Source organism: Stomoxys calcitrans, chromosome 3 (assembly GCF_963082655.1).
Source record: "Stomoxys calcitrans chromosome 3, idStoCalc2.1, whole genome shotgun sequence".
Classification (NCBI taxonomy): domain Eukaryota; kingdom Metazoa; phylum Arthropoda; class Insecta; order Diptera; family Muscidae; genus Stomoxys; species Stomoxys calcitrans.
This window is the reverse complement of record NC_081554.1, coordinates 37,811,826-37,956,004: the sequence shown is the minus strand read 5'-3', so window position 1 is coordinate 37,956,004 and position 144,179 is coordinate 37,811,826. Positions and strand designations below refer to the sequence as shown.

At 37.3% G+C, this 144,179-nt stretch overlaps 7 protein-coding genes and 1 long non-coding RNA gene across 12 annotated transcripts; 6 read left to right on the top strand and 2 right to left on the bottom strand.

The window, feature by feature from the left end:
• The first annotated feature begins 39,845 nt into the window (after positions 1 to 39,845).
• LOC106082302 (general transcription factor IIH subunit 5) lies at positions 39,846 to 43,833 on the top strand. The gene is made up of 2 exons (XM_013244736.2): positions 39,846 to 39,970; positions 43,647 to 43,833. Exons 1-2 carry the CDS (start codon positions 39,936 to 39,938, stop codon positions 43,831 to 43,833), a joined length of 222 nt encoding a protein of 73 aa, XP_013100190.1. The 5' UTR covers positions 39,846 to 39,935.
• Positions 39,897 to 46,273, bottom strand: LOC106082300 (meiotic nuclear division protein 1 homolog). The gene is made up of 4 exons (XM_013244733.2): positions 46,238 to 46,273; positions 42,690 to 42,916; positions 42,380 to 42,635; positions 39,897 to 40,170 (listed from the first exon to the last, which is right to left on the bottom strand). The coding sequence occupies exons 2-4, from the start codon at positions 42,914 to 42,916 to the stop codon at positions 40,030 to 40,032; spliced, it is 624 nt and encodes a 207-aa protein (XP_013100187.2). The 5' UTR covers positions 46,238 to 46,273; the 3' UTR covers positions 39,897 to 40,029.
• On the top strand, positions 43,921 to 44,489 carry LOC106082301 (zinc finger HIT domain-containing protein 1). The gene has a single exon (XM_013244735.2). It carries the CDS (start codon positions 43,921 to 43,923, stop codon positions 44,386 to 44,388), a length of 468 nt encoding a protein of 155 aa, XP_013100189.1. The 3' UTR covers positions 44,389 to 44,489.
• Positions 46,274 to 47,117: 844 nt separating the features above from the next.
• LOC106082309 (probable aconitate hydratase, mitochondrial) lies at positions 47,118 to 61,669 on the top strand. Its single transcript, XM_013244746.2, has 5 exons — positions 47,118 to 47,262; positions 56,417 to 57,876; positions 59,873 to 60,044; positions 60,112 to 60,615; positions 60,674 to 61,669. Exons 1-5 carry the CDS (start codon positions 47,230 to 47,232, stop codon positions 60,863 to 60,865), a joined length of 2,361 nt encoding a protein of 786 aa, XP_013100200.1. The 5' UTR covers positions 47,118 to 47,229; the 3' UTR covers positions 60,866 to 61,669.
• Positions 61,670 to 65,512: 3,843 nt separating this feature from the next.
• On the top strand, positions 65,513 to 66,621 carry LOC106082310 (serine/threonine-protein kinase nekl-2). The gene is made up of 2 exons (XM_013244747.2): positions 65,513 to 65,741; positions 65,812 to 66,621. The coding sequence occupies exons 1-2, from the start codon at positions 65,583 to 65,585 to the stop codon at positions 66,490 to 66,492; spliced, it is 840 nt and encodes a 279-aa protein (XP_013100201.2). The 5' UTR covers positions 65,513 to 65,582; the 3' UTR covers positions 66,493 to 66,621.
• A 4,277-nt stretch (positions 66,622 to 70,898) lies between these two features.
• On the bottom strand, positions 70,899 to 87,898 carry LOC106082311 (GMP synthase [glutamine-hydrolyzing]). Of its 2 annotated transcripts, none has more exons than XM_013244749.2 (10): positions 87,524 to 87,898; positions 78,059 to 78,166; positions 77,681 to 77,985; positions 76,851 to 77,151; positions 76,321 to 76,787; positions 76,063 to 76,255; positions 75,812 to 75,983; positions 75,514 to 75,743; positions 72,434 to 72,625; positions 70,899 to 72,361 (listed from the first exon to the last, which is right to left on the bottom strand). In XM_013244749.2, exons 2-10 carry the CDS (start codon positions 78,146 to 78,148, stop codon positions 72,260 to 72,262), a joined length of 2,052 nt encoding a protein of 683 aa, XP_013100203.1. In that variant the 5' UTR covers positions 78,149 to 78,166; positions 87,524 to 87,898; the 3' UTR covers positions 70,899 to 72,259. The 2 variants fall into 2 exon arrangements, with proteins under 2 accessions (XP_013100203.1, XP_013100202.1); XM_013244748.2 differs by lacking the exon at positions 87,524 to 87,898 and adding an exon at positions 81,055 to 81,684.
• Positions 87,899 to 99,938: 12,040 nt separating this feature from the next.
• Positions 99,939 to 101,906, top strand: LOC131995777 (uncharacterized). 2 transcript variants are annotated; one of them, XR_009397626.1, is made up of 3 exons: positions 99,939 to 100,306; positions 100,848 to 101,663; positions 101,730 to 101,906. It is a non-coding gene; the product is annotated as an uncharacterized LOC131995777 (long non-coding RNA). The 2 variants fall into 2 exon arrangements; XR_009397625.1 differs by having other exon boundaries at positions 99,939 to 100,314.
• A 338-nt stretch (positions 101,907 to 102,244) lies between these two features.
• LOC106082308 (BUB3-interacting and GLEBS motif-containing protein ZNF207) lies at positions 102,245 to 139,351 on the top strand. Of its 3 annotated transcripts, XR_001220479.2 has the most exons (8): positions 102,245 to 102,433; positions 102,751 to 103,058; positions 103,129 to 103,393; positions 111,508 to 111,901; positions 125,278 to 125,640; positions 137,190 to 137,328; positions 138,700 to 138,931; positions 139,078 to 139,351. XR_001220479.2 is itself a non-coding variant. In XM_059364853.1 (7 exons), exons 1-7 carry the CDS (start codon positions 102,393 to 102,395, stop codon positions 138,822 to 138,824), a joined length of 1,635 nt encoding a protein of 544 aa, XP_059220836.1. In that variant the 5' UTR covers positions 102,245 to 102,392; the 3' UTR covers positions 138,825 to 139,351. The 3 variants fall into 3 exon arrangements, 2 of the variants coding, with proteins under 2 accessions (XP_059220836.1, XP_013100199.1); XM_059364853.1 differs by having other exon boundaries at positions 138,700 to 139,351; XM_013244745.2 differs by lacking the exons at positions 125,278 to 125,640; positions 137,190 to 137,328; positions 138,700 to 138,931; positions 139,078 to 139,351 and having other exon boundaries at positions 102,248 to 102,433; positions 111,508 to 112,764.
• The last annotated feature ends 4,828 nt before the right edge of the window (positions 139,352 to 144,179 follow it).

Genomic DNA, 144,179 nt, shown 5'->3' with positions numbered 1-144,179 from the left:
ACAAAAATGGTATAACATCAATTAAATACGAGATGAAGTGTGAGCACACTCAATCACGTATGCGGTAATTTGGCCCCTGGCTTGAAGCACGCGTTTCCGAAGATTGGAACCTCCGTACAAACAAGGAGACAAGATTATTATATGCCAACCTACTTTCGGTTCCATCGCATACATGATACTCTCAAGCGTACTGTGTAAAAGATTAAAATCTATAGTCAATGACTTAATTGGGCCCTACTAATGAGGTTTTCGCTCAAAATACTAAAAAGATCCGTGAGGGATAGATCGACACTTACCATATCTCCGTCGACGACAAAGCCGCTTTCGTCAGTCCCTTACTTTCAATAGTACTATGTATCAAGCCATGTATTAGTTAGGTATGCCTAACTAGGCAAAAGCCTCTCAATACCAAACGAGGTTGCAGACAGCTTAATTGAGATCTGTTTAGCATCCAACTGGAGAAAATTATACGAAATGCTGGTCTGAATAGGTATGACACTCCATTCACAGTGGAGCACGTGCTGCTCGCCTATCCCGACGAATTCAATATTATTGGTGGGCCATCGTGAGCAGCAGCTGCAGCCTTGAAAAAGATAGAAAATAGAAAAAAAGTCAGATAAAGCGGGTCTGGTAACAAATGGTGATTAAAAGTGGAAGGCCTCAAATCGCGGAAAACTCTGTAATCCGACCAAAGAGAGAAAGTTGGGAACTATAGCTTTGAGAGAGTCAGCATTTTTAATGCGCAACACCATAGGGTGGTGGGTATACTAATCTAGTCATTCCCTTTTTAAGACCGCGAAATATTGATCTGAGACTCTATAAGGCGCACCGTAGGATGAGGGGTACACAAATCTAGTCATTTCCTTTGTAACACCTCGAAATATTGATCTGAAACCATATAAAATATATACAATATATTCTTGATTGTCTTGACATTCTGAGCCGATCTAGCCATGTTTGATGCGTCCGTCACTCCGTCCCACTGTGGGAAAAAAACTAGAAAAAAACTAGTATAAAATATGTCATTTGAGAACGAATAGTGAAAACTCTTAGAAATTTGAAATGGTAAGAACTGAGATTTTATTTTAAGGTCTTAGGTGGTTCGGAATACAATATGAATAACGACTTTCAAGCACTTTTAAGAGTTGAAAATTTACATTTAGATGTGTTCCAAATGGAATTGCAAAATGCGCAACTCTTCTGTCGTGAAATCAAAAAAGGCGCGATGACAGTGGAACCCAAACAATTGCGCCCTTAATCGAAAATGGCAAAAGGCCCTAAATATGGGGTGCTTTTTCATAATGAAAAATGACCCAAAAGCAAATTCATCCCAGAGGATCCAAATGAAAGTATGAAATGAATGAAAATAAATGCAATTTGTGCCCCAATATTAAATTGGGATCAAATTGCGGTTAAGAATACCCTAAAGTTTGCATAATCACCCCAAATATGTTATTGCTGTTTGCAATGTATATTTGGTAATGCATAGTAATGCGTAATGCATAAAACAATTTGGGGTTTAGTTTCATAAATGATTTTAATCAAAATTCGAAGAAGATTTTGCGAAAGAAAGAAGTAGTAGACAAAGGCATCTACACTTTATTTAATAGAAAAAAATAGAACAATATTTCAAAAAATTGTGCGATATTTTAAAATATTTTTTAATTAATTAATTTTTTTAAAAAGCAAAAAGCATATGTAGGCTTCAAAATGGTGAAATTAGACTCCAAAATAAAACGAAAATGTGCCCAATGTTATTTACCCCCCAATTTAATTCGAAAAGTTCATGGAAAAAGCCCCAAAAACGAAAATTGGTTTGGTCATATTTTCATTTGGATTTGGGGTGTAATTTTCTGGAGCCAAACTTCAAAAAATATACCGCATTTATGGCTGGTAGAACATTTGGTAGGTTTTGGTCGGGTTTGGCAGAACTTAAGTTTTGGTAGGAAATAATTTTCTTGAGCAGCAAAAATGTTCGCGCACGGTTTTCGGCTTTTTTAGGTGAAAGAGCTTGAACTTTGTGCTTTTTGTTTTCCATAGAGTGCCACTAAAAGCATGTGGTCACTATCGATTTCGGATTCTTGTCTAGTTTTTAAATCCGTCAGCGAACCCAGAAAGAGTTTGCTGATAAGTACATGGTCGATTTGATTAGAGGTGTTCCCATCTGGTGATTCCAAAGTATATTTGTGTATATTTTTATGGGGAATTTTGTGCCTCCAATAAAGAGCCAGTTTCTTGCACAGAAATCGACCAACCTGTAGTCATTGTCACTCCTGGTATCACCAAGTCCTTGCATACACATGATTGATTGTATATTATGGTTGTTATTGCCCACCTTGCCATTGAAATCCCCTATAACAAGTCTAATGTCTCCTTTTGGTAGAGAGCGTGTCACTGAATCAAGTTGGGAATATAATTAATCATTTGTTTCGTCACTATCGAATTCATTTGGCTTTTAGATATTTTACAGAATTGTTAATTTAATCTTGCTGTCTTGATCAGATATGACATTTTGTGATAAAAGAGCTCGCTAGTCTTTCGGCGACTTCATTGCATGAAAAACTAAAGTAGTAGCCACTTTGAAGGAGGCCACCGTTGCGCAGAGGTTAGCATGACGTTGAACGCCTGTGTTCGAATTCTGGCGAAACCATCAGAAGAAATTTTCAACAGTGGTTTTTCGGACTGTACTCATTGATATGTGAGAAGTTTGCCCCTGTTTCTTAGTGGAATGTTCATGGGAAAAATTTGCAATTTGCCACCTTGAAGATACATAGTTCCGGATTTCGACCATCGTACTTCACTTAAACCGAGGATGTCTAGGTTGTAGTTTGACATCTCGTTCTGGACTTGGTAAAGTCTGAAAGATTCTGAGAGAGTTCTAACGTTCCATGTTCCAATCATAAACCGTGTTTTGAATCCATTGGTCATCATCGAGGGGTTGTCAGTTTCTTTATTACTTGTTGATGTTTCTGTAATCTTAATTGTTTCGATGGATGGCGGATTGGGCCATCACATCGGCACCTAGTGCTGGGGCCGCCACCGACCCCCCTAGGCCGAGCTTTCTTGATGGTAAATCTTCTGAAAATGTGCGAGCGCCACCGTTGGCTATCTCTTTTGGCTCATCCGCTGCTGAGCCTATTACACGAACCCGTCGTGTTTGTATTCATATCCGTGCAAGCGGGACACACCCTGCGTGTGCTAACTTTTTGGTTCGCCCCACATATTTTATTTCTCGTCGTATCCCATAAGCTTTCCCCTATCCACCACCTGAGGAGGCGTCCGATTGGTGAAGTAGCATGGAAACTCCCCATGGATCTCAAAGGATTAAGTCAACATATAAAATCATAACACTTAAGAGCGAAATAGAATGAGCGCGTGGAGCCTTGTTTTTGAGCGCCGCGTTGCAAACATGGAACTCTGCATACAAATCCCATAAAATCATTGCTTCCTCTAAAATTACCCTCATAAAAATTGAGGAAATTTGTGTGCACTTTTAATTATTTTTATACCCTCCACCATAGGATGGGGGTATACTAATTTCGTCATTCTGTTTGTAACACCACGAAATATGCGTCTAAGACCCCATAAAGTATTTATATTCTTGATCGTCATTTTAAGTCGATCCAGCCATGTCCATCCGTCCGTCTGTCTGTCGAAAGCACGCTAACTTTCGAAGGAATAAAGCTAGTCGCATGAAATTTTGCACAAATACTTTTTATTAGCGTAGGTCGGTTGGGATTATAAATGGGCCATTTTTTGATATAGCTGTCATATAAAGCGAACTTGGGTCTTGACTTGAGCCTCTAGAGGGCGCATTTCTTTCCCAATTTGACTGAAAAATTGCACGTGACGTTTTGGTATCACTTCCAACAACCGTGCTAAGTATGGTTTAAATTGGTACATGTTTTGATATAGGTGCCACATAAACCGATCTTGGGTCTTGACTTCTTGAGCCTCTAGAGGGCGCAATTCTCGTCCGATTTGACAGAAAAATTGCACGTGGTGTTTTGGTGTCACTTCCAACAACCGAGGTAAGTATGGTTTAAATCGTTCCATGTTTTAATATAGCTGCCATGTAAACCGATCTTGGGTCTTTATTTCTTGAGCCTCTAGAGGGCGCGATTCTTATCCGATTTGGCTGAAATTTTGCATGAGTTGTTTTGTTATGGCTTCCAAATACCTGTGCTAAGTATGGCGCAAATCGGTACATAACCTGATATAGCTGCCATATAGACCGATCTGGGATCTTGACTTCTTGAGCCTCTAAAGGGCGCAATTCTCATCCGATTTGGCAGAAATTTTGTAGAACGGTGTCTCCCATGACCTTCAACATACATGTCCAATATGGTCTGAATCGATTAATAGCTTGATACAGCTCCCATATAAACCCATCTCCCGATTTTGCTTCTTGAGCCCCTACAAGACGAATTTCTTATTCGAATGGACTGAAATATTACCCAATGACTTCTACAATGTTCAACATTCAATTAATTTATGGTGCGATTTGGACTATAACTTGATATAGCTCCAATAGCATAAAAGTTCTTATTCAGTATTCTTTGTTTGCCTAAAAAGAGATACCGCGCAAAGAACTCGACAAATGCGATCCATGGTGGAGGATATATAAGATTCGGCCCGGCCGAACTTAGCACGCTCTTGCTTGTTTTTATAATTATCCGTATCCAAAACTTAGTTCGTTTAAACCTAGAACACTTCTTACCTATTTAACTTAGAAGAGCGTACGAGATAGTGTTACTATATCAATGTCGCATGTCTTCTTAAATATTTGTATTTAATTTCATATATTAGATTTCCAATTAAACAGCATTGGGATTTCTACTACATCATAGAATTTTAATCCATATAAATTTCTTTCCAAGATAAAATTTTCAAATGTTGTGGTAATCAACAACACAAATTAAACACTATTTTATGAAACTATGTACTATGAAGGCTCTAAACAATAAGGCCAAAAGTTTAATAAACTACAAACAAAGGCCGAGAAACGTGTTCGCTCATAATCTCCAAGCAAAATAAATATCAATGGTTGAAGGGAAAATTCCAAAAATCTTTATTGTTTTTCTGAAACTATTAAAATTTGACCACCTTAAGATTCTACTCCCATGAATGTTGCAATGTCAGTTGCCAATAAGGGTGGTTTGAAGACAGTGGAGTTCATTTCATCTCCTTCACTTGGTTTTGAGTGTTATATGCTAGAGGAAGTAGAAGCAACTGTTTACAATTCCCAAGAAGAAAAATTACTATGAAAATTAAGTTAATTTATGCAAAATATCTAATAAACAAAATTATTTCTAGTCCCAACACCATATTATGCGGCCCAAGAATAGAGAGGAGAAATATAAAACCCCCTTCATCTGACTAACACATCCGCATGCGGCCAAGAATGTCGTTCTTAATGTAGAAGAACTCTTGTATCAGGACATTTATTGTGTTACTTAAACTTTACATATAACATCGCCATCGAAGATGGGGGAGATGTGGACGAATATAAACTATTTTTTAATTGTTAACAAAAGAAAAACAGATAATAAACATATCCAAACACCACTAGCTTATACCCACACCCATACCCACACACGACACAGTTTAATCACAAGGATACAGCGGAAAATCCATACCCAGCAAGGAACTACCACATATCCTATATTAAGAGTTTCCTTTAACAAATGAAATTCTGGGATTTTTCACAGCCAAACAAACACATCTGAAGAACAAAGAAACAAAGTTAATGAGAACATAAAACACTAAACCATAAAATCATTCATGGTGGAACTTAACAAGACAGCATTTAAAAAGAAGCTGAAGGCCCAGGGGATGATAAAGGGCTGGTAGTGGTAGTGGTGACAATGAAAGAAATATTATTATCCCAAGGATGTGTGAAGACACTTTGTCGCCACAAAGTTGGCATGCGGGGAAACCTAAGTCGAACACTGGAATGGAATGATAAAATATTACAATGTTGTTCTAATGTTATGAAATTACTTAAGGAAAACTATATGATATACTGACATTGTGGTGTTAAAAGTATACAAGTATCTCTCATTTCAATGAGAATATTTATTTCATTCATTCGAAGTTGCACACTCAGAAAAAATGGCATATGCTTTAGAGCAGGAAAAACAGTTCAAAAGGGCTGGCTAAACTATGCTAATGATATGGTATGTGAATCGGATGGCAAGAGCTTAAAGCTACTCGCTATTAAAAATTTCAGCGAAATCGGGTATTAAATTCAGCTTTTAAGGATTTCATACCCTTAATCGGCAGGTCGGTCTATATGACAGCTATATTCAAATAAGGTCCGATTTGGCCTATTCAATAACTTAACCTGCGTGCAACAAAAATACTTATCTATGCCAAATTTCAGCTCAGTATCTCAATTTTTGAAGGTTGTAGCGTGATTACAACAGACGGACAGACACTTAAGAATTTTACGACGATCCGAAATACATATACTTTAGAGGATTGGAATGTGTTGCCAACGGAATGACTAAACGAATATACCCCCTATCCTATGGTGGTGGGTATAAAAACTCATCGCCGAGCAGGCATCCACCCTACCAAGAATCTCATTTAGTGGAGTTTTCACTGACTCCGTAGCAAAATCTGCGGAAATCAGTAATCCATTTCTGGCCGGCTCGTGGGCCGCTTCGTTTCCCACCAATCATTGATGGCCTGGGATTCAGCAGTGCCTGACAACCCTTTCCATGATTCGAAGAAGCTTTTTGCAACTTTTAACCAGTTTTAACCTCACGCGGCCTGACGCCAGAGTCTTCAGCTCCGTCAGACTGTTCACGTATATCGTGACAGTCCGATCGGGCCGTCGGTGCCATCAGAATAGCGAATACCTCCGCCTGAAAGCCGCTGCACCCGTCTTAAAGTTTATAAGATTCCCTTATTCCAAAAAATTGAATGAAGACTTCTGCTCTAGTGCATTCATCCAATTTAGACCCTTTCGTGTACACAGAGGGTCCCGTGAAGGGTGGGGTATACCCAACCTAGAAATCCCTTTTCGGGAAAACAACATCCAACCCATCAACTAGGAAGGACTGAATGTTTGTTTGAAACCTCTAAACACAAATGATATATTTTAATTTTCTAATAAATATATGGAAGGAACATTACATTGCACACCTAAAACCCTCAACACGGGCATTTAGACCACTCGGAACAGTATAGAACTTAAAAGTATTTGAAAGTAGAGTATGACTCTGATATCAAATTTTTGGGTCCGTATTTCAGGGCTCCACTCCATCCACCCATCAAAAATCCACTCAAAACGGCCATAGAAACCTAACAATTCAATATTGGACTGATTTCAGCTTAAAAAGAGATTGCGGATTCTAATCCCTCCCTCGAATTGTGCATTGTGTATGAGTGCGCCGGTAGTAATATGTGACCCGTAATGATACCAAAAGCCATACTGCTATCCTTCTTAATTACACTTAGTATAAATAAGCCTCGTTGTCCCATGAGCCGGAGCTCCTCATAGGATTTTCGTCGTCCTACCATCCATTTCACTATTCCACAGTGCCACTATTCCAGATTGCTGTGCACCGGAAGACCATACACGAGGCAGCCTTCGAGCTATCCAGGAATTAATAAATCGCTGATAAGCGCTGTTCTATGCAAACTGAGCAGAAGTGATGTGGGCTGGGTCCACTAGTTGCAGTTTAGCTACTCGCCCTTTAGTCCTGAGCGCGAGTGTTTCTCATAACAGAAAGTCAATTATGCTGAGGCTGAAGACACATGACCTCAGACTGTTGCAAGGAGCCCTGACAGCATACATGGTTAGGCGGACTTTCAAGGTGTCTACGATGACGAGAAAGAGTTGGAAAAATTTTGTATCACTGCAATGCAACAATCAGCCCTCTCCTCATTTTGGACTGCTGTAAAAGTCTGAAGTGGCTGACTGGACGATGTTTCCACCAATGAAAAATCCTCTCTGGTCCACCCGAATGAGAAAAAATTACCCCCTACGTCAAATCCGGCTGTCCTTTCGTTCCCCGCTACCAATGCTAACCCGGTACACAAATGATGGGGCACACAACGAATAGAGCAGGCACACTATCGATAATCGCATTGATCTCCTTATTTCCACTTCTCATTATTTTTGTTTAAAATATAAGTGATGGGAATCTAAAGATAGTATCTATACTTTCGATATTTATTATTAGAAATATCGATATCGATAGTTTGCAGCTCTACCCCAGGCTCACTTTGCTCCCTAGCTTTAATCCATTCTTGTAGCCTGAACTTCCCGACGGCAATGCCAGAGTTTCGTCAATCCAAGACTGTATTCCCGCTAACAGTGTAATTTACTCAACCTCAAGTGGGCCGGATTTTAACCTGATATATGATCCGGTATCTGATTAGAAACCTCTTCTAATCCATCCAGGTTTCCTATCATCGCATTAAGTCTCATAGCTGCAATGGCTCCCTCATACTTAATCTGTATGTCCCTGGGGCGGATATTAAGAATAGTTTCCAGTGCCCTAGTAGGCGTAGCCTTCATCGCACCGCCAATGCCAAGACAATACGTTCTCCGAACCTGTTGCACTTTCTCTGCATTGCGCACCAGTGTACTTTTGAGGTGTAATTACGCTCCTGTAGAACCAATGGACTATCCCTAGACACAGGACCCATCTCGAACATGACCAACATTTCCGTTTTACAGAAAGTGCGATGGATTAGGAGAGAGGTATCTGAACAACACCGAGAAGGGACGAGCTTGTCTGTAGAATTGTGGTTAGTCAAAGACTAAACCTTGTCTTCAGATTGGCCTCGATGGATTAAAGACTCTCTACTACCGCTGTAGGGGCGGTTGAAAGGGCCAACGATATCCCTCCACCATAGATAGAATTTATAAAGTTCTTTGCCCAGTATTTCTTTACAGGTATAAAAAGGGTAATGGATAAGAACTGCTGTGCTATTGTATATCAGGTAATGGACCGTTTCGGGGCATAGTTGATTTAGATGATGGACACCGTAGTAGAAGTCATTGTGTAAAATTTCAGGGTAGCCCTATAAAGACTAAAAAAGCGAAATCGGGAGATCGGCTTATATAGGAGCTATATCAGGTTATAGGCAGATTCAGGACATACTTGTATGTTGGAGGTCATAGAAGAAGTGATTGTGCAAAATTTCAGCCAAATCGGATAAGAATTTCGTTCTCTAAAGGCTCAAGAAATATAATCGGGAGATTGGTTAATATGTTAGCTATACTAATGTAAAAAATGTCAAATGCCAAATGCAAATATGCCCATGAACAATTAATTAAGAAACAGGGGCGAACACTCACATATTCAAGTTTAAGTTCACTTATAAGGGACCTCCTTTTTATAGCCGAATCCGAACGGCGTGCCGCAGTGCGACACCTCTTTTGGGGAGAAATTTTTACAAGGCATAGTACTTCACAAATATCGTCAGCATTTGGATGGGATAACCACAGTTGAAAAAAAAAAATTTTGACGTTTTCGCCAGAATTTGAACACAGGCGTTCAGCGTTATAAACGCACATGCTAGCTTCTGCGCTACGGTGACCTCCACACTAATGGGAAGTATTTGTGAAGAGTTTAAGCGCTTAGGTTTACTCTCTCGAAATTAAGCTTGTTTTCGACAGACGAACGGCATGGTTATATCGATGTCAAGATATATGTTGGGTCTCAGATCAATATTTCGATGTGTTACAAAAGGAATGACGAAAGTAGTATACCCCCAACTTGCGAAGAGTATACAAAGGTATCGGAAGAAAAGAAAGTTGAAGAAGCGTCTATTCCCCTTGCAAAATAGAAGAATATAAAGACGTGAGTGAGAGGAAATCAAGATTTTCAGATGTCACAATGACTACGAATATATTTTACAAAAGAATTCAACATCAAACCAATGTTAAAGCAAGAATCTAATGCAGATAGTGTGCTTAGGATATGCATGGAACATTTTTCTCAGCTGTTAGTGTGAGTGATAGTTGCGGCGACGAGAAAACTGCAGCACTACCGCCTAGTCAGAATGAGGTCTATGTAGCAATAACCCTGCAAAAGAGCAACAAGGGAACAGGAGCCGATGGGTTATCAGCTGAAGTATTTAATACCGGTTGCTACATGTTGATGTGCTGTATGTATCATCTCGTCAGCGCAATCTGGCTTGTAGAACCCATACCTGATGATTGGAACCTCAGCATACTTTGTCCCGTATACAAGAAAGGAGAAAAGACAGTTTTGGAATGTCAAAATAGAATCACTTAGATGCGTTGATGTGCTGTATGTATCATCTTTTCAGCGCAATCTGGCTAGTTGAACCCATACCTGATGATTGGATCCTCAGCATACTTTGTCCTGTAAACCAAAAAGGAGAAAGGACAGCTTTCAAATGTCGAAATAGAATCACTTAGAGTGGGTTAAAATAAAATTGATGGTATTATTGCCCGGACCGCTCTGCGAACGCAGACCAACAGGGAAAGTTGGAAACTATAACTTAAAGAAAGTCAGCTATTTTTTCTACCTAGGCAAAGTCAATTTTTTGATCATACTTCTATTAAAGCATGGGTACAAATACGTACATTTGTATTTAGAAAAACTTTTTCTTTAATATGGCAGTTAGTTGCAAAACTGGTTAATGCATTCGAATTTTCATTGAAAAGTTTTGCTCACATGTCTTATTGGCTGGCTAAGACATCATATCAAGCAAAGTGTGGAAAGAGAGAAGCGGCCACGCAACGTTGCATTAACGCCCTTCCATGCTGGTGTTGCCATAAGCAGGCCCACTAAACAACCTCCTCTATCATGGATGCATGGGATTTTCATTGATGTGTCGTCCATATTGTTTTGCCTTGAAATTAATGGCATTAAGTTTAGTAGCTTCTAAGGATTTGCCCAACTCTAGAGTAAGACTTTTTCCTCGTTATCTAGCAATGTTGCACTAGATGTCCTTTCTACCAACTTTCCTTATGGTGGTTCGTATAGTGTCACATGGCCAAGATTATAACGCCAAGATGTTGCAACGAAAAAGGTTGGTGGTGGGTTGATGTGGAGGAAAGACGGATGGCATATAAGGCTGGTTTTTAGTTTTGTGCTGACGATGTTAACTTGAAAATAATTTTATCCTTTCAATTAAAGTTGGTGTCCTTCCTGTCCTCAGTACTACGTTTATTTAGCAATCTATTACAATGTTGTCTCGTTGCTCTTTTTATTATTGTTATTATTTTTATATTCTTTCCCAAGTTAGTTCGTTCTTTACGTCTGATTGCTTTCTAATAGATTTTTGCCGTGGTGTCAAGATAGTGTTGTCGAGCAGTAGGGTTGGTGGGCATGTATTTGTGTAGGATATAATGACAAAATGTATCGCAAGAAGAATTTTCAATATCTAATGCCTGGGTAAGTGAGAAACTTTTAAAAGTTCAAATTGAAATTGTTTAAATGAAAAACAACAAAATTATGGAATGAATACAATGAGAAAATAATTGATGACTAGGCGAAAACGGTTTAGTAATACATAAAAGCAATAATCTAAGGTTTGTAGAATGAGACAAGGAGCTTTTTATTCCCTTCACCAGTACTGAGATACAGTGTATTATAATTCAGTGAATTTGTTTGTAACACCCAAGTATAGTACCAATCGACTCACAATCGCTTTCTGATTCGATTTAGCTATGTCCGTCTGTCTGTCTATCAGTCTGTCCATGTTAATTTGTGTGCAAAGTGCAGGTTGTTATTTTCATCCAATCGTCTTCAAGTTTGGTACAGGCTTTGTTCATTGGCCTAGAAACGAAGCCTATTGAAATTGAAAGAAATCGGTTCGGTTTGGATAATATTGCAATAGTATCGTCATTTCTTAGGCGATTCTCATGAAATTTGGCGCAAGGGAGTCCCTTATAATATAGACATTACTGGTGAATTTGACTGAGTAATCGGTTCAGATTTATATAAAGCTCCCATCAGGGACATAGTCAAGGGGTGGGGCCCGAGTGGAGGGGAACTCAGTATTCTGTTTCTTCTTTGACATGAAGCAGGACATTGACAAAGAAAGTGAAAGCTGTCCTCCGAGGCTTCGATCTCATGACACCACCGACAGATTTTCCATTGACAACATACTATCTATGTTCGATTTCGAGCGTTCGTACCACAGAAGCTTTGTTTGTTCTCATCGAATTGTTAAATTCCAGCGATTTAACCATGTATCCTTATAACACTCCTTAATTCCATGGAAAATTCTCGATAGATGTAAGTATACATCCAAAACTTATACAAGAGCAAAGTTTATACCTGATATTAAAGGCATGCCCACCTTCTCGTTTCCTATAATATCCTTATGTCCAGCAACCCAGCACAAAGCCAGATTATGATACCTCTGAAGCTATTTAAAACCTCTCGAAAGCGACCCACTACTTTAGATTTTATAGTCGTGCCAATTAAAGCCTTCAATGCAATGTAGATACAGATGTTAGATTTATCTATTCCTCTGGATAGCACAATCTCTCCTACCCTAGTTATCGCAAAGACCTCTGCCTGGAAAATGCTATAGTCATCCGCATACGCAAAGAGGCGTTGATGTCAAGTTCACTCAAATGTATGTGCCAAAACCGGTCCCGTTTTTCATCTTAGATCCATCTGTAAATATATCAACACCCGTAAACCTTTTCCGACCCTTTAGCCATTCCATCAGAGTCGCTATCATAATATACAGTGCGCGACCTACTATTTCTGTTCCAATTTACAAGTGTGTCTGCGGGTCTTTCAATGTGCTGTCCAGCATACTGGTGTGTCTAACTGGAGTTCTCCTAAGCAGGTCAAGCTGTAATAGTCTAAATCGAGTCATCTCTGCCTTTTCCTTTATAAACAAATCGATAGACTGTAATCCCTTAATAACCTCCAAGGCACCTTGTCGCCGTAGTACCCAAAGCTCCAGTCATGAATCTCAAGGCGACCCTATTAACCCTGCCTATAGCGCGCACATGTGTCCCTTTATCCATTACCGGCCACCATGCTTGACAGCCATACATCAGAACTGGCCTTACCACCGACAAGTTCAGCCAGTGCATCAACCTATCGTAGACCCCACTTACATCCTATAAACTTTTGACTATGGTAAAGAGCCGCAAAGACCTTCTTTGTCAAATTCCTGTCAATTTACTATCATGAGTAACGCCAAGATATTAAGCTGATTTAGCGAACTCCTAAGTTGCTCTCTGCATTGTGGGTTGTTCGAACTCCTAAATTCTTCTCTTCCCTGTGAACAGAAGCAGTTTCGTCTTCGTACGCCCGCAATCCGCAGCCCAAGACGCCGTGCACCCAAGAGCACAATGAGAATGTGTCCCAAGAGAATGACAAGGTCGTCTGCATGTGCACACACCCTAACTCCTTTCGGCTCCAATCTAAACAGAATAACATCAACAACAAGAATCCATAGCAACGGTGAAATGACGCCGATCTGAGGTTTACACGTGGTGGCGTTAACTCTTACCGTCGCACCTTGGGGGAAAATTAAAAAACAAAAAAAATATGCCGTGTGAGAATGGGTAAATATATCTTTGGAACGGTTGGAACTGAGGTGTTGGCGAGATCGTGTGCAAAATTATAAGGCCCTAGGTTGACCGGCGACTTTTTGGCATGCCCCTAAATTCGGTCACCTCGGTATTTCAAAATTTGTTTGGGCTGCCAAATCTTCGTTTGTGGTCCAATTTTCACATTTTTTGCTAGATAGTTCTCAAAAATGTTTACTTGAGGTCTACAATATCGCCATTGTTTCGACGATATTTAACTTTAAATTTTTTTCCAATTTTGACCGAGACCAGATTCTTATCTTGCAATTTACTAAGGCACTTGTGGTTCGATTTTCATTTTCATGCATGATTTGGATTCGTGACAAAATTTCCAACAACTTTGCCGCAACATCGGTCCACTGACTGATCTGAAAACTCTGTTAAAGGTTATACAATTTGGAAGTCAAAAAATTTGAAAAAAAATAATTTTTTGCATTTTTTGGTAGTCTCAAGTTCTCAAATTCCTAATCCCAGATTCTCCATTCGGATTTATGTTTTTTTTTACAACATATTCCCCCTACCAGCAAAAAAATGCCGGTTTTGAAGCTGTCTTTGCGCGAAAGGGGTATTTTGGGCATCTTTGTAAAAGTTTTCGGCCAGAATTCACTTTTAGTTTTTTAGAACATTTTTATCTGAAAAATCCAAAAAGAACTACTAAGATATCTCTCTTCTCTATTGATCTCTCATTGCCATTATTCTAAATATCATCCACATCTGCACTCCGTAACGCCCTCTCAAGCAGACACATGCACACTGTTAAAGGCTCCTTCAATATCCAAAAAAGGCGCCGTGGTGAATACCTTATAATTCAGTGTCTTTTCCAGGTGATGCACCACACTGTGCAGAGCAGAGTCCAAAGATCTGCCCTCAATATTCAGGTGCTGGCATCTGGAGAAGTAGGGGGGTCTAGTTTACTCCCTATGTGGAAATCCAAAATTCTCTCCATTGCCTTAACAAAGAAGGCGGAGAGACTGATCGGCCTAAAATCCTTGACAGCACTATATTGCATCTCCCTGGCTCCAGTATAAAAACCACCTTAACTCTCCTCCGATATTGAGGCGAATTCTACACAAGCCCTTTGAAGCACAAAAAATCTTCCCGAAAGGCACTAGTAGGCCTCCTGTAGCATTTTTGGATAAATGCCGTCAGGTGCGGGTGACAGTCATTTTCAGCAAACAACAGACTTTTCAGTAGGCCTGCTACTCTGAAATTGCAGTACTACTGATGCAATAGCTACAATCGCAGCAATAGCAGAACTACTGCTACAATAGCAGCAAAATTAACTTCTTATATTCAACAGACAGTGTTTGCTATTTTCAACAAACTTTTTTCTATGAGTGTATCATAAATAACACATCGCCACATCAGCGTTATCACCGTTCTCTGTGATTATCAAATCGACTTCCGCCTCTTCCCACAGCCCAGAAAATGTGTCTCCAGCAAATACAATAAAGTCCCACGAGGGGACTCGGTCCATGAGCTGAAACTTTGCAAAAATTCCAAATGTGCCCATGAACATTCCGTTAAAGAACAGGGACAAACTTTTGGTGTATCGACAAGTGCTGTCCGATTCAAATTTTAGTATCAATGCGGCGTGCGGCAATGCGACACCCTTTGGGAAGAAGCTGCAACTTTGCACACATAATTTTTTTACCATAGGCAGGTTTAGATCAAAAATGGGCTATATCTCGATATAGCCCCAAATAGACAGATCTGTCTATTTAAGGTCTTCAGCTCATACAAGTCTTATTTACTAATCAATTTCAAAGAATTTACACGGAAAAAAAGTTCGCTCAAAATTTTAGATTTTTCCTTATTTGTAGGATTTTAGCAATGAAAACGAGCCAAATTCCTATTTACTAAGGGACAAGACCATCCGTGTCAAATATTATCAAAATTTATTATAACACTACTTCATCCATATTAATATCCAACTATGGTCCGATCTTAGTCGTATTTGGTTCAGTTGCCGAGAAGCTCTATATAAGTAATAGTTGGAAATTTTAACTAAATCGGGTAATAGTGCGCCGTTCATCTGATTAAGCCCTAATTCGGATGATCGATCTATATGGCAGCTATATCTAAATATGGTCTTAAAGCAGCTCATTGTTTCTAATTTCAAATGCGCCTTTGATGGTCTTCGACCCTAAAGCTGAAGGTTGGTTTCTATGGTACCTATATCTAAATATAGCCCGGTCTGGACCATTTTTGGGACAGATATTGAGTCTTATTGTAACTTACTGTTCCAAATTTCTGCGAAATTGGGTAATAAATGCGCCAGTTATAAGCCTAAGACCCAAAATCAGCATATCGTTCTATATGGCAGCTATATGTATTTATGGTCCGATAAACGCCATATTCGGGTCCGATGTCGAGGCCCCTAGTGCAACTCACTGTTTCAAATTTCAAATATATTCCGATCTGGACCATTTTTGGTTCGGATACCGACGGGCCTAATAAAACTCACTCTTCTAAGTTTCACCAGAATCGGTGAAACTTAGAACAGTTATAGGCTTAAGCCCCTAAATCAGCATATCGTTCTATATGGCAGCTATATCTAAATAAGGTCCGATAAACACCATATTCGGGTCGAATGTCGAATTTCACTGTTTCGAATTTCAACAAAATCGAAGAATAAATGCGCCTTTTATGGTCTTTAGACTCTAAAGCTGAAGATCGGTCTCTATGGCAACTGTATCTAAATAAAGCCCGATCTGAACTATATTTGGGGCAGATGTGAGTCTCGATACAACCCATTGTTCCAAATTTCAGCGAAGTCGGGTAATAAATGCACCTGTTATAGGCCTAAGACCCAAAATTGGTAGATCGGTCCATATGGCAGCTATATCCAAATATGTTTCGATCTGGACCATTTTCGTTCGGATATCGCCGAGCCTTAATAAACTCACTATGTCAAATTTCAGCGAAATCTGGTAATAAATGAATCTGTTATAGGTTTAAAACCCTAAACCACCAGATCGGTCTATATGGCAGCTATACCTAAATATCGTCCGATGTGATCCATTCAAGAACTTGAACTACGTATAGAAGAAATACGAGTCTGTGCAAAATTTCAGCTCAAAATCTCAATTTTAAAATATTGTAGCGTGATTGCAACTGGCGGACGGACAGACACGGTTTAACTACGGTTCACAGTTGTCTTGTCCCAAGGTAAATTTCCTTACGTTCAACGATATGTTGACCTTCATTTTAGATTTCATTATAACAAGACGCAAATTTAGGGACTATGAATGAAAATATTTTTCGCCAAAATATTTTCCTTAAAAAGTTGGAAAGTTGATCATCTTTAAATTAAGTTTGCTAATGTTTGGCTCAAATCTTCAAAATTACGACAAATTACTATTATATTCTGTTCTATTCGATTACTATTCGATTTCGATGAATAAGATCTAAGATGGACTATATCGGACCATATCTTGATATGGTCATAAATATACAGATCTGTCAATAAAAGGTCTTCAGCCCACAAAAGTCTCATTTACTATTCAATTTCGTTTGGTTTGGTCTCAAGTAGCAAATCTTTTAGATCAATGAAAAGTATCTGTCCTAGTTTAAAGCCAATATCTGTATACTCTTTACGTATGAAAAGAATTTCCACACAATGAAGAGGTGTTCAAAAGGAATGAAATTTCTTCATACTCGTTCCTATAAAAGTGCAAAAAAGCCATAAATATCCATACAGCATCATCCTAAGTTCATAAATAGCACGTAGTACAAAAAGAACAAAGCAAAAAATATATATAGGCGTCAATGAAAAAACCTTAGCAAATATTGAGTTTTATTATTATTGAATTCTAATGCATATCGAATGTCATATATAAACATTCAATAATGTCTGTCATAACTTTGCTTTTCTGTTAACCACACCATAAGCCATAAACTCCCTTAACCTCTTTTTTTTCGTGCGCTATGGCAAAACGCAAAAAGCCTTAAAGGATTGTTAATCCATTTAAATGTAGTCATGTGTCAATGTGACATCCAAGGGAGTATATGTAGCTCTTTCTTATGGTCATAGGGTTGTATGTATGTACAATATGACCTTTTACTGCTAGCGTATAGAAATAATATACGAAAGTGTAAAATGCTATTATTTGATCATATACAGTAGTATTCCTTAGTACGTTTATGAAAATGGTTGGCGAAAACTATTTGTTTTTGCTCTACACTGATGCAAATTATCGCATATCATTATGTTAATTTTTAGCAAATTCCGTATCCTTTACTTTTCAATTTAGAGGTCATGAAACTGGTAAGCAACATCATTGCCACTAAGGAAAGAAACAATTTGAACAGTCTTTTAAGCATAAAGACAACTTTTTATACCCTCCACCATAGGATGGGGTATACTAATTTGTCATTCTGTTTGTAACACCTCAAAATATGCGTCTGAGACCCCATAAAGTATATATATTCTTGATCGTCATGTCATTTTAAGTCGATCTAGCCATTTTCGTCCGTCCGTCTGTCTAGCCGCTTAAAATTTTGCACAAATACTTGTTATCAGTGTAGGTCGGTCCATGTTTTGATATAGCTGCCATATATACCGATCTTGGGTCTTGACTTCTTGAGCTTCTAGAGGCCGCAATTCTCGTCCGATTTGACTGTGGTGTTTTGGTAGCACTTCCAGCAACTGTGCTATTTACGGTTGAAGTCGATTTACAACCTGATATAGCTGCCATATAAACCGATCTGGGGTCTTGACTTCTTCAGCTTTTAGAGGGCTAAATTCTTATCCAATTTGGCTATAATTTTGCACGTGGTGTTTTGGTATCACTTCCAATAAGTGTGCTAAGTATAATTCAAATCGGTTCATAACCTGGTATAGCTGCCATATAAACCGATCTTGATCTTGACTTCTTGAGCCGCTGAAGGGCGCAATTCTCATCTGATTTGGCTGAAATTATATTATGATCTCCAATAACTGTGCTAAATATGACACAAATCGGCGGATAACCTGATACAGCTGCCATATAAATCGATCTGGGATCTTGACTTCTTGAGCCTCTAGAGGCAGATATTTTGTAGAACGGCTTCTCCCATGACCTTCAATATACGTGTCCAAAGTGGTCTGAATCGATCTATAGCTTGATACAGATTCCATATAAACCGACCTCCCGATTATGCTTCTTGAGCCCCTACAAGATGCAATTCTTATCCCAACGGACTGAAATATTACACAATGACTCCTACAATGTTCAGCATTCAATTAATTATTGGTCCGAATCGGACTATAACTTGATATAGCTCGAATAGCATAACAGTTCTTATTTTATATTCCTTGTTTGCCTAAAAAGAGATACCGCGCAAAGAACTCGACAAATGCGATCCATGGAGGAGGGTATATAAGATTCGGCCCAGCCGAACTTAGCACACTCTTACTTGTTTTGACGGACAATACTTGAAAATTATTGAATTTTATTATCAAAATGCGTGCTCTCTTAAGAAAGTTCATCCCGGGCTTCTTCTTCCTTTTTAACAACGAAGAACATTTTTGGCTCAATGGGTACATAAATAAGCAGAATTGTCGATTTTGGAGTGAAGATCCGCCAGAAGCATTGCAAGAGCTATCAATGCATCCAGTCACAGTTTGGTGCGGTTTATGGGTTGGTGGCATCATTGGACCGTACTTCTTAAAAAATTATGCGTGAGATGAAATCCAATTTTTCTTTTGCTCAAAATGCTAGAGCTCAACTTGCATGACAGTGGTTTCAACAAGACGGTGCCACATGCCACACTGCCAAATTTCAGCGAAATCGTATAATAAATGCGCCTTTTATGAGCTCAAGACCCTAAATCATAACATCGTTCAAGAACTTAACCTGCGTATTAAAGAAATACAGATCGGTGTAAAATTTTCAGTTAAATATCTCAATTTTTGAATGCTGTAGAGTGATTACAATAAACGGACAAAAACACGAACATCGTTAAATCGGCTCAAAATTTTACGACGAACCGAAATATATATATATACTTCGTAGGGTCGGAAATTGATATTTCGATGTGTTGCAAATGGAATGAAATGAATATACCCTTGGTGGTGGGTATAAAAACAAATAAAAACGAGCTGAGGGTTCCCACCACCATGGATTTCGCTAAAATTTTACACTTTATTGACAGAGGGATATCGGTACTTAGGGGCCTATATCATCATATTGAACGATTCGGAAAAACTTGGAACTGATGTTGTCAATCATAAGATAGGTTTTTGGGTCAAATTTCCACCAAATCAGGTGAATATTTAGGCTTCTAGGGGCTTAAGATGTCAAAACCGGGGTCGGTTTATATGGAGTCTATATTAGTTTATAGACCGACTAGGATCGTATTTGGCGTGGATGCTGAAAGTCCTAACACAAGTCTTTGTTCCAAATTTCAGCCAAATTGAATGAAAATTGAGGCTTCTAAGGGCTCAAGAAGTCAAAACTGGGAATTGGTTTATATGGCGTCTATATCTCTTTATCGGATAAAAATTCAGCCTTCTAGGGGCTCAAGAAGCCAAAACTGGGGATCGGTTTACATGGGTCTATATCTGTTTATATACCAATTCGGATCATACTTGGCATGGATGCAAGAAATCATAACACAAGTCTTTGTTTCAAATTTCAGCCAAATCGGATGAAAATTTAGTCTTCTAGGGGCTCAAGAAGTCAAAACCGGGGATCGGTTTATGTGAAGTCTATATCAGTTTATAGACCGACTAAGATCGTACTTGGCATGGATGCTGGAAGTCATAACACAGGTCTTTGTTCCAAATTTCAGCCAAATCGGATGAAAATTGAGTCTTCTAGGGGCTCAAGAAGTCAAAACCGGGGATCGGTTTATGTGAAGGCTATATCAGTTTATAGACCGACTAGTATCGTACTTGACATTGGTGCTGGAAGTCATAAAGAAAGATGAAAATTGAGGCTTTTATGGGGCACAAGAAGTCAAGTCGGGGGATCGGTTTATACGGGAGCTTTATCCGAATCTGAACCGATATGACCCATTTGCATCCCCAACGACCTACTTCAATAAGAAGTACCTGGGCAAAATTTCTAGCTTTACGTCTTCGACCGCTATCGTGATTTCGACAGACGGACGGACGAAGTGATGGACGGACGGACATAGCTAAATCGACGATCGTTTACACGATCCAGAATATATATGTATATGGGGTCGCAGATCAATATTTCGAGGTGTTACAAACGGAATGACTAGATTAGTATACCCCCATCCTATGGTGGTGGGTATACAAATAAATTACCATAACTTGTGAAATTTTCCACAAGATATGTATGACTTTAACTCTTTATAAGGAGTAGTCTAAGCTCCTTATAAAGAGTTAAAGTAACAAACACCACAGCTTACTAACTACAACTCAAAACAAAAGTAGCACCAACATCATCATCACCACCACCGTAATGCTTAAAGGATATATAAAAAAATAACACAAAAATATGATTTCATATCAAAAAGTCACAACAAATATTGATGGGACATTTATTTGTAAAGGATCACCATATAAGAGAAGGGGTGTGGATAAAGTCATTCGTTAGCAAAGTGTAAAAGTCTTAGAAAAAATCATACGCACACATTTCCAAAGGACTATCTGCCTACGCACATACTACACATGGAAAGTTAACAAACAAACAAAAAAAGTAAACCGTAAAAATCCTTTTTAGCTTGAACTGTTGTCACGCGAAATCAACAAAGTACCACATTTACCATAGATAGAGGAATACGAACGCTGTTCTCGTAAACAAATAAATTGCCGCCTTATCCTTTCCGCATCCTTTTCATGTCAAATGTGCGATAATAATGATGGCTGGGCCAATAATGGAGTCAATGAATGAATGGTGTTGCTTCTGATGCCACCGTTGATGAGTGTGACGAGTGTGGTGGGTATAGATGATGATAATGCCCAAAGGAGTTCTTTTTTTATTGATATCCATTTATTTGCAAAACATTGAATGGAATTTGCAAAAGGGGTTATTGAGTTTATTCCGTGTTTTGCATGTGGACTCATAGCTGGGTGGACTCAGTGCGAAGGAAAGGATGCGCCAAAGAAAGATAAGCGTTGTAAGATAAGACACAGTGTTCAAAATTGAAAAAACTAATCTTCTAAAATTTAGAAAAAAAAAATTATTAAAACTTGGAAATTTTTGTGCGACCATTTTTCACAATTTTCGGTGTGGATGGTCATGACAAGAGTGATCTTAAATCTATGTATACAATGAAGAACCATCTTACAGCACCGTGAAAAACTGGTTTAATGAATTCAGTCGTGGCTGAGGCTCGGGTCAACCAAGTTTATTGCCGGCAGTCGTCTGGTCTTCACTGCCAAATCGTCTGCTTTTTCATTCCCACTTAATCCGCTATGGTCCGTCATCCAAACGATGCGGATCGTGCCATCCTCAGAGAAGGCGTAATTCCCCTTCTTACACTCCAAGACTGTTCGTGACCTTACCGCCCTGGTTGTTATTGTCATGATGACTAGTGCACTGTCCGTAAAGATGTTCACACTGGACGTCCCCACGTTAGCACCACACCACCTCACGCATTCCTTGATCGCCCGGATATCCGCCCGCAGGACCGTCTTATGGTCAGGCAGTCTAAAACAGATCTCAGTCTCGGGGTTTTCAATGTAGACTCCAAGGCCCACTCCGCCCTTTAGCTTTGATCCATCTATGTAGAATGATCTTCCAGATGGCAATGCCAGGGTTCCATCAATCAAAGACTGTGCCGTCGGCAGCAGTGTCTCGCACATGACCACAAGTGCCATGTCAGGTATCCGATCAAAAACTTCTTCTATTCCTTCCAGGTTTCCTATCGTTGCCTCGATTATACCGTTATGGTATGACCTGCTCTTATCCTATATCCATTCTCCCATCGCCTTAAGTCTCATAGCCGCAATGGCTGCCTCACACTTAATCTGTATGTCAATGGGTCGGATATCTAGAATATTCTCCAGTGCCCTTGTGGGCGTGGTACTCATCGCTCCGCATATGTCAAGACAACATGTTCTCTAAACCTGTTTTAACCATACGTTGCAATTTTTCTCCATCGCAGTCCACCAAACTGCTGAGGCGTAAGTAAGTATTGCCCTAATCAACCTCTTGTGGAGCCATTGAACTATCCTCGGATTCAGGCCCCACTCCACGAGTCCACGGCTCTTCTTCATAGTGCCCACCATCTGTATGGCTTCTCGATACGCTCCTGAATGTTGTACTTCCAATTTAGTTTCCTGTCCAAGATCACTCCTAAGTTATTGAAAATTGGCCCACCTTTGTCTTCCTTGTGAACAGACGGATTTCAGTCTTCTCTGGGTTAGCCCAGTCGTATGCCATCTGGTCTAGCCAATCTAGGTCTCGCTTAGTCGTATGCCATGTACAAGACCATTTCGGCCCTTTCTCCAGACATGATTCGGATCCTTACCCGTTAGAAATATTGTAACATCGTCTGCGTAGCAGACGGGTTCAAATCTCTCCTCAGTCAGTATCCGTAATAGGAGGTCACCCGTAGGAATGGCGACAAAATGCTCATATGTGGCGTGACCTAAGCCACTTTCTCCCTTATATTTGCGTCATGGGACCCACAATTTATCCATCTGTTCCTTAGCATATGGTTTATCCAGTCTCTAAGGACCCGGTCCACCCGGTGATCTAAGGATTGGATCAGTGTGTCGGTTCGTACCTTGTTAAAACCTCACTTGATGTCAATGCATACCGCCAATGTGCACATCATGGCATCGAAGGATTCTTATATTTTATGCACAACCTCGTGAAGGGCAGTCTCCACCGACCTTCCGCAGTTCGCTGCATGTCCTATTCTTTATCATGATATCCACGTTACTTTTCATGGTTTTGAGTAGAAAGGAGGAAAGGCTTATAGGTCTGTAAGCCTTTGGTGTCGCCTAACTTGCCTTTCCAGGCTTGGGTATAAATACCATCCTTGCCTTCTGCCAGGCTTTCGGAGTATATGGAAGTGTTAGGCATGCTGTGAAAACAGTGGCCAGATGGGGCGCCAGATAGTCGGCCTCCTTCTGTAGTAACGCAGGAAATATTCCATCAGGTCCGGGTGACTTAAATGATTTGAAGCTCCTCAAGACTTCATTTACCATATATTCTGTACTGATAAGCCTTTAATCAACTTCATTTTTTTAAGATTCCAGTGTCTCCGTGAGTCCCGTCGTATCATGCTGAAAATGCGTTTTAATTAAAAGCCTCACCATGTCCTTCGTAGTCTCTGCTCTCACTTCCATGTCGTTTACTAACGTTGCAGTTTGGACATGGGCTTTTGAGAGAATCTATTTCATCTTGGCGGCGTCATTTAAGCTATCGTCCTGTTTGTAGAAAAGCGACAAAACCCAAAGCAAAGTTGGGTTTTGTCGCCCTGCATATCCTGTTGTAAAACGTGAGTCGTGTAAATACCCGCCCCTATAAACCGCTGCAGTTTTATGAACGGGCCTTCTTCCCAATTAAGAACGTTTTCCCCGTTAATCCCGGAATTTTCTTGAGCCGATTTCCTATTGTCCGGCGAAGAAGTCTTTTGGAGTCGATCGCAATGGTACATGCAAACCGGGATAGCCCAAAACCCGATGGAAAGATCAAGTGGTGAGAGACACCTCGAACTTGGTGTCAGAGATTAAAGAAAGAGCGCAGAAGTTCGATGCGCTTGGAACGTTATTCTACGTTTGACTAATGGGACAAATGTTCTGTCATAGTCAATTAAAGTAAAGATTTCCTATCTCGTAGCAGATAACTATCTTCGAAAGACCAACTATTGCAGTCGTAATCCTCTTGGAATTGCCTTCGATGGCTACAATACCAGAGCAATTTAAAGCATCCTTCACAAGTCTTTCTCGACGTAGTCTTCTGTACTGCATTTTTCATTTCTGAAGGAGAGCGGACCCTCTCCTTAAAATAAATTTGAACAATTCGGTATCTCGAAGATGGGATGAGCAGATTTAAGCGACATTCGGTTATCACCGTTATAGCAACCCAAAAAACGCCATGGGGAACCCCAAAAAGCCCTTCAACAGGACAAGTTTGCCCGTGGGGGCAATATGGATATCAAATGAAAGGCATTTGGTTGTAGAGTACTAATCGGATATTAAAATACGGCCCTGGTCTCTGTGCGCCACCCCATCACAAAAAATCGCCATATCACCATATTGACCGATTCGTACAAAACTGGAGTTGTATGTTATAAGATAGGGGTTTCAGCCAAATCAGGTGAAAATTTAGGCTTCTAAGGGCTGAAGAAGTCAAATTCAGGGATCGGTTTTTTTTGGGGACCGATTCTGATCATACTTGGCATGGATGTTGGAAGTCATAACTCAAGTCTTTGTTCCAAATCGGATGAAAATTGCGAGACCATCTAAGGGTTCAAGGAGTCAAATCCGGGGATCGGTTTATATGGGGGCAATATCCAAATCTGAACCTACTTGGTCCATTTGCAATCGCCAAGGACCTACATCACCTAAAAGTATTTGTCCAAAATTTCAAGCAGCTAGCTTTACTTGTTCGACCGCTATTGTGTTTTTGACAGACGCACGGACGGACATGGCTAGATCGACTCAGAATGTCGAGACGTTCCAGATTGTATATACTTTATGGGGTCGCAGATCAATATTTTGAGGTGTTACAAACTGACTGACTAGATTAGTATACCCCCATCCTATGGTGGTGGGTATAATGAAAAGTCTTAGGGAGTAGAATACGAATCCGACATAAATATTGTGTTCGGGGCGCAGCCTCAAAAAAACTCACCAATAGAACTGACTTCCTCCCCCCAAAAGGTTGGCCAATCGGGACTATGTGATACTCAAATGTAAGGTCTGTGGGAGAAGAGTAAGAATCTGATATTTTTATTTAGAACAAGTGCCTGCTGGGCATCCCGGCGAGACCATCAGAAAAAATAGAAAAAATTTTCAGCGGTGGTTTTCCCCTCCTAATGCTGGCAGCACTTGTGAAGAACTATGCCATGTGAAACTTTTCTCCAAAGAGGTGTCGCACTGCGGCACGCCGTTCGGGCTCGGCCATAAAAAGGAGCTTAAAACTTGAATCGGGCTGCACTCATTGATATGTGAGAAGTTTGCCCCTGTTCGTTAGTGGAATGTTCATGGGCAAAATTTGCAATTTTGTTTGCTGGCCATTCAATCAAAACATAAAACCCCAACGAGCATATAGGCATATGAAAGGTTCTTGGAAGCTAACCTCCTCTAACCAAACCTCCAACTGACATGCTGACATGTAGGCCGGTCGGAACAAAATAGGACACCAACTTGGTAAACCCGAAGCCTTTCGGGTCGACTCAGTTCGTGTTAAGGGCGTGGGCGATGAATGCGGATGCAACCCTGTTGAACAGCGAAACGGTCGGCTGGACGGCGAAAATCCTATGGGGGGATCCAGATCGTGAGAAGACAAGGCTATTACTGAAAGGAAGTAAGAAGGAGGTCAGTATAGCTATTGGCATCATAATGGGACACATAGGACTACGAACTCACTTATGTAAAATCAATGCGATGAGTGATAGCATGTGTAGGGCATGTGGGGAATATGATGAGACATAAGAGCATTTCCTTTGTCATTGCCCGGCTTTCGCGTCTAACAGATACCGGCATTTAGAGAGGACACAATACCAGACATGAACCAACTTAGGGGCGTGTCATAGAAAACAATTAAGGATTTTGTAAGTAGAACGGGATTCCTAACTTACATTTTCTTTTCCAATGTTACTTTTTAGTTTCTAGAGCGCACAAACAAGCCGATTACTGGCTTAGGTGTATGTCTATAGTGGCATGGCACAATTGAATATCTGCATCTCCTTTTCAACCTAACCTAACCTAATGTTCAATTTTTGTCCTCCAAATTAGATTGAACCAGGAGTCTTTGAAAATGTTGCCTTCCATTTGGTAGCTTTGTGATATGATTGCCTAGATGCAGTTCCTATTTAAACTCATCCCACGATTATACTTTTTTAACCTCTAGAGCGCGCATTTGGCGCTTTTTACTTATTTGAACTAAATTGATAACATTTCCCATTTTTACCCACTGTGCTCAACAAGCAATTGAACTTAAGCAGATTCATTCGGTGACCTTTCTTTTGTTTACGCACCCCAAGTGTGACAAGCGAAACACCATGCAATGAAGTGCCCCTTTACGGAAATTCTTCGGTTTCGAAAATCACATAAAAAATCACTCAGGCAGTAAAGTCACATCAACAGTCACTGTTGTTGTTCATCTTTCCGTTTAGCTGTTAAAAGAGCAAAATCCCCACATGAATAAAACAGAATGAAAATTTCGTTTGGCCTGATGTCATGGAAACACCACCTTTTAGTGGAAGAAGATTTTTGCAAAATCTGTAGATTTGGTGATAAATATTTGCCACAGCAAATGGAAAAGTAACTGAGGTGACTAACATGACAAATCTATGAACATTTTCTTATGTTTGTTATTACATAGGCGATACTAAAAACAGAATACCATAGGTGAGTAGTTAAAGGGAAACCTATAAATGGCTTAAAACCCCAATATTTTTTCGTTTTTCGTATGCACCCATTATTAATTTGTATACCCTCCACCATAAGATGGGGGGTATACTAATTTCGTCATTCTGATTGTAACTACTCGAAATATTCTTCTGAGACCTCATAAAGTATATATATTCTTGATCGTCGTGAAATTTTATGTCGATCTAGCCATGTCCGTCCGTCCGTCCGTCCGTCCGTCCATCCGTCTGTCCGTCCGTCCGTCCATCCGTCTGTCTGTCGAAAGCACGCTAACTTCCGAAGGAGTAAAGCTAGCCGCTTGAAATTTTGCACAAATACTTCTTATTAGTGTAGGTCGGTTGGTATTGTAAATGGGCCATATCGGTCCATGTTTTGATATAGCTGCCATATAAACCGATCTTGGGTCTTGACTTCTTGAGCCTCTAGACTGCGCAATTCTTATCCGATTGGGAAGAAATTAAGCAAGACGTGTTTCGATATTATATCCAACAACTGTGCCAAATATGGTTCAAATCGGTCCATAACCTTATATAGCTGTCATATAAACCGATCTTGGGTCTTGACTTCTTGAGCCTCTAGAGGACGCAATTATTATCCGATTTGCCTGAAATTTTGTACGACGTATTCTTTCATGACCATCAACATACGTGTTTATTATTGTCTGAATCGTTCCATAGCCCGATACAGCTCCCATATAAATCGATCTCTCTATTTTACTTTTTCAGCTCACAAAGAGCGCAATTCTTATTCGAATTGGCTGACATTTTACACAGGTCTCCAACATATAATTTAATTGTGGTCCAAACCGGACCATATCTTGATATCGCTCTAATAGCAGAGCAAATCTTTTCTTATATCCTTTTTTTTGCCTAAGAAGAGATGCCGGGAAAAGAACTCGACAAATGCGATCCATGGTGGAGGGTATATAAGATTCGGCCCGGCCGAACTTAGCACGCTTTTACTTGTTTTGTATTTTATTGAATTTTAGACCGATTTTTTTGTTTGGTTTTCTGAGTTTTAAGTTTCTACGAAATCGGAAATGGAAACATGGTTATGACCCCATCGCGATTAACGAATTTTAACTTGTTACAAAAGTATTTCTATTATACTCATAGCTAACTTTTCTTTTAATGTTTATGTGGTCAATTGCCAGTGGCAATTTTTATGGTTGTTCGCTAACCAGTTGTGCCTAAATCAAAAACTCAACAGGCTTTCGACAACAATTGGACAACATTGTGTTTGCTTGCTCCTCGGGAACTTAAGGCAAACTCTCAAAAAACACACATAAATCTTGAAGTAAAGGGACAATGTATTTTTCCTGCTTTAGACAGCAACAAAAAAAAGTTTGCACGCAACAGGGTGAAAACAGACCTTTATCCTTCCTCACAAATGGCAACAAATCAACGAATTAAACTTTCTCCTTTATAACAAAGAACTGATTTTGTCTAAATGCTTATAAAAACAATTGTACATGTACAATGCTTAAAGCCTCTTAGAGTTAAAGAATTATTAACAAGTAAAAGCGTGCTAGGTTCGGCAGGGCCGAATCTTGGAAACCCACCACCATGGATTCTGCTAAAATATGGGAGCTATATCTAGTTATAGACCGAATTGGACCATACTTGGCGCAATAGTTCAGCCAAATTGGATAAAAATCGCTGCTGGTAAGGGCTCAAGAAGTCAAATCGGGAGATCGGTTTATATGGGAGCTGTATCATGTTCTTGATCAATTTGAACCATTGGCACAGTTGTTGGGAGTCATAACAGAACACCACGTAAAAAATTTCAGCCAAATCAGATGAAAATTGAGGCTTCCAGGCGCTCAAGAAGTTAACTCGGGAGATCGGTTTATATGGGAGCTATATCACGTTATAGACGTTATCACGTTATATCACGTTATGTGCAAAATTTTAGTCAAATCGGACAAAAATTTTGGCTTCCATGAGTTCAAAAAGTGAAATCGGGATATCGGTTTATATGGGAGCTATATCAGGTTATAGACCGATTTGGGCCGTACTTGGCACAACAGAACATCATGTACAAAATGTCAGCCAAATCGGATGAAAATTGTGGCTTCCATGGGCTCAAGAAGTGAAATCGGGAGATCGGTTTATATGGGAGCTATATCAGGTTATAGACCAATTTGGACCGTACTTGGCACAGTTGTTGGAAGTCGTAATGGAACACTATGTGGAAAATTTAGTTAAATTGGACAAAAATTGCGGCATCCATGGGGTCAAGAAGTCAAATCGGGAGATCGGTTTATATGGAAGCTATATTCAAATGGACCATTTGCAATCCCCAACGACCCACATGCATAAAAGGTACCTGTGCAAAATCTCAAGCGGCTAGCTCTACGCGTTCGACCGCTATCTTGGTTTTGACAGACGGACATGGCTAGTTCAAACCAGAATGTCGAGACGATCAAGAAAATTTATACTTTATTAAGTCCTAGATCAATATTTCGAGGTATTACAAATAGAATGATTAGATTAGTATACCCCCATCCTATGGTGGTGGGTATAAAAAGAAGGTAAATACATTTTCAGAAAAATACTCAAATTATTAAACTTTTTTCACTAGGAGTGTTTAATACAATACACTACAAAATGATGACCCGAGTAAAAAAATTGATATGATCAGGAAAATGATTACATATAATAGGATCTAATTGCATCAAATTAGATCTAATTGGATCTCATTGTATCAAATTAGATCTAATTGCATACAATTAGATACAATTGTATCTCAAATTTGTCGTAGATATAAGCAGATCCAATTATATATAATAATAAACTCTTATTTTTTACCATTTTCCATATAAGTGCTACCTTAACTTTTGCCGCCATTGGAGTTTGAACATGGGTCTTCCCGTTTGCTAGCAGATGCGCTACCAACTCAGCCGACCACTTGTTTATAAAGGTAAACAAATACAATTATCTATATTAAGAACCAACAGCATCGTCTTTCGCTGCCGTTGATAGTCCTTATTATACCCACCACAGACGGATGGGAGCATGTTCATTTTGTCATTCCGTTTGCAACACATGGAAATATCCATGTCCTATCCTATAAAGTATATATATTCTTCATCATCGTAAAAATCTAAGACGATCTAGCCATGTCCGTCCGTCTGTCTGTTGAAATCACGCTACAGTCCTGCTTTTTTTGTCCATAAGCAGGTTAAGTTCGCAGATGGGCTATGTCGGACTATATCTTGATATAGCCCCCATACAGATTGAACTGCCGATTTAAAGTCTTTGGCCCATAAAAGCCACCTATATTATCCGATTTTGCCAAAGTATGGGACAGTGAGTTGTGTTGGGCCCTTCGACATCCTCCTCCCAGATCGCTCCAGATTTGGGTATAGTTGCCATATGGACCGAAATCTCGATTTTAGGTCTTGGGGCCATAAAAGGCGCCGAAATTTGGGACAGTCAGTTGTGTTAAGCCCTTCAACATCCTTCTTTAATTTGGTTCAGATCGGTCCAGATTTGGATATAGTTACGATATATACCGATCTGCCGATTTAAGGTCTTAGGCCCATAAATGATGCATTCATTATTCGATGTCACTGAAATTTGGGACAGTGAGTTGTGTTAAGCCCTTCGACGCCCTTATTATACACCCCACCATAGGATGGGGGTATACTAATCTAGTCATTCCATTTGTAACACCTCGAAATATTTGTCTAAGACCCAATAAAGTATATACAATATATTCTTGATCATCTCGACGTTCTGAGTCGATCTAGCCATGTCCGTCCGTCTGTCGAATTTACGATAGCTGTCGAACGCCGCTTGAAATTTTGCGCAGAAACTTAATATTAATGTAGGTCGTAGGGGATTGCAAATGGCCCATATCGGTTCAGATTTAGATATATCTGCCATATAAACTTATCTTCCGATTTGACTTCTTAAGCCCCTGAAAGCCGCAATTTTTGCCCGATTTTGTATGTAGTGTTCTGTTAAGACTTTGAACAACTGTGCCAAGTACGGTCCAAATCGGCCTATAACCTCATATAGCTCGCATATAAACCGATCCCTCGATATGACTTTTTGAGTCCTTACAAGACTCAATTTTTGTCCGATTTGGCTGAAATTGATCATGTAGTTTTTTGTTATTATATAGCTCCCATAAAAACCGATCTCCCGATTTGACTTCTTGAGTGTTCTGTTACGACTTCCAACTACTGTGCCAAATATTGGATCCTATCAGTCTATAACCTGATATGTAAACCGGTATCTCGATCATCCCTGTTCGGTTCCTAGACGTTTTCATTTTTGCTGGTTTTACAGAAGTTTGGTATGTAGAATTAAATTATGCCCTTCATGATGTTTCGAACATCTTCCAGCTCGAGATCATATTCAGTGCCTTCGATTCAAAGAATAGCATAGCAAAGAACTTATAAAAGTTGAAAAAGTGTGTGTTGTTTTTCAAACTAAATTTATTTTTCATTTTTCAAGTTTTTTTTTTTTTTTTTGCCTGTTTGGGCAAAAACTATTGTTTGTTTTTCTTTCGAGACGAGCTCAATGATCGGAGATGCAAATGGAAAAGGAAAGCCAAAGATAGCAACACACACCAACCACTATGGGACGCTTTTCGGCTTTGGTTAGAAGACTTTTCAACCACATTAGGTGTGATGGCTTCAAGGGCCGTGCGTTGGTATGTTGTATTTGAATCGTATTAATAGCGAAAACGCATCTATGATACAATTACCACATTAACCAAGCTCGACAACCCTGCTTATTAGCTGTACTTTTCCCAATGCATGTACTTTTGTGTAATGACAGACATTCTTTCTGTGACAAATTACACTTCTTCCGTACTACACATGATTTCTGTGCATTTGTCGTTGAAGGTCATGGGAGAAGCCGTTGTACCAAATTTCAGCCAAATCAAATGATAATTGCGCCCTCTAGAGGCTCAAGAAGTCAAGATCCCAGATCGGTTTCTGTGGCAGCTATATCAGGTCACGGACCGATTTAAACCATACTTGGCACAGTTGTTGGAAGTCATAGCAAACCACGCAATGCAAAATTTCATCAAAATCGGATAAGAATTGCACCCTCTGGTGGCTCAAGAAGTCAAGATTCTAGATCGGTTTATATCGCAGCTATATCAGGTTATGGACCGATTTGAACCATACTTAGCACAGTTATTGAAAATAATAATAAAAAACACCTCACGCAAAAACACGTTATGCAAAATTTCAGCCAAATCGGATAAGAATTGAGCCTTCTAGGAGCCTTCAAGAAGTCATGATCCCAGATCAGTTTATATGGTAGCTTTATCAAGACATGGACCGATATGGTCCATTTTCAATCCCAACGGAGTATTTGTGCAAACTTTCAAGCGGCTGGTTTTACTCCTTCGAAAGTTAGCATGCTTTCGACAGACAGACAGACGGGCGGACATGGCTAGATCGACTTTAATTGTCATGACGATCAAGAGTATATAGACTTTATGGGGCCTTAGACGAATTTTTCGAGGAGTTACAAACAGAATAACGAAATTTGTATACCCCCATCCTATGGTGGAGGGTATAATAATTTTCTGTTTTTTGCCAAAATTGATATCGATATCTCTATGATATATTGGGTTGCCCAAAAAGTAATTGCGGATTTTTCATATAGTCGGCGTTGACAAATTTTTTCACAGCTTGTGACTCTGTAATTGCATTCTTTCTTCTGTCAGTTATCAGCTGTTACTTTTAGCTTGCTTTAGAAAAAAAGTGTAAAAAAGTATATTTGATTAAAGTTCATTCTAAGTTTTATTGAAAATGCATTTACTTTCTTTTAAAAAACCCGCAATTACTTTTTGGGCAAACCAATATATCATATGTTTGGATTTTGGTTGGTCAGTGACTCTTAGTTAAATTTGGTAAGGAAAATTTTTGTCTTTGATTTCATCCACCGTAAGTTAATTATTTTGGATGATTCCGGCATCAACTTGAAAAAGTGATACCTTAACCCCAAAATGCACTTTCATTATTTACTGATTTATGGCGTTTAGGTTAAGTTTTTGGGTTTGGGTTTTGGTGCATTCAGAGCCCTAAAGTGAAATTTTATGGCGAATATACTTGCAGAACATTTTTAACAGCTACACACCCATTTTAAAAGAGTTTTAAGATCTTTTTTAAAGAAGGGACCAAAAAGACCACTTTAGTGAGTCGCTTGAGGGTTAAGACAAAAATATTCCTCGCAGTCTTGTAGGTAATATTGGCGAAGACATTATACACCTAAAATGAGTAATTATAAGCCAAAAATTTGGAAAAATCTCCTGAACTAGGGAACTCCCCCTCTTGTTTGGTTACTGTTTGATGAAAACTTTCAAAACGCCGATATGCGTGTTTTCTCTTTTTGACTCCTGTTTCATAATCTGTGCGATTTTTCCTGTTATTGTGAAGAAAGGTGAATTTTGTTCCATAGTATAGTGTTGTTTGTTTGTTCCGTATAGACTCAAAAACGGCTGTAGGTTGTAGGTTGGTATGGAAGGAAACATAGGCTATATAATTTTTTGTTATCGGGAGGGGGGGACCCCAAAAATCGGGACAATATAGGTATCAAATAAAACGTATTGGAGAGTAGAATACGAATATGGTATTAAAATTTGAGTCTAAGTACCCATCGGCCGCCCAAATCTCAAAACTCCCCCAATCAGACATATTGGACGTTCATGTCAATATGGGATTCAAATGAAAGCTATTCGGGAGTAGATTTCGAATCTGGCATACAAAATCAGATCGAAGTATGGGGGGTCACGGCACCCCTCAAAAACGCCCCAAATGAGCATATGACCCACCATGACCATATGGGACACGGCTGAACCATAGAATCATAAACGGCTGAACTGATTCTCTTTAAATTTTCACAGATTTTGTTAGTTTGTCTGGAAGGAAACATAGGCTATAAAATTTTTAGATATCGGATAGGGGCGGACCCTCCCCTTACCCCAAAAAAGCCAAACAAAACCAAAAGTGGACCCATAGGCACAATATGGGTATCAAATGAAAGGAATTGGAGACTAGAAAACGAATATCTTATTAAAATGTGGGTCCAAGTACCTAGCGGGCCGCCCCAACCCCAAAACTCCTCTTAACGGTTCAGATTTTCCGACCATGGCAATATGGGGCTCAAATTAGATTAGAAAACGTATCTGATATCCAATGGTAGGTCCACCCCAACCCCTAAATCGGACATATTTACCAATCATGGCAATATGGGACTCAAATGAAAAGTATTTGCGAGTAGAATACGAAACTGATATGTGGGACCAAGTATTTGGGAGGCCACCCCTCCTCAAAAACACCCCCTAAAGAGGACAATTTAAGACCATAGCAATATGGGGCTCAAATGAAAGGTCTTTGGGGAAAAAAGCACGAATCTAATATCAATATTCGTGAAAAGTGTCTATGGGACCACCACACGCCTTATCCCATAAACTAGTGGCAATATAGGGTTTAAATAAATGATATTTGAAAGTAGCTGATATATTTTTTTCATGGTTAAGTACCTTGGGGACCATCGCACCCTTAAAAAAACCTCGAACTCGGACATACATATTTTATATTTCATATGTTTCATACCCACTTTCGGGAGTCCACACTGGGGGTCCACACCACCCCTAAACCCACCAACCCCCACCCTGGGCGCCTACCCACTCCCAGAATCCCCATGGAAATATCGAGCTCATTTAAAGTACTTTTAAGAATAGAGTACATCTAACATCCAAACTTAAATGACCCTAAACTCTCCAAGCGAATTCATAGACCAATAACGAATGAAAATGAAAATTTTCCGAAATTCTTCATAGAAATTAAATCTTGATCTCTTAGGATATTGTCCAGATTTTGTTTGTTTGGATTTAGTTGGTCCATATATAGCTTGTCCATTTTTATTTGTCCTTTCTCCACTCAATCCTAAGCTTCATAGTTTGCTATTAAACTATGAAGTCCCTAATATCTCACCTCAATTGCCGAAATATCAAAAGTTTCTCTAGCAATGCAACTTTTTCTAATAACATCAAAAACAGAGATTTCCCACTGCTCTTAAACACATTGGTCATAAGTGTTAATGAAATGTGGGGGCGTGCGTGTGAATTGCTTAACTTCGGCTGCACGAATGTGAGACTATGTGTGATAGAACAACAATTAAATAAGACCATCAAGGATGCTACTCTGCCCAAGGGTGTTTCCTACAGAAAATTAGTGGGAAGAAGAACATAACAAAAAATCACGGAAGGAAAATTCAGTTAATTTACTTTTTATTAGCAAAATTGTAAGTATTGTTGATACCAGTGAAACCATGGATGGACCTGGCGGCAAAGGGTGGCAGATGTACCACCATAAGTTCCCCTAACATTGAATACAAGGGAGAATATCACATAATTTATGTGGTCAATTTAGTTAAATACGTCTTACATAAATGCTGCAAAGGAAGATTTATTTCATATCAATATACTCCTACACTTGCCACCCGGTGGCCAAGTAATGAAGCAGACAATGGCCCATCGTGGAATAAAATAATAATAGTCTTAGCTTTTGCTCACAACAGAAGAAAATATTGTGAGGGAAGGCATCTACATTCACTGTTACAAAAGATTTTCCAATGGAAGGAAATATCTTTTTGGCAAACAACATTTTTGAGATTAAATACTCTACGTTTAAATAGTCCTTATAAAGATGGTAAAAGAAGGGAATACTAATTTACTTCCTTCTTAATTCATATTTAATTAAATTTCACATAGGCTATATATTCATTTTGAAATCGGGAGGGGGGCGGACCCTCCCCCTCATCACAAAAGTACAATACAATACAAATTTTGCCCATGAACATTCCACTAAGGAACAGGGAGCAAACTTCTCACATATTATAAGTGCAGTCCGATTCAAGTTTAAGCTGAATGATAAGGGGCCTCCCTTTTATTGCCGAGTCCGAACAGCGTGCCGCAGTGCGACAACTCTTTGGAGAGAAGTTTTACATGGCATAGTACCTCACAAATGTTACCAGCATTAGGAGGGGAAAACCACCGCTGAACATTTTTTTTCTGATAGTCTCTCCAGGATTCGAACCCAGGCGTTCAGCGTCATAGGCGGACATGCTAACCTCTGCGCTATGGTCGCCTCCTGCCCCAAAAGTACAACCCAAAAATAAAAGCGAACCGATTGGGACAATATGGGATTCAAGCGAAAGGTATTCAAGTATTCAGTAGAGTACGAATTTCATAATATATGTGGGGTCCAAGTACCTAGGGGGCCGCCCCAGCTCCAAACCCCCTTAAAATAGTTTTATTTGTCAATCATGACAATATGGGACTCAAATAAAAGGTATTCGGAAGAAGATTACAAATATGGTGAGGAAGTAGGAATAGGCTTTATAATTTATTGATAACGGAAGGGGGCGGACGCTCCACCGTTACCCCAAAAACATCGCCCAAAATCAAAAGTGGATCGATAAGGACAATATAGGTATCCAATGAAAATTATGCGGAAGTACAATAGATAACGAATCTGGCATATAAATTCATGTCGAAGTTTAGGGGGTCACCCCACCCCCACAAAAACGACCAAAATGGGTACATGAGCCAATTAGGGATATATGGGACTCGGTTTGTTTGTTCCGTATACACTGAAAAACGGCAGAACCAGTTTTCTCCAAATTTCTGCATATTGTGTAAGTTGGTCTGGAAGGCAACATAGGCTTTATAATTTTTCGGTATCAGAAGGGGGGCGGACCCTCCCCCTTATGCCAAAAACACAAACCACTTTTAAAATTGGACCGATCGGGACAATATAGGTATCAAATAAAATGTATTGGAGAGTAGAATACGAATATGGTAATAAAATTTGAGTCTAAGTACCCATAGGGCCGCCCCAACCCCAAAACTCCCCCAACAGACATATTGGACGTTCATTTCAATATGGGGCTCAAATGTATGGTATTCGGGAGTAGATTTCGAATCTGGCATACAAAATCAGACCGAAGTATAGGGGTTCACGCCACTCCTCAGATATGCAATTAGACCCATTATGACTATATGATACCTGGCTGAACCGATTTTCTTAAAATTTTCATAGATTGTGTACGTTTGTCTGGAAGGAAACATAGGCTATATCATTTTTAGATATCGGGTGGAGGCAGACCCTACCCCTTACCCCAAAAACGCCACCCACATCCGAAAGTGGTCCGATGAAAGGTATTAGGGAGTAGATTAAGAATATCACATTAAAATTTGCGTTCAAATCTAGGTGGTGCTTTTCCTCCTAAAGATACGTCAAATGGGTTATTTGACCCATTATGACAATATGGGACTCAAATGAAAGGTATTTGAGAGTAGAAAAGGAATTTGATATCCAATTTTGGAGCCAAGTGTTTCGGGGTACGCCCTAAACCACCCACTAAACTGAACTTTATTTCCGTTGGGAATAAAGAACGAATTTGATATCTATTTTCAGTGCAAAGTGCCGATGGCCGCCCCAGCACCAAAACACCCTCCAAACGGTTCATATTTACGCGGCTAAGGGGCTCAAATTAAAGGGATTTGGAAGTGCAGCACGAATTTGATATCCATATTTGAGTCGAATGTCTGAGGTGTCATCCCTTCCCTAATGAGAACATTACCTTAAGGGAAAACATTACCACCAGGAACCGACAAAATGTCAATGCAATTTTCTCTACCGACAAAATTTCAATGAAATTTTCTCTAAAAATAAAATTTCTACGAAATTTTCTCTGAACAAAAAATTTCAATGAAATTTTCTCCAAAGACAAACTTTCAATGAAAATATCTCCAAAGACAAACTTTCAATGAAATTTTCTCCAAAGACAAACTTTCAATGAAATTTTCTCCAAAGACAAACTTTCAATGAAATTTTCTCCAAAGACAAACTTTCAATGAAATTTTCTCCAAAGACAAACTTTCAATGAAATTTTCTCTAAAGACAAAATTTCAATGAAATTTTCTCTAAAGGCAAAATTTCAATGAAATTTTCTTTAAATACAAAAATTTTTTAAGATAAAATTTCAATGAAATCTTTTCTAAAGACAAAATCTCAATGAAATTTTTTTTTAAAGAGAAATTGTAAATAAAATTTCCTCTAAAGACAAAATTTCAATTAAATTTTCTCTAAAGGCAAAATTTCAATGAAATTTTCTCTAAAGATCATTTTAGGGCAATAAGTGGATCTTTTATGACCTTAATACCCTACATCGGGAGATCGGGCGGTCGGTCTATATGGCAGCTATATCCAAATATGGTCCGATCTAGACCACATTTGACGGGAATGGGTGGGGGTCTACCAGAGCTCACTGTGCCAATTTTCATAGAAATCGGCTAATAAATGGAACTTTTATGACCTTTATACCCTATATCGGTGGATCGGGCGGTCATTCTTTAGGGCAAGTATATCCAAATATGGTTCGACCTGGACCACACTTCATAGAAATGGGTAGGGGTCTACCAGAACTCACTGTGCCAAATTTCATCGAAATCTGATGAAAAATTACCAATTTTTTGCCTCAAAACTTTAAGTCTGGAGATCGGTCTATATAGCGGCTATATATATATATAAATTCTCTTTTGCAGTCAAGACATGTATGTCTCCACTGGAAAATATTTGTGTAGACTACAAGATGGCGACAAACATCGATTTATAATTTTGTCCGTTTTATAATCATTTTTGGCTGAAATTGATCGTTTTTATTTGCAAATCTCTTGATTTCATGTTGCATCAAACGATCATAATCATATACATTTTCATTTGTAGTTCCGAACAAAAGTTGTCCAATCTCTGTTACTCAAATAAAATTTCATTTGAGCTGCGCACCTGCAAGCGAAAATTTCGGTAACAGTATCTCAACCAAAAATTCGCTGCATTTCTTATTTAAACGAAATTTCCGCAGAGGTGCATACTGCCCTTTAGACTAAATTCCCTGAATGGCAACTATAACAATTTCTTAAATGGCAATGATAGCAGAGACACGAACATTAGAAATTAATTTTACAGTTTTCAGCAATGTTATAGGTTAAGCGGAAACTTTCAGCTCCTGGGTTGCAAGGCAGCAATATATCATATATAAATATTTTCATAGTAAATGAATATAAATTTTCCTATGGCAAACTACCATATTTGTTACATAATTATTAATTAGGAAAATTTGCTTACACTGGTTGTTTATTGGTATTGTTGAGTGGCATAGCAAATATTTATTAAAAAATGTCAGGCATCATAAGGTCCACGTCTACGTTCATCATGTTTACATTCAACCCTTTAAGGGCAGTAAATACTGAAATTGAACTTTTTTTCAAATAACTTTGTTTCATGTTGCATGGACCTATCATAACATATTTTTTCATACATAATTACAGGAAAAAATTCAGCATTACTCTGTTTACAGATGTTCGCGTGAGACCGCCTTTTTAAATCTGCCTGCAACCGAAAATTTTGGTTGACTTACGTACTCCACTAGAGACATAAATGTTTTGACTGCAAACGAAAATGTCATCGAGGAAAATGTTTACATTCATATTTTTTTGCAGCATAATGCATTTATTTATACATAATAATGTTTAAGGTTATTAAATGCACAAACGAAATTTACCGAAATAGGCAGACGAATGTATCGTTACTTGTCCCCATGTGTTTGCTAGCGAACGTTACGTTGCGAAAACACTAATTCATACAAAAGAAATATTTTTCGAGTCACCCAGTGAAAGCAAGACTAAAAACTTTGAAGCAAAACCTTCATCGTTATTGTGAAACCAACGCGAAAACACTTTAGACAACATTAGGTAAATAATTCAAGAATTAACAAATTTTGTTAACAAAAGTTATTCGTTGGTGTCTGTAATGTATTTATTGACAACATCATGGTGAATGTTATGAAAGGAGTTCTTGTTGAATGGTATGTAAATGTGTATTTTCAAAGTGACAGGACATACTAATTGTTGTTCTTGTCCAGTGTCAATTTGTCATGTAGTCCAAATCCTCGGGTATGCCAAAGGCCTTATTCAATTCTCGGTCCTCTTTGTCAAAATTACGCTTGCACCATGTCTTGATCATGAATATATTGTCCGTCCAACGATTGGCAGCGTCGAGAATTTTCTGTGAAAATAAAGAAAGCCGGTGGAAATATCTATTTCCATGAAAAGAGTAACATATATGACAAACACGTTTGTCATTTAGGAGTTATAAGCTAAGAAATTCGGTTTTACGCTTGGTATATTCATTAAGGAACCGGGAATTGTATATCCGATATAAATGATATAATTACGGGTATATATCTGGGGTAACGAGACTTGTTGTTGTAGCAATGTGTTTTACATTGAGGCGGCAGCCCTTGCCGATGAAGGACTCCAAAGGGTAAAGAAAGCCGGTGGAAAACATATCACAAACACTTTTGTCATTTATGAGTTTAAAGCTAACAAATCCGAGTTTTCGCTCGGAATTTGTTAAGGAACGGCGGGTATGGTATATCTAATATAAATGATATGATCACGAAATAGCCTATAGCTGGGGTAACGAGACATGTTGTTGTTGTAGCAGTGTGTTGTACACTGAGGCAGCAGCCCTTGCCGATGAAGGACTCCATAGGGTCAATCCGGTTCGTACAACCGGCTGGCATGGATTGAACGAGACTTCTGATACCGTTCAAGGTAATTTTCCCACAAATCGGCTTCTAATTCTTGAGTTACCGACGGGGAATCGGGTAATTCTTTGGACTTCGGGGAAAATCGAAAAAAAAATATAATTTTTTGCATACTACTACTAAATTTCCCATGATACTTCTCTCATATCAATGAGTGCAGTTGGATTAAAGGTTAAGCTCAATGATAAGATACCTCTTTTTTTATGCCAAGTCAGAACGGCGTGCCGCATAGCGACATGGCGTCATAGGCGGACATGCTAACCTCTGCGACACGGTGGAATCCACAAATTTTTTGCATACCCCCCTAAAATGACTCCAGAAACACGAATATAAGTCCGTTTTTTAGGCTCGGACCCGGGAGCCGCAAACGGGACTTCCTTCCATCAAGTAAAATTGAACGAAATATGGACAGTATGTACTCAAATTAAAGAAAATTTTGCGTAAAACACGAAAATTGAAAAAGTTTACCCCCAAGAGTTGGGAAGGGGGGAGGGTTTCTACATTTGAAGAAATTTTTGGGAAAAATTTTTATAAGAAAAATCAAAACAAATAAAAGCGAGCTAAATTCGGACGGGCCGAATCTTGGGAACCCACCACCATGGATTCTGCTAAAAAGTTAAACGGGCATAATTTTATTCTGCATACCAAAGTTCTGTCAAATCAGCAAAAAATAAAACTTTTAGGAACCGAACAAAGATTATTGAGAGGCCGGTTTTTATATGGGAGCCTTATGCGGTATTGACCCATTTCAACCGTACTACTTGGCGTAATTGTTGGAAGCCGTAACAGAACACCGCAAAATTTCAGACAAATCGGACAAATATTGTGGCTTCTAGGGGCTTAGAAGTCGAATCGGGAGATCGGGTTATATGGAAGTTATAACAAGCAATCGATTGATTTGGACTTTACTTGGTTACAGAACACTATATGCAAAATTTCGGCCTATTCGGACAAAAATTGCTGATTGTAAGGACTTAAGAATTCAAATCGGGAGATCGGTTTATATGGGAGCTATATCAGGTTAAAGACCGATATGGACTGTACTTGGCACAGTTGTTGGAAGTCATAACAAAATACAACATGCAAATTTCATCCCAATTGGACAAAAATTGTAACTTCGAGAGCCTCAAGAAATTAAATCAGGAGATCGGTTTATATGAGAGCCATATCAGGTTATAAACCGATTTAAACTGTACAGTGGTTGGAAGTCATAAGAGAACATTATGTGCAGAATTTTAGCTAAATTCGACGAACATTGCGGCTTCCAGGGGCTCAAAAATCAAATCGCGAGATCGGTGTATATGAGAGCTATATCCAAGTCTGAACCGATATGGCCCATTTGCAACTCCCAACGACTTGCATTAATAGTAAGTATCTGTGCAAAATTTCAAGTGGCTAACTTGACGCGTTCGATTTCGATCATGATTTCGACAGACGGACGGACATGGCTAGATCGTCTCAAAATGTCGGGACAATCCAGAATATATACACTTTATTGGTTCGCAGATCAATATTTCGAGGTGTTAAAAACGGAATTACCAGATTAGTATACCCCCATCCCATGGTGGTGAGTATATAAATTGCGCGGAAAATCCTTTTTACATTACTAAACAAAATTTTCAAAAAAAAAAACATTACAATTTGATTCATATGTGTTTCACCTACCTTTGCGTCATTGTTCTTTTCATTTATTTCTTCATAATTAACCTCATTGCTGTATTTGGCTTCCTGCTTAGCCAACATTTCTCTTTCTTCACGCAAAACTTCGATTTCCTTAGACAATGATTCTATAGAGATCTTATCATCCAAACCATCACTGAATTTTTGAACTTCTGACTGGGCTGTGGCAATACGTTCTTGTATTTTGGAAGTTCTCAACTCTAGTTGCGACAGTTCTCTTTGTAGTTTAAGCAAAGTTTCACTGGAAATATACGAATTAGTTGTGATACAAGGAACTATTTGCGTATGGTCTTACCTTGGAAAAGACCAATAATATAAACTGCCTGCAATTTTTTCACACTGCACCTGGCCTTCGTCTACTAGTTCTTGCAAAGTAGTTTTCACCGCTTGCATGACAATGCCTTTTTCTTGGGTGGCCAAACGTTCCAAATCTTTTAATTGATAAACATCGCCGGTCTCATGAAATAATTCCAGAAGTTTAATACGTTTTTCCTCCGCTGATAAAGGCTTTCGTTTGGACATCTGAAAACGTAATATGAATACCAAATGACATTATGGTTCATTTTTTCGTCAATCGTAGTTATCCACCCTGAATGGAACTTTAGGTTAGGTGAGAGTGTCAGTCCGTTAGAGACTCACACAATTTTTAGCCCATTATGATGCCAGCGACAAACCAAGACCTCTGCTGGGAATCGAACCCTGGCAATCCGAGCACACTACCAACTCGGCCACCTGGGCTTATCGTGCTTTAATGACCACAAGAAAGGAGAGATTATTGAAATGAGATATAAAAAAATATGCAGGCAAATCAGGGATACGAAAATCACACGCATGTGATATCAATGTTTGGCTAGATCATCACCTTCGGCCCCTTCGTGAATCGTATACATTTGTCTGACCGGCAAACATTTTCATAGCCCGGTGATTATGTTAAGATCATTAGCGCACTGGCTATGTAAAATCCCAAAAACTAACCACCAACCACTTGTTGTTGTTGTTGTAGCAGTGTGTTGTTCACTTAGGCGGCAGCCCTTGCCGATGAAGGACTTCATCGGGTCAATCCGGTACGTACGACCAGCTTCCATGGGATTTCAACCAGATATTTACTATAAGCTAGTTTTCTCTGAGCAATGTATCTTCAAACAAACTCAAATTCCAAACTCCCAATCTACAATCTAATTACATTATTTTTTTCGTGACAAGCTTTGCTTATCTCCTAGACAATATATAACGACTTTTTTCATTTTTACAGCGATCCTGCTATGAAACAATTTCTGTTGCATTTGGATGAGAAACTTGCATTGGGACGTAAATTTATAATACAAGATTTGGACGAAAGTCATCTTTTTATCTCAACTGACATTGTGGAAACTTTACAGGCAAGAGTTGATGAATTAATGGATCGCATCAGTTTTCCATTACATGAAAAGGATCCATAAATTAAACTTAAGCATACCAACAACAGCTATTCCAGCAAAAAGCAACCCAACATATTTTCATTATAAAATCAGTTACATTTTTTCAAAATGGCTGGTCGTGAATCACATCGTATTAAAGACGCCGAAAAGAAACGTGTACTCGATGAAGCTGCCCGACAACGACGTGCCCGCAAAGCCCTAGAAGCCTTAGAACAGGACAATTTTCACGATGATCCTCATGCTGATTTGGTCATGTCGAAAAAAGTACCCAAATTCCAGGATAATTTAAAGAATTCCAAAGAAAGTCGCAAATCAAAACGTAAAGGGCCCGAATATTACCGAGCTAAATATCGCAAAAATTTTGCCCAGCTTTTGGATGAAGAAAAACAATTGAACCCAGATCCACCAAATTATACTAGTGCTTTAGCACCACCACCATCAAAACCGTCGAGACATTTTTGTGCAGTCTGCGGCAATTTTTCGAAATATTCATGTACAGCCTGTGGAACGCGCTACTGTTGCATAAGGTGCTTGGGCACACATCAGGATACGCGATGTCTTAAATGGACGGCCTAAGAGTTGCAAGTTATTTTTAATTGTATTTTGTATACCTAGCATTAAAAAATAAAAACATATGTATTTAAAAATTCGAAAGTGTAAATTTAGTCAAACCAAAACGTGTTCATTTTGTTTGTTTATTTGAAACAGAAACTTCCACAATATTGTAATTTCCTTTAAAATTAAATAGTTTGGCTAACGTTCAGACGTGAAATTCTGTAAATGAAGGTAGGCATATGTATGACCAAGGCAGAAAGCACAATAGTGCATTGATATTTTGAACGAATTCTATATGCAAATTACCTCTGCCAAGAAACGATAGCTTTAAAGTAATAATTTCTATATCAGTATGCAACAGATCTTTTAGATTTCAAAAATGCAGAACGATTTATAATATATTAAATTTAGCGTGACTATTCCAAACTAATGTCATACGATTTGAATAAATATTGGGCATTTAGAGGCTTAAAGTCAAATTGATAAATTGTTTGAAGTTGTTCTTGTAGCCACATTTGTATGTGGAGATTGCGATCCTCGCCCAGCTCTAAAGTGAGCAAGCTCGTTCCGGTCCATAGGACTGATTGCCGCGGGAACGTTAGGGCCATTGGTTATTTATAGGCGCCAATAACTCGACTTGGCATATGAGTATCATACGCACTCAGTATATAAGAAAGAGCCGGTGCCGCCCGGCCTCTGACAAAGACTATTAACATGATATCGCTGATTGTCCGCGACTGCATTTGCAGCTACTCCGTATACCACACATTCTTCTATCGGCGACCAGTAGATGTCAGCTGACCTTCTCGTAACGACGATGAACACCACACGAATCTGAGCAATCAGTTCCAACCTGTGTGGTACTCATTGTTATCCCGTGCCGGGACAAATTGTTTCATACTTAAGTTATGTAAACTTTTCCAAAATATCCTTAGCATACAAGGCGTTACAGTTGTTGCTGTTGTTGAAGCAGAGTGTAGTACACTGAGGCGGCAGCCTTTGCCGATGAAGGAATTCATGGGGACAATCCGGTACGTACAACCGGCTGCCATGGGATTGGGCGTTACAGTAATCACCTCTGGTGAAATCGCTAAGCCCCAGCTCTGTTACGACACCGGACGTTTGAGTGGATAACTACTAACTGCTGCTACCGACATTTGTGAGGCATTCATTTATAAAAAGGTCCTGCACTAGTCTAAAACTATAAAAAGATGGCACTTTATAATTGACCTTAAATTTAAAGTTATCACATCCGAAAACCTTACTGAATGATAACATTGTTACGATTTGATGGACCACTCCAAGAAAACTTGTGCCACTTTAAGAAGTCATTATAAATTAAATATTACTATGCAGCCATTTTCATGTGCTTGGGATATAAAAGTCCGTAAGTAACAGTTGTAAATAAGTGAACATGCATGAACCCCCGAAGCACAAGGGGTCGGATGCATTGCCGAAAAAAAATTAACTTTTATTCATTTAATCAACGCGTATTTATCAGATGGATACATCAGCGAATTACTACAGCAAACCAGCTGTTTTGGGCACCAGCTATACCAGCAACTCTCTATACTAGCAACCACCTTGCATATTTATATATTTATTTATTAAATATTTTAATTTAAACAACTTATTTTTTTTTTTTTTTTTTTTGGACTTTAATTGAAATGGCAGAGTACGACTCTATATGCCAGGTTGTACTTCCGAAGTTGGTGTCCCCACCAACTGTATATAAAAACACGTGTAATAAAATTACAGAATTAAAAACAATGTACAGTTATAACTGTACTGAGTATAACGATGACTATGCACCGAATCCCGAAGCGTCCGCTTCAGACGAATTCTAAATGCAAAGTGTTAAACAACTTACCGCGAAGTAAATAAGTGGGATATCATCGAATTTCAATATCTATGAACTTCTCAAATATCGATAACTCAATAACACAAGCCAACAGCTGATGTTAGGGATTTGAGCATCAAGTTTTAATTTTCAAGGCTGATGTTCTGGATAGAATTTCAGTTCAATGATTGAAGTGTTCTATTTAAGTTCTATGTATCAAAGGCCACCGGGCCAGAGGTTAGCAAGACATATTAACCTAGATATTGTACAGCAAACAGCTGAGTTTAATTTTTTCTCGCCATGTTCACTATCTGTAATCGTTGGTATTCTATTCTGCTTTCAGAATAGTCGCGGAAATTTTTAATTGTTCAGCGAGAGGAATTTGACAGTTATGTTTTGTTTTTATTTTCATACCTAGAAACGTTTTTATCTGCTCGTCTACTCGATTACACCGCGATGGTTTGAACTGCTCCTATCCCATAGTATTTTCATCACTATAATACTGTTTTGTTGTTTATGTGTGGAATATCGCATCAAATAGAACATGTTTTTAAGATTTTAGAAAAAAATTCAGCTGTGTTATCAAGCCTTTGACATTAAGATTTACTGCAAAATCAAAACAAAAGTAAAAATTAATTGTACTCAGCTGTTCGCATGACCTCAACTTATAAGTGCATCCTTAAGGCCTTTTCGAAATGTGGCCCTTATAAAAACGAGAGCCTTAATTGCGGATTTTATGAGCAGAGTAATCGGGTTTTAAACGTGCTATCATACCACTTTTTATTCATTGAAAGTCGACTTCGAATTTTTTATTCTGTGAAAATCGACTTGGACTTTTCGAGTTTTTTTTACACAAAAAGTTGAATAATCGATTTATCGAAAGTCGACTTTATAGATCTCTAGTTGTCACTTGTTCAGTCGTAGCCAGTCAAAAATTCTTCCAGCTTGAGAAAGGCTGAAGAATATTAAAATACGGTTCGGAAATTTTTAAAGTTTATTATTGATTGTGTTCTGGTAACATAATGGCAGCAACACTAAGATTACTTCAAACACAGGTAAGTTTCCAAATGCCGGCCGGAGAATTCGGGAAATAGACTATGTACCTACTAAACTTTATGCGAAGAACCCTGTGTGCAAGTGAAGTGTTGATTTATGCATTCAATAAAGTTTATACGATAAGCCATTTCCAAACAAACAATTTACTTAATACTGAGTAATGCGGAGATGGATTAAAAATTTGTATGTTAATGTTGAAAAATTAAATCTGCTTCCAACTCCTCAATCCTGAATTGTTGATTGTGCAATTATATAGCGTTTGCATAAAAAGATTCTAACCTCAATTTGGTGTTACCTAACCAGAAAGTAGTTCATCTTCAACGACGTTCGGTTCAGTTGGTCTCGTTTGTTAAGGCAAATTGCCTTTTGTTATTGACATCTTTGATATATTGTTGTTGCTGCAAAATAGTGGAGGCAAATCAGAGATGGGGTAAATGAACTTTTATGTTTTTACTTTCATTCTGTAAGTTTTTCATTATATGAGAACGTAACATGTGATAAAAATGAAAACGTTAATAGATGCAATTTTCTCATACTGCGTCTTTTTTTAGTTTCTTGCTTTCGTTTGTCTTCTTTGTCATTCAGCGAGGGAATTCGTTGCATGTATAGTAATTAATTTTTGTCTAGCCACCGTATACGTAATTTGTTGCTTCGAAGACTTACAATAGGAATGAACATATAATACAATAATAATTTTAGTATTTGTTATTAATTTACATGGTAAACAATTTTACAACCGGCATTTGTGTTGCACTTAGTTATCGATCAAAGTATAACAGTTTCGATAGCAATTTCATTTTTACAGTTATAATAACATCGTTGCTTAACTAAGTATGTTTAGGTAAAGCACTTGGCCCTTTGAGTTGTTGGTTTTCATAACGCAAAAGAAGATGTCCATTATGAACTGTTCTCTAATATTAAATAATAGCATTTCTTGTACAATATATACATATACGTTCCACAATAAGTAATTTGTACTAAAAATAAATAAGGTGAAAGAGATAAATTGTTGTTGCTTGTGTATTCGGCATTGCGATCCATGCAATGTTTAAAACAACAACAACAACGAGAAACAGTTCCAGAAGAACGATTTTATGTAATCTGGAGATGTGCACGTGAACTTGAGTGGCATTTCCTTTAGGCTTATGAGATTAGACTCTGGAAGCTCACGCAGTACTTCAGGACTACTGCAATTCGAATTTAAATATTTTTCGAAATTCTAACAAAATGAATTGGTGCTTGAGGAGGTTGCCATTGATATGCATTCTTCAGGGAGTAGTGAGAAAGTTGTGGCTGAGACAAAAACCCTTTGGGCTTTCAAAAACTCACACTCCTTTAAATAGGCAGACCCTCATAAGGCGATAGGAAATAAAATGCAAGCTTTGTCCAAAGACTGCCTTTCTGGCTAAAGGTGGGTATTAAGTTTATATTTTACAGTGAAATACCATGTTTTTCCTGAATGCTACAAAAATCTTACTGACAATATAATTTTTAATAAAATTTTAGGCAGCAAGCTATTTTGTTCAAACTCTATTATCTACAAATATTAATTTTCAATGTGAAACCCGAACTTAATACCCACCTTTAGGGAGATATACTATTCTTCTACCAGCACCACTTATTTACCTGTGGGCTGGAAGGACATGTTGGTTATTTTCATTCTAAAATCAGAAAATCCATTTCATTGTCGTCGTTTATGTTCAAGACTATATATTTTGTGGTGTTTAAACCGCGTAACATGCATTGGCTGTATACTGCAGTTGTCAGACCTGTAACGAAGCTGGAAAAATCTACCTACTATTCATTCCTTAGCCGAATCTAAAGTATGGTTTGTTTTTGCATAACTGCACTGAGGAGAACACTATCTGATGCTGTATTAAGAGGCTGTGGGCGTCATAGCTAATTCCAGCGACCACTGCTGTAAGGTTAAGGGAGCTGTTTTGGTCAAACTACTCAATATGCCAGGTAGATTGCCTTACGAATTGTCCGAACATCTTTTTGACAATCCTCGTCAAGCTCTTATAGGTGGGCAAACTCGTTCAGGTCTATACGGCCGATCGTCAGGGGAACGTGATGGCCATTGGTTGTTTAAAGGCGCCAATAACTCGCCTTGTCATATTTAGCGTCTTAGGCACTCAGTATTAAAGCAAGAGCCGATGCCGGCCTCTCACTAAGACACTCCATTCGATACCGCATATTGTGTTGTTGTGGTTGTAGACACATTTGCATGTTTATGTGGCAATCCTCGTCAATTTCTAATGGGCGAGTAAACTTGTTTCAGTCTATACGACCGATCACCACGGGAACATGATGACCATTGGTTATTTTTGGCGCATCATAGGCACTCAATATTTATGCAAGATCCGATGCCTCCCGTCCTCTGACTGAGACTATCCACTCGATTGCCCGCGACTGCAGTTGGAGCTACTCCATATGGATCATTCCACGATTCGCAAGCTGGGAAAGCGTCCGGCAGCTCTCAGCTAAGCTTCTCGTGATAAAAAGAACACCAAACTGATTGGAGTTCAAAATTCCTGCCTGTTAGATGCTCATAGTTATCTCGTGCCGAGACCGCTGATTGTCCGCGACCTGTGGACGCGCATGTTAGCTGTCAGCTAAGTTTACTAACGAACACCACACAGGTTGGAGCTCAAAGTGCCAGCCTGTGTGGTGCTCATACTTATGCTGTGCGGGATGTATTGTAGTTGATTAGAACAACAGAATTACAAGCTATAAAGGCACGTAGACTTCTATACGGATGCTTCCAAACTAGACAACCATGTGTGCTTTGGGTGTACTGTGAAAAAATGCGACTGGGTATATAGAAAAGGTGTATGTGAAAAGAAATGACAAAGACATGATGTTGCTTTAAATATCTTCTCTGAGGGCAATTAAATCCCTGGGAAGAGTATTTCTAAGACAATACTCCTGTGGTGGATACCGGGGTACCAATATGCACCTGTGGTGGGTACCGGATCACAAAGATACCACAGAAAATTGTATAACAGACGAACTACCAAGTGAACTGGAATCTGTGGGTATGCCTCTATCGATAAGTAAGCTTATTCTTTGAGAGTAGGCCCGAAGAACAATGGAATTTACATTAGGTAGAACAGAGTGGCTGTCATGGCAGATTAATGTCTGATTGAAAAACATGCTTCTAGACTAAAGGCTGGAAGTATCGATTACTGAAGAAGACGTAAGGTTATCCAGGAAGAGAAAACTTTTGACAATCTGCTACATATGTGTTCCGCATTGACAGGCATATGGAGTTCCACTTTAGGTTCTTATTTCGTTGAAGACTAGCAGCTGTAAACATTTGCAAAATATAAGGCTTTTAAAACGATCTAATTGGTATAACGGTAGGAATTAGATGACATCTTTCATTTCCTGTTCCTGTAGTATCACAATATTGCTAATATTGGTGAACCCATCCTCCCAAAACTTTATAAGGAATTTTTATATTTCATAAAATTTTTGACAAATTCTACCGACGAGTTTGGGTGGTTCCAAACGAAATCGCAATATAGGAAACCAGCCAAATGCTATTACAAAGCAAAAAAACCTTTTTTTGTCTAACTTTGAAAAACAAGGGTTTTTTTGTTTTTTTTTGTAATAGAAACAGATTACCCCCTATGATCTGTAGCCGGACAATATCCGATTATATGAATTTCATAAAATTGTATTTAAATATATTCCATATATATTGTAGGTTATCAAAGTGTGCATAAACATGTCATGTTCCAAGAATCCTTAACTATGGTAAATAATGAAGCTCTTTAAAAATGCGAAGAAAAGAAGTTTCACAAATTCAAAAAGTTTATCCATCCAATTCTGTTGTAACGATTCTTATTTACCATAGTTTCTACCCTCTTTTGTAACGGTGGATCTCGAAATTTTAAAATACATTTGATTTCCCAAAGATTAATCGGATTATCCCTTGAAACGTGTACTTAGTACCCACTTTATTGAAAAATCAATCAAAGTGCATTATCAATAGAGATTTTGTAAACTGCATTAAATATGAATTTGATAATACAAACATCACTGAAAGAAATCAAAGACAAAATCTTTGGACCTTGCCCAGGCAAATATTTATTTGAAACAAATTGTAGTTACAGGGATTTGATAAGACCGAATTGTTTGTTTACCATAATGATAATAATGGCTGACTATGGTTTATATATTAAAATAGATTCTATTTTTTTTATTGGCTCAGCTATATATAGGCAACATTATTGCCGTGTTACTACTTTCTGCTAAATTGATGTACCACAATGACTTAAGAAACTCATTTTATTATATATGAGTTAATAAATATTTTTTGTAGAGAATATTCTAGATAGCATATATATACCAATGCTTACACTGCTCCACCATTTTCTGGTATATTTTTTCGGTGTTGCGAAGACTTCTACTATTTAAAAAATATGGTTATATAAGTAGGTGTTTTTAGTATGTATACTTATATGAGAATCAGTATTGAGTAATAATTGCCCATTGACAAACATTGGCAGCTGTTATATTTAAGGGATTTTCCGTAACCATATATTCCAATTGTGTGGTTATATCAAGCGGCTCAAGATTCTCAGAATTCAAGTTATTTTATGTATACCATTTTTGTTCCAAAAATAAATAAAAATTTTGCATAACAAAAACATGACCCATATAAAAAAACGGTAGAGTTACTAATTCTGGTCATAAGATTGTTTGAGGGTAAATTAAATATTATAGATAAGAAAGGCGTTCACTGCATTCATTGTGGATTCTAAATTAGACCACTTAACTTTTCTAACTTATCACGCTAGAATTTTATCATATAGGAATTGCTATTGGCTGACTTATCTTGAATACCCAATGCTTAGCATTTTGAGTTGAGTCTGAGTAAGAAGAGACTATAAACATTCAAAGTGATAAGGACGTCATGTACCTGAAGTGCTTCTACTTTGCAGTAATTTGATTTTAAGAAGGTATATATTTTTATACATCTTATCGCACAGTGGCTTGTTTGGCATACAGCTGCCGAATTCGAAATTATGTTTGCTGTATTGAAATCGATCCATGGGCAAGTATGTTTCAAAATTTGAATACTCGTAGTTCTTTTATCATTTTCCAAAATTTTGGTGACAAAAAATCTTATTATTTTGTTTGTAATGCATCGACTCTTTGTTCAAAGCCTCTAAACGTTTGTTGATCTAGCCATGTATGTACATTGGTATGACATACAAATGTTTGTGTCTAGCGTACAAGCCAATAAACGCGCAGTTTAAATAGGTCAATTACCATGTATCGGATTACAATAATAATTATAGCTCATGGCGAGTAATAACAAATAAAAAAATTGGCAACGTTTGTTTAGAATAAGAATGTGAAACTTGGTCCATATACGTACGTTAAATTACAAAAACAAATTGCATAATTTAAAAAAAATACATCCACCGTACCGCAGAGGTTAGCATGTCCGCCTATGACGCTGAAAGCCTGGGTTCGAATCCTGGCGAGACCATCAGAAAAAATTTTCAGCGTTGATTTTCCCCTCCTGATGCCGGCAACATTTGTGAGGTACTATGCCATGTAAAACTGCTCTCCAAAGAGGTGTCGCACTGCGGCACGCCGTTAGGACTCGGCTATAAACAGGAGGCCCCTTATCATTGAGCTTAAACTTGAATAAAATTATGCCTAACGTAAATTTTTTTCTACCAAAAATATAGGTCACGCAAAACAATGCACTGACGAATAGCTTTCCATTTTTAAAAATTTCAAAAGTAAAAGCAAAAGTCAACGGCAAATGCTGTTTGCAATGCCTTATGGCTGGCACTATGTTCGTTTCTACCGTCGAAACCCCATAGTTTTGTCGATTCCTTTTTTGAAACTCTACACAAATGACAATGATAAACTAACAATTTTATTAAAATGTTACCATAAGTAATGAGGGAGTGTCTTAAATGAATGAAATCAGCAAGTTTTTATACCCACCACCTTAGGATAGGGGGTATATTCATTTAGCCATTCGGTTTCCAACACATCGAAATACCAATTTCCAACCCTACATAGTATATATATTTGGGATCGTCGTAAAATTCTAAGAGGTTTTAACGATGTCCGTGTGTCTGTCCGTCCGTCTGTTGTAATCACTCTTCATTTTTCAAAAATTGATATACTACGCTGAAATTTGGCACAGATACGTCTTTTTTACGAACGCTGGTTATAATCTTGAACGGGCCAAATCGGAACATATTCGGATATAGCTGCTATATAGACCGATCTGCCGATAAAGGGTCTAATGCCTGTAAATACTTTATTTTTTATTAAATTTTGCTGAACTTTAAAACAGTGAGTAGTATTAGGCCTCCCTATAGCTGATGCAAATATGGTTCAGATCAGACTATAGTTGGATATAATTGCCGTATAAGCCAATTTACCGATTAAGGGTCTGAAGACCATAAAAGCTTTATTTTTATCCGATTTCGCTGAAATTTGAAACAGTGAGTAGTTTGAGGCTTCCCAACATCCGACCCAAATATGGTTTAGATTTGACTATATTTAGATATAGCTGCCGTATAGACCGATCTCCAGATAAGGGGTCTGAAGCCCAGCTTTGTTTATTACCCGTTTTCGCTGAAATTTTAAACAACGAATTTTTTTAAGCATTCCTACATCCGGCCTAAATATCCTTCAGATCGGACTATATTTAGAACTATCTGCCATATAGACCGATCTGCCGATAAGGGGTCGGTCTGAAGCCCATAAAAGCTTTACTTATTACCAGATTTCGCTGCAATTTGAAACAGTGAATTATTTTGAGCCTCCCGATCTCCGATCCGAATATGGTTCAGATCGGACTATATTTAGGTATAGCTGCCATGTAGACCGATCTGCCGATAAAGAGTATGAAGTCCATAAAAGCTTTATTTTTCATCCGAGTTCGCGGACATTTGAAACAGTGAGTTTTCTTAATCCTCTCGACATCCGCCCAAAAAATATGTTGCGGATCAAACTGTATTTAGATATAGCTGCCATATACACCGATCTGCCGTTTAAGGGTCTGGCACCCATAAAAGCTACATTTATTACCCAATTTCGCTGAAATTTGTATCAGTAAGTTGTTTTAAGCCACCCGCTGTCTGATCCACATATGGTAAAAATCCGACTTTTATTTATATATAGTTGACCTACAGACCGATATGCCGATTAAGGGTGTGAGGCTCATAAAAGCTTTATTTATTACCCGATTTCGTTTAAATTTGAAATTGTGAAATGTTTTAAGCTTCCCGATATCCGACCCAAATATGAGATCTGACAATATAGATATAGCTGTCATATAGACCGATTTTCCAATTTAGGGTCTTAATCCCATAAAAAGCTAATTTATTGTCTGAAAATGTTACTGGTATACGAATTATCGTGACCTGGTTAAAATATGACCGAGAGCAGCCCCTATTAAGATATAACTACGGATATAGTAGTGCAGTCATAATAAAATAGGATGATTATTATATCCTTGTTTAATATGGTCCAGATTTGGTTATAGGTGCCATATAGAACGATCTCTCGATTTTCGATTGTGACTAAACGTATACTAAAACGTATACTCGATATGTATCACAGTTAAGGTAGCGGATTATATCACAGAAAAGAAATGTGGCTGTAGCTTGATTTCCCCCTGGGGTTGTCTCCAACAATGTCATATAACCTATAATCATTGGTCTTAACCCTAAGAATTTCCTTAGCAGTTAGAAGGCATCCCTCTACTCAGAAGGCAACTCATGAGCCAGAGCATATATGTTATGAACAGGGGTGGACCTTGTGACCCCAAGACATATCCTAAGCATACTTTTCTGCAGTCTCTCGATATTCTTAACTTATTGTGGTGAATGGGGCATGGTTGTTCTGGAATATTCCAGCTTTGACCTGACCAGACTTCTGTGAACGTTCAGAGCAAGCTTTAGATGTAAACCTCCCCTTACGGACTTCAGACATTTAAGCATATTCACTCTTCCATGAATATTAGCAGCAATTGTGTCGTAATGGTCCTTGAGAGTTAAATGATGATTCTCCCAAGAAAACCCATCTTTCTGACCTTTTCGACCCCTTTACCCAATACCATTGATATTGTAAAATACATGTTGTGACATTTCTCAGGGTTAAAAAGTCAGGTTCAAACCCCTGCATTTATTTCAAAAAGGGACAGAATTGCTTTTCAATTTCAAAGAGGAAAATAAAAGTCCCTATCGAAGGGCATAACAATGAAATCATCTGCATACTGAAAAATTTGCGTACTATCATCCTTCAAGAAGTGTAGTCTCGCAGTGCATATTAAGAAATAGAGGTGAGAGGCAACTGCCTTGCGGAATGGCATTATTGACAACGACCTCGTCCTTATCCATTCTCAAAACTCTGGCAGACTAGAAATTATACAATCTATGGAGACCCTGTTCGTGCCATCACATTGCCTTGAAAGGCTTTGCATTCACCAATTTTGGGAGTCCTCTGGCACTCACAGTCAAATCGTCTGCCCTTTCTCTCCCATTATCCTGCCCAGGCACAAAATTCACGCAGTCCGTGACATACTCAAAAAAGCGTTAATCTCCCTCTTACACTCCAAGACCGTTCGTGACCTTACCATCCTGGTTGTTGTAGTGTTAATAGTTTGCTTAAGAATTGGAAAAAATTTGTCAGCAATGAGGAGGTGGAGAATGCAACACCCCCTTACTTTTCTTGAAATTTCCCTGTTTTTGTGATTACGCCTAATATTATCATTTGATAATAGCTTTGGACATTTGAATTAAAATTTAAAGATTGCCTAAACTTCCTCTTGCGTTAACATACACCTCGTGATTGGAAATCCATGACTTTTGCTTTAAATTCATAAATCAAATATTTGTTTATGACGTTTAGCCCCGAAGTCCGATAAGAAAACCACCGGAATTAGTGTGCACACCTCTTTTGGTCCGTACAAAAATCCAGACATTACTACATAGAAAAATAACTTAGCAGCTGCGTATCAACAATTTAAATTCGGTTAAATTGATTCATCAACTTGATATTTTATTTGTCCAATTAACACTGGTTGTTGTTGGTATTGTATATGTCTTTTATAAAAGCCAATTGAGCTAACTGCTAACAAAATGTTTTTCTTTCTTGTCATTCTAGGCGCGCAAAGCCGGCCAATATGGCTTTGATGTGCAGGCTCGTCAATTCCATGCCTCCACCTATACAGCCTCTAAAGTTGCTCTTTCTAAATTCGACACTGATGTCTATATGCCTTATGACAAGTTGTCCAAAACATTGGATGTTGTTAAGGGCCGTTTGAATCGTCCCTTGACTTTGTCCGAGAAGATTTTGTACTCTCACTTGGATGATCCCAAAAACCAGGATATTGAACGTGGTACTTCTTATTTGCGTTTGCGCCCCGATCGCGTCGCTATGCAAGATGCTACTGCTCAAATGGCTCTGTTGCAGTTCATTTCATCCGGATTGAAGAAAGTTGCCGTGCCCTCCACTGTACATTGCGATCACTTGATTGAAGCTCAAATTGGTGGCGTCAAGGATTTGGCTCGTGCTAAGGACTTGAATAAGGAAGTCTACGATTTTCTGGCCAGTACTTGTGCCAAGTATGGTCTTGGTTTCTGGAAACCAGGCAGTGGTATTATCCATCAAATTATTTTGGAAAATTATGCTTTCCCCGGTTTGTTGATGATTGGTACAGATTCGCACACACCCAACGGTGGTGGTCTTGGAGGTTTGTGCATTGGTGTCGGTGGTGCTGACGCTGTTGATGTAATGGCCAATATTCCATGGGAATTGAAGTGCCCCAAAGTTATTGGTGTGAAATTGACCGGTAAAATCGGTGGTTGGACCTCACCCAAGGATGTTATCTTGAAGGTTGCCGATATTCTTACTGTTAAGGGTGGTACTGGTGCCATCATTGAATATCATGGCAAGGGCGTTGATTCTATCTCATGTACCGGCATGGCCACCATTTGCAATATGGGTGCTGAAATTGGTGCCACCACCTCCGTGTTCCCTTTCAATGAGCGCATGGCCGCTTATCTGAAGTCCACTGGTCGCTCTGGCATTGCCGATGAAGCCAAGAAAGCCCAAGCTAAGATATTGTCCCCCGATGCCAACTGTCAGTATGATGAATTGATTGAAATCGATTTGAACACATTGGAACCCCATGTCAATGGTCCATTCACCCCCGATTTGGCCCATCCCATCAGTAAATTGGGTGCCAATGCCAAGAAGAATGGTTACCCCGTCGACATTAAGGTTGGCTTGATCGGTTCCTGCACCAACTCTTCCTATGAAGATATGGGTCGCTGTGCCAGCATTGCCAAAAATGCCATGAAGCATGGTTTGAAATCCAAGATTCCCTTCAATGTTACCCCCGGCTCTGAACAAATTCGTGCTACCATTGAACGCGATGGTATCTCTAAGGTGTTCGATGAGTTTGGCGGTACCGTGTTGGCCAACGCTTGCGGTCCCTGCATTGGTCAATGGGACCGTAAGGATATCAAGAAGGGTGACAAAAACACCATTGTTACCTCCTACAATCGTAACTTCACTGGACGTAATGATGCCAATCCCGCTACCCATGCTTTCGTAACCAGGTAAGTGTTCAATAGAAGTTTCAATGAAATATGTGAACAATGTGAGGCATTCCTTCCTTTCCACATTCCACAACTAACATTTGAAGTTTAACTAAAAATAAAAGACAAGATGGGGCCTGTTAACAAGAAGAAGATATGGTTTAAAGGTATTTTTTGTTATAAATAAAAACGGGATAAGTTTTAAAGGATAAAGAAGTAAAAACCCCAATAACTCCGCTGTTTCTTCTGTAGCCGCAAATTTGCGGAAGGGTTTCCGCTTTGGCCAGCAATGATTCTGGGTTCATTCCGGTACGTAGACATGACTGAAGGGGAAATGACATTAGATAGTGACTTTAATAGGAGCTATGAAAACAGCCCCGTTGACAGACATAATATAATTGTGTATTAGCACAAAAAGGTTAAAGGAGAGCAACATTCTGCTAGCTCCCGATCTCAATCTACTGGGTGACGCTCCACCAATGACCAAAATATTACTACACCTTTGGTAACTTCCAGTAAAAGCCTGCTAAGTTCGGTCGGTCCGAATCTTGGGAATCCACCACCATGGATTCTGCTAAAATATGCGAGCTTATATCTAGTTATAGACCGAATTGGACCGTACTTGTTGAGAGTCATAACAGAACACTATATGCAAATTTTCAGCAAAGTCGGATAAAAATCAAGGCTTGAAAGTCAAATTGGGAGATCGGTTTATATGGGAGCTTTATCAGGTTCTTGACCGATTTGGACCGTTCTTGACACAGTTGTGTGGCTTCCAGAAGCTCAAGAAGTCAAATCGGGAGATCGATTTATTTGGGAGCTATATCCAAATTTGAACCGATATGGCCCATCTGCAATCCCCAATGACCTACAACAACGTAAAGTATCTGTGCAAAATTTCAAGTGGCTAGCTGTACGCGTTCGCTATCGTGATTTCGACAGACGGACCGACATGGCTAGTTCGAATCAAAATTTCGAGACGATCAAGAATATATATACTTTATGGGGTCCTAGATAAATATTTCGAGGTTTTACAAACGGAATGACTGGATTAGTATACCCCCATCCTATGGTGGTGGGTATAATTACATCATTGTGGAGTATCGTTTTCGCGATGTCATCAAAGAGCGTGGAGTGGCTGATTATAATGTAAGCCTTTGTCAAATAACACATGTGTGGTTCTATGGCACGGTCTGGACTGACTGCAGAACAGTTGTCGTGATATGTAGTTAGCGAAACCCATGTTGGCGAACGACAAGAAAGAGGAATTCAGTCTATGCTATTTATTTTTGGTCTATGCCATTCCCATTATTATTATTATGGAGTTCACCGTAGCCCAGAGGTTAGCAAGGCCGCCTATGACGCTGAAAGGCTGGTTTCGAATCCTGGCGAAAATATCAAAAAATAATTTTCAGAGGTTGCTATCCCCTTCTAATGCTGGCGGCATTTGTGAGGTATTTTGCCATGTAAAAACACCCCAGGGAGATGTCGCAATGTGGCACGCCGTTCGGACTCAGCTATAAAAAGTAGGCCCCTTTGAGCTTAAACTTGAATCGGACAGCGCTCATTGATATTTGCCCCTGTTCCTCAATGGAATCTTCATGGATAAATTTGCATTTCGCCATTCCCATTTCTTAGAATCTTTGTCTGACATGAGTGAGAAAAAAGAATCACTATGCTGATTCTCCAGACTAGGTATATGTATTGTTCCAAGACTAATTGAGTACATTCAATCATTCTTCATTGGCCAACCATAACTGCCAAAGATAAAAAATGAGCTTAGATTTATTAGTAATTTAAGGTTAAGATTTATTAGTGATTTAAACATGCACATTAACATGGTTGCATCGATCGCTATGGGAACGCATTTCGAGACTATCATATGGCGACGGCTATATAAAAGTTCATACGTATCTTACTAGCCCACAATTTTGCCATTAAGACATTGGTTGTTGTTGATGAAGACATTGGTCTATGCCTAAGCTTTATAAAAAGTTTTTGTTTATTTACTTTGCAGCCCTGAATTGGTAACCGCTCTTTCCATTGCTGGTCGTTTGGATTTCAACCCACTTACCGATGAATTGACTGGTGCTGATGGCAAGAAATTCAAATTGGATGCTCCCTTCGGAGATGAATTACCCTCTAAAGGTTTCGACCCTGGCATGGATACCTATGATGCTCCTCCAGCTGTAAGTACTTTCCTAATTCCAAACCTAATAGAATTAGATAAGAGTTGTAATATATTTTGCTATATAGAGTGGTGAAAATGTAAAAGTTGCTGTTGATCCCAAGAGCCAGCGTTTGCAACTCTTGGCACCTTTCGATAAGTGGGATGGCAAAGATCTTGTTGATATGACCGTACTCATTAAGGTCAAGGGCAAGTGTACAACTGATCACATTTCCGCCGCTGGTCCATGGTTGAAGTACCGTGGTCATTTGGACAATATCTCTAACAATATGTTCATCGGTGCCACCAACTACGAGAACAATGAAATGAATAATATCAAAAATCAACGTACTGGCAAATTCGGTGGTGTTCCCGATGTAGCTCGTGACTACAAGGCTAATGGCATCAAATGGGTTGCCGTCGGTGATGACAACTACGGTGAGGGTTCGTCTCGCGAACATGCCGCTTTGGAACCCCGTCACTTGGGTGGTCGTGCCATTATTGTCAAATCATTTGCCCGTATCCATGAAACCAACTTGAAGAAACAAGGTCTATTGCCCTTGACTTTCGCCAATCCTGCTGATTACGACAAGGTAATTATTGCTTCATTTATTCGTAGGCCTTTTAAACACTTGCATTTTTTTATTCTAGGTTGAACCCACCAGCAAAATCTCATTGCTTGGCTTGGCCAACTTGGCACCCGGCAAACAAGTTGATTGTGAAATTAAGAATGGCGACAAAGTACATAAGATTAAGTTGAACCACACCATGAACGATCAACAGATCACCTGGTTCAAGGCCGGCAGCGCCCTCAACCGCATGAAGGAACTTTCTGGCAACTAAATTCTCCGCTAAGAATTTTTGCATGCCTTCTTCTCAAAAACTTTAAAATTTCTTTCGATTCCCCACGTCTGAATCAAAAAGTCTTCTCTTCACATTGTTAAATCTCTACGTTATGCTTTTCGCCTATTGTCCCCATTTTAGTTTAGATCAATTTTTCGCTAGTATTTTAATTTGTACACCATGCTGCTACATGGTCGTCTCTACTCTGCATGGTATTTGAATATACTACACAGTTTTTGTAAAATTATTAATTATTTGTTTTTAACTTATTATGTAGAAAATGAATCGAAGAAATAACTCGATATCAATTGTTATTGCATATGAAAAAAAACAAACCAACACATTTATACACCATCGATACAAAAACTACTACATACGATATTGTACTTTTAATATATATATATTTTTTTTTTTGTGAAACAATTTTATTATGAAATGCAACAACAATAACAACTTATAGTAATTGCGTAATATTAATTCATTCATTTAACGAACCATACCATACCAATCAATACACTGTCTCAAAGATAAATAAAAATATTTAAGTCGAAATAAAAACAAATTTTCTATAAACAAATAATGTCTATTAAAATCAATACCATATACGGCCCATACAAACAACAAGGGTCCTGTGTTTGCGCGAGATTTATTTTTATTTTTGTATTGCCAGGACAATAAACATCCAAAACGTTGATGTTCGTTCCATTCGAAATCGAAATTATAAGGCGAGTACATATTTATTATATAAATAGAGTTCTTAGAAACATTTGTGAGAATAAAATTCAAGTTAAAAAAAAAAACAAATGAATGGTTCATTTTATTCATGTTTTTCTTCGAACAAGATATTCGGAGTGATAAAAGGATAAAGGTGCTATCGGAAGACATGTATAATACTCTTGAATGTCACATTAACCATATGTTTTTCGATATGTCTGTCAGATGGTAATAGAGCAGGCTCTAATCGTTCCATACATTCAGAGGTGTAAAATTTATATTTGTGCGTTGGCAAAATACATGTCATCTGATAACACCTTAAGGAAAATTTTTTTCATTTTGCTTGTGAAGTAAGTACATAACTAAAATTTAAATTTATTTATTATATTCAACGCTAAACAGAATTTAAGCAATTTCATTCAATCCTATTCGGGTGTGTTCTGAAACTCACTTTAGCTACTGAAATGAAAACTTTTCACATTGAGTTGTTCCGTGGCCCTTTTCTCCCTGAGTCCCTATGATGCTCGATATGACAAGGCCGCGGCGATCGGTACTTTGAACCGGAACGAGCTTGCTCACCTACGGGAGCCTGACGAGGATCGCCACCTTCACATGACAATGTGGCTAAAGCAACAACAACCTTTCACTTATATGGCTGCTGTGCCAAAGTGCCAAATACATAGAGACCATTAGGATTCTTCGCGGAATTGACGACCCTCCAAACATTTGGAAGTGACTTTCTCACTCCCTCCCAGAACAGTCACTTTTTAGGTCCTTTTGTATGATAGTTTGTAGAGATTTCATGATTTAAAACCACTAAATTCATTACTGTCGGAATTCTATCATTCATGTTTCGCTAATTAGTTTCTCAAAATCAACTATTATTGCTACAAATTTAAAAACAGATTTTTTGTTGTTGTTTTGGACGCTAACTCAAAAAACCCCACACAAGAGAAGGAATGTTTATTTAGCCTTCTGTAATGAAGAAAGGCCGGTAGCACAGAGGGATAGCATACTCCTTACAATCGTAAGGTTGGCTGTTCAAATCCCAGTCAGGGAAAATCATTGGAAATAAAATCTTCGATTATTAATCTTAATTTGGAAAAGAAATAAATCAGAAAGAGAAAAAAAAAATAAAAATAAGACTCACTCTAAAAGGAAAAAAACATTAGACAAATAAAAATTTATTTTAATAATTTATTTTTTTTGATAATAATCGAATTTTAAACTTTTTTGACCCTATTTAGTCATTCGTGGGTATATATCGCCAAGTGGCACGTTTTCTCCCGTACCGAGACACTAATTAGAGTAAAAAATTATATCGCATGAAATTGTTTTCAACTTCCTTGAGTGCAGATTTAGTGACTCGCACATTTTTGATATCACATAAGGTCGAAATCGACTGTCAAGTTTGAAGAAAACGATCGATATATAAGTTAATTGTATTCTAAACTGCATCGCGCCTGTTTGTCGAAAGAGTATGGAACATACTTTTATATTACTCTTTACTTACCACAATATTTTTATACCCACCACCGAAGGGTGGGTGTATATTAATTTCCGTTTGCAACACAACGAAATATCCATTTCCGACTCTAAAAAGTATATATATTCTTGATCAGCGTAAAAATCCTAGACGATCTAGCCAAGTCCGTCCGTCTGTCTGTTGAAATCACGCTACAGTCTTTAAAAATAGAGATATTGAGCTGAAACTTTGCACCGAATCTTTTTTTGTCCATAAGCAGGTTAAGTTCGAAGATGGGCTATATCTTGATATAGCCCCCATATAGACCTTTCCGCCGATTAAGGGCCTTAGGCCCATAAAAGCCACATTTATTATCCGATTTTGCCGAAATTTGGGACAGTGAGTTGTGTTAGGCCCTTCGACATACTTCTTCTTTTTGGCCCAGATCTGTCTAGATTTCAATATAGCTGCCATATGGACCGATCTCTCGATTTAAGGTTTTGGGCCCATAAAAGACGCATTTATTCTACTATGTCGCCGAAATTTGGGACAGTGAGTTGCGTTAAGCCCCTCGACATACTTCTGCAATTAGCCACAGATCGGTAAAGATTTGGATATAGTTGCCATATAGACCGATCTCTCGATTTAAGGGTTGTGGGCCATAAAAAGCGCATTTATTGTTCGATTTCGCCGAAATTTGGGACAGTGATAGGCTCTTCGATGTCCTTGTTCAATTTGGCCAACCGATCTCTCGATTTAAGGTTTTGGGCCCATAAAAGACGCATTTATTCTACTACGTCGCCGAAATTTGGGACAGTGAGTTGCGTTAAGCCCCTCGACATACTTCTGCAATTAGGCACAGATCGGTAAAGATTTGGATATAGTTGCCATATAGACCGATCTCTCGATTTAAGGGTTGTGGGCCATAAAACGCGCATTTATTGTTCGATTTTCCCCAAATATGGGACAGTTTATTGTGTTAGGCCCTTCTTCATTTTGGCTCAGATCGGTCCTCATTTGGATATAGCTGCCATATACACCGATCTCTCGATTTAAGCTTTTTGGGTCCATAAACGACGGATTTATTGTCCGATTTCGCCGAAGTTTAAGACAGTGAGTCGTGTTAGGCTCTTCGAAATTTTTCTGCAATTTGGACCAAATCGGTTCAAATTTGGATATAGCTACCATATAGACCGATATCTCGTCTTGGTCCCATAAAAGGCGCATTTATAATAAGATTTCACTGAAATTTGACACAGTTACTTATGTCAAGGCTTTTCGACATCCGTGTCGTATATGGTTCAAATCGGTTTATTTTTAGATATAGCCAAAAAGACCAATATTTTGTTATACACAATTGAACAATGACTTACACTTATTAGTCTTTGGTCCAAATCGGAACATATTTTGCTATAGCTGGTATGGGGCATAAGGTATGAATTTTTCACCGAATTTTGACGAAAGGTGGTTTACATACATATATACCTGCGTTGGTGGGTATCCAAAGTTCAGCCCGCCAAATTAAACGCCTTTTTACTTGTTCTGTTATCAAACTGTCGAAGGCGAACAAGTTACAGAATACCACGAAATGTGAAATTTCCCTTCGTCTATGACTTCGATGGCTGTCTGCCATCAGAGTCAGATAGATGTTACAACCTTCAGTCTTTCAGCATGTTTTTCGATCAGACAGTGACCTGTCTTGATGAACACAATGTCTAAAACATCTGTTCTAGCCAGCGATAACAAAACGGTGGACCTCTTGAAGTCTAGATTAGGCCACATAAGAGTACACCCTAAAACTGGTCGTCTAGTTTGGAACCATCGGTATTGAAGTCTATGTAACTTCTATTACCAGGTTCCACTTCCAATCGGTCTTATCAGGAATAGTCGTACAGTAATTTTTATATAGGATAACAGCAGCTGAAAAAATGAATATCATTTACTTTACAATAGTTGTATCTGTATTTTAAGCCTTTTAATCCAAGTGTACCTTATATTGAGTTGCCCAAAAAGTAATTGGGGATTTTTCATATAGTCGGCGTTGACAAATTTTTTCACAGCTTGTGACGCTGTAATTGCATTCTTTCTTCTGTCAGTTATCAGCTGTTACTTTTAGCTTGCTTTAGAAAAAAAGTGTAAAAAAGTATATTTGATTAAAGTTCATTCTAAGTTTTATTAAAAATGCATTTACTTTCTTTTAAAAAATCCACAATAACTTTTTGGTCAACCCAATAGTTTCAGCTCTGATTTCTAACAGCGTTTAAAGATTATTCAACTATAAATCTTGTTTCTCACTACGCAAAAACTTATTTTTTTTGCCGCCCACCGCAGGTGATTATTTAGGTATGCTTAACATTTTTAGAAATTTGTAAAAGCGCAGAGAAACAACACTTCCAAGAACCGTTACATCTAAAATGCCTTGGCGAAAGTAAAATAAAGGGAAACATGACATGTTTGTATTTGTGACAGAAGCTTGAAAAAGGCGAACGGCTGACAAAGGGAGCAATTACATAAAAATTAAAAGAAAACCATACTGAAATGGATTTGGGGGATCCCGCTTTGAAACCTATCAAAGTTCTGGGGGCTGGCACCTTTGGGCGGGTATTCCTTTGCAAATATCGCAACACTCAGAAAGTGTGTGTGAAGCGTATAATTGTTTTAAATCCAAAAGCTGAAATGAACATGATCATGGAGGAGGTAAGGAAGGCATCCAATAATCGCTCACATTTCCCTATTTTCAAAAACTATCTAAATCTTCTGTTTACAGGTTTACATCATGTCACAATTACGCCATCCCAATATCATACAATTCATTGGTTCCTTTGTTCATGCCGGTACTGTTAATATCATTATGGATTATGCACCCAATGGTACCCTTAACGATCTTATTTTTCAAGCACGACCCAAGGGTCTGGCACACAATGACATTATGCGTTACTTTTGTGACACGCTTATGGGTTTGGAGTATCTCCATATACGCCATGTCATCCACCGTGACTTGAAACCGGCAAATTTGCTGGTGGACGCCAATGGCAACTTGAAAATTGCCGACTTTGGCATTTCATCGGTTCATGGATCTAGAAATTGTAATGCCAAAGCTCTGGGCACCCCTTACTACACACCGCCCGAGGTATTGCGTGGCGAAAGATACGATTACAAATCAGACATTTGGTCCTTGGGCTGCATTTTATATGAAATGTGTTTGGGTCATTGTCCATTTTCACAGGCTGCTACCTTGGACGAACTGCGCTATTTAATACGTGTTCTGACACGACAGAAAATGGATTGCAGCAATTTACGCAAAACCCATCAGCCACTATGGGCTAATCTATGTGAACGAATGATTGTAAGCAAACTGCAACTGCGCATTTCGTTGCCGGAAATTATATGTTTGGAACCAACTTTGACTATAGCTTATTACCATAAGTACTTTGACTATAAATATTAATGTCAATAGAATAGATCCTTGTAAAAGGAGCATAATAAGTTTTTCCGTATTTGTTTGAGATAAGTAGAAATGTATTAATTATTTCTTTAATGCTAATATATGTGGTATTTAATTTGTGTGCGTTTTAAATAAATCGTTTTCTCACAGAACAAAAGCAAACCAGTAACAAGGCATTAAGTTCGGATAGGCCGAACTTTAGATACCCACCAACACCTGGCACGGGATAACTATGAGCATCACACAGGCTGGAACTTTGAGCTCCAATCTGTGGCGTGTTTTTTTAGAAGCTTAGCTGAGAGCTACCGGGCGCGTCCACAGGTTGCGGGTAATGGAATGCTCCATTCGGAGTAGCTGCAACTGCAGTCGCGGACAATCATCGGTATCGAGTGGAGAGTCTCAGTGAGAGGACGGGTGACGACGACTCTAACTTAAATACTGAGTGCCTATGATGCTCGATACGACTAGGCGAAATATTGGCGCCTTTAAATAACCAATGGGCATCATGTTCCCACGGCGATTGGTCGTATAGACCAGAACAAGCTTGCTCGCCTATAAGAGCTTGACGAGGATCGCCACCTCCACATGCGATTGTGGCTACAATAACTAACACCATATATGTATATCTTATTGAAACTTCATCAAAATTCGATGAAAAATGCATTTTATTTATGAGCCCAATGACCATATATTAAATTATCGTCCAATATGGACCATAACGGATACAACGCAGTGCATCTGATTGATATTGGGTAGCAAAAACTCATTTTTGGCAGTCTGAACTTAAATCAGGAGATCTGATCGTCCGATCTGTATCAAAAGCCACCCACCTTTGGGCTGGAGTTCACCACTTTTTTATATTTTTGTCACTTGAATCTATGAAAAATATTTTCACACAAAAAAATGTGACCATTTGAATTAGTAACACTTTGTGTCAGCTCCTGTATATATTAATTCATTTGTAAAAAAAATTCAATCTCTTCCAAATTTCGTAAAGATATTCGAAAAATATGGCTGAGCCGCTTTTGCGGAACTTATACAGATATCCTTACCAAATTAATTTTGTGAAGATGGCCGAAGAATTCTAGCTACTATTGCCCTATGGTTATAAAACGAACGATAAATACAGTGGCACAGGAAAGTCTACATAGCCCACTCAAAAAACACGGTTTAAAAACCAAACTTTTGTACGAAAACGATTTTCTGTCAAATGTCTATTATTGATCAAATTCTTTTCCATGGTTCCCAGTATTATAATAAGTTACAATTAGTATGCCACTTTACGTAACTTCTATTTTTGAAAAGGTATGTAGACATATCTGTGCCACTGTATATATGGGAACTTTACCTAAACCAATCGTTTTATACCAGTAGACATAGTGACAACGATAGATGAAAGGGGCGTGCAAAATGTTGAAACGGTCAGTTGATTAATGTTGTTGTTGTAGCAGCTAGGCGGCAGCCCTTGTTGATGATCAATCCGATACGTACAACCGGCTGCCATGGAATTGCTTGATTAATGTGTCTGCAGTGACTGTGATAAGGCAGACATATGTATTTAAAATTGAACCGATTTCTATGAAATTCACCAGCAGTATCAAGAGTCATACAAGACCGTTATATACCAAATCTCGTGAGGATCGGTTGAAATTACCACAATATTGCAATATCAGTCCAAATCCGACAAATATATCTATTGGAGCTTTAAATATCTTAAATTGAATTGATGTCTTCTGGTTTCAATCTCTCAATCTCTAGCTCATATGTGAACACTTACATTGATCTTTTGCTTGAGTACCATATTATCCCGGTCGGCATAAGTGTAGAAATGTCCATGAGGAGCGGGCCAAGCATTCCCCATACAAATTATAGACCCCTACAGAATTGTAAAAACGACATTGTTATCGACCAAATTCGCTAATTTTATTACTTTTCTGAGGTGCACCCAGGATAAAAGGCTGTTTACGCTATTGTCGGTCGGCCTATATTTTGGTCTGGTACCTTAGGCTCTTGGTCCACAAATATTAATATCAGATTCGTACCTTACCCCCAAAAATACCTTTCATTTAAATCCCATGTTGTCCCGATCATCCTACATGCCCTGTTGGAGAAAATTTTTAGAGGCAGACCCCAGACACTCGAACGCAAATTTGTGTATTCTCTATTACCTATCATTTTAACAGTATGTTGTACACTGGGGCGGCATTTGTTGTTGTTGTTGTTGTTGTAGCAGTGTGTTTTACACCGAGACGGCAGCCCTTGCCGATGGAGGATTCCATCGGGTCAATCCGGTACGTACAACCGGCTGCCATGGGATTGCATTTGTAAAGAATAGGTGCGGTAAGTGCCCAGCGAACCAAATGTTTGATGTCAGACAATTCTGAATTCTTCCGACGAAATCTTTTCGAGTTCGTTCCGCATACTGTTCGACTTTCTGAGGGAAGTTTTATTGCCATAGTTTGGAGCGAATTCTTAACGATTTCTGTTCTGCTTGTCTGAAGGAATTTTTGTTCCGACAGTTCTCAGAGAATTCTGAACGATGCCTGAACCCCATTTCGTATGGGTCTTTTTGAGCCACTAAGAATTTGTCTTTCAACAATTGTTGTTCCGACAGTTCGGAAGGAATTATGAACGATGTCTGGGCAGCACGTCGAAGGATTTTTGGTTTCTTTTGTGTTTATTTTTTGTACAGTCTGTGCTATTGGTTGTACCGCTAGTAGCGCAGTGAACCAAATTTAGAATGTCATACATTTTTGTACAAATTCTGAACTCTTCCGACAAGATCTTAGCGAAATCCTTCCGAATTATGTTTGGTTTTCTGAGGGATTTTTTTCCACAGTTCTGAAAGAGTTCTGAACGTCTTGTCGTAGGAGTTTTTTTTTTTAATTTTTCGTCAGACATTTCTATACAAATTCTAAAATCTTCCGACAAGATCTTGGCGAAATCGTTCCGAATTCTGTTTGGTTTTCTGAGGGATTTTTTTCCCACAGTTCTGAAAGTGTTCTGAACGTCTTGTCGTAGGAGTTTTTTTTTGAATTTTTCGTCCGACTGTTCGGAAGTGATTTCTGGTGTGCTCGTCTGGAGTTTTTTTCCCCGATAGTTCTTAAAGAATTATGAACGATATCTGGGGCCGAATAACCGCATACGTGATCTAGTGCGCTTTCGTATCGAATGAAATTTCATATCTATTTAATGAGTGTTATACAATTTGTATATAAATTTTCAAGTTTTTATAAATAATACTCGATTTAAACATTTGCGATCTTAAATTTCAAAAATTCCCGTTCAATAAAGAGGTATATAATTCACAATAGAATGATTTCGATGGATTTTACTCCTTCACTTATGCGGTAATTCGGTCCTGATCGTCTCTTCGTATATTTTTTTATTTTTTCTTCCAACGCATCGGAAAGAATTCTGAACGTCCAGTCGCATGCTTGAAAAAATATAAAAATATCCTGCTGCCTTAAATTTAGTGGTTAAGTGATTCAACTATTGGTTTGGTCTTGTTTGTAGATATAATAATTTGATAATTTGCTTTACCGAATTTGGCTTAAGCACAAAGTTAATTTTTGTCCAATTTAAGGGACCGACAATGTAAATATAACCTAGTTCCTGAAAAATACACTATAATTTGTTATTTACGATGGGTATATTGCTGCGGCAAAAACTCGCACATTTCTATTCGAAGTTTCGAATTAATTAATCGATAACGGGTGCCATAATACAAAAAATTCGAAACTCGATCGCAATAAGTTGTTGTTGTTGTAGCAGTTTATTGTGTTCTATCTTTCGTCTGCGTGATTCTGTTGAGTGTCAAGACCCAGGAACTCTGCGACTAAGATGGGGTGCGTCCGCAGGGATCTGGGTCTGAGTCGAGTGGGTCTGGCCGGACAGTTAAACAGGTGACGTGTATCGTGCGATCCCTGGTTACAATCGGGACATACATCTTGCACGTCGGCATCAATCCTTGCTCTGTAGGAGTTAAGGCGGCTGCATCTGCCGGAACGTAATTGAGCCAGAACTACTCTGGTTTGCCGGGGGAGATCAATTTCTTCAGGTGCAATGGGAGGTGGTCGTTCTCCAATGACTACATTCACCCGGTAGCCATTTACCGCATCTGCATGAATGTTGTCTAAACCTGCTCGATATGCCGCTTGATGTAGAGGTTCTTTCTTGTAGCGCTGAACCTCACGCTCTAGATCTTGTAGATCTACCTTAAGGCTTCTGGGCGGAGGATATCTATCCACATGATGATGATTTGGATGGTCTCTGCGATAACAGCCCAAAAGGTATTGCTTAGACAGCATGTAGTCGATTGCGGATGCGAGAATTAGGCCCCAGTAATGCATTCACAAACACGCACCTCAATAAAAAACTTTACCCAAATTGAAAAGAAGACCGCAACATTTAAATTCCAAGAATTTTATTGATTTTATTATGCTTTTCTCTTAGTTATGTATTTTTTAAAAATATACTTATTATGAGGCTTCGATTTTTTTTATTTAATTTAATTTTGTTTCATTTGTTTAAAATGCAGCACATATATCAGTTTACTCCGTGTATAGTTTTCACCATCGAATAAAGACAGACGCCATTCTGCATCATTTTAATTGTCATATTTGTTATGTTTCATTTCGATATTAATAATTTTTTCGGAAAACTTTTTAATATATTTTTAATATATATATATATACTTTTGTTGTTTTTTTTTTCATGTATCCATTAATAATATCGGTATATATAATAGTAATATACATAAATATTATTATTATTATTATTTATTACTATATTTATGTTAATGTATCCTCCTTCGTTTATAGACGTTATTATGCTTGTATAACAATTTTGCTTTTAGGGGTTTGTGTTTCACATTTATATGAATAATAATAGAGTTAGTTTAGTTACTTTTTGTTTTGTGAGTGTAATATTTTTCATTCTGTTTTGCTCTTAAATTTTGATACATTCTCAATATTTCAATTTCGGCCATAGTCGTTTAAATTGTAACAGACTTTTATTTTATCTTTTTTTTAGATTATAGGTTTTAAGTTACAAAAAGTGTAGAGCTTAATACAAAAAGGAAAATAATTATAAAAAGGTAACTACGCTTGTTGTTTAAGAATTAATAAAAAAAAAACATTGAATGCCGCATGGGATAATGATCAACATCATGAAACTATTTGAAAACTTAAACAAATACGAAAACTTCTCTGAAAAAGATTTAGGAGACCAATGTGTGTTACTTCTTTGCAAGATTTCTATACATCATGTATGTTACTCTAAAATGGCTACCGAATAAATCAGACCATGGCTTGAATTTTCTTACTCTTTCTTTTGTATAATATTGTCACCTGAATTACACAATGGTTAAACATCATTCTTTGTTGTTTCTTTGAAGTAAATGCGACATTTAGGGGTTTGAAATAAAGATTTTTCATTACTAATAGATTTCTTGGATTTTAATGAAAACGGAAGTGCACAGACTCTTACATGACATTCCCATCTCTATATTTCTTTACAAAGTTTATAACTAATTAGTTAGAAATGTTAGAATAATATGCAAATGAATACATATAAACGCTACTAATTCTTTCACATGTGTTCAATTCAATAACATTCACAACTTCCTTCAAGGAGAGACAATAGAATGAACCGCTTTAAAATGCTAGAGATTTTCTTGCGATTATATGATTGATAATGTTGCTGTAGTTGCGTTGACGTTGGTGGTGTTGGCGGCAACAAGATTGTAATACAAGCTTCATTTATTTAATCATTCCCATTCTGTAGTCCCTGGAGGTTTTGATGTCAAATCATATAGGACCCGGGAGATTCCATCGATTTTAGAAATTTCTTGGACCATACTGTGCAAAACCTGTAAATAATGCATCACTCATTATTAATATCCAGAAAATTAGATGGTGTAATATTACGCGGATTATCTTACTTGTAATGGCAGTTGTTCTGAACCTGGAATAGCCGGCACCCCAGTCATAAAGTCGCTGGTTATGAATGGTCGCAAAACAACTGATCGACTACATGATGGTGTTCTGTTAATGGGATCTCGGTCGAAATGTACGGGTATAAGAACAACAGGCATTTGAGATATTTTACGATAAAGACCAGCTTGCATTATTATCTGTAAGAAATGAGTGATATTTTTCAAAAATAATTTAAATAAACATGAATTGTCTGTTTGCGCTTTCTTTTTTGGTCTTAAAATCTTATTGAGATTCCATTGCAGGATCTTGTCCGGCTTTATACCATTGTTTAATGCTTTCTATTCAAAGAAAAACATTTTAAAAGTCAGCAAAAAGTGTATTGTGCTGGTTTCCATTATCGCGATTTCATTTTCAACCAAGAAAAATCATCAGAAGGAGATGTCAAATGGATCTTGGTGCTTTACAACCATTCCAACTTGAGCAAGTAGTAAAGCACACATCTGAATTTGAACAGGGCTCTCTTTAAGTCAAGTAAGTAGTAAGAAAATATGAATTATAAAAGCCTATTTTTCTTTCTTCGTTAAGAGGGTATCGTTTTACTTTGACAACATTCGCACTAGAGACGTGATTGATTTTTCATACACCTTCATTGACGTTCACAATAAAAATATGTACTCACGCACGACTTTATGTCGACTAAGGTTCAAGCACGCTCGCGAAATAAAAATTTTACTCACGCAAGACTAATGAGACAATCAAGAGACTCTCACGACTCACGTGAAAATCAGAACTCGCGACAATCTCACGACTGATGTTTAAAAACACATTTTGCCATGAAGAACTAGGAACAAAGAATATGCTAAGGATATGTAGAGAACATTTTTCGAAACTGTTGGTTTGAGAATAACAGAGTGCGAGCGAGAAGCGTTGCTATGATATGGCGCTAGACGGTGCTATTAATCTCTGCGAGTGTTTTGTTATGCTATAGCGCAAATGTGGTCAGAGTAAATGCTATGCTATAAGCGAGACCGCGCTAGTGCAAGCGATAAAGCGTGTTGTAAAATGGCTTATAACAAGAACTCGCTCGCCTCTGTATAATTTATTTTGTTTATTTTTAGATTTTACCGTTATTGAGCTGTATTGGCTTCATTCTTTTGCATTTTTTGACATTTCAAAGGTTTTGATCATTTTCTGTCTAATATTTGTGAATTCATGTGGATAATTTTATTTAATGTATAAATAATATTCCATTCAATCAAAGTTTACCTCAGTTATGATTAGTTTTTCAGAGCGGCAGTATTGGGATTTTTATGAAATTAGGCCTGTTCTTTTTTACTCGGGTATTTTCGTCTAAATATAATCAAAGGTATTTACTGGAATCCTGGTATCATTAAAAAATTTCTCCGGGTGATTTCTAAGTACAGAGTACAAATTATGGAATTCCTCATTATTTCCTCGACTTTTGCTAGTTCCATGAACTCTTTTCTTTCTCTTAAAAAAAGCATTGAAAATATTCTGCAACAAGAAAAATTATTGATCCGAATCCATATTGAGTAAATAAACACCACTCTACAACTTAAACCGGTGATGTTTTTCTCTCTATCGCACGCACTATGTCACATTATAGCATTGAAATAGCATGAACTATTATATTTAGTATCGCACTGCTTCTCGACCGCACTCTGCCGTCAAGCTAAGAATCCCTTATGATTGAGCTTAAAACCTGAAACGCACAGCACTCATTGATATGTGGGAAGTTTGTCCCTGTTCCTTCATGGGCAAATTCGCATTTAGAAGTGAAGGGTTGACAGAAAACATTTTTGAGACCGTAGCTGAGTCATATGATATGGCGTATGCATCTGCTTGTTTGTATAATTTGGCTAGAAGAGTTAGAAATGTGTACATTACTCTCCAAAGAGTTGTCGCACTGCGGCACGCCGTTCGGACTCGGCTATAAAAAGGAGGCCCCTTGTTATTGAGCTTAAAAACTTGAATCGGACTGCACTCATTGACATGTGAGAAGTTCGTCCCTGTTTCTTAGTGGAATATTCATGGGCAAAATTTGCATTTTTACATTATAAATGTTTCACTCACGAGACGGACAAATGTGGGTACAACAACAACAGAAAATTTAATCACGGACAGGCTCTAGCTATTCATGTTGACTGACTGACGAAACATTTTCTCACGCAGGCTCACGCTGTTCTCACGACTGCGGAAAAAATCACGACTCACGAGAAAATCACGACTCACGATAAAATTCACAACTCACGAAAAAATCACGGTTTACGGTCGAAAAATACGAAAAACAGAATTTTTGCATGCGCCTCTCTCAAACCATGGTATGGAGAAGAGATATGTACGCTCACGAGAAAAATTTTGCTCACACACGGCTTTTTTAATTCTACTCACGTTCACCCAAACTCACGAAACAAAAATTTCACTCACGCGCTACCTCCGACATTGATCACGAAACACGAAAAAAACACTATTCAACAACCAACAACAACCAGTTATTTGCTCTTTTCATTTTTATACAGTCGTGATTAGTGTTATGAGCGTGATTTCATTCATTCACGCACGAGGAATTTAAATTCAATCACGTGATTGGATATGGATTTTATTCACATTCCTATTTTATGATTTCATTCACATTTATTAATTTTTATTAATCCCGCCCACCCGGGCGGGATTTTATTCAAGAATCACTTGAATTACGCGCGATTCACAACTCATGTGCACGCCTCTAGTGTGGAGGCTCCAAAGGCCGAACGCGACTATGAATTTAATACGACATTAACCACTCCGACTCCAAACCTATTCGTTATAATGTTGTGTGAATGGAGGAGTAATTGCCATTTAGAACAAAATTTACAACTTTTGACATTTTAGGCAAAGATTTCCATTGCTGCTATGGTGTAGAGTACAAAAGGAGATTATATTTTGAAAATAGGAAGGGTAAATGTTGCATCGCTGGTGTAAACATCAACATTTTTCCACAACTCAATAAATAAAATTGATCTATGTTCGTTCGATAGGTGATAAAAATCATGTAAATTAACTTTTTTCTTTTAATAATACTCACTTCATTTGCTATAGCATCGGCCTGCCTCAGTTGTTTGATTACATAATTATTTAGCGTAGTATGGGTTATATCGGTAATTTGGTATTGGACAGGTTCGCCAAAAATATAACATACTCGGTTGACATTATGCAGAATACGAGGTATTAGTTTAGCTAAAAATAATAAATCATCCCAATTGGGATAACTTGAGCTGGAGAGGGCTACAACATAGCTGTAGGTACGTTTATCTCCTGCACAACAAATAATGAAACAATAAATTAAAAAGAAAAACAATTACTTCAAGAAAATGTGTTTTTACCCTGCACTCCTACGGAACGTATAGGCAGAACAGTGGCTTGAACTTGAGAATCTGAAGAAATGCGTATAAGTTCTCTTTGCTCCATTTCGGAAGTGGCGCCTGTGACACGATTTATTAAAGCATGATTTTTCTCCAATTTTTTTTTATAATCCACAATAACGCGGGCAATTACCTTGAGATATAAAGAAACATAATCATAAAAGGAATAGCAAGAAAATCATAAAAGAAATATTAGTATAACGCTTATTTACTTGCGTTTCCGAATAATCTTTTTCAATGAAAGCTTCTTCGGCACACAATATACGTATGGCCAATCCTGGACCGGGGAATGGTTGTCTCTCAACCAGTTCAGAGGGCAAACCCAAGTCATTGCCTAATTCTCTCACTTCATCTTTGTGAAAATCACTCAGTGGCTCCACAACCCGACCGGCATTGCGAAGTTCTCTAAAGATAAGTACAATGTTTGACTGTTTTTATTTGATCAAAAAAGAAATATTTACAAACCAAACCTTATTAGGTCCGTGTCATTGTGGTGCGTTTTAATTGTTTCGGCATTTTTGCTAACCATATTCGATGCAGACTCAATTAAATCAGGCCTTAAAGTACCCTGGGCAAGCATCACTTCTTCCGGTTTCAATTTCATTTCTGCTACAATGTCATTTGTTATTTTCACAAAAATGTCACCAATAATTTTACGCTTCTCCTCGGGATTAATGGTTTGACACAACATAGGCGTTTCCACAATAGAAAATTGCCCAGGACGTTTGATTTGTGTGGTGCCTTTGAGAAAAGTGTAGGCCTCTTTGCGTACTATTAAGTCAATGCCTATATCGCGCAAAGACTTCTCTACTTTTTCGCTTTCATCTTTACGCATAAAACCATTATCGACATGTACGGCAATTATTTGAATGGGATGCAAGGCATGTCGCAATAAGGCCGCACAAACGGTAGAATCTACGCCACCACTAACAAGCAACTGTTCAGTGACCATGAGTAAGTAAATTAACCAATTTTACTTTGAATTTAGAGATAAGCTTACCAAAACTTTGTTGTTGCCAACTTTCTCTTTGATGTATTTTATACATTCCTCCTTGCGACTGCCCATTGTAAAATTTGGTGTTAAGCCACAGATGTCGAAGAGAAAGTTTGTGAATATCTGTTTGCCGGAAATTGTTAAATCTACCTCGGGATGAAATTGTACACCATATATTCTTAGAGCTTCATTGTAGACGGCAGTGACAATATTACTCGATGAACGACCACCAACCTTAAGTTTATCTCCTACGCGTTCAACACTGTCACCATGTGTAAGGAGAACTGTTTGCGTGCGCTCCAAATGACTGAAATGGAAAATAATATCATATTAGAATATGAAGTAATAAAATGATATCAGTTGTCAACCCACGTCTAGTCCGATATGAAAGTTTCAACAAGTAAGGGTTATTTATGGCATGTTTAAAAAAAGCAAACTTTTGATTTAGGAGGATTTTATAAGGCTTTGAAAGCAAATGCCTTCTTGTGCTCCGCATAAATAATCGTCAGTTTTACCTATGACTTTGGACAATAACGTTACGGTAAAACTGACAACTGTCAAACCAAGTGTAGCCCAATGTGTATAACTCGACATCACTGAAATGTTCATGGTTTGTAAAAAGAATTTATCTTGAAGGATTGTATCGACATTTATTTAGACTTGTAAAAACAAACGCCTTCTTTTCCTTCGTAATGTTCCAAACATTAGGACAATTTCGCACACATAATATAAGACATACACACAAACAGGCAAAATTTTCACAAATTCGGCTATTCGGTTATTCGACAAAGAACAGACAACTCTTCGCTCGGCGAAGATAAGACATACAAACTTACTTAAACAAAGGACATGATGTTTCAATCTCTATCGTCTGCTGACCATCCTCGCGTATATTCTTCTTGAGTACAGTTCCACCAAATTCCTTATTAATCAATTGCATGCCATAACAAATACCCAAGACGGGTATTTTTAACTTAAAAATATCTGGATCATAGCAGGGTGCATCTTCGGCATATACGGAGTTGGGACCTCCGGATATAATTATGCCGCGATAACCATGCGTTTTAATGGTAACCGCCGAGGTCTCCAATGGCAAGATATCTGATTCAACCAACAATTCGCGTACCTTGCGATCAATCACCTACGAATGAGTGTAAAAAGTTTCCAATACATTGACAAGTTTTCTGTTCGAATGGTAAAGCAGAATACGATACCTTTCCATATTGAGCACCAGCATCTAAAATGGCGATTTTATCATGACGCAAACTATTATCAGAGGATAAAAATTTATTGGATGCACTCATGTCTTTCTTTTTGCAGCACTGAAAATAAACCAGACATTTTTATACAATGGGCAAAGTCACTCTAAAACGACAGCTCATTTTGAGCTAGTAAGTACTATTTAATGGATACCTTAAAGAAGATTACTTTTCACGCATATTATTGTCTACTATCATAAAAGCTGAATGAAGAGAAAACAATACATTACATAAACGATTTAAAACTATATACGCCACAGCGTTTCAAAGAAAAAATAAACTCCAAGTTTCATCCATTCAACATCCGAGGAATTTATTATTGATATCTAGTCCTGACATTTGACAAGCCAATTTTCCCCCAAAACTTGACCTTATAACTTTTTTCTTAACAAGTTTCATTCGTCTACTTTATGCCAATCGAAATTACATTAGGATACCTTTTTCCTAACTCCAATAGTAATCAGAAATCAATTTAAAGAGAAAATGGTGCGTCTATAGATTCAAAAACCTGCTGAACCGATTTTCAGATATTTTCAGAGAATGTGGAGTTTCGCCCGCGGTGAAAATAGTGCTCTTCAGTTTTTGATACCCGAATTGGAGGCGGACCCTCCCCCTTAGCCCCATTTTCAAAACACGACATTGGTGTAAAACTTTGGGGTCAAATGAAAGGTATTTAAGACTACAGTATAACAATCTTCTCCCATGTGTCTGGGGCTAGCCACAACCCCATAAAATCTCCAAAAGGACTTGTGTACCGATTGAGTCAACATGGGTATCAAATCAAGGGTATTTAAGAGTAGAATACAAATTTGATATAAAAATTTAATCCCAAGAGACTGGGGTCGCCTCAACCTTAAAAAACATACAGGACATGTTTAGCGAAAAAAAATTTTGTCTTGAGAAAAAATTTCAATAAAATTTTGTCTTTAAAAATAATTTCATTGAAATTTTGTCTTTAGAAAAAATTTCATTGAAATTTTGTCTTTAGAAAAAATTTCATTGAAATTTTGTCTTTAGAAAAAATCAATGAAATTTTGTCTTTAGAAAAAATTTCATTGAAATTTTGTCTTTAGAAAAAATTTCATTGAAATTTTGTCTTTAGAAAAAATTTCATTGAAATTTTGTCTTTAGAAAAAATTTCATTGAAATTTTGTCTTTAGAAAAATTTTCATTGAAATTTTGTCTTTAGAAAAAATTTCATTGAAATTTTGTCTTTAGAAAAAATATCATTGAAATTTTGTCTTTAGAAAAAATTTCATTGAAATTTTGTCTTTAGAAAAAATTTCATTGAAATTTTGTCTTTAGAAAAAATTTCATTGAAATTTTGTCTTTAGAAAAAATTTCATTGAAATTATTGAAATATTGTCTTTAGAAAAAATTTCATTGAAATTTTGTCCTTAGAAAAAATTTCATTGAAATTTTGTCTTTAGAAAAAATTTCATTGAAATTTTGTCTTTAGAAAAAATTTCATTAAAATTTTGTCTTTAGAAAAAATTTCATTGAAATTTTGTCTTTAGAAAAAATTTCATTGAAATTTTGTCTTTAGAAAATATTTCATTGAAATTTTGTCTTTAAAAAAAATTTCATTGAAATTTTGTCTTTAGAAAAAATTTCATTGAAATTTTGTCTTTAGAAAAAATTTCATTGAAATTTTGTCTTTAGAAAAAATTTCATTGAAATTTTGTCTTTAGAAAAAATTTCATTGAAATTTTGTCTTTAGAAAAAATTTCATTGAAATTTTGTCTTTAGAAAAAATTTCATTGAAATTTTGTCTTTAGAAAAAATTTCATTGAAATTTTGTCTTTAGAAAAAATTTCATTGAAATTTTGTCTTTAGAAAAAATTTCATTGAAATTTTGTCTTTAGAAAAAATTTCATTGAAATTTTGTCGTTAGAAAAAATTTCATTGAAATTTTGTCTTTAGAAAAAATTTCATTGAAATTTTGTCTTTAGGAAAAATTTCATTGAAATTTTGTCTTTAGAAAAAATTTCATTGAAATTTTGTCTTTAGGAAAAATTTCATTGAAATTTTGTCTTTAGAAAAAATTTCATTGAAATTTTGTCTTTAGAAAAAATTTCATTGAAATTTTGTCTTTAGAAAAAATTTCATTGAAATTTTGTCTTTAGAAAAAATTTCATTGAAATTTTGTCTTTAGAAAAAATTTCATTGAAATTTTGTCTTTAGAAAAAATTTCATTGAAATTTTGTCTTTAGAAAAAATTTCATTGAAATTTTGTCTTTAGAAAAAATTTCATTGAAATTTTGTCTTTAGAAAAAATTTCATTGGAATTTTGTCTTTAGAAAAAATTTCATTGAAATTTTGTCTTTAGAAAAAATTTCATTGAAATTTTGTCTTTAGAAAAAATTTCATTGAAATTTTGTCTTTAGAAAAAATTTCATTGAAATTTTGTCTTTAGAAAAAATTTCATTGAAATTTTGTCTTTAGAAAAAATTTCATTGAAATTTTGTCTTTAGAAAAAATTTCATTGAAATTTTGTCTTTAGAAAAAATTTCATTGAAATTTTGTCTTTAGAAAAAATTTCATTGAAATTTTGTCTTTAGAAAAAATTTCATTGAAATTTTGTCTTTAGAAAAAATTTCATTGAAATTTTGTCTTTAGAAAAAATTTCATTGAAATTTTGTCTTTAGAAAAAATTTCATTGAAATTTTGTCTTTAGAAAAAATTTCATTGAAATTTTGTCTTTAGAAAAAATTTGAATTGAAATTTTGTCTTTAGAAAAAATTTGAATTGAAATTTTGTCTTTAGAAAAAATTTAGAGGTCATTTCGAAATAGATTAAAAATCTCATATATCCTCTTTATTACACCCAAAAAAGTTTAAAACCATGAAGCTAAGGAAATGTTTCATTTTTCTTATTAAACCTATGTACGTTAATTAAAATTGTAAATTAATTTATATTAGCTGTAAAATCTTATTTATGTGAATACAAACCGGCAACGCTTTAAGAATCACTCTAAGGAACATTCAGTGTGTAGAACACAGCAGCAAGAAAATAGTACGAAAATAAAAATTGGGGTCACAGCAAACGCCACACCGTGCATCAATAGTATGCATAAGCTACCCACATCCAGTAAAGTCCACAAAGACACTTATGTATGGACTATGCTTCCAACGAATTTGTTTACAAAATATAAACAAAACTCAAATATAGATCAATAACATTACAGAATGCTTATTTTTTATTTCGTGTTTCAGGCCGATGATTGTTATTCGTCTAACTGACTTGAACCTAAAGGAGTTGAAAAGCACTGACACTGATTTTGTAACTTCTTTTGGTTACGTTTCACAACATTACACCATCACATTCATTTGGGCTGTATATTGTAGCAAAGTGAATTGAAATAGTTTTTGCACTTCTAAAGAGTTGGAATAGCAAAGCGATGACTTTCTAGTATGACCGTCAGATTGTTTTGTCCTGGCTATAATCTATAAGTTTACTAAGTTTTTAATTTCAGGGTTAAGTGGGAATCGAAGAAAAACAAACGTCATCTATAGAGACACCAATGTGTTTGGCCAAGTCGTTGTGCGTTGAATTGTGGCGAAGAGAACACTGTTATTTTTGTTCCGTTAACAACACATATTTTATTAATTATTTGTGTACACAGTATAAACATTTGAAGAAAATAATATAAAAAAAGAGATATTTCATACAAATCATATGGTCGTGGTCATCACAGCCGAAAAAAGAAGAAATCGAATGACAGAAAAGATGATTAGACCTCACAGCATTGAAGAAGAAGAGCATAGAATCTAAAGCAAATAACAGAACATCAGATGATGATGACACAAGGCGGCCAATAACAACATTGCCACAGTGAAAATATCATGCATTGGCAATCACTGCGGCCCCTCGGACAAAACGGAATTGTAGTAAACGTAAAATAGTCAAATCATCTTTAATGCAAAAGAAAGATGCGTACATTTTTCATAGTATAAGTCATTAAACGTATAAAACACAGAGTATACAAGCTAAATGGATAAAAAAATAGATAAAAAAAGGGTTAAGAAGAAAATATTAAAAATATAAAAGAAACACATTTATGATTCAAACATTCAAAATAAATAGTCGAAATTGTATAAGGGCAGATTTTCACCACTTTTAATATAATGTTTATGATTAATACATTTTGTAGCCGTATATGAGACAAGTTTATTTTAATTTAACCCTTAAATGGATACCAGTGCCTAACGAGCCCTTTTTCATCTTACTCCATATATTTTGCTAGGTTATTGCCATGGGACCTTATTGTTGCTTGTTGATTTCCTTAATCGAAATGTTACTTATAAAAAATTTTAAAATTATTCTGTTTTTAATCAAGGAAATATGGTAATAGGCGAAAAACAAATTAACTTCACAAAAAGGGTGATTTAAACACTGGTTTAAACAGTTCGCGCACTTTTCGTGTTTTGTTTCACTGTCAAATATCTTCAGTTTGGTCTATAATTTAACCATGAATCGTCTTATAAACGAACAGTGCTTGCAAATTATTGAATTTTATTATGAAAATGAGTGCTCTGTTAAGAAAATTCGTCGCGCACTTCTTCCATTTTATTGTCAGTTTAATGTATTCAGTTTAATGAAACTCATTTCTGGCGCAATGGGTACATAAATAAGCAGAATTGTCGATTTTGGTGTTAATATCAGCCATATGCATTGCAAGAGCTACCAATGCATCCAGAAAAAGTCACAGTTTGGTGTGGTTTATGGGCTGCAGGCAGGCAGCATTGGACTGTACTTCTTCAAAGATGATGCGAATCGTAACGTAACTGTGTATGAGGAGCGCTACCGTGAGATGATATCATATATATAGATGGATTTTCCGGTTTAAGATTTTGGGCACCTAAAAATCACATTTATCCCTCAATTTCGCCTAAATGGCAACAAAACACCCCACAATACGGACAAATGTATCGATCTTGGCAATATGGTTCTCGAAACAAATGTATTTCAAAGTAGAACATGTTATATATTGCCATGTTCGGTATGTGCTGTTTGGGGGTGTTTTGGGAGTGCGGCGGACACCCAGGTATTTGTTCGTACTTCTAAATACCTTTCCCTTGAACCCAATATTACCATGGTCAAAAATTTCCTATTCAAGGGTGTCTTTTGTTGTAAGGGGGTTTTAGGAGAGGGTCCGTGTCCTTCCGATATCAACAAATTATATAGCCTATTGCTCCTTCCAGACCAACTTACAGAATCTGCGAAAATTTCAAATTGTGTAGGTTTGTATGTTAGGTTTGCATTCTACTTAAAATATACATATCTTGACCCCCACGTTGTCATGAATGGTCAGTTAACCGATTTGGGGTGATTTTAGGCGTTAGAGCACCACCCAGATAATTGGACACATATTTTAGTTTCATATTCGTAATTTACTTTCAAATACCTTTCATTTAAGTTCCATATTGTCCCGATCGGTTCACTCCTGATTTTTGACGGTGCTGTTGGGGGGGGGTAAGGGAGTTTTAATTTTTCCTATAATTTCTTACTACGTTTCTCACCACACCAAAATGTTAACAAATACAGAGCGAATGGTGCGAATTATATCTCATTTTTAGTGTGTCAGCTTTCATTTAAAAAAAATGCATAAAAAGGCAATTTAAAAAAATCCATAAAAAAGCAATCATGAAAAAACTAATGCATTTGAAAGCAACAACATTACTTGCTATTTTTGAATGAAATTCGTTATAAAAGCGAATGGTATCTATCTGTCCTCTGGTGGGCACCCAAAGTCCAGAGTTAATGCGATTGCACTTGTTTATTATCAATTATTTTATCTAAATAAAAGAAAAACTCGTATGAAGTGCTTGGGTCAGGTTCTGGTATCCAAAAATGTGATTTGGTCTTAGTATAAATTTGGCGTTAAATATTCAAATACGAATGAGGAGTGGGTCACCGTGGCGCTGAGGTTCGCATATCCGAATCCTGGCAAAAACATTAGAAAAGAAATTTCAGCGGTGTTATTTATACCTTCGCTAATCCAAACGATTTTAGTGAGTTCTTCAACGAAGTAAAGTTTTTTACAAATCGGTAGCAACCATCGAACAAAAAAGTAGGTCCCTTATTATCGGACTCAACACTTGAGGAAAGCTTTCATTGATTAGTCTGTACCTTAATATTCGATAGAGAATCTTCATTGTTCTTAATTAGATGTTCCCATCCCTTGAAATTACTTTTCCATGCAGATGTTTCCACTCATTTGTAACATGGATGAATCAATCCCATGGCAGCCTGTTGTACGTACCGGATTGACCCGATGAAGTCCTTCATCGGCAAGGGCTTCTACCTGAGTACAACACACTGCTACAACAACAACAACGAATGGGCGAATACTGCGTGTTTCGTTTGTAATTTGGGTTTTTTTTTATGCGAAAAAAATTTCTTTAACCTAATCATAGTGAATTAAGGCATTTAAAAATTATTACAAATGAAAACATTTTTTTTGCCCCCCTAGCACCCCACTAACTTGGTCAATAGTAATATTGCAATCATTCTTAATGTTGCTATTATTGAAATAAAATGTTAAGTTTTTAAATAAATTTTTTGTGACAGGTTACTCCGTGATAATTTGCAAAATTTTGTTTCAGTGTATTGTAAAATGTATAATTTGTTTTACTTGAAAGGACACTCGAATCGAGGTGTCGAACAAAAAATTTATTTGGATTTATTTGAAAATTTTTTGGTTAGTAACCTTTTTTTGGATCTGCCCTTATGCTTACTAAGGTTTTGCCCCTTATTGGTCATTTGCAAATTTGTTTAGTTTTTCCCCTATTAAATGTTGACAAAATGTATGGGTATTTTTTCATGCAATAATTTTTTAATCAAAGGCGTCATCTTACATCACATAGTGTGTATTTGGCTTTGTATAAAAGATTGCTTTTCATTGAGCTCAAATTTTAATGGAAAGCTCTCATTGCTTTCCCCATTGTTTCTTAACTAACCCATTCCTCGACAAATTTTTGTCTGAAAAGGGGCCATCTCATACTACACTCACAAAAATTTGTTAGAAAAAGGGCGAAAAATTTTTTTTGTAGCATCTAAAAAATTGCTGAAGATGGAAAAGCACCAATTTCTTGCTTAATATGCAAATATTTCCTTTTTATACCCACCACCATAGGATGGGGTATACTAATCTAGTCATTCCGTTTGGAACACCTCGAAAAATTTGTCTAAGGCCCCTCTATTCGTAGGTAGTTTTCTGTCCTTTCGTCGTGAATAAGTTAAAAGTTATAAAATTTTAATTATTTAATTAAAAAATGTATATATCATCCTGTTCAGATCATCCAACACAATCTACGAAAGTTTCAAGAAAATAGTATCAGTCGTTTTCGAGTCAACATGGAACAAACAAACAGACTTCTTTGAGCGGCAGACTATAGCTGCCAGATCGAGCGACAACAAGAATGAACTGTATAACGTTTATATTCTAACAATGTCTGTAAGCCACATTCTCATTTGGAGATGACGATCCTCGTCAAGCTCATGTAGGTGAGCAAGCTTGTTCCGGTCCAAAAGACCGATCGCCGCGACCATTTGGTATGGCAGCCATGCAAAAACTTCGCACTGCGGAACGCCATTCGGAGTCTCTTATCGTTGAGTTTAAATTTGAATCGGACAGGACTCTTTAACATGTTAGAAGTTTTCACCTGTTCCTTATTAGTAGTAGCATATCAAAACAAGAACGAGCAAACGTCATGCAGGCCGATCTATCTTCTACGCCCAGTCACAAAGATACTTGTGTCGCTGCTCGTACCCGATTTAAATTCGTCCTTTCCTCCAGCATAACACCAGTATGGGTTTAAGAAGATACACAGCAAGACAACGGCTTTTACAGCTATCACCACACACGTCAGGTACGGCCTGAAACAGAAAAAGCCTTATGAACGAACCGTTCTTGTGGCTTTCGATCTTTCGAAATCATTTGATACGGTCAGTCACTCAAACTTCTTTAATGACATCATCGAGTCTGATCTCCCCAACATGATTAAGAGGTTGACTATGAAATACATGTACTAAACACTATGTATTACTGGCGACCAGTCATAGGTAGAGTTTAAAAACACGAAGCCCCACAGAGTTAAACAATAAATTCCCCAGGAGTGTTCTATCCCCGCTCCTGTTTAACCTCTAGCTGTCTAAACTCTGGCTTGAAGATAATAGTTATGGTATGATGTAGTCATCATACCATAACTGATATCATAGCGGATCGATGCAAAGAATGCCGACAGTAAATCACCCAAAAATCCTAGAGGTTACCCTCGACAGCCTCTTATAGTCGTCAGCCCATGCATCTGAAATATGTGATAAGTTAAGAAAAAGAAACATAAGGCTGCACTTAGGGTATGGACGAGAAACGTTACTAAACACTTATAACGACTTGCCGACCAGTAGTGAATTATGCAGCGCCAAGGTGGACGGCAGGATTGGCCCGTACACAATGGAAAAATCTCCAGATCTGTCAAAAAGCAGCCATAAACACCATCATTGGCTGCCTACAGATAACAAATATTAACCATCTACACAGGGATTCCAAGGTGCTTAAAATTAAAGAACATAGTGAGTTGTTTTCTGGTATCTGGAAGTTTAAGAACTCGATCCGACAACTCGTCAACAATCTATTCCTCATACAATACGGGCTTGTAGGATATATATCAGAATATTATAACCAATGCGACTTCATCGTATCAGTCAAATATTGTCCAATGGCTAATGGCCACCACCACCACCAATGTCAGAAATTGGAGAAGGCACGCAGAAGATTAAGGCGATTGGAATATAAGCACATCAGCTTTTTTACATTGAAGTTTCACCATAATCTGAACTTCCTTATAGCCATAAATCATTACTGTCTATCGTTCCTGGTTGCAGGTCAAGTCTATAATGAATTCCTTTCCTTTTGTGTATACAAACAAACATGTTATTAAACTTAGTAACTTTAGTATACCCGTTTTATATTGAATTTTAAGTTCTCCAGCGTAATCAATGGTCTATGCGAGATAACCCCGAAATAAAAGGTCTTCACGTCACAATCATCGATCCTAATCTTTTCAAAAGGTTAGACTCAGTCATGTTGTTGGGTGCTTTTACAATTTTACAACTGCATCATTTTTACATTGCTATAAGGCAATGGACGGTAACAGCTGAGGTGTGCAAAACACGTGTATGATTGGGACCAACATATATTCTACACATTTTTGTCTTGAGATAATGTATCGGGTTTGTAGTAAGGAAAACTTTCCAGCATTGAGGCTAATAGTAGCAACCATGGAATTTAAAGAAAATATACAATACATCAAACCGGCAACATAGAACAATTAAATCAGCCGGCAATTTTATCCACAAAAATTCTAAGAATTTTAGATGTTTTCCGTTGAAAAATATGGTTTTCATTTAACCTACCTTTATAAATTTCCAGTCGTTCTTCAACTTCGGAGACAATATTTTGCCGTATCCTTAGTTATTCCACGAAATAATTCCTATCTCTCTAATTGTTCCAAAAATTGCAGATTTTTTAATCGTTCGCACTAAACAATGATTATTTCTGAATTTGCATGTATGTGTGATGGTATTCTCTTTTCTGCAAAAATATTAAGCTCCTCTTCGAGGAAACGCTCGAAACCCACAGAATATATTATCCTGGTTAATACTTCAAGAGGTAAGTACTGTGTGTAGTTTTTAAATAAATTATTTGTATTTAATGAATTTTATTTCCTTTTTTGCAATTATTCACACACTTTTTCACACACAATTGGTTCGTTTTTGTGTGTGTCGGCTTGAATGACAATCGATTGATGAAATTTTCGATTATGCATTATGCCATTAAAACATTTTAATCGATTATCGACTACACTATAGCCATGTTTTTGCTATTTAAGGGCAATACGCACCTCTGGCATAATTTTCGTTACCATAGGAAATGCATTGATATATACAAAACGAAATTTTCGTTACCGTTACCATTACCGAAAATTTCGCTTACAGGTATGCAGCCCAACAGCGAGAGTGGTTGTGGTCTTTTTGGCCGTCGTGAAATGTAAATTTCCCCTAGATGAAAAACAAGTTATAGCGAAACGAACACGTTTCATCAATATTTTCCTCTCATTTTTTGATATGGAGTGTCACCGCGAAAACCGAATATAGAACCAATGTTTAGCAAGAAAATTCTATTAAAAGCTGGTACTATATTCGCTTTTCGCGATATTTTTCACGGATTACCTTATTAGATAATAGATTTTAAAGCAAATTAACTTGTTTATTTCATTCAGTAGGACATTCTTTCGTAACTTATGGTAAATAAAATTGTTATTTTATCATCTTTATTTGTCTAGTGTTGAATAAAGTAGTCGCAAAAACATGGGTTTTAACGGTAAAAAACGAACATAATACTAGCCATGACGTAACTACCAGATAGTGTACCGTAAACACCTGAGTACAATTTTTTCTCGCGGAGTGCACTATCTGTCAACGAGTTTGGGTTGTGTGTGTGTATTATAGTTAAGGACCACAACGCACACAAACAACGAAAAATGGTGCTAACTAGTAACATACACAAAATCAGAGTTGCACTTATCACTGATTTTGACGGATAGTGCACTCAATATTTTGTTGTTGGGCAACTGCCACTACCCCTAAATGAATATATCTTGGTACTAGCTCAGGATTCACTAATAGAAGGTTAGGTCACATGTAAAAACATAAAGTGGATAGGCCCCATAAACATCATTAAGGATGTCAAATCTGACGATTGAAAATGTCATCATATAGGAGAAAACGTAAACAAAGAATGAATGTAAAAAGAGAACAAGTTGACATCCTCAATGCCAAGTACTGTCAAATATTAAAAAAAAAGTATATCGGCTGATCGCTTGGCTTAACCTTATTCAGTGAATCCTGGTACTAGCTATAATGGGTAAAGGTGCCATCACACTACATGGTCCTTTCTAATGACATGTCAATTTTTCGTATTGTTAAAGTTGCACACAGTGTAATACCAGGCTGTATTTATAATATGAGGTCATTCGAACAGCTGAGTACAATTTTTTTTATTTTGGTAGTAAATCTAAATGTCAAAGGCTTGGTAACACATCTGTAATTTTTTTCTAAAATCTTAAAAAGGTGTTTTATTTGATCCGATATTCAAGAAATAAGCAAAAAACTGTGTTATAATGATGAAAATACAAATATAAAACATATTTGAAGAAGTTAGGTTGTAAAACGAAGTTAATTTCTACACCTACTTTGTTGTTGTTCTAATGACGCTACCTCTTAATTGTATCATTGTTTGCTACGAATGAAAATAATACATGAAAGTCATTTTTCACAATAGCACTTTCATTCTTCGATTAGAGCGTTGCTCTATTCCTTCTGACAAAAACATGAAGAAATCAGCTGTTTTTGCATTCAACTAAATGAAAGCAACTCAAAATTAAATTGTTTTCACAACTCTATAATTTAAAAGGCTTTCTCACAATTTTATCGTAAAAAAATCAATTTTTGTTCACATTTTAGGTTATGTCATACAAAAACACATACTAGTGCGATAGCAAAAATTTTGAATCGTATGTAAATTGCAATTTGGAGACATAATTAAATAACAATGATTCATAAAAAGTGGCATATCATTAGACAAGATCATACAGTGTGATAGAGCCTTAAATAAACCACCCCTGTCACACTTATCGAAAAACTTACAATTTATTTTGTTCGAAGATTAAATTTTACTTTTATTGTATTGTTATGTCCCCATACAGCACTAGGACTGGCCCTCCGGCAACTCAACCATGGCTCAGGACGGTTCTTAACCCGCCAAGACCTAGCCCGAGGAATAACACGAAAAAAAAACATAGTAAAACAAATCAAACTGACACTACAATCAAACAACACAAAAGGGATATCGTCTGCCGAGATGAGGTCTTTGATGGATGGACCTCACACTCTGCCCTCCCTACCATGATTCACAGACTTTCCCAAAAACCTCTCCTGTGAACCCCTTACACACATTCACCACACTCCTTTGTACCTACATATTGCCTCTCAATGAATTAATAACTCAGAACATATTTGTTTTCAATACTCCCATTTCAATATACATTTTTATTCTTATTTTTGAATGATTTATACTAAAAAAAAACTAATACAAATAATTAAAATTTGTCGATTTAAGGAAAAACATAAAAAAGTAAAACAAAAGGAGACCTACAAAGTTTCTAGACCATCCCCAAATGTTGGGTTTGAATATTAACGTTTTTTTTTTCCTACCTAAAAGAGCTCTATTAAGTGGATTTTTGATTTGGGGCTAAACACTCATAAACACGTCCCCATCAATATCAAAACATAGTCCTATTCACTTTGTAAAATCCCTAACAATCATGATTTACATAAACAAGTTAAAAAAAAACAAAACTGAAAAATTAAATCACCAAACTTAAAACAACAACACTACGTAAATGACAAGAAATATGGTTTAAAAAATATATAAAATTAGTAGGGTCCAAAAATAAAGAATTAAAATTTTTTTTTTTTTTAGGTATTGTTATTTTTCCTTTTTTTTTAATATTTAAGGATTTTTTAAGTCTTGGTATTTTCTTTCCTTTTTTTCAAATCAAAAAAAATGTGCTCTCTACAGTGCTCTGCCCACATTGCTTTATGCAAATGGCACACACACACGCACATATGTCTTTAACAGCACGGAGGTTGTGTTCACTCTTCCAATTACGAGATGTTAGCCGTTCCAATAGGACAGCAAAAGGACAGAGTGGCCACACGATCGGACGTACTATGGTTACTGGTGCTTCACACCCACAGATCTAATCAGGGATCGCACTTTCTATTTCCTACCTTTTGACTCCAGGGAATCAGGGTAAACTTCTGGATGTGGTTTATGAGGGATTTACACTGGCACGGAAGGTATGTAGGTATGTTGTCCGGAGTACAATGCTGGGTCGCCCACATGGGCAACACCCATATATCTCCAAAGGAACAAAAATTTCCAAACAGAATACAGCTCCTAGACACCACAGGAGGTCAATAGCTTCCTATCAAATTAAAACAATTATTTCCCACAATTACCCACTCGTTTTGCTGGCCATACTCACAATGATTGCAATTTTATTGAAGCGCGCGAAAACTGATTTTAAAACTTTAAACTATCTTTAATTTACTTCCTTAAGCCTGATGATGGATATCTGTGACTAAACAAACAAAACATTAGAAAAAATTTAACTATTTCACTTTATCCATTTATTACTTTAAAGTTTAATCAAAATTGCACCGTGTATTCGCCCGTCGCGTTACTTTCGTTACTTTGAAAATGGCAACTTTTGACGTTTTTCCCATATTTATACCCTTTCTATCCAAGCGTAAATTCGCCATTTCTAATATCTTGCCCCTATTCTCGCCTAAATTCTCTTTCATTTTCTCTTAAAATTCACCCGTTTCTTTTCCCCAGTTCGACATCCCACTGTCGTCATTCTCCATGTCCTACGGGATTTATGAATGGGTGGCTACTATTTTATACAACTCTGCCTATCGTAAAATTATTTCGCTTCTGACCACTTCCTAAACTGTAGCTGTCACAAACCCCACGCCATTCCACACACAGCCGCATACCGATCAGACACCAAAAAGCATAGCCAATCCAAAACAACCACAAGAAACGAAAAAACCATGGGTAGATCATATTACCCCAAAAAAAAAACAAAGTAATTCATATTAAAACATACCCGCAACGCTCTGGCCAACAACACAAACATCTCATTGGCCAGAGGACAGAAAAAAAACTGAAATTCGCCAAACGAAAAAAAATTATCTACAGCGTGGATACTCACACACATACACACCTGGCCAACCCGTTTAACATTTGGCCTTACAACGAAAAATGCATTTGTTGCAAAAAAAAAACAAGAAAAGATAGACAATGTGCACGCAACATAGATCGCCTGGCAAAAAAAAATATAGTACTGCGCCAACAATAATTTGGGCAATTTTTCTTGTAAGTCCTGGGCAATCATCCAGTCCTGGTATTATGACCAAAGAGGCGGCCAGAGCTTACCCAAGCAGTGACATGTGCTTCATTACTTACTCCATCCGGCCGAATACATAATATTCGGGGTGACGCCCTTTGCCACAGCAGGCCAATAAATGCAAGGCAGACATCTACAGAAAAACAAACCTACGTGTCATGCCCGATGAGCAGACGTCCTATATAAGCCCTCAGGCATCAATTGTACAAATCGCACATTCTGTGACCTCGTATATAAACAGGTCAGTATACCCTTGCAATACCACTGTACATTAATAGTAACTCAATTGTTTATATTTATTTGGCAGAAGCAGGACAGGCAACTATGACCAGTGGGCGTTATGGAAAACCTGGGGCAATGAATGCATGTCCATTACCTGGATCTTTCTTTTCCCAAAATAATGCATTATCTTTGTCGTTATCTTATTCATCATGTATTTCCTCTGCCTTTATGTGTCATCAATAAAATAACATATCGATTCGCATTCGTGTCTTCTTTCAAATCTTTGGGTGAGTAGAAGCATTGAGTTCTATTCATTAGGGTGCCTCCGCAACAAAACACCGGGGATTCTGAGCCCGCGATCGAATTCCGGGTGTGCGTGAGGCTAGTTGGCAGGCATTCGGTATGATGGTACTCCAACGTGGGGAACTCCCACACCCTGACGTCTCATTAGCCGGGCCTACGTACTATTCAGCTTCAGGGAAGTATTAGCATGAGAGTAATGATAAGGAAGTTACTTTCTGAAATATCGTTTCTTTGTTAACAGGTACACCGGGTCATCCTGATAACTCTGCTACCATACGGTGTGGATAAAAATTTTCAAGTGCCAAGGTAAAGTCATTCATATTCGTACATTTACGCCCCTCTATTAAACTAGAGACAGCCACGGACATATAGGACAAATACATTAACACATACTTAATCCTATATTGCACGCAGTCGGTTTCTAGATCACAGATAGTATTGCACCTATTATGGCATGGTAGATATAGTATCACAGTCACTTCAGGGTTTAAGATCTTTGGCATGAGCAACTCCCAGGGGTCTTCCTTGTAAATCTTCTAATTCGTACATATTGTTCCCCACCATTCCGCTTATTCTGCACTTAGTGAATTTTCGTGAGAATTTAGCATTAAAGTTTTTGCCAAAATCACTAAGTACATAATTACGGCGGTATATCTCCTGACCTGGGATAAACTTAACCACGCGCGCTCGCTGGTTATATCGTCTCGAACTAGTCTCAAATGCCTTATGCATGTTCTCCTTGATTCTTTCACGTATAAGAGTCATGCGATCAGTCTTATCCATTTGTAAAATCTCGTGCTCGGTTAGTGACCTTAATTTTCTGGCCAACTTATAACTGACTCCACTTGAGTACATGTGGTAACCGAACAAAGCAAAAAACGGGGTAACTCCAGTGGCTGCATGAACCGAGGACCGCAGAGCACACTCTATCTCTGATAGGTATAGGTCCCAATCCCTGTGGTCCTTCTCCAAATAAGCCCTTATCGCGGCGAGAACGGATTGGTTAACCCGTTCTGAAGCGTTTGATTGTGGTGCATAGGGTGCGGTTTGCATGTGGTTGATCTGGTATGAGCTTATCATTTCTTTAAACCGTTTCGAAACAAATTGGGCCCCATTGTCACTATGGATGGTTTCGGGGACACCAAATTTCCTGAATACTTCCTCCACCAAAAATTTTACAACATTAGTTGCAGTCGCTTCACGCATAGCTTTGAGGAAAGTGAACTTAGAAAAGTGGTCCACAACAATAAACACATAGGCGTTGCCACTCTTGGACCTGGGGTACTTCCCCAAAAAGTCCATATATATCTTCTGGAATGGTCTTTCCGTCTTCACCTCAGAGCCTATGGTAGGTTGTGTGTGACAATTCATAGATTTTGTTTCCTTGCAGGTAGCACAGTTGCGCACGTATTGCCTTACTTGAGTGGTCATATTCGGCCAATAGAAGGTCTGTCTTAAGCGATGTAGTGTCTTGGTCATTCCGCCATGAGCCGCGGTAGGTTCATCGTGGGCCTTGCGTATTAGTTCATGTGTGAGAGCTTCTGGTACCCACAGCCTCCAATCATATTCTTGTAGCTCTTCGTTTCCATCACATCGCATTCTCTTAAAAACCAGGCCGTCTTTGACTTCTAAATCTGGGAGTCTTTCCCCATTAGCCTCTATGGTCTTGATCAGATCTTGATAGGCTTCGCTTTCGAACTCCGGGGTCTCGAAATCAAGGACTTGTTCAAGATTCAACTCCTCCACACACGGTATCCTGGACAGCATATCGGCAACCACGTTGTCCTTGCCTTTTCGATGCTCGATGCTGAAACGGTAAGCTTGCAACTGCAATGACCAACGGGCGAGCCTTCCACTCAGGTCCTTGAGGTTCATCAACCATTGCAGACTCGCGTGATCAGTGATGACGGAGAAGTCCATTAATTCAACGTATGGCCTGAACTTCTTTATGGCCATAACGGCGGCAAGGCACTCCTTCTCCGTTACACTGTAATTCCTCTGGCACTGGTTGAGCTTCTGCGAGTAGAACGCAATTGGATGCTCCTCCCCTCGGTCATTCAGTTGAAATAGGAAGGCTCCAATACCGTATTCAGAAGCATCGCACTGTATGAAGAAGCGTCTAGTAAAGTCGGCATGTCTCAAGACCGGTGCGGATGTCAGAGCCTTCTTCAGTGCTTCAAAAGCTATTATAGCCTCATTTGTTATTGTGAACTTCTTCGCCTTTTTAAGGGTGTCAGTTAACGGCGCGGATATAGTGGCAAAATCACGTATAAATCTGCGGTACCACCCCGCGGTACCCAGAAAACTTCGCACTTCTCTTCGATTCTTCGGGACTGGTATTTTTCTTATCGCCTCGAGCTTATCAGGATCCGTTCTTAACATGCCGTCACCAATAATAAATCCCAGATACTTCAGCTCTCTAAAGCAGAATTGGGACTTCTTCAATCCAATGGTTAGGCCTGCATTCTTCAGACATTGAGCCACCTCCTTCAAAAGCCTGACGTGCTCATCAAAATCGCTCGATATCACGAGCAAATCATCCAAATATACGAAAACGTTATCTTTCAATCTGCCAGGAATGACCTTGTCCATCAGCCTGCAAAGTCTTTGCGCGGCATTACATAGCCCAAAGGGCATAACGCGAAATTGGTACAAGGGTCGTCCGGCTACTGTAAAGGCGGTGTACTTTTTACTCTCTTCATCCAATTCTATCTGCCAGAATGCAAATTTCAAATCGACGCTGCTGATAAAATAGGTTTCGTCTATTCTACTCAGAATTCCATCGATATTTTGAAGAGGATATGCGTCTTTCTCTGTCAATTTATTCAATTTGCGAGCATCCAGACAAAATCTGTTTTTCCCTGGCTTTCTGACAATGGTTGTTCTATTACTCCATGGGCTCTCGCTCAGTTCGATAACTTTTAATCGCAACATATTATCGATTTCCTCATACGTTATTTGTTGCACTGCTGGAGATATAGGATAATAACGATCCTTAACGGGTTCTGCCCCCTTAACCAGCTTAATGGTGTGCTTTTCTAGTTTGGTGCAACCTAACCCTTTTTGTTCAAAAGTATCGAACTCATCTATGGCTTCTTTCAACTTTCTCTTCTGTTCTTCAGATAGATCATGAGGTCTTAACTTATACTCTGACATCGGTTCTACAAAGTCCTTGGTTACTTGATTTAAATCTATTTCGGCGCACCCTAATATCTCTGGGGCAAGTTCGAAGTTTCGCCAAAAGTCGATACCCAAATATAGTTCTTGTTCCAAGTCTGGACAAAGATACAGACTCATCTCTTTCGAAACATCATTATATTTAATATTGCAAACAATCTTTCCAAGAATTCTATAATCATGACCACTAGCTGTTGTAACGTTGTTGAAAATGGGCACTATATCAACCCGCAACTCTTCAACACGTTCTCTGCATCCTTTGCCTAGTATGCTTACGGAAGCCCCTGTATCTAACAGGCCTCTCATTGATTTGCCGTTCATCAAAATTTCCGCATACACCCGTGGATCTTTATTTCTCTGTGTAGCCCGTTGTATAGAATCAACTAGGAAACGTTTGTACTTTCTTCTCTCAGCCGTCTTGAGTCTTATCTTTACTATCCGATTAGGCAATGATTTCGGCCTGTCATCATGACCGAATATTCGGGCACGAACCTCATTATAATTTTGCTCCCGAATCTCCAAAGGTATAAAGTGTCTGTTTCCGGGTTTAAAATCATCCTCTAGCTCAATTATCTTTTCCTTCATTATCTTGTTATTACTTGTAGGTGCCTCTTTAGTGACGATCTTGACTTTGCCTAATTCCCAGGGTTCTCCGACGGACGCAGTTCCCCTGACCTCTCTACGCCCCTCTTGTGGTTTCCCTGTTGGCAAACTGGGCACTTCGGTGTAATGGTGTCGGGTTTACCACACCTATAACAAAACAGTGACCTCACCGTCGATGGACATTCCATGAAAACGTGACCCGGTTCTTTACAGTTCCAACAAACTAGTTGGCCTGGTCGCTTTTGGTTGTTAAACCTAATGGCCGCTACTTCACCTGAAGAATTAACCTGGCACTCTGATTCGAACCCGTCATAGTCATCCAAAAATACCTCGTTGACTTGTCTAATAGGGCGTGGTGCTGGCATGGATCTTGGGTCTCTTCTAGGGAAATTTCTTTCCGCCTCCTTACATTCTGTGCGCAGCATTTCCACAGTCGAAATCGACATTGGGTAAACTATCAGTTTGATACTGTCCCTGACATTTACCTTCAGGATATTTACCATGTCAAGGTCACTAATCGGTTGAACCAATCTGGCCCGTAGCTGTGCCATATTGTGGAAATAACTGTCTATCGTTTCGTTAACAGATTGTTTTCTATCAACTAAGTCCCTCATGGCCTCAAAAGCAGATTTCGTTGTTCTGTATTGGCACAACAATGCCTCTTTTAATTGGGACCATTCTTGGAAGTATCTAGTCTTCTGAGAATGCCAAAACCATTCCAAAGCCGGACCGGAAACTAGCAAACGAAAGTCTCTTAATACTTCCTCCCACGGAATAGCGTACTGAGCCTGAAGACATTCTAGGCGAAATATGAACTCCTCAATGGTAAGTCTTTGTATATTCCCATCGTAATTTATGCCAAACTTATCCACTCTAATCTTGATTTGGTCATTCGCTATAGAATTTGAATAGTGGCCACTGCCGTTCGTGGATTGCATTGCGGAACCTGGCCTATTTACGGGCATACCTGAACCCTGTATATCTGCCAGTTGTCCCTGTGCCATAGTTCCATTAACAAACCCGCCGTTTGTTGCGGTGGGCAAAGGACGTTCAGTGGTTTGAACCTGATTTCGGGTCACCATCGTGGACAAATTCCTAACGGATATTGCTAAAGACTCCATAGTTCTACGCATGTCCTCCAATTCATTACCGACTATGGCCCTCACTGTATTCTCAATGCCCTGATTGGTTTCATTCATCCTAGTTACTGCAGATGTCCCCGCAGCTGTCGAACCTGCCTGATTCATAATGGTGTTTGAAAGGTCGCGTATTTGACCGCCTGTGCTGCCTGGCGTACCTTGTTCTTCCATTCTGTGCCTTTTCAGATCTATTTCTCGTACTGAATTATTTGGGTCGAAAGCTTGCTCACGGTTCCGTTTGTTCCTGCTGCGAGATCGCGTGTTCATTACCTAATCCCTCTATACAAAATCGTAGTTTGCCGATTAATTAATTATGTACTATTATTCTTAAGGCTGGCTAGGTTGTTTATTTACTATTTTCTTTTTCGGTATTAATTATCTATTTTTTTTTTTTTTTTTTTATTTATTTATCTTTAATTATTTTCTATACTCGTGGGGGTTATTTTAAATCAAAGCATAAAAATCGCTTAAATGATCCAATAAAAACGAACAAACGTGAATGAAAAATCCAATAATCAAAAAATATGAATAAAAACAGGATAAAAAATGTATATATAAATATAGAATGTAAAACACAAAAATTTAAAAGAATAACTATTTTCAAATTGGTTGAGAGGAATATGTAGTACAATACTAGAAGTGTGTGTTTGGTTTGCCTTCTAACTCAATGCATTCAACGCCAATACTTGCACCATAATTCAAATTTCCTCGTTTGTAACCGTCGAAAATTGTGTGCAAAATAATTCAGCAATGCAAAACAAACCATAAAAAAAATAGAGTGTCCTCTTCGAGCATCTCAAGAACGATATCCAAGACAAATTCACTAAAAAAAACATATTTCGAAACTTTCTCAATTCTGGCAGTTTTGTCTCCCAAAGGACCCAAAACAGTTCCAAGAATACAATGGGCTCGTATCACATCTGGCTTGCAAAAATCTATTTCACAACGGCTAATACTTAATTTCCCTATTCGAAAGCAAATCGAAACATATAAACCTCCACAATCCACAAAAAAAAAGAAAACCAAAAAGACTCAGATAGTTATCACAACTGACTTGCAAAGCAAAAGCCTTCACAACGGCTGATACATATCTGCACTTTGAGGATGTTCCTCAGAAAAAACATGAATTGTATAAAAAAAAATTTATAATTACACCAAAAAAAAAACAGGTCTTTACAAACAATCATTGTTACACATAGACGAACAAGATATTGCACTTGACCCATAAAGGGTTATATTAAAATCTAGCCTAGTCACTAATATAAATCTAATTCTAGTATTGCACATCACAAAAAAACTTCTTCCAAAAGTCCGGTTGCAACACCAATTAGAATTATCTAGTCTTGGCTAGATTCGATCCGGGCTATTGCACTGTACTAGTATTCTATTGCATGGTACTTAGGTGTCAACGTACCCCTATCTTTTTCTACTTCTAATATCACCGATGTCGAATGGTTCTCAGGACCCTATATTCTTTAACGTAGTCCCTACCATTACCACTTGCAACTTAAAAGTCTCAAATTTCCAATTTGGGCGCCATTTCTGTTATGTCCCCATACAGCACTAGGACTGGCCCTCCGGCAACTCAACCATGGCTCAGGACGGTTCTTAACCCGCCAAGACCTAGCCCGAGGAATAACACGAAAAAAAAACATAGTAAAACAAATCAAACTGACACTACAATCAAACAACACAAAAGGGATATCGTCTGCCGAGATGAGGTCTTTGATGGATGGACCTCACACTCTGCCCTCCCTACCATGATTCACAGACTTTCCCAAAAACCTCTCCTGTGAACCCCTTACACACATTCACCACACTCCTTTGTACCTACATATTGCCTCTCAATGAATTAATAACTCAGAACATATTTGTTTTCAATACTCCCATTTCAATATACATTTTTATTCTTATTTTTGAATGATTTATACTAAAAAAAAACTAATACAAATAATTAAAATTTGTCGATTTAAGGAAAAACATAAAAAAGTAAAACAAAAGGAGACCTACAAAGTTTCTAGACCATCCCCAAATGTTGGGTTTGAATATTAACGTTTTTTTTTTCCTACCTAAAAGAGCTCTATTAAGTGGATTTTTGATTTGGGGCTAAACACTCATAAACACGTCCCCATCAATATCAAAACATAGTCCTATTCACTTTGTAAAATCCCTAACAATCATGATTTACATAAACAAGTTAAAAAAAAACAAAACTGAAAAATTAAATCACCAAACTTAAAACAACAACACTACGTAAATGACAAGAAATATGGTTTAAAAAATATATAAAATTAGTAGGGTCCAAAAATAAAGAATTAAAATTTTTTTTTTTTTTAGGTATTGTTATTTTTCCTTTTTTTTTAATATTTAAGGATTTTTTAAGTCTTGGTATTTTCTTTCCTTTTTTTCAAATCAAAAAAAATGTGCTCTCTACAGTGCTCTGCCCACATTGCTTTATGCAAATGGCACACACACACGCACATATGTCTTTAACAGCACGGAGGTTGTGTTCACTCTTCCAATTACGAGATGTTAGCCGTTCCAATAGGACAGCAAAAGGACAGAGTGGCCACACGATCGGACGTACTATGGTTACTGGTGCTTCACACCCACAGATCTAATCAGGGATCGCACTTTCTATTTCCTACCTTTTGACTCCAGGGAATCAGGGTAAACTTCTGGATGTGGTTTATGAGGGATTTACACTGGCACGGAAGGTATGTAGGTATGTTGTCCGGAGTACAATGCTGGGTCGCCCACATGGGCAACACCCATATATCTCCAAAGGAACAAAAATTTCCAAACAGAATACAGCTCCTAGACACCACAGGAGGTCAATAGCTTCCTATCAAATTAAAACAATTATTTCCCACAATTACCCACTCGTTTTGCTGGCCATACTCACAATGATTGCAATTTTATTGAAGCGCGCGAAAACTGATTTTAAAACTTTAAACTATCTTTAATTTACTTCCTTAAGCCTGATGATGGATATCTGTGACTAAACAAACAAAACATTAGAAAAAATTTAACTATTTCACTTTATCCATTTATTACTTTAAAGTTTAATCAAAATTGCACCGTGTATTCGCCCGTCGCGTTACTTTCGTTACTTTGAAAATGGCAACTTTTGACGTTTTTCCCATATTTATACCCTTTCTATCCAAGCGTAAATTCGCCATTTCTAATATCTTGCCCCTATTCTCGCCTAAATTCTCTTTCATTTTCTCTTAAAATTCACCCGTTTCTTTTCCCCAGTTCGACATCCCACTGTCGTCATTCTCCATGTCCTACGGGATTTATGAATGGGTGGCTACTATTTTATACAACTCTGCCTATCGTAAAATTATTTCGCTTCTGACCACTTCCTAAACTGTAGCTGTCACAAACCCCACGCCATTCCACACACAGCCGCATACCGATCAGACACCAAAAAGCATAGCCAATCCAAAACAACCACAAGAAACGAAAAAACCATGGGTAGATCATATTACCCCAAAAAAAAAAACAAAGTAATTCATATTAAAACATACCCGCAACGCTCTGGCCAACAACACAAACATCTCATTGGCCAGAGGACAGAAAAAAAACTGAAATTCGCCAAACGAAAAAAAATTATCTACAGCGTGGATACTCACACACATACACACCTGGCCAACCCGTTTAACATTTGGCCTTACAACGAAAAATGCATTTGTTGCAAAAAAAAAACAAGAAAAGATAGACAATGTGCACGCAACATAGATCGCCTGGCAAAAAAAAATATAGTACTGCGCCAACAATAATTTGGGCAATTTTTCTTGTAAGTCCTGGGCAATCATCCAGTCCTGGTATTATGACCAAAGAGGCGGCCAGAGCTTACCCAAGCAGTGACATGTGCTTCATTACTTACTCCATCCGGCCGAATACATAATATTCGGGGTGACGCCCTTTGCCACAGCAGGCCAATAAATGCAAGGCAGACAACTACAGAAAAACAAACCTACGTGTCATGCCCGATGAGCAGACGTCCTATATAAGCCCTCAGGCATCAATTGTACAAATCGCACATTCTGTGACCTCGTATATAAACAGGTCAGTATACCCTTACAATACCACTGTACATTAATAGTAACTCAATTGTTTATATTTATTTGGCAGAAGCAGGACAGGCAACTATGACCAGTGGGCGTTATGGAAAACCTGGGGCAATGAATGCATGTCCATTACCTGGATCTTTCTTTTCCCAAAATAATGCATTATCTTTGTCGTTATCTTATTCATCATGTATTTCCTCTGCCTTTATGTGTCATCAATAAAATAACATATCGATTCGCATTCGTGTCTTCTTTCAAATCTTTGGGTGAGTAGAAGCATTGAGTTCTATTCATTAGGGTGCCTCCGCAACAGTATTAACCTTTATTGTATTTACGTCATGTAACTATTTTTTTTATTAAAACGCGGTTTATTTGCTCAATATACGCAGTCCAGTGTGTTATCATTTCTGAAGATGTGTAACCAAAATGTTTCGTGATAATAGACCTTAATAGTGCCATTCAAACAATATGATTTATTGGACAATTAATATTTAGGGCGTTCGGGCACTGCATTACCATCACTAACGTATTCATTTAGTTATGTGTCGATAGCTCTTCCGATTACAATTTGTAGCCATTTTGTTTTTTGTGGATTGGCGAAAGAAAAAAAATTTTCATCTCATTTCATTTATAAACGAGAAACGTTGTTTTCTTCTTATAGGAAAAGTTAAAAGTTGTGTTAATTAATCTCTGTGGGAGAGCATTTTTAAATTGAAATTTCTATAAAATGGGACGCAAGAAGAAGAAGGCCTCAAAACCCTGGTGCTGGTATCCTTTTCAACTAAAAAAATAAAAATTTAAGCATCTATTTTCAAGGCGTTGCGTCGTGATGGGTGATGTTATATGCGGACAATGTCTTGTGTACATACTTGTATTTTATATAACCTAAATTTGTATTCCGCCAACTTTACGGGTTCCAAGCCGTTGGCGATATTTGTTGGAACATAAGAAATTTGCTCGTAGCGTCATTCCATATATATTTTTTCATATTTGCGTACATGTAAATGTGTATTACAAGTTTTTTTTTGTGAATCTTCATTTGTTCTCTGGTTTACCTTAACCCTTAAGCACTATGTTCCCTCTAGGTATTGTAATCGTGAATTTGATGACGAAAAAATTTTGGTGCAGCATCAAAAAGCAAAACATTTTAAATGTCACATTTGCCACAAGAAATTGTATACTGGTCCAGGACTGTCTATACATTGCATGCAGGTTCACAAGGAAACGGTTGACAAAGTGCCAAATTCATTGCCTAATCGGTCTAATATCGAAATAGAAATATTCGGCATGGACGGCATTCCTCCGGAAGATATACGAGAGCATGAAAGACAAAAGAATGGTGGTAAATCTGATTCGGATGATGATGAGCCTGTGGCCAAGAAAAAAGTCGATTGTAAGTACATTAAGTTTGAGACAAAAAGGAGAAGGAATGATATCGAGTATTGTGTTTAACTAACTTTTAGATCCTATTGCTGCTGCCCCGCCTATGATGATGCCGCCTAATATGATGCCGCCACATTTAATGAATCAGTACGCTCAATATGGCATGATGCCTCATATGACGGCAATGCCTCCATTTATGGGTCCAGGCGGAATACCAATGATGCCGCCGCACATGATGCCACCACGGCCGTTATTCCCCGCCGCGGCAATGGCATCAACATCAGCAGCAGCTCATGCGGCAGCGAATATGGCTGCACAGCAGAAACCTACGTTCCCTGCGTACAGGTAATACGAAGCTTTACATAGAGAGAAAGTTATTTCAATATGGTGGATTTTGGAGACGTTTGCGGCGTAAAAAGTTTGGGTTCGATGTTTATCTCTTCACTATTAGGGACCATGGCAGACGGTTTGTTATCGTACTCAGATTACACTTGCGGGGGTTGTCGTGGCAGTGATGCCCCGGCTGGCTTTTCAAATTACAAAATTCTAACTTTAATTGGCTTATGGGGCATTTTTAACAGACTCCCACTTTGATCTAACCTAACTAAGTAAACATCGAGTCTCAATTTGCCTTCCTTCGCTTGATTTTCCATCGAAGTTACAATTTTCTGTTTGGTAAAATCTTCAGGTTTGGTTATTTTATGCTGTTATGGTCGTGGCCAACTTCTTTGTATTAGGCAATTTACGATTTTTCTTATGACCGTTTTTTCGGTGCCCTTTTAATACACCTATTATATACGAATATTTATATAGTACAGAACAATAATGAGCTTGAAAATGTTTGCCGATTTCGCATTGGGTTTGGAATGATGGAAGTGAGGTTTACTTGCTTCTTGTTTAGACTTGCCCCTTGTTTAGACTTCTATAGCAGTGCCCATAAAAGGCCTGAGAAGGAAGTAAAAATATGAGAAGATGGACGTTAATAGTTTGGTAAAGCGGGTTAAGAACGTCCTGAACAACTCGCTTTAGTCTACATGTCGTTGAAAGAATACAAGGTAGCGCCGGAACAAGTTCTTAATGAAAGGTTGAGAATATTTGGTCGCGGCAAAGAAATTTTTGGCCAATTTAAAGTTTCGACACTTAAGAGTCTGAGCTCAATCCAATAGTCAAGAGACAGTGTCAAGCTTTTTACAAGCATTTTATATGAGACTCATGCCGCTGGCTTCTGAAGCTAGCGTCAACGGGTTTTTGTTTCCAGTATGAAAAGTATGAAAACAAATTGACGCTGACTCTTGACCCTTTGAGAGGGTGTAGACTCTTAATCGCCAGGACCTGATACTATATATCGCCAGTCAAACCACCAGCTGTATCCGATAGACTGCCTCCCCGGTTTAGAGAGGTTGTTGTTGTAGCCATATATATGCGTGTAGAGGTAGGGATCCTTGAGGTGTACTCTGCTTGGAACAGCATTTCATATAAAAATTGTGGGATGGAGGGATGGACACGAGAGTGACTTTTTATTCCTATTAGTCTGTCATCCTTTATGGCAAAATCTCTAAAAAGATTGATGGATTGCTTATGTTAGGGTGAAGATTCCTAAGAAGAGGCTTAATCGACAACAGCAAGCAAAGGCAACAGAAACAGTGACGCACTCGCTGGCCAGGAATATACAATGTAAATATAATTTAAAACCACTGTCAATAATCAAGGAGCTGGAAATTTTAGTTGTTGTTGTTGTTGTAGCAGTTTATTGTGTTCTATCTTTCGTCTGCCCAGGAACTCTGCGACTAAGATGGAGTGCGTCCACAGGGATCTGGGTCTGAGTCGAGTGGGTCTGGCCGGGCAGTTAAATTCTTGTCATCCGTAAGAATGTTTATTATTGTTGTTGTAGCCACATTTTTGTATAAGGGGGTAGCGATCCTCGTCCTTGGGGGTAGTGATCCTCGTTCCGGTCCATTGGACCGATCGTCACTGGAACAACATGGGCATTGGTTAGTTAAAGGCGCCAATAACTCGCCTTGTCATATCGATCTACATAAGCACACAGTATTAAAGCAAGAGCAGGTGTCGCAGGACATCTTACTGAGATTCTCCTCTCGATATCGCTGATTGTATCCCGCAGGTTGTGGATAACCTGCGGACAAGCCCGGTCTCAGTTGAGCTTCTCGTGAAGACGATCGGAGCAGAGAGTTCCAACCCGTGTGGTGCTCATAGCAATCTCGGTTTATTAATTATCTCTAACCATGATCTGTATATGGGTCAGTAGAGAGACTAATCAAGGAGGTGTACTCCGTACTTGGGTACAGGAAACCGCCCCCAAAGAAACCCTAGATTGTCGAAATGCTACTGAAGTCAAGAATGCGGCATAAAGAGCAACCCTGCAATCAGGAGCAATGCTGCTGATCAAGGAGAAGTATCGGGAGAAAAGGAAAGAAACGTCTATCTACGCAGAAAGAAAAAGGAATTGGAAAGACGTGAGTGTGAGCGAATTGACATGTACAGGAGTCAGAATGAAGTTCGGAGATTCTATCAAAGAATTAAAGATCAAACCGACGGCTTTGGAGCAGGCACATCTTCCTGCAGAGACAAAGAAGGAAATCTGGTAACTGACACAGAGAGTATGCGGACGATATGTAAAGAACATTTTACACAACTGTTAGTGTCCGACGTTGCCGCAGAACCAATCTCTGATAATGGTATAGAATGTTTACTTCCGAGCCAGAATAAGGCCTAAGTAACAGTGACGCGACTGAAAAGCAACAAGGCAGCAGGAGCCGACGTATTACACGCTGAACTAAATAAACCGGAGGCGTCGCGCTGATAAGGCGTATGCATCGGCTTGTCTGCGCAATCTGTCTAGAAGATCGCAAAACCGATTATTGGAACCTCAACACACTATGTCCCTTACAAAAGAAAGGAGACAAGACGAAATGTGCTAACTACTATAGAGGAATAAGTTTCCTTCCTCTTGGAATATAGCCTTTAAAACTATTTTCCCTCTTGTTCCGGTTGCCGATGACAAATGTCGAAATTTTGTACAAAATGGTATTATGGCTTCGACTAAGACTGCTGTCGATTTTCGGCTTCGACAAGGGTGATTATTGCCTCTTGAAGATAATTATGTAAAATTTCTCATAGCGTAGCTATGGCCCTTAGGGGAAAGTTTCCCGGTACTCCAAGATTCATAATTCAAGAAACACTATGTGCAACAGCGAAGTGAGCGATCGAAAGTGGTGTTGTTGTTGTAGCCACATGTCCATGTGTTAATCCGTCTTAAGACGAAAGTTGCTTCTTTTAGCAGGAGATACATGCAACCCAATCCTAAAATCTGTCTCCTTGGGAAAAGAGGGCAAAATACATGGGTGTTTTGGGGACACAAAATTAGACTTCAAATCCAAAAATTTGGTGAAAGGACCCAATCCACAATTTGGGGGTTCAAAACTCACGTCGTCTATTGGCTGTTGTCAAACCTATTGTATAATGTTGTAGGTGGCATGATCGACGGCGCGCCGATAATCCGCCCACTGTTTAATACTCAGGATTGCGTGTTTGCACATCACAAAAGATGGTTTCTTTGTGTACACAGCTGCAATGACGACGATACATTTTGAAGAATTTATTTAGTGCTACATTTTATGCCTCTGGAAATTGTAAGACAAATTGCTATGACCAATGCCGGGAGGATAGGGGAGCTTTATTTTTGGTCTAAAAGCAGCTGAGGGCATTGGATTGTCCTAGACCATAGATAGGCAGCATACACATCCGCACATAAATTTCTATGGCCGTGGGCATAAGAAAAACGAACAGAAAAACACGGCTAGTGTAAAGAACTCCGTTTGGCTTTGTTCGGCTGACTCTATTTCAAAGCTATTTCATTAATTTGATGTTTGTTGTTGTTATGTCAAGCTCCTGTAGGTGAGCAAGCTCGTTCCGGTCCAAAGGACCGATCGCCGCGGGAATAGAGCGGCCATTGGTTATTTAAAGGCGCCAATAACTCGCCTTGTCATATCGAGCATCATAGGCATTTAGTATTTAAGCAAGAGGCGCCCGGCTGAGACTTTCCGCTCGATATCGGGCCTGTGGACGCGCCAGGTAGCTCGCAGCTAAGCTCCTCATGACAGCAATGAATACCACACAGATCGGACCTCTGTGTGATGCTCTCAGCTATCTCGTGTCGGGAAGTTGTCTCATCACTGTCCTAGACGCAGTGCCAGATATCCCAGGGAGTATGGACTACACATTGACTGATGCACTCTTTGGTTAAAAGTGCTTCCCCAGACAAGATGACCATGTGGATTTCGTGGTGTACTTTATGGAACTGGGTATATCAAGAAGGTTATACCCATCGCTGTAGTGTTTATAAAGATGAAGTCCTTGGAATAAAAGAATTGGTGGAAGTGTTGGGATATACTGTTGTTGTTGTAGCAGTGTGTTGTACACTGAGGCGGCAACCCTTGCCGATGAAGTAATACATCGGGTCAATCTGGTACGTACAACTGGCTGTCATGGGAAGACGATATTTTGTATTAGGAACGGTTTGCATTCATGTTGCTGTTGTAGCCACTTTTTCATGTGGAGGTGGCGATACTGGTCAAGCTCCTGTAGGCGAGCAAGCTCGATATGGTCCAAAGGACCAATCGCCGCGGGAACCGCCGGCCATTGGTTATTTAAAGGCGCCAATAATTTGCCTTGTAATATCGAGCATCATAGGCACGCAAGGGCCGGTGCTGCCCGTCTCTTACTGATACCGCTCGATAACGCTGATTGTCCGCGAATTCCGTTGCAGCTGCACCGGTAGCTCGCAGCTAAGCTTCCGTGACAGCGATGAATACCACACAGAATAGACCTCCAAGTTCCAGCCTATATGGTGTTCACAGCTATCCCGTGCCGGTTTTACAGACAGATATTAAATCTCTGGAGAACGTATTTCTTGATTTAAAAGCCACCTTTTACATTTGTAGATCTCTCAACGAGATGTATGAACGGTTTAAAATTCCTTTGTTCTGAGACGCAGTGATATCCCAGGGAACTGAAGAGCAGATGAGCTTTTAGGCTAGGAACGACCTCACAAATGGAATCTGTGGGGACTGAAATCGGTCTAGCGACATTTAAGCTAATTCGTAGAGATAAGGTCCGGAAATTGGATTCAAATGGACGGACAGAAAGAATATTTCTAATCGTATTCATTTCGATCAGTTTTTCGACTTTTCTTGCCACGGTAATTAAGAAGTCATCTTAAGATACATTGATGTAGATGTAGAATTACTTGTGAAAAACCTCAAGCGGTCTTACTCATGCTTCGAGATATCGACGGACAAACTGACGCCGCTTAACCAACTGAATAATTAAGTGAGAAAGACCCCATGAAAGGGCATGAACAGTTACAAGTAAAAAAATTTCTATGAACATTGGGGATTTAGCCCAAAAAAAGGGACCCATCTTATAGTCGAGCCTGAACTGCGTGCCACTGAAAGACGCCTCTTCATAGACTTATTTTAAATAGGTGCCGCCAACAATGGTGAGGGAAGTAACACCTCTGGGAGTTATTTCAAATGGCGTAAGCATTTGCTAAATGCTTACGCATATATGCTCTACGAGTATTCAACGGAAAACTCGCAATAAAGGAATTTTTTTGTGAAAAGTGGTACAGAGGAATGGAAAGTGGCCCAAAAACCTAAAAAAAGAAAAAAGTGGCACACAAGTGTGTATCATCGTCTAAACATAGTGTAAACTTTTATACAAGAGTGACACAACGATAACATGAACTGAGCCATTTTGTCTAAATTTGATACATGATGCCGGGCGATCATTTGGTTTATTTGATTCCGCAGAGGAACAACCCGTTGTTGTTGTTGCAGCAGTTTGTTGCGTTCTATCCTTCGTCTGCTGGATTCTATTGAGTGTCAAGATCCAGGAATTCTGCGACTAAGATAGGGTGCGTCCTGAGGGATTTGGGCCTGAGTCGAGTGGGTCTGGCTGGGCAGTTAAACAGGTACGTGTATCGTGTTTAGAGCTGGTACAATATCGATGGCACTATAGATATTTTATTTTTTGTATGAATATCGATTGATATTTTTCCTATCGATATTTATTTTTTGCAAAACTTAACAAAAATAGGGTAGCTTATTTTTGAATGTATCCTATAAAACACATTGCACCTATAGAGGGCGCTACTTTCATTGAGCTTGAATTTTGTACAATGATTTATACCATGACATCTAACTGACTTTGTTAAATTTGGTTTTATTCAGTCTGTGCATTGATATTGCTTCTATATAAATCGATAACTTGGTCTTTTTTTTATCAATCCCATGGCAGCCGGTTGTACGTACCGGATTGACCCGATGAAGTCCTTTATCGGCAAGGGCTGCCGCCTCAGTGTACAACAGACTTCTACAACAACAACTTGGTTTTTATACCCACCACTGAAGGATGGGGGTATATTCATTTTGTCATTCCGTTTGCAACACATCGAAATATACATTTCCGACCCTATAAAGTATATAAAGGGTGATTTTTTTGAGGTTAGGATTTTCATGCATTAGTATTTGACAGATCACGTGGGATTTCAGACATGGTGTCAAAGAGAAAGATGCTCAGTATGCTTTGACATTTCATTATGAATAGACTTACTAACGAGCAACGCTTGCAAATCATTGAATTTTATTACCAAAATCAGTGTTCGGTTCGAAATGTGTTCATTCACCGTAACGTTGCGTCCAACAGCATCTTTGAAAAAATACGGTCCAATGATTCCACCAGCGTACAAACCACACCAAACAGTGCATTTTTCGGGATGCATGGGCAGTTCTTGAACGGCTTCTGGTTGCTCTTCACTCCAAATGCGGCAATTTTGCTTATTTACGTAGCCATTCAACCAGAAATGAGCCTCATCGCTGAACAAAATTTGTCAAAATTTGAACACATTTCGAACCGAACACTGATTTTGGTAATAAAATTCAATGATTTGCAAGCGTTGCTCGTTAGTAAGTCTATTCATGATGAAATGTCAAAGCATACTGAGCATCTTTCTCTTTGACACCATGTCTGAAATCCCACGTGATCTGTCAAATACTAATGCATGAAAATCCTAACCTCAAAAAAATCACCCTTTATATTCTTGATCAGTGTAAAAATCTAAGACGATCTAGCCATTTCCGTCCGTCTGTCTGTTGAAATCATGCTGTAGTCTTTAAAAACAGAGATATTGAGCTGAAATTTTGCACAGAATCTTTTTCGTCCATAAGCAGGTTAAGTTCGAAAATGGGCTATATTGGACTTTATCTTGATATAGCCCCCATATAGACCGATCCGCTGATTTATTGTCTTAGGCCCATAAAAGCCACATTCATTATCAGATTTTGCTGAAATTTGGGACAGTGAGTTATGTTAGGCTCTTCGACATCCTTCTTCAATTGGCCCAGATCGGTCCATATTTCGATATAGCTGCCATATAGACCGATCTCTCGATTTAAAGTTTTGGGCCCATAAAAGGTGCATTTTTTGTGAATGTTCCTGAAATTAGGGACAGTGAGTTGTGTTGGGCCCTTCGATATTCTTCCGCAATTTGGCTCAAATCGGTACAGATTTCGATATAGCTGCCATATAGACCAATCTTTCGATAAAGGTTTTGGGGCCATTAAAGGCGCATTTATTGTCCGTGTCGCCGAAATTTGGGACAGTGAGTTGTGTTAGGCTCTTCGACATTTTTCTGAAACTTTGCCCAAATCGGTCAATATTTGGATATAGCTGCCATATAGACTGATATCTCAATTTAAAGTCTTGGCCCCATAATAGGCGCATTTATAATCCGATTTTTTGTTAGGCTTTTCGACATCCGTGTCGTTTATGGTTCAGATCGATTTATTTTTGGATATAGCTACCTCAAAGATCAATATTTTGTTATACACAATTGAACAATGACTTGTACTTATAAGTATATGGTCCAAATCGGAACATATTTCGATATAGCTGCTATGGGTCATAAGTTATGCATTTTTCACCGAATTTTGATGAAAGGTGGTCTACTTATATACCCGAGGTGGTCCAAAGTTCCGGCCGAACTTAAAGCTTTTTAATTGTTATTTTTAATTTTCATTTGAAATATAGGTAATGGGAAATTAACGATAGTATCGACATTTATTATGAGAAATATCGAAAATATCTATTGTTGCGAATATCGATAGTTTGCCAATCGTGTTGTTCCTGGTCACAATCGGGACATACATCTTGCATGTCGGCATCAATCCTTGCTCTATAGGAGTGGACTAGTATTACAAGGCTGGCGACTTCACAATCAGAATTAATCAGAAAATAACGACTGCTGAATATTTTTTTCAACGTCGCCAGAAATCGAATCCAAGCTTTGGCTTCTTTGGAAATTCTTGATTTCTAAGATTTTTTTAGTTTCACTACTTCACCTAACGCTAATTATTTTGTCTTTTTTTATTTACTTACAGTAATGCCACCATTAGTGCACCGCCTACTACAAATAATCCAAATGCTACGGCTGCACCTCCAACTACAACGGCCACAACAAACTCCACAGAGCAAGCAAAAGCACCTGTAGTCACAAACGCCACTGGCGTTACATCGAAAATTATGCATCCACCAGAAGACCTTAGTTTAGAAGAGTTAAAAGCACGCAAAATACAAAGACTTAAGAATTCGGCCCATGTATCCACATCTCGGTCGTCCTCCACATCTACCCCAAACACCTCAATGGCTGGCGGAAGTAGTAGTAGTAGTGTGTATTCTTCTGGCACGACATCGCAACACACTACAACCACATCGGCTACGACGAATGCATCCGTATCAGCCGCCACAGCAGCGGCCATATCCAAGGCACAGGAAGTGAGTTCTTATTATAGATATAAAAACTATAGTCAATAAAATCAAAAAAGAAAAAAATCATAAAGGAACAAACTGTATAAAAGCAAAACAAAAAAATATTAACCTAACAACTTTTTTTAATTGAACGATCTAAAAAAACAAAACAAAACATTCGCATCGGCAAAATGTCAAAAGCAAAGAGATATTCGTTGACAAGAAAATACGCAAAAAAAAGACAAGCATGACAATTGAATTGAACAAGTATAGCTAATGGGGAATCTAAAATGCAAATTACACACACAAATAGTGTTAGGTTTTTGGAATAGTTAGAAGAAGAGAAGGATATATGGATGGAATTTAAAGTCTAAGCGAAATTGTTAAATTTTGCAAGAAATTTAGATCATAACATTGAATGCCAATCAAACAAATTATGTGGCAAAATATACACTTTTAGTTAAAAAAAACTGCAGACATTCAGAGATATTTAGAAAGTTAGTGGATATAGAACGAGATTTTTTTGTTTTTTCAATTTAATATGTTTATTATTTTAATTTTTTTAAAGGAAAATACTCATGTAGTTTAGAAGGCAGAAGTTTTCGCTCTTAACAATTTTTATACCCTACACCACTACTGTGCTACAGGGTATTAAAAGTTAGTGGATTTGTTTGTAACACCCAAAAGGAAGAGAGATAGACCCATTGATAAGCATACCAATCGACTCAGAATCACTTTCTGATTCGATTTAGCTATGTCCGTTCGTCTGTTCGTTCGTCTGTCTGCCCGTCCGTCCGTCTGTTCATGTTTATTTGTGTACAAAGTACAGGTCGCAGTTTTCATCCGATCGTCTTAAAATTTGGTACATGCATGTTTTTCGCCCTAGAGACGATGTCCGTCCGTCCGTCTGCTCATGTTTATTTGTGTACAAAGTACAGGTCGCAGTTTTCATCCGATCGTCTTAAAATTTGGTACATGCATGTTTTTCGCCCTAGAGACGATGTCTATTGAAATTGGAAAAAATAGGTTCAGATTTGGATATAGCTCCCATATTCGTTCGTCCGATTTTTTTTTCAGTAATTATGCAATAAAATGGTCATTTGTTAACCGATTCTCTCGAAATTTGGCAGGAAGGATTTTTTTTTATGATTCGCATTACTGGCGAATTTCAAGGAAATCGGTTCGGATTTATATGTAGCTCTCATACATATATCGCCCGATTTTCACTTCTAGAGCCACTGCAAGCGCATTTATTGACCAACCTTCCCGAAAATTTGTACAAAGCTTTCCTCGACGACTGTCAAAGTATGTGAGAAGTTTGCTCGAAATCAGTTCAGATTTAGATATAGCTCCTAAATAAATGTTTGTCCGATTTTCAGTAATAATGCAATTTGGCAGGAAGGATTTTCTTTTGACTCTCGACATTACTGGTGAATTTCATTAAATAGGTTCAGATTTATATATAGCTCTCATATACATATATATCGCCAGATTTTAACTTCTCGAGTCATAGCAAGCGCATTTATTGACCCATCTTGCCAAAGTTTTGCAAAACGCTTTCCGTGACGACTGCCACAGTATCTGAGAAGTTTGTTCGATATAGGTTCAGATTTAGATATAGCTTCCATATATATGATCGTCCGGTGTTAAGAAATATTACAAGAAAGTGTTCAGTTTTAAATGGATTCTTTCGAAATTTTGCAGGAAGAATTTTCTTATGACTCTCGATATTACTGGTGAATTTCATACAAATCGGCCCAGATTTAGATATAGCTGTCATATATGTATATCGACAGATTTTCATCTGAAGAGCTACTGCAAGCGCATTTTTGGACCAATCTTGCCAAAATTTTGCACAACGCTTTCCTCGCCAACTACCACATTATCTGAAAAGTTTGTCCGAAATCGGTTCAGAATTAGATATAGCTCCTACATATATGTTAGTTAGATTTTGGGCAATTTGCAATAATGTTGTCATTTGTCAACCGTAGTTATAACAGTTTGAACATATTTCCTGGCCGAGGTCCATCAAAATTGGTTTAGATTGGATTGGTACTTATAGGGTAGGTGTAGGGTATTATACCCCCCGACTTTGGTCCTTCCTTACTGTTTTTTTTTTTATAAATTAATGCACCAAATCTTTAATTATTGCTGATCGTTCTGGGCGAATTATATATATTAATTTTTTACTGAGTGGTTTTCAAATTGTGGATGTAATTTTCAAAAAAATATTTTAATATTCGGGTGTGTTTGTTCTTGGTTTCAATTTTCTTTTAAAATCCTGAAATCCAGAACACACCCAAATGTTTTGGGGTCGAATTACCGCATACGTAATCGAGTACGCTTTTGTATCGAATGAGATTTCGTCACGTATCGAATGGATGTATTACCGCATTCAAAAGGTGTCGTATCGAAAATTTTCAAATGGCTACCCATTATTTTTTGCAACAGAGTTGATTTGAACATATGTTTATGGCAAAACACAAATACACAAATGGCAATAAACATCTACCCGGTTTTTGTAAAAAATATGGATTTATAAATAAAAAAGCATGGTTACACTGCCTTTGTTGTCCTCCGATTCTGAAGAGGACAATAACTTTGTGCGTATGCGCATAGAAATGATAGATAACAGTTTTCCAATGTCACTGCCGAGTAAAGCGTACATAAATTATCTAAATAAAACATTTATATTATTAATAACAAATGCATGTTATTTAGATTTACCAGAGAGCAGACAAACGACCACATTTTTTTTTGTGTGAAAATATTTTTTATTGATCCAAAGTACGAAAATATGTGGAAATATTTTTGAATCCTATCACTTTTACGCGATATGACCAGACCTGAGTCGTATAAGAAACGAATTGCAAGTGTAATCTGTCGGTATGTTGGCCTATTTCCGTACAATGTATTTCGATCCATACAGGCATATTTTGTAGTTCTTACCTTACTCTCAAAAGTGGCCTAAATAAAAAGTCCGTCGGATTGGCATGTGGCGAATTGGACTGCCACTCTGTGGACCAAATAAAGTACAGAACTCGATTTTCGGTTTAGTCATTCTTGGTTTACACGTGCTAAAGCACGTTGCCGAGTCTTTTTGTGATGGTGTCGAGTCTTACGTCCACGATCTGCGGCCGAAATATTTGCTTGCTTACGGCTTCAAAACAGCGACCAACATGTTTAAACGATACTAAAATGTTTTTACTTTGACTTGATTTGTGCTAAACTTCAAAGGGCTCATGTCCACCACGCTGCCACCAAAGCTGCAATTGGCCGTTTCTTACATTTCTGCAAGATTTGGCATCATTTGTTCTTTAGATGTTGCCTTCCCTTGGCTACAATTTGGATTTTTTTTTTTTTTGCCAAATTTGGATGGCCGTGAATTGAGTCATTTCAACCTTTTGTAGCCCATTTATTTTGCATAAATTATTACTAAATATGAAAAGTATTTTTTTATTTATTTCATATAATAATAACACTCAAAAACTTAAATTTTTACTTTTATTTTAACTATTTATATCAAGTAAAAATTCTATTCGATTGCTCCAGAGCTCACGAGTGGATTTCGAACAGCTGATACTCGATTATGCTCTCGTTAACGAATGTCATAATCTCGAATGTCGAAAGTGTTTATTCGTTAACGAATGCGGTAATGCCACAACAAAAATTTTCGAACAATTTTACTTGTTCACGTATGCGATAATTCGGCCCCTTGATTTCAATTTTCTCCAAAAACATTTTTTTTTATTATCTTATAAACTAAAGACTGTAATTTTTGTCTTCTTTGTGAAAACTTCTTTGGTTTTATTAGAAAACATGATGAAAAATTAATTTTTACACTTCACTCTCGTGATATGTTGTTTTTAGGGTTTAGTCCTTTTTTCATATAAAACAACAATTTATTGTGCAAAAACAGTAACATATATTTAAAAAACAATGACGTATTGTTTAAAGCGTTTTTTTATTTATTTCTTTACTAGCAGTAGCTTTTTAACCACCACCATTTGCTTTGTTTACCTTTGAGATGGCAAAATATGCTCAACTGGTCAATTTTTTTCTTCCCTGAAATCGATTACTTTTTGACAAATTACGTTCGTAAGCCATCATCCAATTTGTATTTACGGAACGGAATTAATCTTCGAACAAAAACTCGCTCGATAACAAATGCGAGAAGTAGGCCCCAGATTATCTCTTAAAAAAGTGACAAATATAATTTCTTGAAGTTAAAAAATTCTTTAATATTTTTTTAATTGTAATCTGATGTTGTAGTCACATTTTCATGTGCAGGTGGCGATCCTCGTCATGCTCCTTTTGGTGAGCAAACTCGTTCCGGTCCATAACTTATCGTAATCTGATGATAAATAATTATGAAATTTCGAAACTTCGTTCCAACCGGCAAAGGGGAAGTTGAAATCTAGAACAGATACAAAAATTAAAATAGGGTCACTTATATTGGATTCGAGTCCTGGCGAGAATATCAGAACAAATTTTCAGCGGCGGTAATCCCTTTCTAATGCTGGCCACATTTGTTAGGCACTGTGCCATGCAAAACTTCTCTCCAAAGAGGTGTCGTATAGCGACATGCCGTTCGGACTCGGCTATTTAAACGAAGGTCCCTTTTAATTGAGCTTCAACTTGAAACGACAGCACTCACTGATATGTGAAAAGTTTGCCCCTGTTCCTTAATGGACTGTTCATGGGCAAATTTGGATTTTTTGCTTATATTAATACCACAAATAAAAAAATTCCCTGGGTGTAATACATTTTGTGAGGGTTGCCAGGTATATTTTATGATTTAAGATTATACTCTCCAAAAAATATTTTTCTGTACAGAATAGAGGACTTGTGAGCGATAGTATCAATTCGATGGTGGGGTAACGCTATTTTGTTACATACGATACATGTGAACTGAGGAGACAGCTCATAGCAGTTCGAATGGCGACATTCTGACAGATCTGTATATCATTCCACTGCGTGTCACAAAGAGTGCAGAACAAAACTAGGGGTGTCGAGGGGACTAATGCAAGGGATGCCACTGTTACAATTTTCAGATAGTAAGTTCTGATATTGACTGAAATGCGCCTTTTGTGCGTTCAATGCCTTTGATCAGAAAAAGGGGCTGTATACCAGCTAAATATAAATAAGGCCAGAGGTCGAACTACCGCATAAGTGATCGATTACGCTTTTGTATAGAATGCGATTTCGTCACGTATCGAATGGATGTATTACCAACATGACCACATTTTGTTCTTTAACTTTTCTTCTGAGCAGCTAACATAACATTTGCAAGCTGAACAAATGTTATCAGCCGTTTTTTGGCCCATCCTCAACAATGGATTTCTTCAGCGCATGCATACTGTATTATTTTTAGTCATTAATTTGCTGTCAAAAGTGACCCAAATAGAAAAGTCAGTCGGATTGGCATCTGCCCAATCGAACATCAAAAAGAAGTTCGGAATATAATTTTTGGCCATTCTTGGTTTATTTGTGTTCTATATGGCGGTGCCGAGTCTTGTTGGTACCTCCATGGTCTACGACTGAAATGTTTGCGTGCCGACGACTCCAAAGCAGCTTCCAACATGTTTTCCCGGTATTAAGTTGCATTTATTTGGACTGATTTGACTTGATTTGAGCTAAACTACAAAGGGCTCATCTCTTCCGCGTCGCTACCAAAGCTTTAATAGGCTGTTTCTTATATTTCTGCAAGATTTTTTTATCATTTCTTTGTGGCCTATAGTAATTTAAATGGAGGGACTATTCGTCCCATAGCCTTTTAGATGTTGCCACCCGTTGTCTGCAATATTTAGGCCAAATATAGGATAGTCATTATTTAAGTCATTTCAACCAATTGTCGCCCATTTATTTTGTGTAAATTAGTCCTTAATACGAAAAAAGGGTTTATTTCCTCGAATATCGATAGTGCTTACTTGTTAACGAATTAAATTTTGGTAGAAAATAATTTTCATATCATCTTCTAAACATGCCCAACACATGGTTTCACATTCCGCACCTATTCTACATAAGTGAGCTCATAGACCTGTGCATCTCCTTATGAAACTGAAAGCTATACTGATCTCCTTCTAACTTCCTTTCAATAAAAGCCTTGTCTTCTCAGGATCCAGATCTCCCCATAGAATTTTCGTCGTCTTACCGACCGTTTTGCTGTTCCACAGTGTTACAAGCAGGGCGTTCATCGCCCGTGCTCTAACCCGGACTGCGTCGCCCTGAAAGGCTTCGGGTTGACCAAGTTTGTTGACGGCCGGGTTGACCCGATGAAGTCCTTCATTGGCAAGGGCTGCCGGCTCAATATGTAACGCACTGCGACAACAAAAACGGCAGCCCTCTCGACTTCATTGCCAAATCGTCTGCTCTCTCATTCTCCTTTATTCCGCTATGGTTCGGCATCCAAACAAAACTGCCATCCTCAAAGAAGGCGTTAATCTCCTTCGCGAACTTACCGTCCACACATTACGCGTTCTCCCGCATCTGCTTCCGCAGCACCGTTTTATGGTCGGGCAATCGGAAACATCCCAGTCCCTGGGTTCTCAAAGTTGACCCTTAGGCCCACTCTGTCCTTTAGCTTTGATCCAGGCGTTAAGCATGAATCTCCAAAATTACAATACCAGAGAAAACCTCCAGTGTGATGACAGTCTGCTCACACTTTATTGCCCATTATAATACCAAAGGGTATCGACAAAACTAAAATCGCTAATATGAAAATTTGAAATATGGCGATCGAAATATGATCGATACCATAATCCGTACCGACGCAACGTACAAAGTTGGCTGTAGTACATTCTAAGGAATACAGAAAGCTCTTGAAATGAAATTTTTGAACAAAGTACCCATTTATATGGCGTTTATCATTAAAACATAAGCTTTACCCGCATCAGTACTCTGGCAGTTATTCAGCGCACGGTTCGATTCGGTTTAGCCATCTACATCTGTCCGTGTCTTCTATACGTTCCGTTTGTCCGGCTGTCCTTTATTTTGTAATCAAGATGGAGCCCGAATTTTTTTAACCAATTAGCACGAAATTTTCCACTTATCCTTTTTATACCCTACACAACCACTGTGGTACAGGGTATTATAACATTTTACACTTGTTTGCAATGCTAAGAAGGAGAAGAGCTAGACCCATTGATAAGTATACCGATAGGCTTAGAATCACTTCCTGATTCGATTAAGCTAGGTCCGTCTGTCTGTCTGTCCATGTATTCTTGTGATCAAGGTACAGGTCACACTTGTTGCCCGGTTGCCATGAAATTTTGCAAAAGTCTCTTTTTGGTCCAAGGACGAACGCTATTGATCGGTTCATATTAAGATATAGCTCCCATATATATATTTCATCCGATATGGCCGTTCAAGGCTGTTGTAGCCACAACTTAGGTCCGATCATCACAACCTCTGAGCTACGGCTATTGATATAAAACAAGTAAAAGCGTGCTAAGTTCGGCCGGGCCGAATCTTACATACCCTCCACAATAGATCGCATTTGTCGAGTTCTTTTCCCGGTATCTCTTTTTAGGCAAACATGTGATAAAAGGAAAGAATTGCTTTGATATTGGAGCTCTAATATCAAGTTATCGTCCGATTCGGACCATAATTATCTAAATGTTAGAGACCATAGTAGAAGTCGTTGTGTAAAATTTCAGCCAATTCGAATAAAAAATGCGCCCTAAGGCTAAGGAATGATTCAGACCATAATTTACACGTATGTTGAAGTTCATGAGAGAAGGCATTGTACAAAATTTCAGCCAAATCGGATAATAATTGCGACCTCTAGATGCTCAAGAAGTTAAGATTCCAGATCGGTTTATATGGCAGGTGTATCAGGTTATGGACCAATTAAAACCATATTTGGCACAGTTGTTGAAAGTCATAACAAAGCGCCTCTTGCAAAATTTCGGCCAAATCGGCCCAAGCGCCCTCTAGTGGCCCAAGAAGTCAAGATTCAAGATCGGTTTATATGACAGCTATATGAGGTTATAGATCTTTTTTGAACCACTCTCGACATAGTTGTTGGAAACCATAACAAAACACCTCATGCAAAATTTCAGTCAAGTCGGATGAGAATTGCGTCCTCTAGTGACTCGAGAAGTCAAGATCCAAGATCGGTTTATAGGGCAGCTATATCAAAACATGGACCGATATGACCCATTTACAATCCCAACCGACCTACACTAATAAGAAGTATTCGTGCCAAATTTCAAGCGGCTAGCTTTACTCCTTCGAAAGTTAGCGTGCTTTCAACAGACAGACGGACGGACAGAGGAACGGACATGACTAGATCGACTTACAATGACATGACGATCAAGAATATATATATATACAAACAGAATGACGAAATTAGTATACCCCCATCCTATGGTAGGGGGTATAAAAAATCTGCAAATTTTGCTCATATCATTCCCCTAAGGAACAGGGGCAAACTTCTCACATATCAATAAGTGCAGTCCGATTCAATTTTAAGCTCAATGATAAGGGGCCTGCTTTTTATAGCCGAGTCCGAACGGCGTGCCGCAGTGCGACACCTCTTTGGAGAGAAGTTTTACATGGCATAGCACCTCACAAATGTTGCCAACTTTAGGAGGGGAAAACCACCGCTGAAAATTTTTTCTGATGGTCTCGCCAGGATTTGAACCCAGTCGTTCAGCGTCAGAGGCGGATATGCTAACCTCTACGCTACGGTGGCCTCCATAAAAAAATCTACCGTGCGGTTTTTAAAATCGAAATTTTGGTTTATATGGAAGCCAATAAAAGTTTGTCGTTAAAAACCGGAAGCTGGATTTATATATTTAACACAATTTTTTGGGCAAAATTTCTAAGAATTTTTCGTAGATTGCGATTTTGACAAACGTGTTTGGTAACTGTTTTTCTCCCTTACAAATTAAGCCACACTAGCGACATATATAAACTGGTCTCCTGATTCCATTTTTGAGGGTTTATAAAGTTAATTTAATCATCCGACTTTGAGGTAACATAGAATTTAAGTTTAACACACGTAGATAATTGAAGGCAACCATACCGCCATTTCGAATCCTGGAGAAAGCATTTTGTATCCTCTTATCCCAAAGCTACGGTAGTTTTTAAAGCTTTACCATGTAAAACTTCTCTACAAAGAAGTGTTGCGACACGCAGCTTAGTCTTAAATTGAAGGACACTAATTGATATGATACAAGACTGCTCCTCTTCTCTTCAATGGGATATTTGCAGGAAGATTTGACTTAGGCAGGGATAGGTCCACTTTATAAAATCATCATATATAACAATTCCTTGATTTAATATTTCCAAATCGATTTCGTTGAAATTTTTGTCGGGGCGGGTTATACGACCAACTCCCTCATGTATGTTGTCACATAACCCAACCCTTCGATTTTCGTCGAAGCTTTGTGATGATATTAATCCAGGTTGGAACCCGGAAAATATTATGTTTTTCAAACCAGGCTTAAATATATCATGAAGCATCGCTTATTAGTTATTCAATTATAAAAGTTTAAATTTTCAAATTTAAAATTTTCTCATGACATTTTAGTCTGTTTGCATTTCAAATAAGACTACATATAAGAATGGTATAGCTAGCGTTTTTTAATTAAACTTTGTATCCGATTTCCTTTTTTACAACATTATTGTGAAGTTGTGTAGGAAAACCCCATAGGCATTTAATAGATAACCTCAAGGCATTTTCTTCTCAATGAAATAAAAACAAAAAAAAAAATACAAATCATCCAAAACATGTTTCCATTTTATAAAGTTAAAATTAAAGACAAATAAATAATTTTGTTTGAATATCAATTCAAGTTTGTTTCTTTAATATGTGAACTTAATAATAAAGTCAATTGTAAAATTTTGTATGATTTGAATGCTAGACTAGCAATAAGTTTGTTGCAATTTTGAAATTTTGCCGACATTACTTAATGAAAAAGAACTAGACTAAACGACAATTGCTGGAAATTTAAACTCCTCATTTAAAATTTAAACAATTATTATTATTTTTTTCTTCATTTCAATTTAACATTTATTTTTTTATATTTAAATATTTAATTAACTATTATAGAAAGTTAAAAAAAAACATAATGTGTGTGTACTTTTTATATTTTACGAAAAAGGAAAAAATTTTATTGTGAAAATAAAATCTTTGAAATTTAAATTATTACCGCAAGTAAACATAAAGAAAGAAAGAAAGAAAATAACAATAAACTTCAACTTGTACTAAAAAAACTAAACAAAAAGTCATGTTTCTCTTTCGTAAATGAGTTTAAAAGAACTTTGTTGCCCACCCTCAAGAATGCTGCGAGAACGAACCTAAGCTTTCGATGATGCTTCGCTATTAGCATTGATCGATCCATACTACGATCATGGGTAAACACAATATAAGACAAAAAAAAATATTTTTTTTAAGTTCCGTTGTTGTTGTGGACCGGCGACAATAGTTTTGAACATTCGATACTACGGTTATATATTGATAAATAAAAAACCTTGACAATGTGTTAAAGGCCTAACTGAGGAGTTTCCAGATTACTGTCAGAATTAAATTTTTATTCTATATGCCGTTTTCTTAAAAAAAGTAATATTTTACCTTTTGCTTATTTTCCTCTGCCTAGGCTAGTTGATACATTTCGACATTTTATATAGATAAAGCAATTAAACTTTTGAAATTGTAAGGCGAAGTGTGCAGTCGCAATAGCTACTTGTAGCTATATACCGCTATTTTAATTTTTAGTATTTTTTTATAAATACATTTTCTATTAATTTTTAATTTAGTTTATTATTTTGAAAAAAATATATTAAATATTTATTTTATTTTTCTATTCTTCTTTTTTAATTTTTTAATTTTTTATTGTTTTTATAATATTTTTTTAATTATGTTTATATTTCATTTTTCTATTCTTTAGATTTATTAAATTTTTTCATTCTTTATTTCGTTGTCTCCATTATTTTTTTCAATTTAATATTTTAATTTTTATTTATTTGCAATTTTTCATTTTCATTACATTAAACTTATTATTATTTTTAATTTTTATAATTATTTTATTCAACTTTTTTATATTTTTTTTTAATTTTTATTATTGTTCAGTTTTTTATTATATCTTTTTATTATTTTTTATAATTTATATTTATTTGTATTATTTTAATTAGTTTTATTATTTTTGTTATTATTTTAATTAGTTTTATTATTATTTTATTTTTTTTTTTTGATATTTTATTAACTATATTTTTTTTATTTTTTAATATTTTGTTTTATTATTTTATGTTTTTGATTGTATTATTTTTTTTATTACTTTCTCAATTTTTTATTATTTTGATCTTTTAGTTTTTTTTTTTATTTTTGAACTAAGATTTTTTTAAATTTATCTTATCTTATTGTTATTTCTTTATTTTGTTTTTATATTGTTGTTATTTTTTATTTTTATTATATATAATTTTTTTGTTATTTTTATTATATTTAATTTTTTTATTATTTTTATTTTTTTATGTTTTTATTATTATTTTTTATCTGTGCTTATTTTTTATTTTTGTATTATATGGAGTTTTAATTTTTTTTGTTCTTTATTTTATTTTTTGAATTTTTCTATTTTTTATATTTACTTTACTTTTTATATATTTTTTAAATTTTCGTTATTTTGATTTTTTTTATTATTTTTTGTGTATTTTTTTTTTTTGTTTTTTATTGTATCTTTTTGTTATATCTTTATTTTGTTTTTTTATTATTTTTTTATTGTATCTTTTTGTTATTTCTTTATTTTATTTTTGTTTTTATTTTTATTTTTATATTTTGTTGATTTAATTTAATTTATTTTATTTTTGTATTATTTTTACTTGTTTTATTATACTTATTTTCTCTGTTATTTTTATTTTTTTATTATTTTTATTTATTTGATTATTTATATTTATATTTTTTTTATTATTTATATTTATATATTTTTTATTATTTATAGTTATACTTTTTTATATTTTATTGTTTTTTATTATTTCCATTATTTTTTGTTACTTTTATTGTTAGCTATTATGTATTTTATTTTTCTTGTTTTTATTTTATTTTTTAATTTTATATTTTGTCCACATATTTTTTTTTTGTTTTTTTTTTTGATTAGTCTCATTTTTTATTTTGTTTATAATAACATTATTTCTTGCTTCTATAAAAAAACACAAAATTGAAAATGTCTTTAAAAAATAGCGATTTTAACGTCATCTGCCGAATACGCCAAATAGATTAACAAACATATCAAACCCATCTACTAATAGGAAGCAGTGCAAGTTATAATTTGACTTATGTCTTTGGAATCGCCATATCGGGGGCAACCTTTAAGCTGTATGCTGTATACAGCACACTTTGCCCTATTTTTTTTTAGAATCAAGAAAAAATGTGCCATAAGTGCAAATCGAATAAAAAACCCAGAACAAATTTTTTAAATGTTTTGTAAACGTAGTGTAATGTCAAGTAAAGTTGTTTAGTAAAAATTTTAAAAGGAGTATTAAACTTTTTACTTTGTCTTTTTGTGTAATTATATAATTGTAATTCCATTACAAAATGTGGAGAACCTCGGTAGCTGAAATGGTAGAAAGGATTACAAGGGCGGGGGCCTGATAATCCACCACCAATGATTTGGTTCTGTCGATAGTGTTGTATCATGAAAAGACAAAATTATTGTAATGAATTTGATTTAAAACGGCTTCTGTAACCTAACCTACAAAATATTATCAAAATATAATTTTGTTCAATTTACGACACGGTACATTGGTGTTCAAAGCATTAAGGAGTTTCATATTAACTGGAGAGTAAAGGTCCTATTAAAGAAATCTTTTTCTTTTAACAAATTAAGCGATCAATTGGAAAATTATTTGGAGAAAATAAATACTGTTGAAGTAGATGATGTTTGGAAATTCCATTATTTAGTTCCAAAAAAAAAAAAATTATACTTAATTAAAATAGACAAAAATAGAAAATGGAATGAAGTGTGTTAAATTCTAAATTCGAAAATTCTATATTACTCATATCGCCATTATACAAACTTTTTAAACCGGTTTGAGATCAATTGCAAGGAAAAACAAATTATTTTCACAATATTTTTTTTTTTTGTTTGAACGCAGTAGTGTTTCCTTGTTAGAATCAGAAAGGATATTTGACTATAGCTCAGTGCACTTTTTTATGTTTTTTTTTATTTACAAAAAAATTAGAGCAGTATTAACTTTCTTGCTTAGCAAAAATTCAAAAGAAATATGTAAATCTTAAACAGTAAACAAATCGAAATGGAAAATAATTAAATTTTTATCTCTTTCTTTTCTTTCGTCTTTTTTTCAACTTTGCGTCTTACAAAATGTGAAATTCTTAATAATGCGAATTCCGTGGGCAAAATCAACCTAAACCTAATCAAACATTTATGCTCATTATAAAAAAGGCTGCTGTAAAAGCAGCACAAGCTGCTCAAGCCCAAGTGCAGGTTCAAGCAGCCCAACAAGCTCAGGTGCAGGCCCAAGCCCAGGTTCAAGCTCAACAAGCTGCTCAGGTTCAAGCCGCACAACAAGCTGCCGCCCATCAAGCAGCTCAGGTTCAGGCCCATGTTCAAGCTGCTCAGGCTGCCCAGGCGGCTCAGGTTGCACATGTTCAAGCTGTAGCAGCTGCTCAGCACCAGCAAAAACAACTTGAAGATCTCAATCGTGCCGTTATGATTCAGCGAATACAACAGGCTCAAGCTGCTGCGGCGGCGGCAGCAGCGTCAGTTGTTCGTCCCGGCGGTCCTCCCTCTACGGCAGTTGGCATGGTAAGTTCGGTTTTTTGCATATAAACCACTTTGATATATTTTGCCCCCTCTTCTTTTATTGTGTCGAAGGATACATACAATGGCTCAAAAAAGTTTTGGTATGTGCACTTAATTCCATGTAGCTAGCAAATACTTATATGAGGAATTCTTGTGATATTACGATTTATAATCGTAAGCAACACAATATATGCTGGAAAAATTCTCATGCAAGCAACTCAGAAAAAGTGGGACATTTGTAAACATACTAAATTGTTTAGTAGATAATTAATGTATAGGCCGTTCGGTATAATATGGGAGTCGAATGGAAGTTATTTGGTATTAGAGTACGTATTTAAGGTTATTATTAGAAGGGCTGCTATAGATATTTCTGGCCTTATAATGAAAATGCAAATGGTTTTCAAATGTTTTTGGCATAACCAATTGTCGACTATCCCATGTCAGCCGCTTGTACGTACCGGATTGTCCGATGAATTCCTTCATCAGCAAGGGCTGCCACCTCAGTGTACTACACACTGCTACAACAACAACCAATTGTCGAAGCACTTTTTCACTACCATTGAGACCCCAAACATGGTTATTGAACGCTTAAACAGCGTTTTCTGACGACCAAAACCATTGACCACGCATTTTTATCTTAATATGCGGGAATAAAAAGATGTCAACAGTAGCCAATTGACCACTTGACTAGGAACAGACTACCTTTTCCTTCAAAGGGCTTTTTTCACGAAAAAACTTCGTTGGATTTGGCTCGACTTCGAGGACCCACACGGTGGATTGCTGTTTTGTTTCGGGTTCATACGCATAAATCCACGATTCGACGGTCTTCTTAACGTATATACCCTCCACCATAGGATGGTGGTATACTAATTTCGTCATTCTGTTTGTAACTCCTCGAAATATTCGTCTAAGACCCCACAAAGTATATATATATATTCTTGATCGTCATGACATTTTAGGTCGATCTAGCCATGTTAGTCCGTTCGTCTGTCTGTCGAAAGCACGTTAACTTTTGAACAAGTATAGCTAGCCGCTTGAAATTTTACAAAAATACTTTTTATTAGTGTAGGTCGGTTGGGATTGTAAATGGTCCATGTTTTGATATAGCCGCCATATAAACCGATCTTGGATCTTGACTTCTTGAGCCACTAGAGGGCGCAATTCTTATCCGATTTGGCTGAAATTTTGCACGAATTGTTTCGCTATGACTTCTAATAACTGTGCCAAGTATGGTTCGGCCCATAACCTCATATAGCTGTCATATAAACCGATCTGTTATCTTGACTTCTTGAGCCTCTAGAAGGCGCAATTATTATCCGATTTGGCCGATTCATTAGAATTGGCTGAAATTTTTCACAATGACTTCTACGATGGCCTCCAACATTCGCCTCAATTATAATTTGAATCCGACCATAACTTGATATCTTCGATAGCATAGCAATTCTTTTTTTTTTTTATCCTTTGTTTGCCTAAAAAGAGATATCGGGAAAAGAACTCGACAAATGCTTTCATGGTGGAGGGTATAAAGGATTCGGCCCGGCCGAACTTATCACGCTTTTACTTGTTTCAATATTTCTTCGCAATTATCTACACAAGCCCGTTGTTGAGTGATTGCGGAGTTTGTGCGGCATCCAACGACAAAGAATCTTTTTGAGACAAGGTGTTCATGCAATATCGAATGTATGCTGGTGAAAAAATGCCCAAGGATATCAATCTCACGGTATGACACATGACAATCTTGCATTATAAGTTAAGGCACGGCATCAATGTTCATTGGTACAACGGCCGTTTTTGGACGAGCTTCACGGATTTCGGCTTTGAGCGAGCGTCGGCTACGATCAGTTTTTCACAATGCTATAGGATGGTTCTCCATCTCCATACCAAGATTTAAGTTCATCAATGCACTCTTGTGATAATCCACGCCGAAAGTTGTAAAAAATGGTCGCACGAAAATAGTCACGAGTTAATTCCATTTTTGTCAAATTAATTTTTTTAAGTCACTGTAAACAACAGAAATGGACCAAGTAACAGTGTGGCCGTCCCACCTCCAAACAAAAACCCCTAAGAGGGGGTTGTTACACTGCTACAGTAACAACCCGGCACGGGATAACTATGAGCATCACACGGGCTGGAACTTTGAGCTCCTATCTGTGTGGTGTTACTCGTTATCATGAGAAGCTTAGTGGAATGCTCCATACGTAGTAGCTGCAACTGCAGTCACGGACAATCAGCGGTATCGAATGGAGAGTCTCAGTGAGAGGCCGGGTGGCACCTGCTCTTGCTTAAATATTGAGTGCATATGATGCGCGATACGACAAGGCGAGATATTGGCACCTTTAAATAGGCAATGTTCCCGCGGCGATCGATCGTATAGACCAGAACGAGCTTGCTCGTACATAAGAGCTTGACGAGGATCGCCACTTCCACATGAAAATGTGGCTACAACAACAACAACAAACACGTTACCGGGCGCTCAGGTCATAGCCAATAAATTAAACTTTTTCTACATGTGTCCTATCTTAACTGTGCATGTTCGCAATGAGAATTTCTATATTTTAATTAGCGCTGTATTAAATTTGATGTGCCAAAACGTTTTTGAGTCACGGTATAAATGAGGAAAAATGTAACTTACTTTAATCGGGAGGGTTGTCTTGTTTTACAAATCTCTTTCTCTCTCTCTAGCTCGCTCCACAATATAAGTTTATAAGTATCGTTACCTATCACATAGCTAAAGCTTAGGGAACAAAGAAAATTCTAGGAAATTGGTTAGTCTCATTTTAGGAACCATAAAGCATAGTGTAGTTTTTGTTTTTAAGTTAAAATTTATAGAGAGGAGTTTATATTTCGTAGACGATGCTTTAGACCAGCGATGCTCAAAATGAAAATGTGACTGTATGTGTGAAATACTCTCTTCAAGTATTTTTTATTCTCTCAATATGTAAGCAATCAGTTTTTGGACTGAATGATTGGTGTTTTGCAAAAATAAGATAACTGAAATATTTGTTTATACCATCCTAGCGTTTAATCAATAAAAAACATTGTTTTTAAAATATAAACAGAAAAACGATGCGTAGACCCCTGCTCATGTTTCTTCCTTTCGTTGCTGTCTCAACAACGACTGAAGCAAAGAGCATAAGAAAATGTGTGACTTGCCATCAACGCTACCGTAAAGGGGCTGGGCATCGCTGCTTTAGACAGAAGCTCGCAACTCATGGTAATGAATGAGGGTGCAGATATTAATCCGCCCCATGCCACCAATGACATACACCTAAGCCAGTAATCGGCTTGTTGTACGCTCTAAAAACTATAAAGTAACCTCTAAAGTTAGGAATTCCTTGCTACTTACAAAATCCTTAATTGTTTTCGATACCACTCCCCTAAGTTGGTTCATGTCTGGTATTGTGTTTACACCTAAGTGCCGGTATCTGTTGGACGCGAAAGCCGAGCAATGACAAAGGAAATGCTCCAACGTCTCATCATCTTCCCCGCATGCCCTACACATGCTATCACTTGCCGCACCGATTTAACATAAGTAAGCTCGTAGTCCTATGTGCCCCGTTATGATATCAATAGCTATACTGACCTCCTTCTTACTTCCTTTTAGTAATAGCCTCGTCTTCTCACGATCTGGATTCCCCTATAGGATTATCGCCGTCCTACCGACCGTTTCGCTGTTCCACAATGTTGCATGCGCATTCGTCACGAACTCCCTTAACTCGGACAGCGTCAAACCGAAAACCAAGTTTATTGACGGCGGTTCTCTGGCCGTCACCGCCAAATCGTCTGCCCTTTCATTTCCCCTTACTCCGTTATGGCCCGGCACCCAAACGATGCGGATTTTGGCATCCTCAGAGAAGGCTTTAATCTCCTTCTTACACTGCAAGACTGTTATTGCCCTTATGGCAATTTTACTGTCGGTAAAGATGTTGACACTCGACGTCCTCGCGTATGCACCACACCACATCACGCATTCCGTGATCGCGACAAACGGCTTTCCCTTTTCACTATTACTTCAGGATGCCCAATTAATTGACGGTTAAACAATCTGGAATTATTCACGGCTACGTTCACAGTTGTTATGGTAAAGGTTTTTAAGAACTATAAGAAAGTTTTTCAAAAAAAAATCTCATAAAATTCAGAAAAGTCCATGAAATCTTTATTTGGATCGAGAGTACGGTCCATGTAATTTAATGTTTAAGCATTGTTTAATGTATATGTTGACCGTGATTGCGCCTCAAATGGTCCATCCGCTTAGTACAATTTTGGCATACGCTTTCCAACATTTCGGCCGGTATCTCACGAATAAATGCTTAAATATTGTCTTCTAATGCGTCAATTGAAGCGGATTTGTCTGTATAGACATGAGCTTTAACATAGCCGTACAAAAAATAGTCTAGACGCGTTAAATCGCACGATCTAGGCAGCCAATTGACTGGTCCCGAACATGAAATAAAATGTTCACCGAACTCGCCTCTCACTAAGCCCATTGTTACGCGTGCTGTGTGGCATATGACATATTGTTGCAAGTCAAGCTCCTGTATTTTGGGCAAAAAAAGTTGGATTATCACGGTAGCGCTCACCATTCACAGTTACGTTACGATTCGCATCATCCTTGAAGAAGTACGGTCCAATGATGCCACCAGCCCATAAACCGCACCAAACTGTGACTTTTGATTCGCATCACCTTTGAAGAAGTACGGTCCAATGAAGCCACCAGCCCATAAAGTGCACCAAACTGTGACTTTTCTGGATACATTGGTAGCTCTTGCAATGTTTCTTGCTGATCTTCACTTCAAAATCAACAATTCTGCTTATTTACGTACCCACTGAGCCAAAAATGAGCTTCGTCGCTGAAGAAGAAGAAGCGCGCTATGAATTTTCTTAACAGAGCACACATTTTGATAATAAGGTTCAATAATTTGCAAGCGTTGTTCGTTTGTAAGACGATTCATGGTTAAATTATAGACCACACTGAAGATGCGTGAGCTGTTTCAACAAGGTTGCGAAAAAGATAATAGCTAAAAAATCACCCTTTAAATACAATGAATGAATCCAGTCAGCAATATATTTTTAATTTTCCTCATCATTGCACTCATTAGTTAGGTAGAGTAAAAAATATTGTTCGTAGAGTAGACAAATTGTATTGCAGCCTTACAATAAAATGTTATTTTGCACTTTGGTTTAGGTGAATCAAGAGGTTTTTAGATTATCTTCTATGTTGCCAACAGTCTAGTTTTCAATGTTAAAAACTTCTAATTTTCATAATTTGTTATTTTTGTTTGGTAAGAAATGCAGAATTGGGGAGAGGTTTAAAGAGAGACAAAGACAAAGAGAGAAAGAGAATTGTGTGTATGCTTGCTAAGATATTGTCAACAACATTTAAGACCACAATGATTGCAGGGTTCATCTCAAATCTCAATATATAAGAATATATATTGACTCCCTTCTACATTTGTACTAAGTTTCGAACATATTCCAATCCAATAAAACAGTAAGTCCAATTAAAACCATTACCATTAGTAGTGAACAATTATTATGGTTATTATCAATTATAATAAGAAATTAACAAAATCAAAAAAAAAAAACTAAAAACAATGAGAGAGAGAAATAATAAAAAAAAACAATGTATATTTGCTTGTTGTTGTTAGCCCAAAGTAAGTACAATTCTACAAATTTATCAATTTATTCTTAATATTGAATTGTCGTAATGGTTGCTGAGTTGGTTGATGATTGATTTGATTGATGGATTGAAATGTCTTATGAACTATCTAAATGTTTTTGTAAATTGTAAATTTAAGAAAATTAAAAAAAAAGAAACGTATTACATACATACTGCATACAATAATGTACTACTACTATTACTACAACTTCTACTTTACTACTACTAGAACCTACTACACTACTACTATTACTTAACGTTTTTTTGTATATGGGGACAGTTTTAGTGTAATATCCAAATGCATTTCTCTTTCACAAATTTTTTATTGAATTACCTACCTACCCATTGTAATCATTAATTAGAATGAAAGGTACTTGTATTTGCAAATGCTTAAAAGAAAAAAGGCAGCTCTATTTTTTATAATGAAAAGAAAAATGAATAATGAAAGTCCAGCAAAATGCTGTTCACATGCAGGTTAAGAAATAAAGCTTTAGCTATCCACTGTTCACTTCTTTACATTTTACTACATTTCAAAATGTGCCACATTGTTAATCATTTTGTTTGCAGATATGGATAATATGTAATTTAAGCTTATTTTAATACGTAATTATTGAATTTTAAGTTGAAGAACAATTCTAACTTCGGTTGAAGAACAATTCTAACTTCAGTTGAAGAACAATTCTAACTTCAGTTGAAAAAAAATTCTAACTTCAGTTGAAGAACAATTCTAACTTTAGTTGGAGAACAATTCTAACTTTAGTTGAAGAACAATTCTAACTTCAGTTGAAGAACAATTCTAACTTTAGTTGAAGAACAATTCTAACTTCAGTTGAAGAACAATTCTAACTTTAGTTGAAGAACAATTCTATTTAACTTCAGTTGAAGAACATTTCTAACTTCAGTTGAAGAACAATTCTTACTTCAGGTGAAGAACAATTCTAACTTCAGTTGGAGCACAATTCTAACTTCAGTTGAAGAACAATTCTAACTTCAGTTGAAGAACAATTCTAACTTCAGTTGAAGAACAATTCTAACTTCAGTTGAAGAACAATTCTAACTTCAGTTGAAGAACAATTCTAACTTCAATTGAAGAACAATTCTAACTTCAATTGAAGAACAATTCTAACTTCAGTTGAAGAACAATTCCTACTTCTCTTCCGTGTTTGTTTGTCAGACATCATGAGTATGTCATATGACACCATAAGTATATTATATAACATCTTGAGCATCTCAAATGAAATGATGTATACCGTCGAAAAGGTATAACTCGTATTACAGAGATATTCACGCATAAGTGAAAAATCTCGCTTAATTGAAACTTAATGGAAAGAACTATCGATTTTTGGTATTATTAAATGCAATTGAATTCGCTTAGGTGAAAATCGCTTAAGTGAAAATCGCTTAAGTGAAAATCGCTTAAGTGAAAATCGCTTCAGTAAAAATCGCTTAAGTGGAAATCGCTTATGTGAAAATCGCTTAAGTGAAAATAACTTAAAAGAAATACCGCTAAACTGAAAAATTTCTTACACCCCAAATTCCGTTTTTTTATATGAAACTGAAATCGCATAAGTGAAAAAGTTATTTTTATGGGAAACTATCTGCTATTTTAAAGATTCGCGTCATCAATGAAATTCGCAAAAATCTATTTGGATATATGGCTTATGAATGTCTCTGTATTTAAAACAGTTCCTCTGAGAAAAGCTCTTTTCAACTCAAGTTATTCCATACATAATCAGTACGTGGACGTGAAAATTCGCTTGTACTTATGCTTATAACGTTAACTGTAAATTAATGTCACTTATCCGATCTACGCTAAACAAAAATTACAGATAATTGAAACCAATTAGATGTGTTTTTAGCGCCACTTATCCGGTTTCGACTGTATATAACACCATGGGTATGTCGTAGGACATCATGAGTATGGCATTTCAATCAAAACAAACTACAGGCTGAATCTTATTGCACTGATCTGTGTGGTGTTCATCGCCATGAGAAGCTCAGCTGAAATTTACCGGGCTCGTGCACATGTTGCGGAAAGTGTAATGCTTCATAAGGAGTAGCTGCAAATGCAGTCGCGATTAATAAGCGGTATCAAGTGAAGAGGGCGGGTTGTTGCTTTAATACGGAGTGTCTATGATGCTCGATATGACAAAGCGAGTTACTGACATATTTAAATAACCAATAGACATCCCGATTGCAGAAGATCGAGGCGCTTCTGTCTTCGCCCTTTAAAGTAAGTTAGTAAAGTCTCTGAATATATAGTGTAATCGAATATAACTGGGAGGGGGTTGCCTATTCCACGCTAAACGCCTGGGAAAGAAAAAAATTTCTTAGAGAAAAAAAAATTTCAGTTTTGTTCACACAGATCTTCTCAGTGAGAAGTCGGGCGGCACCGGCTCTTGCACAAATACTGAATGCCTATGATGCTCGATATGACAAGGCGACTTAATGGCGCCCTTTAATAACCAATGTCAACCCTGTCCCCGCGGCGATCGGCCCACCTCCACATGAAAATGGGGATACAACAACTACAACCCAAATCAAACCCCAACCGTGCCATTCTCAGAGAAGGCTTTAATCTCCACAGGTTAAGAAACGAAAAAGATCATGTAACACAGTGGCATCAACAGCTGGCCGATTAAGCAATCCATTAGGCGAATCGGATGCATAGCAGCGACTGCCATCGGATGTTTTTTAAAACAATGGCCAAATTTTATGTCAGTTTTTCAGTGTTTGTTTTTATCCAGTAAACAGCGCAAATGGGAAAATTTGGCTGGAACATTGAGGTCTGATCGGTGTGGTGTTCATTACTGTCTCGAGAGGCTTAGCTGCGAGCTACCGGGCGCGTCCACAAGTTGCAGATAGTGGAATGCTCCATACGGAGTAGCTGCAACGGCAGTCACGGAAAATCGGTGGTATCGAGCGGAGAGTTTCACTGAGAGGTCGGACGGTACCGGCTCTTGCACAAATACTGAGTGCCTATGATGCTCGATATGACAGCAACTTAATGGCGCCATTAAATATCCAATGGCCACCCTGTTCCCGCGGCGATCGGTCCTTGCTCATCTACATGAAAATGTGGCTACAACAACAACGTAGGGGCTAGATTAAATCAAACGATCGTCACAACTATCATGTATACATACGTAAATACGTATGTACTTTAAGTGAGTAGTTAATTAAAAGCTGCAACTAAATATCGCTTAAAAATATTGCATAGCTTTTTTATATACTATCCATATCTGTTTACGAAACAAAAACATTTTAACAACACCAGGTTCTGGTTTGTACGCATTTATAACAACAACCCACGTCATATCAAAGCAAATAAACAATCACTAAGTCTATCGCAATTGCATTTATCACTACATCTCAAAAAATTCAAGAAAGCAAAAAGGTAAAATCTCTGGCTTTTGGGTGTGTTTTTGTTACAAGAAAGAAAATTCTTAATCTAGCTACAAAAATACTTCTGCATACTTTAAGAATCTAAAATATTATGTCTGCTATACTCTGTGGCTGGGACATAAAGCCCGTTCCTCACCTTCTTAAAAATCAAATATTTATAAAAATTGTTTATAAAAGTATTGAAATTTGTGCGCCTTCATGTGGGCATCAAAATATGTACATAATGGTAGGTAATAGGGATCCCAAGTTGGGACGAAAAATCGACTTTTAGACTTTTCAATGATATGAGAGAAGTCCCCCCTGTTCCTAAATGGAATGTTAATGGGTAATTTAGTTTCCTTATATAAGAGCTACTATAAAATATTGGTCGATTAGTCCATGAATTGGAATATATTTTCGCCAGGCGAAGAAAAAGTCGCTGGTCAAACCTACAAACCTTGTAACCTACACCCAAAGTCGGATCGATATGGACCATATTCGATATATTCACATTTTGTAGGCTTAACATGTTTAATCTGCTAATCCATCTATATGGAAACAATTCTTTTTAATGAACTCGATTTTTTGCAACGCATCACTAAAGGCTTTATTACACGTCATGTAGTTGTCTTATGGCATGTCAAATTTAGCACATGTTGAGTTGTACATGTGATACGTGTGATACAAACGAAACTAACATATGAAAATCACTTTTCAAAATAGCACATGTAATTTTTTTTCGATTAGAGCGTGCTCTCTTCCTTCTGACAAAAACATAAAGAAATCAGTTGTTTTTGTTGTCAGTCGAATGACAGCAACCCCAAATAATATTGTTTCCACAAATTTATGATTTAACCGGCTTTATCACAACTTTAACATAATAACAGATAAAAAAAAACAGATTTTGTTAAAATTTTTAGGTTATGTCATACGAAAATAACATACGAGTGTAATAGCAAAAATCATGAATCGTGTGTAAATTGACAATTTTGACAAACATTTTCAATTACAAGTGAATACAAAAATTACATGTGAATACATAAGCGAAACCAAACTTGTGCAAATCTGTGCAGCTTTCTTTTCGACTATTCGACTTCAAAATCGATTATTCCATTTTTTAATCATTGAAAGCCGACTTCGACATTTCGACTTTGTTACACAAAGAGTCGTTTAATCAATTAGTCCAAAGTCGACTTTGGAATCCCTAGTAGGTAATTTTTTGGCGGTTGTCAACAAAGTAATCTCAGACATATTCCAAGAAGTTTTGCCTAAGTAACCATGAGCATAAAATCAAAATCGAGCTTCCGGTTTTTAACGACAAAATCGGAACTATTTTTTTAAAAGGAACCAAATACCGAATTTCGTTATTAAACTTTTTATGTTATACCCATAGTATCATGGGCAAAAGTTCATATAGTTGTAGATTACGATTATGAAAAACGCAGGGTGTATTTTTTTGGCCGCTACCCACCCTAATGTACATGTTTTACCTTAAAATCATAAACTGGGGCATAGTTACAAAATTAATAAGAATACAATGACATTGTACTTCCTTCGCTGTATTCATTTGTTGAGATTTTTCTTTAGCTTGATTAACTGAATTTTCTAGCTTGAAGCAAAAAACACACCTATTGTCTCGAATTAACATCTAAGTTAACAGTGAGTACAATATTTATTTTGTTCACACAGAACCTCCTATACGTACCTTAACCCTCCGCCACCCCACTCTATATACCCCAACTCCCTCACACACATACATACACACACACTATGTGTCGCTTTCACTGCTAAAGTAAAACGACGAATAGTAAGTACTACGTTTCAAATATACTATTTGTTTTTATTTAATTTATAAAAAAAAACATTTTAAATATACTTCTGCTACTACTACTACTACAACTACTATCCTATTAAATGTATGTACAAACAAAGAAATCATAATTATTTAAACAAAACATGTTGAGAACAAATGAAGCAACTGCCTTTTTTACCAAATCCAATTTGTTGCAATGCAATGCGTTTTTTCAATTAGAACAAACAAAAAATCAAAACACTTTTCAACACAAGTATCGCAGACACTAAGTCAAGAGAAGAAAACCCACTTAAACTTAAAAAAAAAATCATATTGAAATTTGTTTTCCTTCTTTTTAGGATAATGTTTTTTCTTCTTTTGCAAATAATTTCCAAACAAAAATTCCAAGTACCGTTCAGAATAACTATTAACAATTAGTATTTATTTCATATATCTTTTTGCAGTACATTATTTATTATAATTTATTTTTCTTTTAATTTGATACATTACTTTTGTGTACAACTTATACTACGAAACCATTATTGATGAACCTCCACCAATTATGTGTGGATTCATCGCCTTCACAATTGCATACAATATTGTTAAACCGCATTGTGATGTTGCATTACTTATTTGAATCATTTTTTGTATTTTCTTTATTTCCCCGCTTTACTTCTTCTCTCTCTCCACGCATCTATCAACAAAAATAAAAATCAGTTGCCACTTCCGGGACAAATGCAGTTGGTTCAACCTATGCTAAGACATCCTTCGATGGCTATTGCAGCTGGACATCATGCTGCTTTAATAGGCGGCAATTTATTGCGTGGGCACAGTGGTATACCAGGAATGCCAACAGGTAAGTGAAATAAGTCTATGCAGGACTGAACATTTTCATTGATTTTTATTTTTCCGTTTGTAACTCCTCGAAATATTTGTCTAAGACCCCATAAAGTATAAGTGTTCTTGATCGTCTTGACATTTTAACTTGATCTAGTCATGTCCGTCCGTCTGTCCGTTTATCGAAAGCACGCTAAATTTCAAAGGAGTAAAGCTAGCCGCTTGAAATTTTGCACAAACACTTTTTATTGTTGTTGAAATTGCAAATGGGCAATATTGGTCCATGTTTTGATATAGCTACCATATAAAGCGATCTTAGGTCCTGACTTCTTGAGCTTCTAGAGGACGCAATTTTTATCCGATTTGGCTGAAATTATGCACGAGGTGTTTTGTTATGATTTCCAACATTTGTGCTTAGTATAGTGGTAAATCGGTCTATAAAGTGATATATCTGTGATATCAACCGATCTGGGGTCTTGAATTCTTGAGCCTCTAGAGGGCACAATGCTTATCCGATTTGGCTAGCCGCTTGAAATTTTGAACAGATACTTAATAGCGATGCAGATCGTTGGAGACTGCAAATGGGCTGTATCAGTTCAGATTTAGATATAGCTCCCATATAAACCGATCTCCAGATTTGACTTCTTGAGTCCCTGGGAGCCGCAATTTTCATCCAAATTGGCTGAAATTTTGCATGTAGTGTTCGGTTATGACTTCCAACAACTGTGTCAACTATGCTCTTAATCGGTCTATAACCTTATATAGCTCCCATATAAACCGATCTCACGATTTGACTTCTTGAGCCCTTGGAAGCCGCAATTTTGGCCCGATTTGGCTGAAATTTTGCATGTAGTCTTTTGTCAAGTACGGCCAAAATCAGTCAATAACTTGATATAGTTCCCATGTGAACCGGTCTCTCGATCATCCTTGTTCGGATTCTAGAAGCTTTAGTTTTTGCTGGTTTGACAGAAGTTTGGTATGTGGAATAAAATTATGCCCTAAAACCTAATTTATTTTGTATAAATTTTTAGCTGAATCCATGGTGGTGGGTTCCCAAGATTCGGCCCGGGCGAACTTAGCACTTTTTTTACATTTTTTATTCTTTGTTTGCCTAAAAAGAGATAACGGGAAAATAACTCGACAAATGCGATCCATGGTGGAGGGTATATAGGATTCGGTCCGGTCGAACTTGGCACGCTTTTACTTGTTTTCTAAAAATTTAAATTCAACAATTTTTTTTTTTTATCAATTTAACAAATTTGTTTTAAGAAAAAAAAAAAGGAAAAATCCAACACTTTACGACCCTTATACTTTCGTAATCTTCTAAACATTTGGTCCACATTATTAATCTTATTCGCTGTACTGCTTTTTTCGTTTTCGTTTTTTTTAGGACTAATACAAGCTATACCAGTACAAGGCATGCCGGGAGCTGTACCGGGCATGGGTGTTCCCGGAATGGGTGTTATGCTGCCCTCTGGAAATCCAATGCTACAAATGTTGCCACGTTTCAGGTGATCAGCTCCTACACAGGGTCAGCTCTGTATAGGGCCGGTTGTTAATGTGCCTATGTCCATCCTATATCCCGAGTAAAACAATTGTTCCCACTGTGTGCTGACACATTGGTAAATTCCGACTGCACTTAACAATGAACAGTAACAACACATCAAGAACTCTTACAAAAAATTAAAACACCATCAGCACTGTCGCCAACATTTAACAAAAGAAAAAGAAAAGCATAATAGCAGCAATTATGTTAATTGTATTTCAGAATGAAATAACAAATGCCGCATGAATTGTCCTGGAGGGGACACAGATACTCTTACAGCCATGTAGATTCCTAATTCCTTACCCCTTATGGCGTAAAGCCTTTAACATGTACACATACGTATGTACGTATGCAGGAGACACAAGCGACTAGATAAGAAGCGAAATCGTTGAATGAACTACTTACCAAACACCGCAGTAACTCTGTGCGATGTCCACGCAATGTAACAACAAGCAAGTTATTACAAACAAAAATATTAAGAAGTAAAAAAAAAAACAAATCTTCAATATCTAACTTTCTTATGCAATCTTTTATACATATACAAATTATATATTTATTTTTTGTTGTTTTTCATTTTAATATTAATGTTGATTATCCATTTCTTAATTTTTTTTTCAAACGTTGATGATGGTGATTTTTTTTCCTCTCTCTTTGTTTGGCCACACACATACAAACTCAAAAGAAGGACCAAAAGAGCCTACTGGTAAAGGCTGATTTGGTTTTGATTCCTTGATTTAGTCGTTGGTTATTTCCCAATCGTTATTCCCTCTACAAGAGAAAAAAAGCAAACTACCTTAATATTTTTGTACCAAAAAAAAACACAATAGGAAAACTGTTAGTGTAAAAAGAAATCCATAGCGAAATGGTAAATATTTCAAAAATATTTTTAAAATAGTTTCACAAACATTACCATACACATATGCAATATTTCATATACTACTTCTACTACTACTACTTACTCCAAAAAATACTTATATGTATATGCATTGTTAGGGTTCATGGTGTGATTTAGTGGAGGTATATGCCAAATCTTATTTTGCATCTTCATTTTAGGTCATCGTTTTAACTGCATAATTCATTCATATCATTTCTTACATTCTTTCCAATTCAATAGGAAATTCCCTGTAAATTTCGCAGAAAAGGATGGCATTTTGTTTTCGAAACTTAAACTAAAAGTAAATCCTAATTACTTAACTAAAATGTTTCTGAACTAAAAACTAATTAAAATTTTCATCATTCTAAAAAACTTGTTTAATTTTAATAACTACTTCTTACTTTCATGACCAAAGACCAAATCTATGATAGCAAGGCCAAGCAGAGTAAATTTCTACAAAAGCTTTGGTCCTGTGTGTTTATACTCCCATTTCTTACATCATGTTTCAAGAGGTCTTCCCTGCTAGCGAAAACCTTCAGTTGCTTATATCTTTCCCCTAATCTCACTAAATGACCTAGCCAATGTAGACATTGTCGTTTAATATGCTTAATATGTCAATGTTGATCTAAACTTCGTACAGCTTGTGTTTCATATGAGCCCAATTTCCTCCTTTAACGAAAATTAATTGGTCCAGATAATGAAATACACCTAATGGAAGAAAAACAAAAGTTATGAACGAAATAATGATCTTACCTTTTATTTAATTTTTTTTCGGAAATTTTGGACAATGAAACGGATAACTTTTAGTAGAGAAGGACAATCTGTAACATTATTTTTATACCAACCACCATAGGATAGGCGGTTTATTCATTTAGTCATTCCGTTTGCGACACATCAAAATTTCCATTTCCGACCCTACAAAATGTATATATTTCTGATTGTCGTAAAAATTCTGAGGCGATTTAACGATGTCCATGTGTCTGTCTGTCCGTCTGTTGTAATCACTCTACAGCCTTAAAAAATTGAGATATTGAGCTGAATTTTGGTACAGATGCGTCTTTTTGCTGCATGCAGGTTAAGTTCTTGAACAGGCCAAATCCGACTATGTTTGGATATAGCTACCATTTAGATCGATCTGCCGATAAAGGGTCTAAAGCCCATAAAAGCTTTGTTTATTACCCGATTGAGCTGAAATTTGAAACTGAGTTATTTAAAGCATCCCGACATTCAAATCAAATATGGTTTAGATCGGACTATATTTAGATATAGCTGGCTATATACCGATCTGCCGGTTAAGGGTCTGAAGCCCATAAAAGCTTTATTTACTACCCGATTCCGCTGAAATTTGAAACAGTGAATTGTTTTAAGCCTCCCGCACTCTGGGCCAAATATGGTTCAGATCGGTCTTTATTCAGATATAGCTGCGATATAGACCGATCTGCCGGTTAAGGGTCTGAAGTCCACAAAAGCTTTATTAACAACCCGATTTGGCTGAAATTTTAAACAGAGTTGTTTGAAGCCTCCCAACATTCGACTCAAATATGGTAAAGATTGGATTATATTTGGATATAGCTTCCATATATACCGATCTGCCCATAAAAGCTTTGTTTAAAACAGTGAGTTATTTTAAACAAAGCTTTTATGGGCAGATCGGTATATATGGAAGCTATATCCAAATATAATCCAATCTTTACCATATTTGAGTCGAAGAGGATTGCGCTGAAATTTAAAACAGTGAGTTATTTTAAGCCTCCCGACATTCAATCCAAATATGGTTCAGATCATAAAAGCTTTATGTTTTACCCGATTCCACTGAAATTTGAAACAGTGAGTTGTTTTAAGCCTCCCGCACTCTGGGCCAAATATGGTTCAGATCGGTCTTTATTCATTCTGTCGATTAAAAGTCCAAAAAAGCTTAGTTTATTACCCGATTTCATTGAAATTTGAAATAATGAGTTGAATAAAGTCTCCCGACATCCGATCCAAATGTGATCCATAGAAGAATATATAGACCGATGTTGTAATTGGGGGGCTTGATCCCATAAAAACCTGATTTATTGCTTTATTTCGCTGACACTAATACTTTTATAGGTGTTCGCGGAACCTGAATAAAATATGATCCAGACCAGCCCCTATTTACATATAACAATGAATATGGTAGTGGAGTTATAATAAAATAGCATGATTAATATATCCATGGTGGTGGGTATCCAAAGTTCAGCACGGCCGAACTTAACACGTTTTTAAAAGTGTTTTTTTTTTTAACTCAAAGAACTATGTAACCCTTTCAATGGTGTAAATAAAATTGAAATCGATTCACAGATAAACCCCACAATTTCAAAAACCCCGATGATTGATCAAAAAATTAAAAAAAACATTGGTGTAATTCCAATATCTCAAAAATCGTTAGGGATATTCCGGACATGCATAGAGACGAGCGTCCTATAAATGCTTATTTGGCAAGCATTCCAAAATTTGGCATGCTAGAGGTGACCTATTATCAAGCTCCTGGACATATAAGTATGCCCCAAATGTTTCTTACTTATTGGAAAACACCTCAACATTGACTTTGTTACGTTTCGAGTAGATATATCCATCCGCTTAAAAGTTCTAGAATTGTTTCCAAGATTTTGCAATCTGAAAATACTGTGCGCTATTCTGTTACCTTTGCTGTAACAGTATGTTGTCTTCATCCATAATTCGTTTGCTATGATCTGTTTAAATATCCAGATCCAGGAAGTCTGCGACTAGCGTGGGGGAGCTTCTAGAGGATCTGAAAGTCAGTCGAGTAGAATTGGCTGGGTAAACATCACCATTTAATAGTTCCTTCTTTATGCCAAGGAAATCCTAAGGGAATTTTAAAATTCATTATCATTACATTACACTAACTCATACATCATTTTTTATTTGATAAAAAGCAGTTGTAAAAAGTATCATGATCATGAATATAGAAGGTGTAGAGGTTTCCATTTCCCTATCACTAGTTTGGTCCATACACTGTCCTGATCACTAGCAATTATATTTTATTATCCATAATCCATTTTACCTAATATATTGCTAAAATATTTTCTCTTTGCCATCTTTACACAAATGTAATTCCTTATGCTTCGCTAACCATGTATGTATATAGCTATAATCCTTAATGTGTTCTGTGTTAATGTTTTTTTTTGTGTATTTGATAATTTTTTCTAAAGTTTTTTTTTGAGCAACAGTGATTTTCTAATGATTTTGCTTACACCTGGAACACCGCCAAGTAATACTATATTGTGTATATTTAATATTAATTATTATAAAAACAAGAAATGTTTTGATCCTTTATTGTTTAAATATTAATTTTGAATAAACTTTCTTGTATGTGTATGAGTTGTGTTCGTTATGTTTAATGTTTTGCTTTGAGCAAATGTGCACTTGCTATAAGGCAGCAAAATATAAAATTGAATACCTTGTTGGGATTTATTTGAACTTTTTGTGACATCCAGGTCAACTTAGCATCGAATCTAATTGAGTTATGCTCTTTTCTTTACTTGCTATCATAAATTGATTTTTGAGCCTAGGTTCCAGTTAGGTCCTTTGTTAGACCCTATTGGGAAGAGGTTTAGGAGAAGGAGTTTTGGCTTCCAAGATGTAAGGGAGCATATACCTATTCGATTCTCCTTTATGTGTATTAGAGAACAGCAGCAAGCCACATTAAAAATGAGTGCATACTATAGACATGTGCGTATGACACGCTCACACCTTATACCAGCAATTGTTGTTGACGCTTACGACTCTCAAAGACTAAAAAAATAAAATGCTCCTTTAAAATCGTTGAACTATTGTGTTTTTGCGATGAACATAGAATGATTGCCAATCATATTTTGGCAATAGAATAGACACACATACATACACATTGAGCTAACTTTCAAAGTTATGAGTGCTAAAATAAATTTGCGTGCTTTTTAAAGGCTTGGTTAAAGAAAAAAAATGGAATTAAAGGCCTAAACGTTGATGAGCGTCACGTTGAAAAATGCAACTCTGCAAACAAATGGTTAAAGAGTAAATATCAAAAGTTAACCAATTTTTTATTTTTTGTGCAGAGTAACATTTTTGTGCTCATTCTGTTTTGGCCTTAAGTCTGCCACTTGAACAGACGAAGACAGGCAGCACGTACCTCACTGATAAAAGCAATTCTCATCCAAAAATTAAAAAGCAAATGCAAAAAAGCGAGTATATCTATGTCTCTCAAAAACACATGATGTCTCATTCCTCTGCTTTCTTTGGCTTTATGTGGCACTCATCAGAATGGTGTTCATTTTCAAACAGCACATGATGTCCGTCGATCAAATTGAAAATCCCATGAACGATTACTAAAACGTTCGAGCATCTCTCACTCTATGGTATATGTGCGTGTGTTTCTAGCCAATTTTGTTTTTATGTGGCATGCGATACAGACAATTGCTTTGGCCAAGTG

What these genes read in the sequence shown, in the direction of transcription:
- LOC106082308 (XM_059364853.1), top strand. Translation starts at nt 102,393, where the DNA reads ATGGGACGCAAGAAGAAGAAGGCCTCAAAACCCTGGTGCTG. An exon ending in GCCTCAAAACCCTGGTGCTG is followed by an intron (nt 102,434 to 102,750) that starts GTATCCTTTTCA and finishes TGTTCCCTCTAG; the next exon opens with GTATTGTAATCGTGAATTTG. An exon ending in TATACCAGGAATGCCAACAG is followed by an intron (nt 137,329 to 138,699) that starts GTAAGTGAAATA and finishes CGTTTTTTTTAG; the next exon opens with GACTAATACAAGCTATACCA.
- LOC106082311 (XM_013244748.2), bottom strand. Translation starts at nt 81,087, where the DNA reads ATGTTCCTTAGAGTGATTCTTAAAGCGTTGCCG. An exon ending in AAGATTATTCGGAAACGCAA is followed by an intron (nt 75,984 to 76,062) that starts GTAAATAAGCGT and finishes TTATATCTCAAG; the next exon opens with GTAATTGCCCGCGTTATTGT. An exon ending in ACGTTCCGTAGGAGTGCAGG is followed by an intron (nt 75,744 to 75,811) that starts GTAAAAACACAT and finishes TTTGTTGTGCAG; the next exon opens with GAGATAAACGTACCTACAGC.
- LOC106082301 (XM_013244735.2), top strand. Translation starts at nt 43,921, where the DNA reads ATGGCTGGTCGTGAATCACATCGTATTAAAGACGCCGAAAAGAAACGT.
- LOC106082302 (XM_013244736.2), top strand. Translation starts at nt 39,936, where the DNA reads ATGGTGAATGTTATGAAAGGAGTTCTTGTTGAATG. An exon ending in AAAGGAGTTCTTGTTGAATG is followed by an intron (nt 39,971 to 43,646) that starts GTATGTAAATGT and finishes TCATTTTTACAG; the next exon opens with CGATCCTGCTATGAAACAAT.
- LOC106082300 (XM_013244733.2), bottom strand. Translation starts at nt 42,916, where the DNA reads ATGTCCAAACGAAAGCCTTTATCAGCGGAGGAAAAACGTATTAAACTT. An exon ending in TATTATTGGTCTTTTCCAAG is followed by an intron (nt 42,636 to 42,689) that starts GTAAGACCATAC and finishes GTATATTTCCAG; the next exon opens with TGAAACTTTGCTTAAACTAC. An exon ending in AAAAGAACAATGACGCAAAG is followed by an intron (nt 40,171 to 42,379) that starts GTAGGTGAAACA and finishes TTATTTTCACAG; the next exon opens with AAAATTCTCGACGCTGCCAA.
- LOC106082310 (XM_013244747.2), top strand. Translation starts at nt 65,583, where the DNA reads ATGGATTTGGGGGATCCCGCTTTGAAACCTATCAAAGTTCTGGGGGCT. An exon ending in TGAACATGATCATGGAGGAG is followed by an intron (nt 65,742 to 65,811) that starts GTAAGGAAGGCA and finishes TTCTGTTTACAG; the next exon opens with GTTTACATCATGTCACAATT.
- LOC106082309 (XM_013244746.2), top strand. Translation starts at nt 47,230, where the DNA reads ATGGCAGCAACACTAAGATTACTTCAAACACAG. An exon ending in TAAGATTACTTCAAACACAG is followed by an intron (nt 47,263 to 56,416) that starts GTAAGTTTCCAA and finishes TTGTCATTCTAG; the next exon opens with GCGCGCAAAGCCGGCCAATA. An exon ending in ACCCATGCTTTCGTAACCAG is followed by an intron (nt 57,877 to 59,872) that starts GTAAGTGTTCAA and finishes TTTACTTTGCAG; the next exon opens with CCCTGAATTGGTAACCGCTC.